General features: G+C 35.8%; 27 protein-coding genes and 3 pseudogenes across 33 annotated transcripts; 16 read left to right on the top strand and 14 right to left on the bottom strand.

Moving 5' to 3' along the window:
- The first annotated feature begins 5,246 nt into the window (after positions 1 to 5,246).
- Positions 5,247 to 9,241, top strand: LOC18013359 (protein CHROMATIN REMODELING 19). The gene is made up of 12 exons (XM_006395748.2): positions 5,247 to 6,038; positions 6,347 to 6,464; positions 6,547 to 6,587; positions 6,669 to 6,919; positions 7,004 to 7,184; positions 7,294 to 7,479; positions 7,563 to 7,736; positions 7,842 to 8,000; positions 8,097 to 8,174; positions 8,268 to 8,404; positions 8,503 to 8,721; positions 8,949 to 9,241. The coding sequence occupies exons 1-12, from the start codon at positions 5,457 to 5,459 to the stop codon at positions 9,109 to 9,111; spliced, it is 2,289 nt and encodes a 762-aa protein (XP_006395810.1). The 5' UTR covers positions 5,247 to 5,456; the 3' UTR covers positions 9,112 to 9,241.
- Positions 9,242 to 10,204: 963 nt separating this feature from the next.
- Positions 10,205 to 11,053, top strand: LOC18013434 (defensin-like protein 2). Its single transcript, XM_006395747.2, has 2 exons — positions 10,205 to 10,335; positions 10,660 to 11,053. The coding sequence occupies exons 1-2, from the start codon at positions 10,272 to 10,274 to the stop codon at positions 10,827 to 10,829; spliced, it is 234 nt and encodes a 77-aa protein (XP_006395809.1). The 5' UTR covers positions 10,205 to 10,271; the 3' UTR covers positions 10,830 to 11,053.
- A 4,246-nt stretch (positions 11,054 to 15,299) lies between these two features.
- LOC18013433 (defensin-like protein 2) lies at positions 15,300 to 16,145 on the top strand. The gene is made up of 2 exons (XM_006395746.2): positions 15,300 to 15,440; positions 15,759 to 16,145. Exons 1-2 carry the CDS (start codon positions 15,377 to 15,379, stop codon positions 15,926 to 15,928), a joined length of 234 nt encoding a protein of 77 aa, XP_006395808.1. The 5' UTR covers positions 15,300 to 15,376; the 3' UTR covers positions 15,929 to 16,145.
- An 8,764-nt stretch (positions 16,146 to 24,909) lies between these two features.
- LOC18013447 (defensin-like protein 10) lies at positions 24,910 to 26,366 on the top strand. The gene is made up of 2 exons (XM_006395745.2): positions 24,910 to 25,006; positions 26,014 to 26,366. Exons 1-2 carry the CDS (start codon positions 24,943 to 24,945, stop codon positions 26,172 to 26,174), a joined length of 225 nt encoding a protein of 74 aa, XP_006395807.1. The 5' UTR covers positions 24,910 to 24,942; the 3' UTR covers positions 26,175 to 26,366.
- Positions 26,367 to 28,612: 2,246 nt separating this feature from the next.
- On the top strand, positions 28,613 to 29,936 carry LOC112083399 (defensin-like protein 1). Its single transcript, XM_024151125.1, has 2 exons — positions 28,613 to 28,782; positions 29,612 to 29,936. The coding sequence occupies exons 1-2, from the start codon at positions 28,713 to 28,715 to the stop codon at positions 29,785 to 29,787; spliced, it is 246 nt and encodes an 81-aa protein (XP_024006893.1). The 5' UTR covers positions 28,613 to 28,712; the 3' UTR covers positions 29,788 to 29,936.
- Positions 29,937 to 36,505: 6,569 nt separating this feature from the next.
- Positions 36,506 to 37,140, top strand: LOC112083398 (annotated as a pseudogene).
- Positions 37,141 to 37,753: 613 nt separating this feature from the next.
- Positions 37,754 to 43,317, bottom strand: LOC18013446 (uncharacterized protein At2g02148). 3 transcript variants are annotated; one of them, XM_024151772.1, is made up of 10 exons: positions 41,206 to 43,317; positions 40,112 to 40,166; positions 39,706 to 39,889; positions 39,462 to 39,576; positions 39,017 to 39,373; positions 38,775 to 38,937; positions 38,581 to 38,701; positions 38,436 to 38,498; positions 38,079 to 38,345; positions 37,754 to 37,990 (listed from the first exon to the last, which is right to left on the bottom strand). In XM_024151772.1, exons 1-10 carry the CDS (start codon positions 43,277 to 43,279, stop codon positions 37,889 to 37,891), a joined length of 3,501 nt encoding a protein of 1,166 aa, XP_024007540.1. In that variant the 5' UTR covers positions 43,280 to 43,317; the 3' UTR covers positions 37,754 to 37,888. The 3 variants fall into 3 exon arrangements, 2 of the variants coding, with proteins under 2 accessions (XP_024007540.1, XP_006395806.1); XM_006395744.2 differs by lacking the exon at positions 41,206 to 43,317 and having other exon boundaries at positions 40,100 to 40,197; XR_002897687.1 differs by lacking the exons at positions 37,754 to 37,990; positions 38,079 to 38,345; positions 38,436 to 38,498; ... (4 more) ...; positions 39,706 to 39,889; positions 40,112 to 40,166 and adding an exon at positions 40,454 to 40,660 and having other exon boundaries at positions 40,753 to 43,317.
- A 529-nt stretch (positions 43,318 to 43,846) lies between these two features.
- On the bottom strand, positions 43,847 to 46,939 carry LOC18013347 (zinc finger CCCH domain-containing protein 17). The gene is made up of 3 exons (XM_006395742.2): positions 46,579 to 46,939; positions 46,069 to 46,179; positions 43,847 to 45,969 (listed from the first exon to the last, which is right to left on the bottom strand). Exons 1-3 carry the CDS (start codon positions 46,720 to 46,722, stop codon positions 44,167 to 44,169), a joined length of 2,058 nt encoding a protein of 685 aa, XP_006395804.1. The 5' UTR covers positions 46,723 to 46,939; the 3' UTR covers positions 43,847 to 44,166.
- Positions 46,940 to 47,379: 440 nt separating this feature from the next.
- LOC18013330 (chromatin assembly factor 1 subunit A) lies at positions 47,380 to 50,094 on the bottom strand. Of its 2 annotated transcripts, XM_024151417.1 has the most exons (7): positions 50,007 to 50,094; positions 49,797 to 49,917; positions 49,312 to 49,444; positions 48,556 to 49,080; positions 47,999 to 48,452; positions 47,834 to 47,915; positions 47,380 to 47,723 (listed from the first exon to the last, which is right to left on the bottom strand). In XM_024151417.1, exons 2-7 carry the CDS (start codon positions 49,824 to 49,826, stop codon positions 47,517 to 47,519), a joined length of 1,431 nt encoding a protein of 476 aa, XP_024007185.1. In that variant the 5' UTR covers positions 49,827 to 49,917; positions 50,007 to 50,094; the 3' UTR covers positions 47,380 to 47,516. The 2 variants fall into 2 exon arrangements, with proteins under 2 accessions (XP_024007185.1, XP_006395803.2); XM_006395741.2 differs by having other exon boundaries at positions 49,797 to 50,090.
- Positions 50,095 to 51,719: 1,625 nt separating this feature from the next.
- Positions 51,720 to 54,367, top strand: LOC18013329 (tobamovirus multiplication protein 3). Of its 2 annotated transcripts, none has more exons than XR_002897674.1 (11): positions 51,720 to 52,088; positions 52,212 to 52,302; positions 52,390 to 52,442; positions 52,542 to 52,634; positions 52,718 to 52,789; positions 52,902 to 52,974; positions 53,081 to 53,126; positions 53,424 to 53,512; positions 53,585 to 53,638; positions 53,774 to 53,851; positions 53,986 to 54,367. XR_002897674.1 is itself a non-coding variant. In XM_006395740.2 (11 exons), exons 1-11 carry the CDS (start codon positions 51,897 to 51,899, stop codon positions 54,076 to 54,078), a joined length of 909 nt encoding a protein of 302 aa, XP_006395802.1. In that variant the 5' UTR covers positions 51,720 to 51,896; the 3' UTR covers positions 54,079 to 54,367. The 2 variants fall into 2 exon arrangements, 1 of the variants encoding a protein (XP_006395802.1); XM_006395740.2 differs by having other exon boundaries at positions 53,424 to 53,487.
- Positions 54,368 to 56,315: 1,948 nt separating this feature from the next.
- Positions 56,316 to 59,894, bottom strand: LOC18013291 (phytosulfokine receptor 1). The gene has a single exon (XM_006395739.2). The coding sequence runs from the start codon at positions 59,648 to 59,650 to the stop codon at positions 56,600 to 56,602; it is 3,051 nt and encodes a 1,016-aa protein (XP_006395801.1). The 5' UTR covers positions 59,651 to 59,894; the 3' UTR covers positions 56,316 to 56,599.
- Positions 59,895 to 63,101: 3,207 nt separating this feature from the next.
- Positions 63,102 to 65,173, top strand: LOC112083397. The gene is made up of 3 exons (XM_024151124.1): positions 63,102 to 63,108; positions 63,253 to 64,172; positions 65,033 to 65,173. The coding sequence occupies exons 1-3, from the start codon at positions 63,102 to 63,104 to the stop codon at positions 65,171 to 65,173; spliced, it is 1,068 nt and encodes a 355-aa protein (XP_024006892.1).
- Positions 65,174 to 67,723: 2,550 nt separating this feature from the next.
- Positions 67,724 to 69,113, bottom strand: LOC18013290 (F-box protein PP2-B1). The gene is made up of 3 exons (XM_006395738.2): positions 68,784 to 69,113; positions 68,549 to 68,667; positions 67,724 to 68,451 (listed from the first exon to the last, which is right to left on the bottom strand). The coding sequence occupies exons 1-3, from the start codon at positions 69,111 to 69,113 to the stop codon at positions 67,887 to 67,889; spliced, it is 1,014 nt and encodes a 337-aa protein (XP_006395800.1). The 3' UTR covers positions 67,724 to 67,886.
- A 940-nt stretch (positions 69,114 to 70,053) lies between these two features.
- On the bottom strand, positions 70,054 to 71,468 carry LOC18013244 (annotated as a pseudogene).
- Positions 71,469 to 72,284: 816 nt separating this feature from the next.
- Positions 72,285 to 73,845, bottom strand: LOC18013243 (F-box protein At2g02240). Its single transcript, XM_006395736.2, has 3 exons — positions 73,399 to 73,845; positions 73,027 to 73,145; positions 72,285 to 72,889 (listed from the first exon to the last, which is right to left on the bottom strand). Exons 1-3 carry the CDS (start codon positions 73,714 to 73,716, stop codon positions 72,469 to 72,471), a joined length of 858 nt encoding a protein of 285 aa, XP_006395798.1. The 5' UTR covers positions 73,717 to 73,845; the 3' UTR covers positions 72,285 to 72,468.
- Positions 73,846 to 74,659: 814 nt separating this feature from the next.
- Positions 74,660 to 75,703, bottom strand: LOC18013248 (annotated as a pseudogene).
- A 1,330-nt stretch (positions 75,704 to 77,033) lies between these two features.
- Positions 77,034 to 79,439, bottom strand: LOC18013105 (putative F-box protein PP2-B2). The gene is made up of 5 exons (XM_024151720.1): positions 79,122 to 79,439; positions 78,714 to 78,832; positions 78,550 to 78,599; positions 77,424 to 77,504; positions 77,034 to 77,248 (listed from the first exon to the last, which is right to left on the bottom strand). The coding sequence occupies exons 1-5, from the start codon at positions 79,437 to 79,439 to the stop codon at positions 77,034 to 77,036; spliced, it is 783 nt and encodes a 260-aa protein (XP_024007488.1).
- Positions 79,440 to 79,943: 504 nt separating this feature from the next.
- LOC18013104 (F-box protein At2g02240) lies at positions 79,944 to 81,080 on the bottom strand. The gene is given in 6 exon segments (XM_024151700.1): positions 79,944 to 80,129; positions 80,167 to 80,398; positions 80,514 to 80,632; positions 80,745 to 80,921; positions 80,924 to 81,007; positions 81,009 to 81,080. Coding segments are annotated over 6 exon segments (870 nt in total).
- Positions 81,081 to 81,488: 408 nt separating this feature from the next.
- On the bottom strand, positions 81,489 to 83,038 carry LOC112083534 (F-box protein PP2-B10-like). Its single transcript, XM_024151667.1, has 3 exons — positions 82,571 to 83,038; positions 82,074 to 82,210; positions 81,489 to 81,979 (listed from the first exon to the last, which is right to left on the bottom strand). Exons 1-3 carry the CDS (start codon positions 82,985 to 82,987, stop codon positions 81,541 to 81,543), a joined length of 993 nt encoding a protein of 330 aa, XP_024007435.1. The 5' UTR covers positions 82,988 to 83,038; the 3' UTR covers positions 81,489 to 81,540.
- Positions 83,039 to 83,463: 425 nt separating this feature from the next.
- Positions 83,464 to 84,861, bottom strand: LOC18012638 (F-box protein PP2-B10). Its single transcript, XM_024151798.1, is given in 5 exon segments — positions 83,464 to 84,105; positions 84,108 to 84,169; positions 84,239 to 84,357; positions 84,554 to 84,819; positions 84,822 to 84,861. Coding segments are annotated over 5 exon segments (858 nt in total). The 3' UTR covers positions 83,464 to 83,734.
- A 330-nt stretch (positions 84,862 to 85,191) lies between these two features.
- Positions 85,192 to 87,471, top strand: LOC18012637. Its single transcript, XM_006395731.2, has 5 exons — positions 85,192 to 85,437; positions 85,985 to 86,243; positions 86,332 to 86,568; positions 86,660 to 86,877; positions 86,964 to 87,471. Exons 2-5 carry the CDS (start codon positions 85,998 to 86,000, stop codon positions 87,238 to 87,240), a joined length of 978 nt encoding a protein of 325 aa, XP_006395793.1. The 5' UTR covers positions 85,192 to 85,437; positions 85,985 to 85,997; the 3' UTR covers positions 87,241 to 87,471.
- A 3,107-nt stretch (positions 87,472 to 90,578) lies between these two features.
- Positions 90,579 to 92,716, top strand: LOC18012906 (glutathione S-transferase Z1). 2 transcript variants are annotated; one of them, XM_006395730.2, is made up of 10 exons: positions 90,579 to 90,723; positions 90,849 to 90,945; positions 91,053 to 91,109; positions 91,511 to 91,596; positions 91,690 to 91,761; positions 91,841 to 91,894; positions 91,970 to 92,045; positions 92,177 to 92,238; positions 92,364 to 92,423; positions 92,528 to 92,716. In XM_006395730.2, exons 1-10 carry the CDS (start codon positions 90,721 to 90,723, stop codon positions 92,633 to 92,635), a joined length of 675 nt encoding a protein of 224 aa, XP_006395792.1. In that variant the 5' UTR covers positions 90,579 to 90,720; the 3' UTR covers positions 92,636 to 92,716. The 2 variants fall into 2 exon arrangements, with proteins under 2 accessions (XP_006395792.1, XP_024007335.1); XM_024151567.1 differs by lacking the exon at positions 90,579 to 90,723 and adding an exon at positions 90,731 to 90,766.
- A 389-nt stretch (positions 92,717 to 93,105) lies between these two features.
- Positions 93,106 to 95,377, top strand: LOC18012872 (glutathione S-transferase Z1). The gene is made up of 10 exons (XM_006395729.2): positions 93,106 to 93,239; positions 93,346 to 93,442; positions 93,549 to 93,605; positions 93,764 to 93,849; positions 93,948 to 94,019; positions 94,184 to 94,237; positions 94,334 to 94,409; positions 94,616 to 94,677; positions 94,810 to 94,869; positions 95,054 to 95,377. Exons 1-10 carry the CDS (start codon positions 93,237 to 93,239, stop codon positions 95,156 to 95,158), a joined length of 672 nt encoding a protein of 223 aa, XP_006395791.1. The 5' UTR covers positions 93,106 to 93,236; the 3' UTR covers positions 95,159 to 95,377.
- On the bottom strand, positions 95,226 to 96,410 carry LOC18012710 (cinnamoyl-CoA reductase 1). Its single transcript, XM_006395726.2, has 2 exons — positions 95,912 to 96,410; positions 95,226 to 95,842 (listed from the first exon to the last, which is right to left on the bottom strand). The coding sequence occupies exons 1-2, from the start codon at positions 96,383 to 96,385 to the stop codon at positions 95,351 to 95,353; spliced, it is 966 nt and encodes a 321-aa protein (XP_006395788.1). The 5' UTR covers positions 96,386 to 96,410; the 3' UTR covers positions 95,226 to 95,350.
- Positions 96,411 to 96,582: 172 nt separating this feature from the next.
- Positions 96,583 to 98,996, top strand: LOC18012709 (uncharacterized protein YacP). Of its 2 annotated transcripts, none has more exons than XM_006395725.2 (10): positions 96,583 to 96,816; positions 97,202 to 97,273; positions 97,375 to 97,499; positions 97,616 to 97,779; positions 97,871 to 97,940; positions 98,051 to 98,105; positions 98,212 to 98,295; positions 98,367 to 98,405; positions 98,488 to 98,534; positions 98,638 to 98,996. In XM_006395725.2, exons 1-10 carry the CDS (start codon positions 96,664 to 96,666, stop codon positions 98,744 to 98,746), a joined length of 918 nt encoding a protein of 305 aa, XP_006395787.1. In that variant the 5' UTR covers positions 96,583 to 96,663; the 3' UTR covers positions 98,747 to 98,996. The 2 variants fall into 2 exon arrangements, with proteins under 2 accessions (XP_006395787.1, XP_024006814.1); XM_024151046.1 differs by having other exon boundaries at positions 96,592 to 96,816; positions 97,199 to 97,273.
- Positions 98,997 to 107,999: 9,003 nt separating this feature from the next.
- LOC18012848 (NAC domain-containing protein 35) lies at positions 108,000 to 110,821 on the top strand. Its single transcript, XM_006395723.2, has 3 exons — positions 108,000 to 108,393; positions 108,835 to 109,103; positions 110,089 to 110,821. The coding sequence occupies exons 1-3, from the start codon at positions 108,108 to 108,110 to the stop codon at positions 110,749 to 110,751; spliced, it is 1,218 nt and encodes a 405-aa protein (XP_006395785.1). The 5' UTR covers positions 108,000 to 108,107; the 3' UTR covers positions 110,752 to 110,821.
- A 1,552-nt stretch (positions 110,822 to 112,373) lies between these two features.
- Positions 112,374 to 115,072, top strand: LOC18012426 (PHD finger protein ALFIN-LIKE 6). Its single transcript, XM_006395722.2, has 5 exons — positions 112,374 to 112,757; positions 112,994 to 113,026; positions 113,496 to 113,724; positions 114,299 to 114,425; positions 114,514 to 115,072. Exons 1-5 carry the CDS (start codon positions 112,661 to 112,663, stop codon positions 114,784 to 114,786), a joined length of 759 nt encoding a protein of 252 aa, XP_006395784.1. The 5' UTR covers positions 112,374 to 112,660; the 3' UTR covers positions 114,787 to 115,072.
- A 2,998-nt stretch (positions 115,073 to 118,070) lies between these two features.
- Positions 118,071 to 122,973, top strand: LOC18012425 (protein STICHEL). Its single transcript, XM_006395721.2, has 6 exons — positions 118,071 to 120,563; positions 120,657 to 120,876; positions 121,111 to 121,674; positions 121,763 to 122,384; positions 122,503 to 122,587; positions 122,680 to 122,973. Exons 1-6 carry the CDS (start codon positions 118,437 to 118,439, stop codon positions 122,791 to 122,793), a joined length of 3,732 nt encoding a protein of 1,243 aa, XP_006395783.1. The 5' UTR covers positions 118,071 to 118,436; the 3' UTR covers positions 122,794 to 122,973.
- Positions 122,974 to 127,301: 4,328 nt separating this feature from the next.
- On the bottom strand, positions 127,302 to 129,842 carry LOC18012077 (2-C-methyl-D-erythritol 4-phosphate cytidylyltransferase, chloroplastic). Its single transcript, XM_006395718.2, has 13 exons — positions 129,677 to 129,842; positions 129,483 to 129,580; positions 129,328 to 129,399; positions 129,116 to 129,171; positions 128,773 to 128,852; positions 128,594 to 128,676; positions 128,422 to 128,499; positions 128,239 to 128,307; positions 128,075 to 128,143; positions 127,929 to 127,975; positions 127,755 to 127,845; positions 127,589 to 127,647; positions 127,302 to 127,473 (listed from the first exon to the last, which is right to left on the bottom strand). Exons 1-12 carry the CDS (start codon positions 129,807 to 129,809, stop codon positions 127,591 to 127,593), a joined length of 933 nt encoding a protein of 310 aa, XP_006395780.1. The 5' UTR covers positions 129,810 to 129,842; the 3' UTR covers positions 127,302 to 127,473; positions 127,589 to 127,590.
- Positions 129,843 to 129,989: 147 nt separating this feature from the next.
- LOC18012416 (NADH dehydrogenase [ubiquinone] 1 beta subcomplex subunit 3-A) lies at positions 129,990 to 131,362 on the top strand. Its single transcript, XM_006395716.2, has 2 exons — positions 129,990 to 130,262; positions 131,127 to 131,362. The coding sequence occupies exon 1, from the start codon at positions 130,039 to 130,041 to the stop codon at positions 130,252 to 130,254; it is 216 nt and encodes a 71-aa protein (XP_006395778.1). The 5' UTR covers positions 129,990 to 130,038; the 3' UTR covers positions 130,255 to 130,262; positions 131,127 to 131,362.
- Positions 131,363 to 134,205: the final 2,843 nt, after the last annotated feature.

The following is a 134,205-nucleotide window of genomic DNA, read 5'->3' as shown; positions in this document are numbered from 1 at the left end:
TTTTATTGAGATTGATACTATAGTTCATTTGAGGAACTTTGATTTATCTTAGATATCTAAACTTTGATTTAACTTTCATGTTTTAATAATACAGAATAAACCATTGTAGAAATTTGGTGTGGAAGCGCGACTAACCTTAGCAACCAGTGAAGAATCTTACATAATTAGTGACTGTTGCTAAATCTTGATATAAACTACCATACTGATATAGTTGAGAGTGAAAACTGGATGTACATAAAGAAAGATTTGTCACAAAGCTACATCAACATCATCTTCCGCTATCTCGATTCTCCACAACCGCTTGCATCGAAAAGGCTGCTTCATTCTACCAAAAACCCTTGAAGTTGATCGAATCTTTAAAATTATAGAGAGAGAGAGAGAGATAGAGAGAGAGAGAGAGAGAGAGAGGAACAGATGTAGCTTATCCAGCTTAAACTTGTTCTACCTGCAATCTGACCACAACGATAGTTGAACAGAACATAACAATTGGAAGAAAAAACTAAATACAAAAACACCAGATGAAGTAGACACAAACACATATCATGTAGCACATGAACTCAGTACAAATATCCCAAACATAAGGAACCAAGACTTTGAAGAATATGAATAATAAGATGACTCCAGATGATCAGCTAGCTAGTCCTTGGAATTTTCACAATGCTACTTTCAGATAGTATAGATTCTACTAAGCATAGCTATGTTGAAGCTGTGAATGGAGTTGATATTTCGAAGCTATGAATGAGAAGAAAAAAAACAAGTGCTTATTTCATAATTTGATATACATTAAAGTTAATAGATTAATGAACGTAAAATAAAGCACTTGATTATTTTTTTCTTTTCCATTCATAGCTTTCAAAATATCAACTCCCATTCACAGCTTCAACATAGCAGGCCTTGAGCGCTTCTTAGCTGCTTTAGAGTCTTTTAGCTTACTCCACCATTCTGCTACCATTCATTTGAAGTTTGGATTATTAAACACCATGAGAATGAGAGCATCCTAATATCTGTCTTAGTTCAATCTTTTTTGCCACGTTTCTAACTCATATATATATATATATATATATTATCTTCACTAGGTGTATCCATTCATAGTTGGCTCTTATTTCTCCTCCTGCTAAAAGCTTCAATAAATGAAAAGAATGCTTCTACAAACACACAAACACATTTCTCCAGGAGAGGTAAAATGAATTTACTGTTAATCATAAGTGGAAAAAATAAAAGCGTGTCTAAATCGGATGAGTTTTTAAGGTTTGAAGCACATAAGTCAGAATTAACCCTGATCGGTTCATCTTCTAACAATTGTTTTCTTATCATAATCCCAAATCTCTTTCTTCTCATATATTTTGAAAAATTCGATCTGATATCATGTTAATGTTGACTGTTATCAAACCATCGAGCTTAACTTAATTCTTAATTAGGCGGTCATCATGCAAACATATCTACAAACTTGCTAATGCTCATTTCATAATTTGATAAACATAAAAATAAGTTATTAGATTAATGCACATAAAATAGGGGTCTCTTCCCAGAGAAAATAAAATAAAATATTACAAACTTGCTAAAGTTTCAATGAAAGTGATAAACTTGGAAAGCAAGGAACAGATAAAGCGATAGTAAGTTAGTAACCAAAGTGATACAAACGATAAACTGTTGTTGAGCGTTAGGACGTGAAGAATTAGCTCCAAATTGCTATCATTATCTCCAAATTGAAAAAAAAAAAACTATATAGAAAGAAACAAGTTAGCTTGTTAAATTGTATAACTTGTTGAGTAATCAACTCAGTGTCTTCTGCATTCAACACCTTCTTTAGGTCAAATATTCTCTGTAGTTAATATATCAGGCAACATGAATTCTAGCAGTGCCTTTTCCCAACCACATCTTCTTATCTCCCTCTTACTCCTCCTCCAACTTCTTCCTCACTCGAACTTCTTCCTCCCCTTCTTCTATGTCCCCATCATCCAACAACAAGTCCTCCCCGCTCACTCTTCACCTCCCAATCAGATTCTCCTAAATCATCCATCTCTACACAATTGTAGCTGCTATTGCTCTTATCTCTTCCAATAGCCATCGACGGTGGCAAAGCGCTTAATCGAATTATTAGGCTATTGGCCACAAATTAAGCCCACTAATATTCGAATTAGTGGGTTAATTATCATCCACCTCAACACAATTATCGCTGCTATTGCTCTCATCTCTCCTGATCGACCGTAGCAGAAATCATTGTACTCTTGGGCCATAAAGTAACCCACTAAAAATCGAATTAGTGGGTTAATTACATCCACTTCAACACAATTGTCACTGCTATTGCTCTTATCTCTCCCAATCGCTGTCGGCGGTGGCAAACGCTCAATCAAATTATTGGGCTATTGGGCCCTAAATTAACCCACTAAAATTCGAATTAGCCCAATCAAAAATTTAAATCAAAGCAAACTTATAAATATTCTCTATATAAGTAATGGTTAGGTCGATTATTATATTTATCTAAAGGTATCCCACACAACCAAAATATATGGGTGTGATGAAGTACGTCACCAATGCATAGGGCTGCGTCGTGGCATCCTTCTCCCGAATCGTTCTCAATCTGAATGCAAAATCAGATCGCACTCGCTAATTGATGCGACAATTGATGCGACCAAGGTTTGTTTCTTTTGTTGTAATATTTCAGTGTTAAATAATGTACACTTTACGTTTAGGGTATAACAAACTAATGCAAAAGATGAGAAATTACAAAATCTAATTAGAAATTTAGGAACAAAATACAAGCAGATAGGTCCATTGAATCTTGCATGTCAAGATACTTTTCTTGGAGAGACACTTGTAAGTGAAATTGTTATTTTCTTTGATTTGATATTTTTGCTTTTCATAAGTAAAAAATGTTTTTGTGATTAGTGCGTCTATTGTGCATAACATTTCGTTTTGTTGAAAGTCAAACTGAATAAAGTCAAACTGAATAAAGTCATCATGGGAAACAATTTATCGATCAATGAAAAAGACCTGATGATTGTTGCATCTCACTTCATCTGTTTTTTATTGTTTTTTATTCTTGAGTTTTTTACTTTTGTTTGGAGAAGAAATCCATCTTCACTAATTGATAATAATAATAAAATTTTAATCATATTTAAAATATTGTTAGTGAGATATGTTTAAGTTTCCTTAAAACTGAAGTTGGAAGACATTCTTTCCCATTGGGTTCTGTTAAAAAATGATATCTCTCTTTGCATTGGGTTTCTTCGGTGGAAAAAAAGGGAAGCAAAAATCTTAATATCTTTCTTGAGTAAGACATATTCTGTACAGATCTATGGCTTCATAACTAAGGTTTTGGTAGAAAAAAATACATACGCAAGATAAATTTGGAGAAAATTAAAGATGTTAGAGATTGTCTTGGTTTTATATAGATACTTGCTTTTTTATAATTATACAGAAAATATCATTTATAGATTCATTTTCCGGGCTCAATTATGCCAAAACTTTCTTGTTTTTAGTTTGTCTTAATCGACTCTTAACTTTATTATTTTAAAATTATATTATATGTAAAGATGTGGTGACAATGTGAGATAAGCTAAATGTTCAGGCTAATTGTATTTATCATATCTTTTTCAAAAAAAAAAAAAATTGAAAAAGGAAACTTCACTAAAATATTGTGATCAGTTTATAGTTCTGATAGATTATAGCAGTGGCGGAACTAGGTAGTAGACCCCTGTAAATTTTTTAAAAAATTCAATTTTATTTATATTTTAAAAATGATATTTGGTTAAATGTTATAAAATTAGCTAATTGATCCATGTAAAAATTGTTTAAAATAATTAAATTGACCTTCCTAAAATTTGTGGCTAGCTCCGCCACTGGATTATAGTAGTAATAATTTCAATGTTTGGTAACAAACCCTTTTTAAAACTTAAAAGTATTCAAGAGCATTTCCTAACCAAAATTACCTCATGATGATCGTAATTACTACAGTACTTTACATATACGTATATATATATCATCTATCATCAAAATTTCGTTGGTTTGTTTTTCTCGAACTGATTCTGTTAGTAATTATGGTTCGTTACTCAGAGATATTGACATTCACCTTTAACAGGGACATTTGTGTGTGTGACGAAAATATTGTCATTTTATATTTGTCTTTATGATTTAGGTGTAACCGTATATATATACTTGAAATTCGCCAAGTTTTAGGTGGATTTACTTCCTATTGATTTTACTTATATGATATTTACACATGAAGTTTATATGAATTTGATAAAATCAAATAGAGTAATAGATTTTGGAATTTGTATGTTTCTTTCATTGAAAAAGTATATATGAAAGCTAGAGAATCTAATACTTAAATACAAACAGACTGAATTACAATAATTCCATGATTGTCTCGTGATATTGACAATTTCGAATGGAATAACTTTTATAAGGGTTATGCGCTCTGTTGTCAATTAATTAACAAGAAAAACGACACTGTTCAACCCAAAAAATTAATATTATTAGTTTTTAATTATTTAAACTAAGTTATTAGAATGTCAAAAATGTCGAAAACATTAGAATGCCGTATTTCAGATAGAAAGTTCTTACAGATCCAAACTAATCTAGAATGTGAAAAGTGATGGTTGATGATATGAAATGTTGCTCGAATGTTTAACAAATTTCTTTGTAAATTTTGTTAATCCCAAATTTTGTTCTGTTTTACAAATAGTATAATTTGAATTTGTAGGATGATGAGGATCAAAGTTGATCTAGAAGAATGAGCCACTTCTCGTGGACTATTCATCGCTCTATATTCATCTTTGTTCGAATGTGGAAACTGAACAGTAAAAATATGAAATGTTGTTTAAATGTTTGTTTTGCAAGATATTTGTTATCAGAGAAGAAAGACGATTGTAAGAATTTTTGTTTTAATTTAGTGTTATCTATTAGTAGATCTTCATATTACTCTTGAATATATCCTTATGTACAGCTAGCCGGACAGTTTATAAATATCTATGATATTTTTATAGGCTTAATAGAAATTTTATATTCTTTCAAATAGAGTCGCATCGTTTTACCACCAAAGTTTTACCAATAGTTTTACCACCATCACACTTTGTTCCTCATATATGTAAAATATAGTCAGAGTTGGCTATGGGTTTCCTTGGGCCTAAGAAGGGAATCAGATAGGCCCAATGTAAAAGCCCGTAGACGTAAACATTATTCGTCCGCGCGCTTAGCTTTTTAGCGATGCCGCTCTTTTGTAATAAGCACACGTTGTTCAGTCTCTCGCCTTTCTTTGAATCTTGACTTTCCCTTCCGCGAAATTCGAAGTAGAAACTAACAAATGTCGCATCTCCTCTTCATCTTCTTCTTCCTCCTCAATTGAATGAAAGAGTCACTTCTTATTATAATCTAGGGTTTTCAATTTCATGTGACTTTTCCCCCTTTTTTTCCTCCTTTCAATTTTCGATCCAGCAATTTTTTTTGGATTCGGAATGAAACGCGATTTCGACGAAATCTCCGAGGAGGAGTGGTCGCAGCACTCGTTTAACCCTTCCCGAGTTCTTAAACGGCCACGGACTCCGAAGAAGACTCGTCCGGCGAATCCGTCGCCTCCAATTGAGTCTTTCGCGTACAGGAGACCGTCGACGGCGACTGGGAGAGAGGAGAGCAATAGCAGTGACGATTGTGTTGAGCTAGAGGATTTAGGAGAATCTGATACGGAGGTGAAAGTTGTGAACGGCGAGGATTTGTTGTTGGATGATGAGGAAGTCGAAGAAGAGGAAGAGGCAAAGGTTGTGACGCGGCCTGCTCGAGCTGGTCGGCGATTTGTGATTGAAGATGAGGATGCGAGTGAAGATGATTTTGATGATGAGGTTGACATTAGTTCGAGTGAGGACGAACTTGGCGGAGGAAGAGGGAGAGTAGAAGATGAGGATGTAGTTGGGAAGGCTCTGCAAAAGTGTGCCAAAATCTCTGCGGATCTTCGGAAGGAGCTTTATGGTAGCTCTTCTGTGGCTACTACTTGTGATAGGTACTCTGAAGTGGAAACGTCTACTGTAAGGATTGTCACACAGGTAAAGTAATTTATCACTGCTCTTCTTAATCTTCTATATGCGTTGGAGGGTTTGCTTGAATTTGGTGAAATGGAACTTCTGTTTACTGGGTTTTGAAGGTTACTTTGTTAGACTTTTAGGCTGCATAACTCAGCTAGAAAGTAATTGGTTTGAAATAATCTGGAATGTGTTCCTTAAGCAATTGGAAAATGGGTTTTGATTGTATGAAATGTATTTGAGGTAATCTCTGATCGGTTAGTGTAGGTTTCACTGTCTTCTTAACTAAACTCATTTGCTTTTGGTGTTGATTGATTCTGTGCTGATCACAGACTGATATTGATGAAGCCTGTAAAGCAGAGGATTCTGATTTCCAGCCTATACTCAAGCCCTACCAGTTAGTTGGTGTTAACTTTCTTCTTCTCTTGTATAAGAAAGGAATCGAAGGAGGTAAATATATTTACTAGTTTGGATCTGTAAGAAATCTCGATCTGAAATACCTTTTTGCAACTGACATTTCAACTTCTTGTAGCCATTCTAGCCGATGAGATGGGTCTTGGAAAGACCATTCAGGTGCATTGTGCTCTGATTTTACATGCACAAGTTGTCTTTTGTTTCTCCATCTTATCAGACTAATGTTGCTCTCATTAACAGGCAATCACATATTTAACCCTCCTAAATCACTTAAACAATGACCCTGGTCCTCATTTGATCGTATGCCCTGCCTCTGTCTTGGAAAACTGGGAGAGAGAACTCAGAAAATGGTGTCCATCATTTACTGTACTTCAGTACCACGGCGCTGCGAGAGCAGCCTACTCAAGAGAGTTGAACTCTTTGTCAAAAGCTGGGAAGCCGCCGCCATTCAATGTGCTTCTTGTGTGTTATTCTTTGTTTGAACGACATAGGTACATACAACGTGAAAGTACTCTTTGATGCTTTATTTGCTTTTTCGCTTTTCCTGTAACTCACAGATGTTGGAGTTTTTACAGTGAACAACAGAAAGATGACCGGAAAGTACTGAAACGGTGGCGCTGGAGCTGTGTTTTGATGGATGAAGCCCATGCGTTAAAGGATAAGAACAGTTATAGGTGGAAAAATTTGATGTCTGTGGCCAGAAATGCAAACCAGCGTCTGATGCTTACAGGAACGCCTCTACAAAATGATTTGCATGTACGGTTGGTTTCTCTTCATCTGTTCAAGATCTAATTACCCAAAAATTGGGGACATATCTTCATGTGGTGACAAAATGCTTATTCCTTGTATATGTTAATTTATGCAGGAACTATGGTCACTGCTCGAATTCATGTTGCCTGATATATTTACTACAGAGAACGTTGACTTAAAGAAGCTGTTGAATGCAGAAGACACTGAGTTGATTACTCGAATGAAATCTATTCTAGGTCCTTTCATATTAAGGCGTTTAAAATCTGATGTCATGCAGCAACTTGTTCCAAAGATACAGCGGGTATGGCTAAAACATTTGCATGTTCAGATACCACTTAACTTCATGTTGCAATCTCTCATCAATATATCATCAATCCGATGCAGGTTGAGTATGTCAATATGGAGAAAAAGCAGGAAGATACATATAAAGAAGCCATAGAGGAATATCGCGCTGCTTCTCAAGCACGGCTTTTGAAGCTTTCATCAAAATCCTTGAATTCCTTAGCCAAGGCACTTCCAAAGCGTCAAATTTCAAACTATTTTACTCAATTCCGGAAGGTAATACATAATTCTCACCTACTATTGCGATCCCCACAATGTTCTTAGTTTGGTCCAACTGAGTGCTTTTTTTCTTCATGGTGCATATCAATTTTGGTGGTACAGATTGCAAATCATCCATTGTTAATCAGGCGAATATACAGCGACGAAGATGTCATTCGCATTGCCAGGAAGTTACACCCAATCGGTGCTTTTGGATTCGAGTGCTCCTTGGAAAGAGTCATCGAAGAAGTTAAGAGTTACAACGATTTCCGTATCCACCAGGTATATTTCTCCCTTTCCCACAAAAAAACAATTTAAAATCCATAAACAAACATATGTTATACAATTTAACTAGCTAACTTGTTTCTATCTATATAGCTTTTGTTCCAATTTGGAGTTAACGATACCAAAGGAACTCTCTCAGACAAACATGTTATGCTTTCAGCAAAATGTCGGGTAGGCGATATTCTTCTTCCTTTTTATGAGTCTTGTAAGTAAAACCCAATAAACCAACCTCGCGAGTGATCTCACTGTCTCTTTATATATCAGACATTAGCTGAGCTTCTCCCTTCAATGAAACAATCCGGCCATCGTGTCCTAATATTCAGTCAGTGGACATCGATGCTCGATATCTTAGAATGGACGCTCGATGTAATCGGCGTTACATACCGAAGACTTGATGGCAGGTAAAAGAAAAGAAGAGTAAAACTGTGTCACATTTTGTTTTTACAGATCCCTGCAACAAAGAAGAAACTAAAAGTCATGTTCTTTTTGTTTCCGACAGCACTCAAGTCACAGATAGACAAACCATAGTCGACACATTCAACAACGATAAGTCGATATTCGCTTGTCTGTTGTCAACTCGAGCAGGTGGACAAGGTCTGAATTTAACCGGAGCAGATACGGTTATTATTCACGATATGGATTTTAATCCACAGATTGATCGGCAAGCTGAGGATCGATGCCATCGTATCGGTCAAACAAAACCAGTTACTATCTTCAGGTTTGAGCTTTACATTCGTGAGACAAGTGCAATTGATTGGATTTTGGACAGAATTTTGGTTTGGTTTTGGTTTCAGAATTCATTTTTGTTCGATATATTTGGTATAACAAATAAGGAAAACCGATTGGATTTTAAACAGATTTTTGGTTTATTTCGGTTTATAGGTCCACCATCAGTTTTTATTACCTCTCTGATCTGCAGTATTAACTTTGGCTATGTTTGTACAGACTGGTGACGAAATCGACGGTTGATGAGAACATCTACGAGATTGCGAAGCGGAAACTTGTTCTTGATGCGGCGGTCCTAGAGTCCGGAGTTCACGTAGATGACGACGGAGACACGCCTGAGAAAACCATGGGAGAGATTCTCGCTTCTCTTCTCATGGGATAACAATTATTTTTTTGTGTTTCTTTCTCTTGAGGTAAAATTAGCCAAGAAAAAGAAATTTATGTAGTACTGGAAACATGTGTAACACTAGCTTTTTAGACTAAAGTTTAATAGATATCGATAGTTATATTTCTTTTGCGCATGTGAAATGAAACCGAAAACTTCCTTCGTCCGACTAATGGACGAACATTTTAGGTCTCAGTTGTTTCAAACACAGATTTGAGATTAAGAAATTTTGGTAGGCTTTGAGAGAAATTTTAAAAAAAAAATTAGAAAATTTTCATTCCGAAACCTGAGAAGTGAGAACTAAAGGCCAACAATGAGTAAAGGAAATTTTGTACAACTACAAAGTCACACGCTAAAGAGAAAATCAACCAGCTTTTTGTCTGCCACTTCCCATAAGAAAGTACTACATCACTTTCTTTTAATTTAGAGCTAAATGCATTGCAATTAGTTCCACAATGTTTTTTAATCGTTCTGGGATAAGTAATTCCAAATTAGCGTTCATATAACTAATGTAATGGTTAAGATACTTAGTATTTCTTTGGTTTTTTGCTACAGACTAACAGAGTGCGTAAAAATACCAATATTTTACTTTTATACGACCGGTAAATTTTTCATTTTGGGTCGACATTAATAGATCTATCCTTACTTCACTTTGGTTTTACTTTTTCACGTTGCCACTAGCACATTGTGGACTCCACATTATCTGACTAACTCAATTATTTACTTATTTTATAAGGTTTTTTCTTCTGAAATAAAATTGTTTTTTATTGATTTCGAGAATGACTTGTCGAAAGTATGATATTTCTACGTGTCTTGTCACTTCCAATAAGGACCAAAATTACATTTATTACAGTGTCGGTAAAGCAAATAAATCGACAAAACAACAAAGCAAAATGTGAAAAAAGCAAAAAAAAAAGGAAAAGAAAAAAACGACAAATCGTCGTCACACTATTGTGGCAAGAAAAAGAAGTGATATCCAAAAAGATATTCCTACCTTTCACTATACTTTCTTAATAAATTATTCTAAAATACCTACTAAATACTAATCAATAATCTCGATCGTTCTTATACCGCGTTATAGCCCCTTTATATAGTGCCATCTTCCTCATGAGCTCCCTACACAGTTAACATTTGTCTCTAACTCTCTCTCTAAGAAAATGAAGCTCTCTATGCGTTTGATCTCAACTGTTATTCTCGTGTTCATGATATTCGTCGCCACAGGTACTCTTTACTCATAACTTAATATCTAAATATTTTTGCAAATATGTAATCATTTACATATATATGTATATACATAACATGTTTGTATTTATGGATCTATATATATATCTAGGGTTTCTATCAATTGTTCTTGTGAATGCTCATTTGCTAAGTAATTTTTTTAAATCATATTTCAATCCTCTACTATTGTGGACGTCTTAACTAGCAATAAAAACTATTGTTGTTCCATAATCTTTGAAGATTTAATAATATGGATTATAAAATGAGAACATGAAACTAAGATATGGACTATAACCCAAGTTTTTTGGTGTTGATTTTGTCTAGGGATGGGTCCTGTGACGGTGGAGGCACGCACGTGTGAGTCGAAAAGCCACAGGTTCAAGGGAGCATGCCTGAGCGAAACAAACTGCAAAAACGTGTGCCACAACGAAGGCTTTAGGGGAGGTAACTGCCGTGGGTTACGTCGTCGTTGCTTCTGCACCAGAAACTGTTGATCCATCGATTCGCATTATTTATAATCTTCGATCCATCATTTTCTTGCATGTATGTGTTTGCTTCTTTCTATCGAATCTTCCGTACTGTACCATGTCGTACCGTACATGTGTGTGTGTGAGTGACTGAGTGTTCTCGAATAAGTATTTTTGGATTGTGTGTTTTCAGTTTTAATGTACCGTTAAATCAACTAATGGCTTTTATTTTATTTTATTAAGGGGCGTCTACAAACCATAAAAATGTTTATGCATGTTTATGCTATTATCAGATATTGGTACGAGAAATTGTAGTATATAACCAATAAACAATTTATAATTTATAATTAAGTTAATAAAAAATTTGAACTTAAATTTTTCTATATTATATATATATATATATATATTTTCTTTTTATTTTTATTTTTTTAATTAACTTTTTTCTCTTTCTTTTTGTCATTTCTTTGATCTTTTATTTTTTTATTTTTTTGGTTTCTGAGCTATTGTTTTTTCACTCTCTGTTTATTCTTTTTTTTTTTCTATTTTTTCTTTGAAGATGATATCACCAAATTTGTCGCCATCATGAATCCTTTCGATCTACTACAACATTCAATACTTATTCTATTAATGCACCATTGCTAATCAGTAATTCTCCCACTCCTTAGAGCAACTCCAACGCTAAACTCCATCGCTAAACTCCATGGGGAGGTTCTTTGGAGTTTTTAATGAATATTTCTTTGATTTGTGAATAGTGTAGACTCCCTTAATTTTTCCCCCTCCCAACCCTGAACCTTTTAAACTGATGAACCCCTCAACGAAAACGAAGGTGAAACCAAAAAACTCCTTAAAACAGAAACACAAAAAAAACCAAAATCAATTGAAAACAAAAAATCAGGAGAAGAAACAAATAGAGAAAACCATGAGAAAGCATAGAAAATAAAAATCAATCGAAGAATCAGGAGAAGAAACAAATAGAGAAAACCATGAGAAAACACAGAAAAAAAAAATCAATCGAAGAAGAAAGAGAAGAACCTCATCATTATTATATATACCCAAGAGAAAAGAGAATTCTGTGTAGAACCCGAAAAGCTATGACCAAGAATCTGTGTAGAGAGAGAGAGAAATGAAGGAGAAAAGAAATGGAGGCTCTGCGTTTACAGCGAAGAAGAAGAAGGGAACAAAATGAAAAATAATAGATCGAATGAAAAATAGACATGTGGCTGATGAACCCCTGGACGAGCCGCTTCTTCAGACCCTTCAGTAAGGGGCGGTTCATCAAATAATAAGCCTTTTTGATTTAATTTTAACCCAAAAATCTGATAAACCCATGCGAAGAACCCCATTTTATCCTGCGTTGGAGTTGGTCTTATACTTCTTCCACCAACGAAGCTTTTTATAGAGTCAAAAGGCTTCAGAATACTGAAATCCAGATTAAAGTTGACTCCTTCTACCGCAGGTTGATTTTCTCATCCTCCTCCGTTGATCTCCTCCATTGCAGCCTTTCGTTCAATACTTCGTAAACACTAAAATGGAGGCTACCGGATTGTTTCCATTTATAACTATGATATATTCAAATTCTTGTTTTTGTGATTTTAATATAATAGATTGTATATTGATTCAAACGATATAGTATAACTATTTTTTTGTATAAACAGTTTATTGTTGTAAGTTGTTAAATATGTTTTTATTAATTTTTTTTAAAATAAACATGTTATTATTGATTAAAATAGACTTTTTATATTATTAGTGCTATTATTAATATATGAAAATTCTTTTTTATTTTTTAGAATTAAACTTATGTTAAACATGGAATAAAATCAGTATTTTTTGTACTAATATATAGTAGAAATCAAAGGCGGAGCTGAAGGAAGAGTGGAGTCAGCTGATCCCAACAAATTTTAAAAATTTAAATTATGCAGTACTAAATTTAATGGTTAGACACAGTGCCGAACCGATCAATTTGGATGCTCGCGTCTAACTTTTTAAAATATGTTTTTTAATATTTTTTTCAAAATTAAAATAATAAAAATAAAACAAAACTTAATAAAATAATTAAACTCCATAAATAGTTTGTAAGAAAAGAAAAATATCCAATAAAACTATATGTTTTATTGCTGAAATATAGATTTTTTTGTATTTTTCCGTGTAAAATCGTTCATTAAACTGTCGTAGTCGAGTTTTTCAACCATAGCTGTTTCAATTGATAACAAAGCTATGGGTGGACGCGGATTCACTTGGAAGGTGGGAGGGGGGGCGAAGTCCCCCACGGTACAATTTCCTTATTGGGTTAGATTTAGGTTTTCCTTTACCTAGTGGGTTTAGAAGTTGGGTTTTTGGGGTTATAAATACAAGATTTAGGGTTTGTAATTATTCATTCACACAATTAATAAAAAAACCCTAAACAGGTGTTTGCCTCATTTTACGATTTTTTCTATTGTTTATTGTTTTCTTCGTGCTTGATTTTTAACACCATTCAATCGCTCTTGTGACATAGTAGCGCACAAATAATCATTTATCAGTTTCAACTTCAAGAAATTATCATTGATGGCCGATATTAGTTTTTTATATCAAATAAAAATCCAAAAGTTTGTTTATACTTTTAGAACGATTCAAACCTAAATTCGAGAGAAACTAGAATTTGATCCCTAATATTTTTTTTTTAACAAAAAATATGCCCCTTAATGGATGCCGCAAAAAATTATGCTATGGATGTCTGTGGCGGTCACCTCCCTCCTTCAAAGCCGGGCCTGATTAAACATGTTAATGGTTAATTTTGTCTTCATTGCCCCAGTATCTATCGATCATATTTTATTATTGACTCATTTTTCACCTTTTTTCTTGGCCCATGAAAATTTCTTCAGTGTGACATCTCATAACCATTACTTATTGTCTCCAATCTCCATTATCAATCTCCATTATTAATCCTAGATTTAAATTTTCAATTTTCAATTTATTTCTTTTTCATTTTAACCACTTTAAAAATATCCATCTTTTTTTTCTTTATATTACACATTTACTTAACTTAAACTATATTTTATTTATCTCTTGTTGTTAATCATATTTGAATTTTAAATTCTGTTTATTTATCGTAATACTACTTTTTTAATTCTCTTCTAGTTTTTTCTTTCTTTATAATTATACAAATGGTTTTTAGTAAACTATATTAAACGTTGTTTATAAGCTGATGAACAAAATTACTAAAAAATAAGTTATTGCAAAAAGAAAATATTTTATTTCGGCTGAAGTTGTTTAAATAATATTTTTCAGCTATAAGATTACAACAAAATAATTATATGTGACATATTTTTGAAATTTAAATAAGAAAAAACTTTTTGTATATCAGAAACTACTTATGATATTTTACATATTTTATATTTATATTATATTTTAATTTTAGTTGAATAATTTTCGGATTTTATCGCTGGTTGAAGAAATTAAAGGTATATAAATTAAAAAAAATTGAAGTAAAAGTATATGTATCAAAATAAATATTATAGATTAATTATTTTTTCGTTATTAAAAATGAAATTGTTAAAAACATTAATAATGTTGCTTGCTAAATTATCAGACATGTATATATTTTTTATCCATTTTTCATTGAATTAACCCTATTGATATTTGGTACTATCACTATCATTTTTGATTGGTTAGAGAATTGTTCGTTAAATAGCGACCAAGTAAATGATATTTAATTTTGATGATATAATTTCGCATCAAAAATAGTAAACACATGGAGCGTTATACTACACGTGTCTTTGGTATTATACAAGAGCTGTACACATGGACAAGTTAAAAGTATTGTTTTTTTCCATTAACAGTAACAGTATTGTTTTTTCCGCTTTTAAGGAAAATTTATTAACCATGTAAAAAGCTATTGTAAAAAACACATATTTACAAGAGTTTCTTTCTTTTGATGAGAAATAAGAAAGTAATGCAGAACGACGACTAAAATGTAAAAACAAGAACAGGAGTAGAAAATCAATTTTACAAGGGTTGATATTTGACGTCTTCAAAACATTCACTAAAATTCATATACAATAAAATTTTGCATTATTCGACATTAAGACACTTCCAACTTGACACCAACGGACCAACCATTTTGTACCGAGTTTCAAACTTGGATATTAAAACACAGATTTAATTAATTAATTTATTTAAATCCGTTTTTCGATAATATGATCAAAACCTAGATTTTTCTTCGTTGGCATGTGATAAGGAGGATATAATTGTGTTTTTCGAAAGAATAAAAAAAATTATAATTTCCAAAAATATTCGAAACAAGGTGTACTGTCTTATAACCAAAAAATGTGGAAAATGCAGAAAAAAAAAAGAAAAAGAAAAAAACGACAAATCGTCGTCACACCACTGTGGCAAGAAAAAGAAGTAATATTCAAGAAGATATTTCTACCTTTCACTATACTTTCTTAATTAAATATTCTAAAATATCTACTAAATACTAATCAATAATCTCGATCGTTCATATACCGCTTTATAGCCCCTTTATATAGTGCCATCTCCCTCATTAGCTCCTACACAGTTAACATTTGTCTCCAACGCCCTCTCTCTCTTAAAAAATGAAGCTTTCTATGCGTTTGATCTCAGCTCTTCTCCTCGTGTTCATGATCTTCGTCGCCACAGGTTCTTTACTCATAACTTAATATCTTAACTTTTGTATAGATTGATGCAATTGCAAATATGTAATCATTTACATATACATATATATATATATATATTTATGGATCTATATCTATATTTTTATCAATTGTTCTTGTTAATGCTCATATGATAAGTATAATTTTTTTAATCATATTTCAATCCTCTACCGTTGTGGACGTCTTAACTAGCAAACATACTATTCTTGTTCCATAATCTTTGAAGATTATTTAATATGGATTATGCATGAGAACATGAAACTAAGCTATGGACTATAACCCAAGTTTTTGTGTTTTTGTCTAGGGATGGGTCCAGTGACGGTGGAGGCACGAAAGTGTGAGTCGAAAAGCCACAGGTTCAAGGGTAAATGCCTGAGCGAAACAAACTGCAAAAACGTGTGCCACAACGAAGGCTTTACGGGAGGTAACTGCCGTGGATTCCGTCGTCGTTGCTTCTGCACCAGAAACTGCTGATCCATCGATTCCCAACTTACAATCTTCGATCCATCATTTTCTTGCATGTGTGTGTTTGCTTCTTTCTATCGAATCTTCCGTACAGTACCATCTCGTACCGTACACGTGTGTGTGTGTGTTCTCGAATAAGTATTTTGGTTTGTGTGTTTAATTTCAGTTTTTAATGTAACGTTAAATCAACTAATGGCTTTTATTTCATTTTATTATGGAGCTTCTACAAACTATAAAAATGTTTATGCTATTAACAGATATTGGTACTATCACTATCAATTTAGATTGGTTAGATAATTGCTCGTTAAATAGCGACCAAGTAAATGATATTTAATTCTGCTGATATAATTTCGCTTTGAAAAATAGTAACACATGGAGCGTTATACTACACGTGTCTTTGGTATTATACAAGTGCTCTACACATGGACTAGTAACAGTATTTTAAAGCATGTTAAAATGCTATATTATCAAAAAAGCTTTTTTTACAAGAGTCTTTGATTCTTGTGATGAGAAATAAGCAAAGTAATGCAGAACGATGATAAAATGTTAAACTAAGAACATGAGTAGAAAAGCAAATTTACAAGGGTTGATATTTCACGTCTTTAAAACATTAACTAAAAGTCATATACAACAAAATTTTGCATTAGTCGACATTAAGACATTTCCAACTTGACACCAACCAATTTTTAGCGAGACACGTTTCAAACTTGGATAAAAAAGAGATTAATGTTGTGAAAATTTAGAAACTTTATTAATCACTGGAATGTATATATAAAGTACATAGGGAATCTAGGTTAAGTACAATGCCCTGATGGGCCTAATGAGCCGGTATAAGAGTCCATATATGATATGTGTTATAACACTCCCCCTTGGACGAGTGAACCGGGTCAGCTATTCAATCGGGATCTCGATAATGCGCTGGGGAATGTTGCCTCATTAAAACCTTACCAGGAAAAAACCCAGTGGGACAAAACCATGGTGAAGGAAAAAGAGTACAACACGCATTACTCCCCCTGATTGTAGCATCACTGCAGATCTCTAAGTCTATACATTCCTATCTGTTTGACGAGCTTCCGGTGTGTTGAAGTAGGCAATGATTTGGTGAAGAGGTCAGCTGAATTCTCACTGGATCGGACCTGCTGAGCGCTGAGAGTGCCGTCCTTCTGCCAGTCTGAGGTTGAGAAGAACTTCGGTAGAATGTGCTTCGTCCGATCTCCTTTGATATATCCTTCCTTGAGCTGAGCTATGCATGCCGCGTTGTCTTCATACATCACCGTGGGCTGTGTGTCTTCGTCCATACCACAATCTCTGCGGATGTGCTGAGTCATGGAGCGCAGCCAGACGCATTCCCTACTAGCCTCATGAATGGCTAGGATTTCAGCATGGTTTGATGAAGTGGCAGTGAGTGTCTACTTCATTGATCACCAAGAGATAGCTGTTCCTCCATGCGTAAAAACGTAGCCAGTTTGAGACTTGGCAGTGTGCGGATCTGATAGATATCCTGCATCGGCGAAGCCGACTAACCCATCTTTATTTTGGTTAGTATAGAAGAGTCCTAAGTCTTGAGTACCTCGAAGGTATCTTAGGAGATGTTTTATACCGTTCCAGTGCCTCTGAGTTGGAGATGAACTATATCGAGCGAGGAGGTTCACGGCGAAACATATGTCTGGTCTAGTGTGACTAGCCAGGTACATTAACGCTCCTACAGCACTGAGGTATGGCTTTTCAGGACCAAGGATTTCTTCATCATCCTTTTTGGGACCAAGAGGGTCATCACTTAAGCTTCTAACTACCATTGGGCTGGTCAATGGGTGAGCTTGGTTCATATTAAATCGCTTGAGTACCTTTTCGATATAAGCCGATTGATGCACAAGGATTCCTCCTTTGATGTACTCAAGTTGTAATCCCAAACAGTACTTTGTTTTGCCTAGGTCTTTCATTTCGAATTCTGCTTTTAAGCAGTCGACTGTTTGGGAGATCTCACCAGATGTTCCGAGGATGTTTAGATCATCCACGTATACTGCTATGATTACAAATCCTTTGTTTGAGTACTTCTTGATGAAGATGCATGGACTGATGGGGTCATTTTTGTAGCCTTCTTTGATGAGGTAATCGCTGAGGCGGTTGTACCACATACGCCCACTTTGTTTCAGTCCATACAAGGATTTTTTCAGCCTGATGCAGTATTGATCTCGAGATGCATTTTTGTCTTTTAGTTCAATGCCATCTGGGAGTCTCATATATATTTCATTGTCCACGGGCCCATAGAGATATGCGGTTACAACATCCATTAACCGCAGATCAAGATTTTCTCTTATGGCCAGACTTATGAGGAATCGGAATGTTGTTGCATCCACCACTGGAGAATAAGTCTCCTCATAATCGATTCCGGGTCTCTGTGAGAATCCTTGTGCTACAAGCCGTGCTTTGTATCGAACGACTTCACCGAGTTCGTTCCTTTTGCGCACAAAGACCCATTTGTGGCCCACTGGCTTGATGTGTGATGGGGTCCGGATGATCGGACCGAACACATTTCTGAGTTTGAGACTCTTTAACTCCACGTTTATGGCTTCTTTCCATTTTAGCCAATCTGTTCGATGTGTACACTGTGTTATTGACGTGGGTTCTAGATCCTCTTGCGTGAGCGCAACATCAAGTGCTACTTTGTATGCAAAGAGTGCATTTAAGTCGACTTCTTTTCGATTCCATTGTATTCCGGACATATTGTAATTGATGGAGATCTCATTGTTATCTTCTGAACCTGGAGATTCGGCGTCCCGAACTTCCATTGAGGGTTCATTAGATTGAGTCTCAGCCGCGGCTATGTCTGATATTGCAGGAATCCCGGTTTCGGTTATTGCACCTTTCTTTGATTTCCGGGGATTCTTATCTTTGGAACCGAGAGGTCTGCCCCGTTTGAGACGTGGTGCAGACTCTGTAGCAACTTGGGTCTGTCCCGTTGGGACAGCTATTCGTATTGGTGCATTACAAGCTGGGATGTACGATTTGGTTACTTTGGTCGGGTCAGCAAAGGAATCTGGCAATTGATTAGCTAGCTTTTGATAATGAATAATCTTTTGGATCTCTGAATCACATTCTAGAGTCCGAGGATCTTGCCAATTTAATGATGTTTGATTCCATGAAAGATCTTTGACCAGCTTGTTTGTCTCACCACCTAAAGAGGGATATACCGATTCATCGAATTGGCAATCCGCATATCTGGCCTTGAAGAGATCTCCAGTGGTTGGCTCGAGATATCTTATGATGGTGGGAGAGTCAAAACCAACATATATTCCCATCCTTCTTTGAGGTCCCATTTTGGTTCGATGTGGTGGAGCAATGGGTACATATACTGAACACCCAAATGTTTTGAGATGGGAGATGTCTGGCTCATGACCCGAGAGTAGTTAGGATGGGGAATATTTGTGTTTACTAGATGGCCGGATGCGTATGAGTTCAGCAGCATGTAATACTGCATGTCCCCATGCTGAGGCCGGGAGCTTTGATCTCATGAGTAATGGTCGGGCTATCCATTGAATGCGTCTAATGAATGATTCAGCCAATCCATTTTGAGTATGGACATGTGCTACAGGATGTTCCACGGTTACCCCCATGGCCATACAGTAGTCATTAAACGCTTGTGAGGTAAATTCACCAGCATTGTCAAGGCGGATAGACTTTAGTGGGAAGTCAGGGAAATGGGCCCGCAATTTTATGATTTGGGTCAAGAACCTAGCGAAGGCTTGGTTCCGAGAGGACAAGAGACAAACATATGACCAACGGGTCGATGCGTCTATAAGGACCATGAAGTACCGGAATGGTCCGGAAGATGGATGTATAGGTCCACAGATATCGCCCTGGATTCTTTCTAGGAAATGAAGTGTTTGTTTAGAGATTTTAACTGGTGAAGGCCGAGTGATCAATTTGCCTTGAGAACAAGCTGTGCACATGAGGTGTTGAGGATAAGCTCGGTTTTCTTTGAGGGTATGCCCTTGAGAGTTTTGAATTAGTTTACGCATCATATTTGCACCGGGATGACCGAGCCGGTCGTGCCAAATAGTATAATCAGTAAACCGGGCTTTGAGAGTGGTATTAGCTTCAATCATACTGACTTTAGCATGGTAAAGTCCAGTAGAGAGCGCGGGTATGGTTTCGAGGATTTGTTTATGGCCGTCTACGGTTTTAGTGACTAGGAGGGATTCTTTGTTCCCTTGACCTTGGGTTTCTATGTGGAAACCATTCTGTCTTATATCCTTGAAGCTCAGAAGATTTCTCTTCGAACTAGGAGAATATAGAGCATCTGGTATTTCAAGTTGTGTGCCATTTGATAGCAACACATAGGCATGGCCATATCCTTCGATAAGGTTTGAGGGACCCGCGATGGTGCTAATATTTGCGGTTTGATAGGTTAGGTTTATGAAGTAACTTTTGTTTCTTAAGATAGTGTGGCTGGATCCACTATCTACGACTATGGTTTCCATTTGCTGGTGTGCTTTATTATGAATAGAAGATAGAATTCAGTATTGAGGAATTCAGAAAATGTGATAAATCATAAAGTAAAGCAGTGTCTGAGAATAAAGGCAAATGGAAAAAAAAAAATGAAACAAATCCTAAAATGAAAAAAAAAATAAAGAACAAAATCAAATTGTATCAGAGTTTCAGATGATTGAATTAATCGAGGAGATCAGCTGTTTCATAGTCCATGGGGTCGGTCTGCTCGTTTGTGGTGTTCTCATCATCAAGGAGGTCGTCACCTTCCAGGTTAGCAGCATCGACTGGCTGAGTCATGTTGGCTTCAGCAGGAGCTTTTCCGTACTTCTGGTATAGATCGCAGTGGATCTTGGGGGTGCGACATTGCTTTGTTGGGTGGTTGAACATCCCACATCTGGTACAAGCAGAGTGATCGAGGTTGGTGTGGCGGGTCGGCTTGGTGATGCCTTGACCACGACCAGGACCATAACTGAGGTTAGGTCGGTTGCCACGACCATGTCCGCGTCCACGTCTTCCACGTCCATGTCCTCGGCCATTACCACGTCCATTACCACGTCCACGGCGGTGATCTGAGGATCTATCGGGTTGAACATGGTAGGACTCTTGACGAGAAGCTGGGACAGGAGCCGATCCCGGGGGCCTCATAGCGCTGTTCCTCATAAGCAGCTGGTTATTCTTCTCAGCGAGGAGAAGACAGGACAACAAGTCTTCGTACAATGTGTGTTTCATTGCACGGTATTGTTGTTGGAGCACAACATTCTCTGTGCTGAATGTGGATAATGTTTTCTCGAGGAGATCATTATCTGTCACATCCTCGCCACAGAGTTTCCGGATGGCAACAATACGAAAGAGTTCGTTGTTGTAATCATCTACGGATTTGTAGTCCTGGAACCGAAGGTTCTTCCAGTCGAAATCTGCCTGAGGCAACTGGACCATTTTCTGATGGTCATATCGCTTTTTCAGCGCTTGCCACAATTCAAGTGGATTCTCAAGAGTGAGATATTGCTGCTTAAGGCTCGGGGCCAGATGATGGCGTATGTGACATATCGCCTGAGACTGTCCCTTACGGGATGCGGTGTTACCGTCGGTAATACACGCATCGAGTTCTTTCGATGCGAGGAACAAGCGCATGTCTAGGGCCCACTCGAGGTAGTTATCCCCGGAGACGTGAAGGACCTCGAATTCACATTTCTGAATGTTTGACATCTGAAACATGAGATTGATTTTGTTAGGGATTGTTTTGAGAAAATTTTGAATGCTGATGATGAAACTTTCTATTTTGAGAATATTTCTATTTTAGGAAAGTTTCTAAATTTGGAAAGTTTCTAATTTGGGTAATTTTCTAAATGAGGAAAGTTTCTATGTCGGGAAAATTTCTATATGAGGAAAGCTTTTATATGAGGAAACTTTCTATTAGAGGGAACTTTCTCGGAAATAGTAAATTTTAAAGGGTATGGTTTTAGTTACCCCGAACATGATGTCGGTTTAATAGCTGTGATTTAATCGGTTAAAGCCGAATATAATTTTGGTTAATGAGAACCAGGTTTAGCCGGTTTTAGGCGGTTTAGGAGGAACCCTAGGGGAGCCGAATATGATTAGGGTTTTATCTAGGGTTTTAACGGTTTGGAAAACATATTTTGGATGTGATTTCGAGATCTATAGGATCTGTGGTCGATGGTTTTAATAATTTCACAAGGACAACAAAGAAATCACGTGAAAAGGACTAGGGTTTAAGCATTATGACTTACGATTTTGAAGATTACAAAATCGTGAATCAAGCTTAGGATTTAGGGTTGATTTTCTTAGTTTATTCAATCAAGTGTTTCAAGCAAGAGAATCAACAATCAAATAAGCTGCAACAAGCTTATTAAACATGAAGAAAATCGAATAGGTTTATGCCATAAACATGGCCAAAAACGGTTGTTAGGTTTTTGTAGATTAGGGTTTTATAAAACGAGTTTAAAACCTTTGAACATGCATAAACTTGTAATTTAAACAATCAATCAACAAGTTATCAATCAATCATCAGAGTATTAAACACTTTCAATCAATTAGAGATCGATTTTTTTTTTTTTTTTTTTTTTTTTTATAGGGTTTTGAAGTGTTTAAACAACAGGTTCTATGACTCTCAGTTTTAGAAGATACCTTTTCCACCTTTGGATTTCTGACAGGCTAATGAAACTGGGAGCTAATAGACCTCAGTTAGCCGCTACAAATTCCAAGGATTGATCACCAAAACTGGAGAAGCTGCTGGTTGAAGAAGGAAAAACTCGGATCTGTTTTTTTTTTTTCCGGTTGATCGTCGTGTACTGTAAGTGTGCGTGAGGGCGCGTCCGAAGTTGGATCGACAAACGGTTTTTACCAGTAGATTCGTCTCGTCGAGGGCTTCGATTTGATATGTAGATCGTCTTCTGGTTCCTCACGGTTTGGAAGATATGCGTCTTTTAAGTTTCGACTTGCTTTTAGGGTTTTGGTGGTGGCCGGATTTATTAGGGTTTTTCGCTCAGAGAGTCTTATCGTGCTGATAACGTGTTGTGAAAATTTAGAAACTTTATTAATCACTGGAATGTATATATAGAGTACATAGGGAATCTAAGTTAAGTACAATGCCCTGATGGGTCTAATGGGCCGGTATAAGAGTCCATATATGATATGTGTTATAACAATTAATTAATTTATTTATTTAGTTCCGTTTTTTCATCTCTGAACAAAAGCTAGATTTTTTTTTCTTTGGCATGTGATAAGGATATAACTGTATTTTGCGAAAGAAGAAACAAAATTATAATATCCAAAGATATTTGAAACAAGGTATACTGTCTTATTAAATTTTGAAAAACCCCCCACTCTTTTACTTCAACGCTGGACCATGAAGAGGAATATGATAGATTTTTTTTTTTTTTTTGTCGACAAAGAGGAATATGATAGATAATGTTCGAGAATTCACACAAACTTTAGAATCCTTTGTCAACAATAGGCTTTTAAATCTGAAGACAATATAATTAATTCTTGCTACTCTCTTTCACATATTTTTTCGTTAACAAACTTTATTCAAATATCAAAGACCCATATTTAACTTTTACTACATGAATAAAATCAACCCACCTTTTTTTTAAAATTCACATACGTATATCTAAATTACAAGTGAATAAAACATGGAAAGAAAAACGAGAAAATCTTTGTCACGCCACTCTGGCAAAAATCAAGGTGAATGTGAATATCCTACGATGAAATACGAAAAAATAAATACTAAATACGCGGAAAATAATAAAAATTCATATCAAATATGTTTAATTTCTCGATCGTTCTCTTTAGTTTTTTTGATATAGAGCTTCTTCTTCTCCCATTAGCTCAACACAATACTTCCTTACAACTCTCTCTCTATATCTTTCTAAACATTTGCATCTTTCTCTTTCCAAGAATGAAAGCTTTCTCTGCATCTGAGCTCATCCATTCCTATCGTTCAGGCCCATATATCGCTTCCACGGGTTCACAGCTCATTCCAAAGACATCTAATGAATATACAATTTCATGCCAAATATGTAATCGTCTACATATTGTATCTGCATATAATCTATGACCAGTGTCTTGTTAATTACTCTTCATTCAATTATAAGAAACATTTTCTTATATACATCTACAGTTTCTATGCGTATTTTAGTGGATGCTATAGATATGTCTTGTCTTAATTTCCTTTTTCGACATTAATTTGGTTATAATTAAGCGGATTTATTACCGTTTGTATGTATGATTCTCTAGAGATGGCTCCGTTCACGGTGGATGCAAGGTGGTCTGCTAGTCGAGGAGCCAAAGGTTCAATGGACCTTGTGTGAGCAAACAATTGTGCCAATGTTTGCCACAACAACTGTAAGAATCTAAGTTTTCTTAATTACGTTCATTTAAATTCGGCTTTAGGTATCTAATGTGAACAGAGGAAATTTTATACATATCTCAACGTAAAACAAATCAACAATCACGTAAAGTAATACCTTAACATGTTTCTTCATATAAAGTAAAACACACGTACATATTATATCATGTTTTTCTAGAATAGTATACAAATACTATCTATATTTATGTTATATATCTTATAATAAGCTCAACACTGTACATTAGAGAATTTTATGAGAGAATCAATATTTCCGTGTGGATTGTGCATAACATTTATATATATTGGAGTTTGTGGATTGAACCACTGTTTTAAATTATTGAAAAAAACTGATTAGACATTTTAAAACTGGAAGATTTAGCGAAGAAATGGCCAAGAGAGTAAGGTAAATTGTAGGGTTTAATTAACTTGATTATTTAATTGATTGGTCAACCTTGAATTACGACTGCTCCTCTGGGCAAAGGTTTAAATGGTTCACATTTTGTTTCTATTTTTTTCTAAGGCCTTAAAAAAATTATTTTCATTAGTTAAAAATAAAAACCTTTTTAAAAACAATACGATTCATCCCCTTTATATATGCTGCCATTTTCTTCTTTTTCATCTTCTTAATTCCCCTTGGAACATTTGTGTCTTTATCTCTCTAAAAATGAAGCTTTCTCTGCGTTTGGTCTTTGCCCTTCTCCTCTCCTTCATCCTCCTCCTCGCCACAGGTTCATAACTCATCAGTCTCATCTCATAATTATTAATATCTAAATTTTCATGTATACACACATTTTTTGAGCATATGCAATTATCTTTATAATGTATTTATGTAGGAACCATGTCTTGTTATTCGTCATTTAGTTTTGATTTTACAACTTAGAAAACTCGTAAATCAATACAAAGAATTCAATTTCACGGATCGATTCGAATAACGTTGACGGATAAGAAACTAATTTAACATCGTTCTGATATTCGAAGTTATTATGAACCTGGGACCCATAATATTTCGGTATACAAAATTAGTTCATAAGAACATATCTGATTTCTATGATGATATTTGCGTGTTGGTGTGCATGCACATAAAGAAATGAATCAAATGATCACATGAATTAATTGTTCTTGGGCTCAGTTTTAAAGGGTCTTGTTAATTTTTGTTAGTATTTAAAGTTGATTATAAACATTAATAAAAGAAAACATAATAAATTGGAAAAAAGTAGAATAGATAAGGTAATCCTAGTCATAGAAATCTTGTGGCGGGACTTTACCGTAAAGAAATTTGAATTTAGAAGAAAAAAACAGGAATAATAGCAAAATTTTATAATGTTTACTTTCGGTTTATGAATTAAAATAAAAAAGAATACAGGAGTTCTTTTAAACCCACTAAATAATTGCTATGATAGTTTAATAAAAATAGATTTATTTGATTGTATTAAAAGTCCTTAGAACATTATATACATCTAGTATAGTTCTCCGATTTTAAAAATCAGAGCTCATTTAGATTTCATAGACGGGCTTCGAATATTTTTTCTGGCCTTGAATCTGATTATATAACATATAGCATTAGAGTATGAAAATGATCTACATACAAAGCCCATGAATGTCTCTTGTAGTTCCACATGTTGGTTATTTATATGTACAGTATATGGTTCTTCTTAATTATGGTACGTTATGGTTATGCTCCAAAACGAGAGTCTTATAAACAAGTTGGTGGGTTGATTTTGTGATATGTGTATAGGAATGGATCCAGTGGAAGCAAGAACGTGCGAGTCAGCGAGTGGGAAGTTCCAAGGAGTTTGTCTCAACTCTAAAAGCTGTGCATCTGTCTGCCAGTCCAACGAAGGTTTCTCAGGCGGTCATTGCAATAGTCTCCGTTGCTACTGCACCAAAACCTGCTAAATTTATCAGTTAAATAATCCCAATAATCTATTCTTACAAAAAAAAAATAACCAACTCATATTTTAATCCTCTTTTTCATCATTTACAAGTTTCATTTCGAGAATAATATAATAATCTCGAAAGAAACAATTTGTTTTGTACTCTGTATATATAGCCATCTCTAGGTTTTATATGATGTTGGTTTATTTGTATCGTAAGAGTTTCAATCTTTGTGAATTGATTTAAAATTGCTTATTATAATATGTATATATATATATATTATACATTCCGCCCTGTACGTAATAAATACCCATTTCATTACCTGTTTGGAAGTATAATGATTAAAAAGTAATAATGTGATTTTTAAATTCTGATCGAGTTATAAAATCATGGAACAACAATGGTTTGAAAGTATTTTGTCAATCACAAGTTTTGGTGGAACAACGATTTAGCTCTGTAGCAAGTCAATCTAAGTTTTCTATCTGGATATATTAATTTATTCATCAACTAAATGCTCATGAGTCATAACAAAGTTAAAATGGGTTAATTAAGTCGGTGAACGAAATTCAAACAATTTATGAATTCATATGACTATTCTTGTATATGCAAAATATGACTCATATATAACCTCATATACAGTGATAAATAGTCTAAAATAACCATACATGTCTTGTTTATATACCTTATTCTACATTCGTTATAAGAACATATTCATATATATAAGTAACCAGAAGGGTCTGTTTCTTCTCTAGAGATAAGTCCCATGGCCGTGGCGCCAAGAACTTGTGAGACACTGAGCGAGCATATCAATAGGGTTATGCTGGAGCTCAAACAGCTGTGCGCTCATCTGCCGTGAATTCGAGCAATTCGAAGGAGGGCACCGCCGTCTTATATTCACAAAAAAGAATTATATATAACGGTGTGTGACTTAAAAAAAAAAAAAAAAAAAAGAATCTCCTCGCGTAGCACATTAGCAACGAAAGTAAGACATGATACATTATTAATGATATATATATATATATTTATATATTTGTAATGTAGAGTTTACTCATCTTAGTGTTGGTTGGGTGAATATTTTCTTGTCAAAAGTTTACCCATTTTAGTATTTTACCGCTCAAGTCTTCATATACACACTACTTTAATAGTACAATTCGCTCAAATCGTCAAATTGACGCAATAAAACGGATTCACCCAACCCTTTTGTATTGATTTAGAGTTCGATTTATACTAATATGTATGTGTGTTACACAATCGACTACGTACTACGCATCATTTCACTATTGATATTTATATCATTACATATATAGATCACACATACAATCATGTTAAAATCACACATACGGTTATGTTAAAATCACACATACGCTTGAAGTTGATGTATATTATATATACGTCAAATCAATGTTTTAACTTTTTGGATTTGAATTCTATATTGTATATTTCAAAAATGGATTATCTATGTAGTATGTACGTATTTTATATTAACGGTGAATTATAAAATCATGGAATTGTGGTTTAATGCGATATATTTCCGTAGTTTTATTCATCGATCAAAACATTATTTGGTTCGTAATACGACGTATTATAGTTTAAATCATCCAATTAGAATTTTATACATCACAATCAAGTTTGAGAAAGATAGAAAAACATCAAAATCACGAGGAATTAGAGTGTTCTGCATGTGCAGATAGTGTCATATTCATCAATTAAGCACTTACTCCTAATTGATAAAGATAAAGATAAATGTTACCAAAAAAACCAAAATTAATAAAGAGAAAGCAGCGTTAATCAGAAAGAAGGTGACCTTTGTTCAAACTTTTACTCATTTTATCCATACATGTCGAAGAAGTCAAGCTTTCACCATTTTAGTATTTAAACCCATTAATTCTCCCTAAACAAGTTCTCTATAATAATCAAATATGATAGTTCAACCCATAGTTAGCTCTATTCATAATCTCTCGGTTAACCTACTCGATTCATGTTGGGTAGAAATCATTAGTAACATGACTTTCATTGTTTTGAAAAATACACACATGATGAGTTTTATATATGCTTTTGATTACATGTTGAGGTAAAAAGTGTAATTGTTTATCAATAGCATGATATATAAACAAGTAAAAATTAGTTTTCCTTGTGGATTTTCTTAATTTAATCATCAGTTAGGCTCTCATCACAAATATAAAGTTATGTTAATTAAGTCGGTGGACGACGTTGTTTAACATTTTACTCATTTTAATTACCCATGCAAGATGAAGAAACCAAGCTTTCATCCGCAGCTATATGATATAATAAAAAGATTATCCAACCAACAAAAAGATTCTCTTAAATTTCCTTTTAGTCAAAATAAAAATTAATCAAACACAATGAATTATATATCCCGATCGTTCTTATTTGCATACACATCGAGTCCTTGCCTATATATAGTGTCACCTTCTTCCTCATTACCTTCTTACCACTTATTTCCATCAATCTCTCTCTCACTCGTTCTCATTAACATTTATAATCTCTCACTTCATAGCAATTTTTTTATATATATAATCTCTCTTTCCCTCTCCAAAAATGAAGCTCTCTCTCCGTTTGGTCTCAGCTGTTCTCATCTCTTCCATGCTTCTCGTTGCCACTGCCACAGGTTCAATACTCATGCCATAATAATTTTTTTTTGGTTACATACTCATGCTATAATAGTTACTAAATTTTGATATAGACAATATACATATACTATACTTATATGTAATCATCTACATTTATACGAAATAACCATCAACAACCCATGCTTCCTCGTTGTTCCAATTATTTGCCTATAACTCTATAAGGAATGATTTATATAAGCTGTACTCGTTTTACGTTCTTTATATATAGCCATCTCTAGGTTTTATATGATGTTGGTTCTTTTGTATCATTAGAGTTTAAATTTTTGTGAATTGATTTAAAATTGCTTATTATGATATATAATATATATATATATATATACAATATATTATACATTCCGCCCTGTAATAAATACCGATTTCATTACTTTTTTGGAAGTATAATGATTAAAAAGTAATAGTGTGATTTTTAAATTCTGATCATTTATATAATCATGGAACAACAGTGGTTTGAAAGTATTTTGTCAATCACAAGTTTTGGTGGAACAACGATTTAGCTCTGTAGCAAGTCAGTCTGAGTTTTCTATCTGGATATATTAATTTATTCACCAATTAAATGCTCATAATTAAGTCATAACAAAGATAAAGTAAGGTTAATTAAGTCGGTGAACGAAAGTCAAACAATTTATGATATCATATGACTATTCTTGTATATACCAAAATATGACACATATACAACATCATATACTGTGATAAATAGTCTATCTAATTAAATAACCATACATGTTTTGTTATATACCTTATTCTACATTCGTTGTTAAGAACATATTCATATATATAAGTAACCGAATGGGTCTGTTTCATCTCCAGAGATAAGTCCCGAGGCCGTGGCGCCAAGAACTTGTGAGACACTGAGCGGACGTTACAAAGGGTTATGCTGGAGCTCAAACAGCTGTGCGCTCATCTGCCGTGAATTCGAGCAATTCGAAGGAGGGCACTGCCGTGGATTTATCCGTCAATGTTACTGCACCACAAAATGTTGTTGATGGGATCTTAATCATGATGATAATACTCTAAAAATATTCTATCTATTTCTATCTATTATAATTATGATATTATGTTTAATTTCTCGTGGATATATCCTGAAATGAAGACACATGTGTTGACTGTATTCTTTCTCTGCTATCTTCCTATTTAAAATAATTACTGGAATTTTAGTAAGAATTCAAGTCTTATGTATTCTTGGTTGAATGTCAAATTGTCCGTTGTGAGAGCGAAAAGAAAGTTTGGATTCTCCATCTTATATGCACAAAAAGGAATTATGTATGTGCGGTGTGTGACTAAAAAATAATCTCCTCGTGTAACACACTAGCAACCAAAGTAAAGACATAATAAATTATCAACTAATATATATATATATATATATATATATATTTGTAGTTTACCCATCTTAGTGTTGGTAGGGTGAATATTTTTTTGTCAAAAGTTTACCCATTTTAGTATTTACCGCTCTCGTCTTCATATACACACTACTCTAATAATACAATCGCTCAAACCGTCAATTAATTGACGCTATAAATGGGGTAAACCCAACCCAAATTAAGTTCTTTTGTATTGATTTAAAGTTCGATTTATGTTAATGTGTATGTATGTTATACAATCCACCACGTACTAAGGATCATTTCACTAATTGATATTTACATCATTACATATAACCTTACAGAGATCACACATACAATCATGTTAAAATCCCACATACGCTTGAAATTGATGTATATTATATATACGACAAATCAATTTTTTAACTTTTTGGATTTGAATTTTATATTGTATATTTCAAAAAAGGATTATCTATGCAGTATGTACGTATTTTATACTGATTAACGATTATTTATAAAAATCATGGAATTATGGTTTAAACGACGTATTTCAATAGTTTTATTTGGTTCATAATACGAGGTATTATAGATTTATAGTTTAATTCATCCATTATAACATTATACATCACAATCACATTTGAGAAAGAAAGAAAAACATCAAAATTACGGGGAATAGAAGTGTTCTGCATGTGCAGATAGTGTTATTCATCAATTAAGCACTTATAATTGATAAAGATAAAGATAGATGTTACAAAAAAAACCAAAATTAATAAAGAGAAAGCAGCATTAATCAGAAAGAAGGTGAACTTTGTTCATAATTTTACTCATTTTATCCATGCATGACAAAGAAGTCAAGCTTTCACCATTTTAGTATCCGAACCCATAATTCTTCTTAAACAAGCTCTCTATAATAATCAAATATGATAGTCCAATCCAACCCATAGTTACTCTATTCATCTTCTCTCGGTTAACCTACTCGATTCATGTTGGGTAGAAATTATTAATAACATGACTTACATTGTTTTGTATATAATCAATAGTTAATTTTTAAAAAATACACACATGATGAGTTTTATATATGCTTTTGATTACAAGTTGAGGTAAAAAGTGTAATTGTATATCAATAGCATGATATATAAACAAGTAAACATTAGTTTTCCTTGTGGATTTTCTTAATTTTACTCATCAGTTAGGCTCTCATCACAAATATAAGTTATGTTAATTAAGTCGGTGGACGACGTTGTTCAACATTTTACTCATTTTAATTACCCATGTAAGATGAAGAAACCAAGCTTTCATCCGCAGCTATATTATCCAACCAACAAAAAGATTCTCATAAATTTCCTTTTAGTCAAAATAAATATTAATCAAACATAATGAATTCTATATATCCCGATCGTTCTTATTTTATAGAGATATGGAAATATGCTTTTACGATAACTACAATATTCTATGTAATCTTTTCTAGATACGCTTTCTAAGTTAACTTACTTGTATAAATACCTTGCTATGTACATCAATAATACACACACATTCACATTCATTACATGGTATCAGAGCTTTAAACGATCTCTCACCTAATTCTTCTCAATTTCTTCTCTAGTTCTCTGTTCTTCTTCTACCTCGTTCGTACATCATGGCGGACGAAACCTCGGAGTCTACTATCCCTTCTACTACCACGGTGGCCACATCTACCACCGATTCTCCCTACACACTACATCCCTCTGACAACCCTGGTGCTCTAATTACACCTGTGCTTCTCCGAGGTGATAACTACTCTGAATGGGCTACAGAGCTTTGGAATTCTCTCCAAGCCAAACAGAAGATTGGCTTCCTAGATGGTTCTATCGAAAAACCAGTCTCCAACCCTGATCTCGCTCGGTGGATTGCTACCAACTCCATGATAGTTGGGTGGATCCGCACAGCTATTGATCCTACCGTTCGGTCTACTGTCTCTCATGTCTCCGATGCATCAAAACTTTGGGAATCTCTCAAAAGTCGTTTCTCGACGAACAACGGAGTTCGCAAACATATGCTCGAAGATGAGATTACTAATTTCAAACAGAACGGACAATCCGTTCAGGATTACTACGGTCGTCTCTCCAAGCTTTGGGACGAACTACAGACTTTCAAGTCCCCTGTTTCGTGTACCTGCGCTGCTTCCGCTGCTCTCGACAAAGAACGTGACGATGCCAAAGTCCACAAGTTCTTGTTCGGTTTAGATGAAGCTCGTTTTACTACTATTCGCTCCCAAATCATCGATGAAGATCCTCTACCGGACCTCAACAGTGTCTATTCGCGTGTTATTCGTGCTGAACAACATCTCAACAAAACCCGGTCCTCGGAAATTCGCCAAGATGCTGTAGGTTTTTCAGTCCAAACTGCAACTCCTTCTTCTTCGATGCCTCTTACTGCGGCTGCGGTTGCGTCTCGTAGTCGGGATCCTAATCGCTTCTGCACTCACTGCAAGCGTAAAGGTCACGAAGCGTCCGAGTGTTTCTTACTTCATGGCTATCCGGAGTGGTTTATTGAACAACAACAACAGCGCTCCACCTCTTCTCCGAGTTCTCGCAGTCGTGGTGGTCGCTTCTCTGGCTCCGGCGGTCGCGGTCGTGGTCGTGCGAATGCATCTTCTGCCACCGTCAACACGCGTAGCCTACTGCTTCTTCTGATCAAATTGCTGCTTTGATTACTTTGCTTCAGAATCAGCAATCTAACCTCTCTACCGATCGCTTGTCTGGTAAGACAAACATTACTGATGTTATTATTGACACAGGCGCCTCTCATCACATGACAGGCGACTTGTCCCTCCTACGTGACCCTATTGACATTACTCCATTTGCAGTCACTTTCCCGGATGGATCTGCATCTCGTGCCACAAAAATTGGCACTTTGCCTTTGAGCAAAGATTACTTTCTTCTCAATGTGCTTTATGTTCCCAATTTCGATTGCACTCTGATCTCGGTTTCGAAGTTGCTTAAGCAAACCGGATGTATTGCGATCTTTACTGATACCTTGTGTGTTTTGCAGGACCGTTTTACGAGAACCCTGATTGGAGCAGGTGAGGAGCGAGAGGGGGTTTACTACTTCAAGGGTGTGATTGTTGCGAAAGCTAATCGGACCGGCAAGGAACAGATTTCCCCTACTGTCTTATGGCATCGACGACTCGGGCATCCTTCTTACAAAGCATTGTCTTCTTTACCAGTTTTTGATTCATTACGAGTTGATTTTGGACACATGCATCCCTGTGACATTTGTTTTCGTGCTAAACAAACACGAGAAGTTTTTCATGATAGTTTTAATAAAGCTTTGGAACCTTTTGCTTTGATTCATTGCGATGTTTGGGGTCCTTACCGAACTCCTTCCTCTTGTGGTGCTGCTTATTTTCTAACCGTCGTTGATGACTACTCCAGGGCCGTTTGGGTATACCTTATGCTCGAAAAATCAGAAGTTCGCAAACTCATACAGAATTTTTGTGCGATGAGTGAGAAACAATTTGGGAAATCTGTCAAAACTGTTCGCTCTGACAATGGCACTGAATTCATAGCTCTCTCCTCATTTTTCCGCAAGCATGGCATTGAACATCAGACATCCTGCGTCGACACGCCTCAACAAAATGGCCGTGTCGAACGCAAACATCGTCATCTCCTTAACATTGCTCGTGCACTCTTGTTTCAAGCCAAACTTCCGGTTACGTTTTGGGGAGAAAGCATTCTTACTGCAGCTCACCTCATCAATCGTACGCCTACTTTGGTACTTCAAGGCCGAACTCCCTACGAGTTGCTCTACGGCCGTCCTCCTGCTTATGATCTGTTACGCAGTTTCGGATCTCTCTGCTATGCTCATCGGCGGGCACGTGACAAAGACAAATTTGGAGATCGTAGTCGCAGATGCATCTTTGTGGGTTATCCTTATGGCAAGAAGGCTTGGAACCTGTATGATCTTGACCGGAATGAGTTCTTTTCTAGTCGCGATGTCATTTTCTTCGAGGATCAGTTTCCAGGCGTTTCAAACGATGACTACGTTACTCCTCCTGTTTTTCACCCTGATATTGCTATTGATGAGTGGCTTCTTCCGCTTGCGCCTTCATCTCCTACTCCGCCTATATCAGACCCTGTCACTACAACCGCCTCGATAACAGATTTGTCTGCAGCTCCTCTGCCTTTACCAGAGCACTCTGTTCCGGGTTCGGCGTCTCCTCGAGCTTTGCCTGAGTCTCCTTCTCGGCAAGCTTCTTTTCCACCGGAATCTTTGCCTGTAGAGCAGGATGCTCCTTCTCCAGGTCTTCCAGAGCTGCTTGGTCGTGGTCTTCGCCAACGACAACCGTCAGTTCTTCTTAAGAACTTCGTCGTCAATACTACACATTTCTCTACTCCCCCCTCTCTTGCTTCCTCAACTCCTGATCTTGGTCTCTCTACTTCGGTCTCAGGTAACACACTGTATCCCATCACCAACTATGTTTCTCAGGTGACTTTTTCTTCTTGTCATCAGGCTTTTTTGGCAGCTCTGACCGCATCCTCTGAGCCTACGTCTTACAAAGAGGCCGTGCTCTATGATGTTTGGAACGATTCCATGAAGGACGAATACTCTGCACTTGAGTTAAATCGGACATGGGATATTACGACTCTTCCACCTGGCAAGAAAGCTATTGGGAGCAAATGGGTATATAAGATCAAGTATCATTCCAATGGCAAGATTGCTCGTTACAAATCGCGCTTGGTGGCTCTTGGTAACCGTCAACGTGAGGGGCTTGACTACACTGATACGTTCGCGCCTGTCGCTAAGCCTACTACTGTTCGAATTTTACTGGATATTGCTGCTGCTAAACGTTGGGAGGTCCATCAGATGGACGTTCACAACGTGTTTCTACATGGTGACTTACATGAGGAGGTTTACATGAAATTACCTCCTGGTTTTGAGGGGTCTGATCCGACTAAAGTTTGTCGTCTTCGTAAATCTATTTACGGTCTTAAACAGGCCCCTCGTTGCTGGTTTGCCAAGCTTCGCACTGCTCTGAAGTCTTATGGTTTTACTCAATCTAAGGCTGACTACTCTCATTTTTCGTTCATACGCGACAAGATTAGTCTCCATATCCTCATCTATGTGGACGACTTTATTGTTGCTGGGAATGACCTATCTACTATTCAGCGTTTCAAGAACTACCTCCACAAATGCTTTCATATGAAAGATCTGGGCAAACTCAAGTATTTCCTCGGCATCGAAGTTGCTCGCAATTCTGAAGGGATCTTCATATCGCAACGTAAGTATGCTCTTGATATCATCACTGAAGCTGGTTTATTGGGATGCAAGCCGCCGACAACTCCTATTGAGCTTAACCACAATCTTGCTCGTGCTACTGGATCTCCTCTTGCGGACCCTGCTCCCTATCGTCGTTTGGTTGGTCGCCTTATTTACTTAACCTTTACAAGGCCGGAACTATGCTATGCTGTTCACATTTTATCTCAGTTCATGCAAACACCTCTTCAAGAGCATTGGAATGCTGCACTTCGCACTGTTCGATATCTTAAAGGCTCTCCGGGTTCTGGTGTCTTGCTTCGTGCAGAGTCTACTCTTCGTGTTACGGCCTACTGCGATTCCGACTATGGGACATGTCCTTTGACGCGTCGATCTCTAAGTGCTTATGTTGTTCTTCTTGGCTCCTCTCCAATCTCTTGGAAGACAAAGAAGCAAGATACGGTGTCCATGTCCTCTTCTGAAGCAGAATATCAATCGATGTCTTATGCTTTGCGTGAACTCAAATGGATCAAACAGCTCCTTCTCGCTTTTGGGATTCCTCATGATGAGCCTATGCAGTTGTTTTGTGATGCTCAGTCCGCCATTCACATTGCTGCAAATCCTGTTTTTCACGAACGTACCAAACATATTGAATCGGATTGTCATGCCGTACGTGATGCCGTACGTGATGCCGTTGAAGATAAGCTGATCACTACCGAGCATATTTCTACTAAAGAGCAACCTGCGGACATCCTTACTAAAGCTCTTCCTGCACCTACATTTGCGTACTTACTGTCCAAGTTGGGGATTCAAGATCTTTCACCGCCAACTTGAGGGAGGGTATAGAGATATGGAAATATGCCTTTACGATAACTACAATATATTCTATGTAATCTTCTCTAGATACGCTTTCTAGGTTAACCTACTTGTATAAATACCTTGCTATGTACATCAATAATACACACATTCACATTCATTACATATTTACATACACATCGAGCCCTTGCCTATATATAGTGTCACCTTCTTCCTCATTACCTTCGTACCACTTATTTCCATCAATCTCTCTCTCACTTTCAATCTTTAACATTTATAATCTCTCACTTCATAGCAATTTTTTTATATATAATCTCTCTTTCTCTCTCCAAAAATGAAGCTCTCTCTCCGTTTGGTCTCAGCCGTTCTCATCTCTTCCATGCTTTCTCGTGGCCACTGCCACAGGTTCAATTCTCGTGCCATAATAGTTACTAAATTTTGATATAGGCGGATAGACCATATAACATATACTATAGTTATATGTAATCACCTACATTTATACGAAATAACCATCAACAACCCATGCCTCCTCGTTGTTCCAATTATTTGCCTATAAGGAATGATTTCTAATCTATATTATTCTTGTAAATGCATTATTTGCTTTATTCCTCTCTTATTTGTTGTTCTCATTCCTCGTTTTCGCTATAACAAAATATACGATACGAGTTTTCTATGATTATTCTTGCAAATTAAATGCAAAATCTAAAACAATCTACATACTGTGAATATATCTTTTTTTTAGTCTGTATATGTAATTAAATATGTTTTCTTTTTTTTTTTCATCTCTAGAGATAAGTCCCGTAGCCGAGGAGCCACGAATTTGTGAAACACGCGAGCAAATGTTTCCCAGAGATTTGCTTGAATTCAAACAACTGCGCAATCATCTGCCGTCACTTTGAGGGTTTTGAAGGCGGTTACTGCAGTGTGACAATCCCTCCTCGTTGTTACTGCACCAAACACTGTCATTGATGCATGGGATCTTCATCATCGAAGATACCATATTCTCAAAAACCAAATATTTTCTATCTATCTCTACTATCATTCTGATGTTATTGTTCAAGAATATATCTTGTGTTAGGGACACGCTATGTTGATCCTTGTTACTCTCTCTAGCTGGTATTTTCCAGATTTATAATACATAATGGATTTCTAGTAAGAATTCAAGTCTATTGCTTTTTTTTTTTGGTTTTATATTAGTTATGAATAACTAACTGAAAATACAAAAAAATCAAATTCATGAGTTCATACAAATTCATAGATGATTTGAGTTTCTTTCCAGTCCATAGTCTCAATCGTTTGTACATTATATGAGCAAAATTATCCACCTTAAAAAATCTACAATTTTTTAAAAAAAAAAAACAAAATTGAATATCAAAATTGTATTCAAACAGTTTTTACAACTAGAGAGTGCGACTTTGGTATGAAGATTAAAATAAATTAATATTGGAATGAAATGTGATAATAAATTTCACATATAGAGTCACAAATGTCTTCTAATTAACGAAACTTAACTAAAAAGAGATATCATAGAAAACAAAAGTATAAAAAACGAATGATGTTTTAAATATGTTGAATTGGATTGATGTCTAACAGCTTAGAATATGTTTATCACTATATAACTAAATTTCGATATCAAAATATATCCCCCAAACAAATAAACATATGTATACAAAAGCCCTTAGGCGAGTGATTCCATATGGGCACAGCCCTGTATTCACTAAATCCCAAATCTCTTGCAACCACACTCTGAGCAAAATTTGGATGTATCTCTCAAGTACTGTGCTCCACATTGGTCACAGAATTTCGCCGGACTGGTTGGCTATGGAAAGACACAAAGATAAACATATGAGGACTTTAATGGAGATCGAAATGATCCATATGGAATAGAGATTTCGAAGATTTTGTACCATGACATGGCCTCCAGTGAGGGGTTGCAAGCAAGCCATGTGCTGCGAAATAGATGGTGACTGGTGGGTGTGAGATAGTTCAGGGTCACATTGATGGTTCTGACCAGGAAAATGTGCGGCAGCGTGTTGACTTTGGTAGATAGGTTGATGATGGTGGTGGCTCTGATGAATAGGTTGGTGAAACTGATGAGGATGATGAGACAGAGATGACATGTGATGTTTGGAAGGAGAAGGAGTGTGTTGTTGTTGTTGTTGTTGACTTTGATCCTGCAATTATCATAAGATAGTTGATCAGCTCAATGAGCTCAAGATCATAATGAGATTTGGTGTATAGATCTGAAAGGAGTATGCACTTACTTCACTAACAGAGCGAAATCCTTGTGTATTAGCTAAAGTAGATGAATCCATACCTGGAAATGTCTGCAGAACAAAGAAAAACAAACGAGTACAATGTCACTTTGTTCTTTCAACTCAGAAAGAAAGGAGTGTTAATCGATCTTACAGGTAAGCCATGGATGCTGGAGACAGAATTCTGAACACGCCTATGCTTGTGTCTAGGGCAATAGAATTTATAATCTCTTGCAGAGACAGCTACTTCATTGCGGCCTGTTAATCGCTTAAACCTGTAGTGACAATAATCCAATTATATACTGGTGTAGATAATTCACACACAAATTGAAAATAGTATAAACTAACCATTCAGCATCTTCAATCGGTAAATTATCCGGCTTTTCAACAATATCCAAACCGTTAACCACCACAAACCGAACTCGTTTCTCTTCATGTATTACCAATTCTGGAAACCTTGTCCTTGTCTCTACTGAAGTTGCCAGTTCTCTTCTCCTGTACATGCAAGCACCTGTGATTGACAAAACAGGACAATCACAAGTAATCAACATTTATCACTTTTTGCAAAACATCAGCAGATACGATTATACCTTTCTTAGGAAACTTCTTTGTTAATTTTCTATACAAGCCACCTGCTGCTTCAAGAGCTACACCAATAGTCTTTTCCCTTATTCCAGTCAATGAAGCAAGCCTCACATTTGCTTCACCGACCAAAGTCTCGTATAGATTCGCAATATACATAAGCGGCAACGCAAAACTCGGGTCACCTTCATACTTTGTATCATCCGACTTCCTCTTGACTTTAGTATTATTATTATCCTGTCCTCCTCCTGAACCCGTTTCATGATCACGCTTGTTCTCGCAGACTTCAATCACATGTTGACTTATAAAGTAATCCAATATGATTTGCAGAAATCTCCCTCGTGCTGATTCAATCGGTGAAACATCTAAAACAAAATAAACAATAGCAAAATGATAGTTAGTATATTCAAGAAAAGTCTGCACAGAGAAGAAGGTTACGATTTATGTTATTACCTTCAACGTTTAACATAGTGTAAGCTGATCCCTTGTTCTCCATGTTAGATCCACCTTCTTCAACTACGTCATTGTGGATTTGCATCGAGTTTCTGTATGATTCGTGCATACAGTCCTGAAACAAAACAAACCCGAATCATATTAGCCTAAAAATGTGAAACACACAACTTCAATTCAATTTCTCATACACAATTTTGAGCTAAGTTAGACATAAACCCTAAAAAAGGAGACATTTTTAACACACCGCGGAGGAGGAACCGCCGTCGTTGTCCAAGCTATCTCCGTCACGACCAACGGCGGCTCCGATGCCGTCGATATCTCTCGGTGGACCATCAACGGAGTTGAGATCGTTGAGAGAACTACTGATATAGGAATCAGCCGATCCCAAATTGTAATGCTGCACTCCAACCCTAGCTCCCATTCTCAAACTGGCCAAAAATACACACACAAATCCCAGAATCAGGATCGATTTTCGTATCAATCAACCATTTTCGATCAAAGATTCATCTCTGGAAGTTGCAGAATCATCTAGAAATCGCATCGTCAGAGATTTACTAAGACCGATCTCGTTGCTCCTCTACTGGTGATTAACGGCTATACAAACCGTGAACAACGAGAGAGAGGTGGAGAATCCGAACCTGAATCCGTACCTGAGCTTTATCGTATTCTGACAGAGATCTCCGAACCTGGCTCCGGACTCCACACCTGTTGCCGAGCCAGTCAGTGTCGGAAATTCTTACAAGTCATTTTCCCCGAAAGTAAAGAGTTTTATATTATATATAAAGTATTGTTTAATCCGCAAATAAACTAGTCCAAAAGCTTACAACTTTTTTGTTTGGGAACACATTCATAATTTTCGAAACTTATGAACTTCAAACTGTAACCTTCTTCTCTGAGACTATTTTTGTATTTTGAGTTTACATACATGAATATATAGTTTGAAACTACTCTGCATAAGGAAAATTATAGTTGTTCAAAACTAAGTATTCCAATCGTCAATAAGAGAAATACATTTTTGGGAAAAAAAAACAAAAAATATGTACACATCAAAAATTGGGAATTGATTTGGTTCCTCGATGCAACAACAATACAATATAAACAATGAAGAACCCTCCAAGTCGTCTTAACCCATCTGTAAGCAAATTACTTCATAATCTTCACCCCTTTCTCATCTTTTCCACAGCTTCAGAGCTCAGAATCTGTAACAAAAGGCTTAACCTTTTATTGTTTAATAACAGACCCAACTCAGATTTTGATATCAAAGCACTCAACATCGGATTTGTTTTCAAACCTCAGCTTAACAATATATATCCATTCGATAAGCTTCTCCTCGGATGACTAGCTGATATATTCACAGGGGAGGCTCAGGCTGAAGAGTCCAGAGTCCAGACTCTGGTTCTTGTTTCTTCATTTTCTCCAGAAGAAACAAGGTTTGGATCCGAATACCTGATTCGGTCTTGCAAGAGCAAATAAATTGCATCTTTCGAGTTTCAAATGTTTGGAACTGCATTATTGTTGTCACTGGTCAAAACCTGATGCTTCATCAAATAACTCTGCAACTCTACAGCTTCGTCAACACATCCAAGCTCATAGTGTTTCTTCAAGACACTAATACACAAAACCTCGTCAGGGAGAATTCCTTCCCCAATCATTTCCTCGAGGAAGGATCTTGCTTTCTGCAACTGATTGCATTGTGATAATCCCCAGACTAATGAAGTGTACGCAAGCAAATCAAGCTTCATACCAATCTCAGCCATTTTGTCGCGTAAAGCCAAAGCCTGTACCACATTCCCTTGCTTCAATTTCCCATCTATTAACGATGTGTATGCGGTTCTGTCTGGGACTAGACCTTTTTGAGCCATTTGTTCAAAAAGGGTTGTTGCGGCCTCAACTTGATCTTCTTTACAGAGACCATCTATCATGGCTGTATATATCGCTGCGTTTGCTTGTAGACCAAAATCGTTACTTATCCTCCCGAAATAATCAATAGCCTTAGAAACTAACTTGTTTTTGCACAATCCATCAATCAAAACACAAAAGGTAACAGCTGTGACCTCGATATCAAGTTCTAGCATCTCTTCTAGCAGATGCAATCCCTCAGAGGGGTTTTCCGACTTAAAATAAGCATCCATTAACGTTGTATAGATAAACGTATTTGCTTTAATTCCTTTTTCCTGCATTTCATTCATCACTACCTTAGCGGCCTCGATCTTCTCTAGACCGCACAAACTCCAAATAAAAGTTCCATAGAGCAGTAAATCTGGTTTAATACCTCTCCCCTTCATTTCGTCTAGAAGCTCTAACGCTCTGTCCATGTTTTTCGCCTTTACAAATCCATGAATCAGAGCAGTGTAACTTGCAAGATTTGGAATCACACCGGCTGTAACCATTTTGCCAAAAAGTTCTTCAGCTTCTTTTATCCTCTCCACATCACAAAGACCATCGATCAGTGCAGTGTAAGTGACCACATTCCATTCCACACCCACCTGCGACATCTCATCAGCCAGCCTAAAAGCATCTGAGAGATTACCGATTTTACAATAGGCATCAACGAGGGAAGTGTAGGTATGCTCATTAGGCACAAGACCAAGTCTTCTCATGTCAACATAAAATTTCAGGGCTTGTTGCATCATATCCTCTTTGCAAAAAGCATCAACCAAAGTGCTGTAACTCACAACATTCGGTTTCAACCCACTTTGCTTCATCTCCCTGAAAAACTCCAGACCCTTAGGCAATTTCCCAAACTTACAGAAACAATTGATCAGCGTGTTGTATGTTATAACATCAGGCTCACAGCTCATACTCTTCATTTCCTCGAAAAAGTAAACCGTATCATCTAATCGACCAACCTTCCCATAACCATCAATCATAGAATTATATGTAACAGTGTCTGGAATCAAACCTCTAAACTTCATTTCTTCAAACAAGCCACTGGCAGCTTCTATATCTCCTTCTTTACACATACAATCTATCATTATGTTGTAAGTAAACACAGTGGGTTTCGAACCAGCGCCAATCATATCCTTGAAAAACCTCTTCATCCCATCCGTCTTCCCTAATCTCGCAAACTTATGCAATAAACCGTTGCAAGACCGGGTTTTTGGGAAAACCCTACATCTCTTCATCTTAGAGAAACACTGGAGAGCTTCCTCAAACATATCTTCCTCAATCAAAACACTAAACAAAGCATCAAACACTCCAAAACCAGGAACACACACATTCCTTGTAGACCATAGAACATCAAAAACATCGCAGTCCTTTAATTCAGCCTTGGACAAAACCATCTCTCTAAGGATACGATTAGCATCATAATACATTCTAGCACAAAACAGAATGTGAGCTACTATACAGTATGATTCAATGGTGTGCTTAAACCCATTACGGTTCATAGACCATTTGAAGAATTTGAAAGCTAGTTTCGGGTCTTCTTTCAATTCAACGAGAATCCTTGGAACCCAAATCGGAGCCAGTGTCGAATCAAACAGCTTCTCAATTTGGGGATCATCCCATAGATCATTCTGAACAACGTTGCGGATCCAATTTATTTCGAAATCTTCGGAATAGCTAGAAGGACCGCTTTTGCTAACGAAAGGGTATCGAATGATGCAGAGAAAGCTAGTGAACCAAACGAAAGGACACGAGATAAAGGAAGCTTGAGAGGGAGAAGACAGAGGAAAACAGAGAGGTCCTCGAATTTGAGAGAGAGAAGAGGAACAAGGGCTTACGTGGCGAGGGAATCTGCGATTAACGTGAATAAAGTTGCGAAGAGAACAGAACATTTTCAGGAAAAACTTCAAAGCGAATAGAATGAGCCTCATTGTTTAGCTCAGAGACATTGTATTCTACTATTCCTCAGCTATTCTAGTGAGTGAAGATGAAGAGGAGGAAGAAGAAGAAAGTAGGGTTTATGAGCTCTGGGTTTTGTTGGCTCTTTTCCCTTGAAGACTAGTATTTTTTCTTTCAAGTTATTTTGTTTAGTTTGTAAAATATGGATTCTTCATGGGCCTTTAGCTAAATTCTACATATAGGCCCAACAAAAGGTTAATCTGTATTTTCTTCTTACTTTTTCAACATATGATTTTCTAATTTTGTGTCAAATTAGATAGAGATAACCAAATTGTGGCACCAGATAATTCGCTTGAATGTATGGCGTGCTGTTTTCTCTCAAAAAATTATAGTATACATATTAAATACATAATTGTATGTGAATGAATCATGTTATTTCTTTGACAAAAAAAAAAGAAACATGTTATTTCATCTTATAAAAAGCTATTTAATGAAAGGTATACAGATTTACTTTTATCATTTCGTTAAATCATCAAATACTGAAAAATAAACAAGTTGGTTGCTATGAAGACCTCATTTTATGACGTACTACGGATACCTTTTAATTTAAGGAATAATATAAGGAAGAGCCCATATATCGAAACAAACTAAGAAAAAAAGAAAACAAAAAATCAGAAATTTGAGGTAGGTTATACTTGTACCATTGTATCTTTTCTTTCTTCTACTGTTACAATTTAAGAAATCATAATAGAAAAAAAAAATGGCGAATTAAAACTCAGTGACAAGCCAAAGAAGATAAAGCGACTTGCATTATTTGCTCTCCATTCGCATTTAGCAAAGAAAAGGAGCAAAAAGGCATTATGTGTCACACACCTTATATCATCATTCTCTTTCTTCGAAAGGTTGAAGCTGCTTCTTTTTATGACAACATCTCAACAGTCTCCTTCTCAATGTCATCTTCACCTTCTGCTGCACCTCCTTCTGTTGCTTCTTCTCCTTCCTCAGCCGCGTAAACAACTCCTTCGCCTTCTGCGCCTTCTTCGTATGCGTATTCTCCATCTTCTTCATATCCTTCTTCGTAATAGTACTCTCCGTTTAGCTCATCGCCTTCATAAGCTTGCTCCTCTTCATTTCCTTCATACACTTGCTCCTCTTCTTCCCCAATCACTTCTTCTCCTTCCTCCATAATCGTTCCTTCTTCTACTTCAGCTTTGTGGATTGGTATGGGTTCAGAGACAACCTCGGCTTTCTCTTCTGTTCTGAGTTTGGTCTCATCTCCAGCTCCCTCCTTCGATATCGTCTCGTCCTTGTTGTCGCTGCTACCACCAGATGCAGCCGCTCTTTTTCTCTTGAGAATCTCACTGAAAGGCAATGGAGCTGCAAATGAATCTCCTGATCGCTTATGAGGCTGATGATCCTCCTCCAAGCCTTTCCTCTTCCCAAGAGATGTCTCCGTCTTACTTTCCTCTTTTTTGCTGCTTCTAGTTTCTGCAATGCCTCTAGGAGCTGAAAAGCCGGGTTTTCTTTCGTCTTCCATTTCTCTTCTTCTCGTCCATGGAGCTCGGGGACCTCTTTCCTGGCTACCACTATGGTTTTCCTCTAACCTACCCTTAATCCTATCCCGGAGTCTACCTTGAGATAACTCGCTTCTGTCCCTTCCTCTCTCGGTTCTCCTATCAAAGTGAGCGTCGTCGCCATTGCTTCTCTCACGAAGCTTAATTCTACCCTGAAGACGACTGCTGCTAATGGAGCTTTCCCTCGGTGTATTCCTACGAGAGTCTCTATATCCTCTTTCCATTGAAGAATCGGGAGCAGCATAGTCATGGCTTCCTACTGATCCCATACCATTAACTTTCCTCTGCTTAGCCAAGCGATATCTCAAATCTGATGGCGGTATGTTCTCTGATCTATCATCTTCCGCATAAACCCTTCTTTCCGAACGATCTCCTCTCTCAGAAGAAGCTCGACGGTGGCCCCATGCGTACCTGTCTTCCCTCTGGTCATATGAATCAAAACGTTGATCACGGAATGCTTCTCCATCACCATCAGCCATTGCACTGAAATCAGGGTCATACTCATTCACAGAGTTCCCACCCTCCTGACTTCGGCGTCCATATCGATCTTCAACATGATAATACTCAGAATCTCTAGCCTCGTTGTCCACAAGAACATCAAACCCAGGAGACGACTCTCTTAAGACGTCATCTGCGTCCTTACCATTGTGGAAATTGCTAATATCATCAGATCCATATTTCTGAGGCAACTGAGTCAAATGGTCTCTTTCAGTAAAAGAAGGAACACACACAGCCTTTTTCTGCACAACAGGCTCATATCCCACATGTTTTGGAGTATATCCCTCTACACCTCTAGTATCCCTTAGACCAGCAGATGTGACTCTTGGTGCAGCAGATATGTCAACATGGGCTTTAACTGCATTTTGAAGATTAGCATCAGGCAATTTCTTCACCCCGGCGTAATTTTCAACTGGTTTTTTGGAAAGCTGAGGATCAGCAGCAGGCTTAGCTTCTACCGGCTGCTGCTTCTTATAACCAGGATTCGACGTGTGCATAAATGAACACATATCTCCTTTCACACACATACCCTTTTGAAAGAAAACACATGGAACCGGCTGTTTTGCAACACCAGGATGAGCAACTGCGTGTGATGGCTGTAAAGAACCAGAAGGAGCACCTCCTTTATTTTCCAACAATCCCTCCAAAGGCTGTAAGAAAATAAACAAAAAGCCTCAACATAAGCACTTGATCAAACATGTTCAAGCTCTCAATTAAAATTATTGTAGTGAGGAAGAAAGTAAACTCACAGGATGCCGAAAACCACATTTGGGATTCATGCAATTTCCACTCAGCCAATAATAGCAATCCCTTGGGTTGACACGCGCATACTCACTGTGGCGATACTCACACTCGGCTCCCTGCAATGAAAAAGAAGAGACCATAAGAATCCCTATAGCTGATCATACTAGTTGCAGCAAGTATAAGTATAAGCCTGAGGAAGTTTAGAACAAGAACTATGGGGAAGATCAGATTGTACACATTGAGCAAAAATCTTTTTCACAGAAAGACCTTCCTAATAAAGCGTTACTTGTATCAGGAAGAAACAAGCCCACTTTGAATCAGGAAGCTCGAAATCGCCCAGATCTAAATTTTGCAACCAATCACGCAGATGGAAAACCAAAGTGTGTATTACATAACTTCGAGCGAAACCAAAAACACGAAATCGAGTGTAAGAGAAACTTGAGATCTCGAATCCAAAACCCTAATTGAAGCAGAGACTGGATAAGATCTAGAAGAAACATAATCAAAATCAATACCTTCTTGCAGGTTAAAGGAGACGCAAGAAAGTAAACGCAATCGGTGTTCCACTTCAAGGCTTCTTCCTCAGCAGATGAAGCAGGCTCCGATTGCTTCTTCTGCTGCTGCTGCTGCTGTTGCTGTTGGGTCGCAGGCGCAAACATTATTCTAAATTTCTAATTCTCTTTCTCGTAGATCGCAAGGTTTCAGATCGAAACCCTAGAAAGATCGAAGCCTAAACGTGATAAAGAAACCCGATCAGTGAGTCCCGTGGAAGAAGAAACGGAGCCGCCACAGAGTGCGAATCAGAGAGAAACTACGACTGTGTTTGTGCCCTTTAAAAGCTAAGCCTAAAAGTTTTTTTCTTTTTTCTCTCTTTTTTCTTTTGCGATGGGATATTAATAGATGAAGTTCGGTTCGTATACTTTTATCAATCAAATTTAGACACGTGGTAGTGTTTTATTGGTAGATACGTTACCCAAATTATGTTTCCTTTTGTTGTGAAGACAGACGGTGATAAGACATTTAAACCGACCTAAAGAGAACCGAGTCTGGACCAAAATAATTATAAATCTACTGATCTTAAACCGAGTCTGAACCAGAAAAGTTCTGAACTGATTAGTGTTTCCTCAACCAAACAGAAGTCGTATACAGTATAAACGAATCGAACTTAATAAACGAATTTTTAAACTCATAGTTTAAAATTATTTTTGTCATACTTTAACCAAAACCAAACCAGAATTTAATTTTTCCGAACCAAATATTTGGTTTTCAATTTGGTAAGGATGACTTGGACCGAATAATTTGAGAAAGTTTCCCAGATTTAATACATAAGCAACTAATATGAATATTACAACAAAAAGTACTATTACAAAGCTTTTTATTGTACAAAATGATAGAAATATGGGTTCTTGAGAATTTAACAAACAAAATAAATTTTGGTTTTTTTTAAATGTTATTAAGAACAAAAGCTAAAGCAAGAGTGCAACAATGAAGGTACTTTGCCTGTTCTTCTGATTTGTTCAGCTTGTTTCTCTGTTTTAGCTGCTTGACGATTCTTCTTTGCTTCAGCAGCTGCTCGCTTCTCCTCTGCTTTGCGCTCGATCGCAGCTAGTTTCTTCATCAACCGGTCTTGTGCTCGTCCCTTTATCCTTTCAACTTCCACCTGCAATGTCAAGAATCCCGCCATCGATTACACAGACTTTATAAGCGGAGTCCACGGTTTACACGACGGTTTACTTTGACTATGTTTTTAAAGGTTTTCAAGCTACTTGCCTCAGTTTTCCTCATCTCGGCTTCAGATTTCGCCTTTTGATGATTCTCCCATGCTTGTATCTTCATCTCTTCGCGTCTAAACCTGAAGATTACACAAGTCACTTGAAGCTAAGAGTTTTGAAGAAAACTAGAGCACTATGACTAAACAGTGCAAACTTGGAGTACCTAGCCATGTGCTTAGCCTTTTCCGCTTCCTCCCACGCGGAAGCACGAGCTTCAGAGACACTCTTAGAATTCTGTAGAGAAGCTTTGGTCTTTAGTGATGTGGAAGCATCTTTGTCCTCATCCTCTTTGCTAGCCCAAGCAGCAATGTTTAATTTACCGAGCTGAGTTCCCAAAACCATTATCTCTCTCCTAGTTTTCATTTGAAGTTCTTTCTCTGAGAGCTCCTTGTTCGTCATAGGAGAAGCTGATGCTCGTCTCCCTGGACTTGAAGGTGCAGAAGATATAGGACTTCGAATTGGTGTTGTTGCTCTGATCGGAGTCCCGTTTCTTGAAGGTTCTTGACTCGCTATAGGAGTCATTTCTGTTCCCATGTCTCTCATCGATACAGATCTCGCTGTTGAAGGCGGTTGTGCAAACGCAGTTGCGACTGACGAGTCGTGTCGACTGAGATTAACTGCAAGAAAGCAAGAAATTCTGGATTTAGAAGATAAACAGAGCATACACACAATCAATGAATCAAATAACTGAAAGACAGAGAGAGAGACTGTTAGGACCACCTTCAGTTGCTGATTCTACAAAAGAGTTCTCAACCATAAGAACAGGTTTGACATATGAATCAGCTTCCCAGCTAACAAACTTATGTCCTGTGTCTTTTCTCGCTTGGCTTACATCTATTCTCTTTGTATCAGGTTCTTCAACAGCAAACGCAACCGCTCTTTGATCAGCAACTTCAACACTCTTCATAGAAGACTGCCGACCAAAGCTAGGTCCTTTCTTTGACCCAGGAACCAGAACCTGTCCCTTTCGGTTAGCTGTTGGGCTAGCGATCCATTTCTGTGCATCGTCCCATTTAGATGGAGCTGGTTTAGAGAACGATCTAATGGGCATTCTTTGAGGGAGCTTTTCTTTTTCTGTCTTTTGAAACTCAAAGACTGATGCAGAAACACTCTTAATGTCGTTGACATTGTCGTAATCAAGACTCGGGTACTCTTGAAGACCCGAGCTAGCCATCACTGAAGTAGAAGAATCAATAATCTCACTCACAACATCAACGTCTTTGCAATCATCTGATCCACTAGCAACTGCATTTTGAAGCAACAAGAACTGAGTGTTAAAGAATGAAGTCACAAATTAAGGTCACAGGAAGAAACCATTTTCAACTTTAAGGGAAAAATAAAAGGAACCAGTTCTTAAGATTCCATTAAGCAAATAGGGACAAAAACGTTTTAAAGGTGTATTAAGAAATCATTAAGGGGCTCCACCATAAACCCTAGATTCTGAATAAGAACACAAATAAAGGGAAAAAAGTGTACCAGGGTCATCAATTTGATTTGACCCAGATCTCATTGTAGGAGTAGATTCAAGCATTTCCTCTTTCTTCTTTCTATCAACACCGAGAAGCATCGTCCTTAACTTCCCCGGAGAAAATCCGCCGCCACTAGTAACCTATAACAAAACTCATCGGAGAAGAAGAGTTTATATAATAACTGGGTAAAGTAAGAAACTTTAGTGAAGCAGAGAGATTTCTCAAATCAAAGACAGAGATGAAATGAAATGATTTGAAAAAGACGTTTCGCATTTTCTGTTCACAGTAAAAAGATTTTCCCCCAAATCAACACGAAAACGACGCAATTGGAGCGAAATCAACAGAGATCAAAAGTTGCTGCCAAGTCGAAGAAATCCGAAAAACGCCAAATATTGCTTTCTTTTACCCTAATCCCACGCAAAACCCTCTTTCCCGAATCGAGGAAAGCGTGAAGGCGAAGCATTTTTCCAGGGAAAGAAAAGAAAATCTCACCTGGGTCTTTCCAATTCGCTCGTAATCCATCGAGAAAGAGAGAGAATCTTCACTTGGCTTCACTTCACTTTTAGTGTCTAGTCTACTCAAATCTCGAGGGAGAACCTCAATAAACCAAAATCTTAAAAACAAGATTGATGAAAATGTGTAAGAAAAAAAGGAAAAGAAGAATAATAGATTATCAGAGCATTATTTTGAATGGAAGAGTACAGTGATAGAGCTTGGAAGCTTGCGTAAGTACAGAGACTGATGTTTCTTCTCAAAGCTTCTCTCTTTTCTTTTTATTTTCTAAGCTGACATCAAAATAAGGGACATTCACAGTGATGGAGCCTTTAGTTGAGCAACTGTACTCTTTTGCCAGAATGTAAAAAAAAAAAAAATTACAAAATGAAATTATTGTCATCATCGATAATCTTGATCTCTAGTTCAAAAATCGTACATAATTCTTCACTTTCAAAATTTGTTGTAGATAATACGAAAGAGTTGGTATGTGGAACCCTAATAAACACTACAGTTTATTACAAAAGCATACATGTCTATATTTAGTATCCACTACATTTTCCAAATCAAATTCAAAAATTTTAAACATCGGAAGAAAAACTAATTTGTTAATTGTATTTGTAAATTTAAACGCCAACACACAAAAATACAAAATCATATTTTCCTTGGCATTTGAGTTTACACCTTTTAAAAAAATATTATACAACAAACTGAATAGTTTCAAATATATGCAAACGCATCAAAAAACTAAATCATTCGTTTTTGAAATACTAACTCTAAATTGTGAAGAACAAATCAATTTGGAATGTCATTATTAAGCTAAGATTGTTAGTTAAATATTTATCTTTGCACTAAACATTACATATTGATTAAAACTTTGGCACCAACAATGATTAGGAAGAAAAAAAAAAGGTGGCCTGGCCTCCATAGGATGCTGTCTGATAAGGCCCATAAGGCCATAACTATTTCACGGTCAAAGGAAATGGGTTCCTTTTGACTTCTACTATGACAGCTATTGTACTCGCGTATCCAACAGACCAAATGCCAAGTCGAAATTACTTCTCTTTTTCTTTTTTCTACATCAATCGAAACTAATTACTCGATTCCTAATCATCTCTCTTCTTTACCATTCTCATTTTCCAACTTAGGTTTTCAATAGAAGAGTAATTGTATTTACCGTAGAACGTTGATACAACTGCGGAAAATACAGACATGGATTGGTCACTATTCCCAAAAAATGTTTTTCCTTAATGTGATATAGTAACTCTGTTATAAGTTTTACAGTTTGATTAGTAACATTCTACTGAGTTAAATAATCACATTATAATCTGTTCTATGATTTAACGTTTGATTAGTAACATTCTATCGTATTGTAAGATAATCACACAACTATGGTTTAGAGTTCGATTGATAACTAGGATAAAAAAGTGTACTCTTATAATAGCTATCAATTATAAAAACAGTTAAATTATTATTTTGTATTATTTTTATAACTATTTTTTATAATTTTAATCTCGTAATTCTTTTGTCGCATTAGGAAAACAAAATCCTGTTTTATGTTACCAAATTACCAATCAAACCCTTAACTTAGGTAGATTAGCCGAGTGTGAAGAGAAAATTGAGTGATTGAGACTCATCAAGGTATAATTAAAATGTAAATTACCAAAAATGTCATAATCTGTTTACTTTTGTTTTCACTTCATATTTGAATTCTACATCATATCGCGTTTATCCCATCATATTTTTGTGGACCAGCCAGCTTGGTTTTACTCTTTATCCACATGTGCCACGTGGAGCAGCGTGTCAGTCAACATTCATCAACAACTTTCATCTCTCGAAGATAATTACCGGTTATCACCGGTGCTCCCTCATTTATTTAATTATTTTTATATATTTTATTTTTTCCTCGTCAGACTCTTTCGTCTCCGACGTCGGCCGTTATTTTTTTCCAATTTTTATTTCGGGAAAATATCAAAAACAAAACAAAAAAGGAAGAAATAAAAAGAGGTGATTCGAATCGATTTCTCATTTATGTGTAAATAAAAACTAGATCGAGAGCTAAATCCAATAAGGAATCTGAATCGTATTTTTCCTCCATAGATGAGAATCGGCGGCGTCGAGATTATGAAATATGCGTCGGAGATGATGATGTCTTCTTCTTCGTCGGTGGAAGCGTTGAATCTCAAGGAGGCTTCGAATTGGTGGTCGGACGTTAACGAGTCGCCGATTTGGCAGGATCGTATCTTCCATTTCCTCGCTGTTCTCTACGGGATCGTTTCCATCGTTGCTGTGGTACTTTCCGGCTTTCGTTTTGCTTTAACTCCTCTCGTTCTGGATTTTTGAATCATCGCTTAGGAGAATAGGTGTACCATCGTTTGATTGAAAAGAGGAAATCGATGTTCGTTTTTTTGCTAGATTCAACTTGTGAGAATACAATTGAGAGTTCCAGAATATGGCTGGACGACGCAAAAGGTCTTTCACTTTCTCAATTTCGTGGTTAATGGAGGTTGGTGCTGCGAATTGTGGTTTTCGTGTTCTTGGGTTTATTTTCTGTGGATTGCTTATTGATTTTGCTTGTCTTCTGTTTTCGCAGTCCGGGCTGTGGTTTTTGTATTCAGGCGGAATGTGCAGTTCATGCATCCAGAGGTTAAAGGGTCTTCATTATCATTTTTCATTTCAACATTTATGCCTGGTCTATTATGTCAACCTTTCTTGAATTTGTAAATCTTGCTGGTTAACGTGTAGATTCTGCAACATATCTTGCTTGATATTCCAAGTCTTGCTTTCTTCACCACCTATGCTCTGCTAGTCCTCTTCTGGGCTGAAATTTACTATCAGGTCATTTCTGATTAGTATATAGTTTTATATTTTCTCTTTCTGGTTGGTTTTGATATTTATCCAGTCCCTCTTTGATTGGACAGGCGCGTGCGGTGTCCACTGATGGACTGAGGCCAGGCTTCTTCACTATTAATGCAGTTGTGTATGTAGTTCAGGTATACAATGTTTCCATGCAATCTTTCAGATATTAGCGAAGTTCATAAAAATTATTTTGTTTTTGTGGGGTCATGGGCTCGTTCCTGGACTAACTCGGTGTATTACTTCCAGATTGCTCTTTGGTTGGTTTTGTGGTGGAAGCCTGTTCGGGTTATGATAATCCTATCAAAGATGTTCTTTGCAGGTAATTAGCTTCAATCCTATTTCACCCAAGCATTGCTACATTATACCTCTCCTGCTATGTAATCCATAGTACTTGTCTCACCTCTCTTGCGAATGCATACTTGCAGGTGCTTCATTGTTCGCTGCCCTTGGATTTTTACTTTACGGTGGAAGGTAAATCTGTTGCCAGTTGAACTACATTTGACACTACTATAGTTCCTATGATTACTTGTCAAATCATTTTTAATATTAGGAACTGTGTTGCCAAAAGTCACCATTGAGTAATGAGATCACAAATTGTGCCTATCTTGCTTGCAGTCACAGTCACTTGCATTCTTGTTCTGCTTTGGTGCCTAGCTAGACTAGATTCCCTTTGTGTTAGAGCCGTTAACATTTGTGTACCATTGAAAATGACTATAGCCTTGCATTCGGGCTTCATTTTTTTGTCCTTTTATGTTTATCTTATGGCAGGCTTTTCCTAATGTTGCAACGGTTTCCAGTAGAATCTAAAGGGCGGCGCAAAAAGCTGCAAGAGGTGATCTATTGTACAAAGCTCACAAGTATAGCCAATCAAGTCTTTACTACTTTCTGCTTCTTCACTATTTAACCCGTTTCTGTCTTATGTATGGTAGGTTGGTTACGTGACAACCATATGCTTCACGTGTTTCCTCATCAGATGTATCATGGTAAAGACACACACACAAACACATTGTTTTGTTGATATCTATTAATGCTTACCTTCTTGGTTGGATCTTCGCCACTATAGTTAGTTTTATAATTAATTACTAACCAAAGTTTTTATGTCATTTAATATGGTTTAGATGTGCTTTGCTGCTTTCGATGAGGGGGCAAACCTTGATGTGTTGGATCACCCCATCCTTAACTTCATATATTACTTGGTGAGCTCTCTCGTACCTTAATCATAGTATCTGATCATGAATCTTAGCTTTACACACAGAAAAAAAAAAGAAACCGTTTCTTTCTGGAGTTTTTTTTTCCGGCTTGAAACCTGATCTTGTTGGTTAATTTACAGTTGGTAGAGATATTACCTTCCTCTCTGGTCCTCTTCATCTTGAGAAAGCTACCACCAAAACGAGGCATCACACAATATCACCAGATTCGTTGAAATGTAAAGACACGACAACAAGTGATCAGACGAAGACAGGACCGTGTTTCTTTTATCAGATATGTTTTTCTGTGTTCAATAGAGAGAAAAGCATAAGATACAAATGAAATAGATCTAAAGCTGATCAGTCTTTTTGGTTGATAATAGGAGATGAATTCGCCTAAGTTTTGGAAAACTGGGTCTTGTTCCCTTTATATAGCTAATGTTGTAAAGAAAAATATTTTAAAAAAAAAAGAACATGGAAGGATTTGTGCATGAAAGGAGGAGAAGGAAGGTCCTTTTCTTTTTAGGATGATGAGTTTTGTGGTTCTTTGTGATCATATATTATTATGGAATAATAGTAGTCAGGTGAGATCAAAGTACCTAACTGCTCATTGTAATAAAATCAATTGACTCGGTTGGTAATTCTCCTACCGGTCTTGTTTAACATCTATAAGCCTATGGAAAATGAAGTTTCAACCAAGTTTACGACCAAACGATGCCATTAACAAACATCCTAGTTACAGTTATTTTTTTCATTTCAATGAAACTATTTAACTAAACCTGCAGCAAAATTTACGAATATGGGATAGAAATTTTTTTTAGAAGAAGTATATGTCTGAAGAAATAAGGTAAGTAACGTCTTGTTTCCAAAACACAATTCAAGAGTGCTTTGAAGATGTTTGCTTATTCATTGTCAGCGAGATTGTTGACCAAATATACTCGCTCTACAGGTCTTCGACCACGGTTTCAAGTCTCTGATCTTCCTCCAAAATCCAAAATCATATTAAAATTTTACTTTTAAGCAATAACATGTCTTAGTTTCCAAAGAAATTTTAGTTCATTGACTTTGTAGAAGGATTACCTACTTCGAATGGCATCAATATCATTTTTTGTAGTGGTGGCCGGATGATGGATCGGCTAAGTACATCCACTTCTTAGGCCTGAACATCCTTTCATGGTGCGGATGTGGCATCCGAATTCATCAAAGAAGCGGTGAGATTTACATGTTTCCCATCATCTATTGTCTCTGATCATTACAAAAAAATTTCTGAGTACTTTTTTTGGTAAGAAAGCTTTCGATTGTCTAGCACTAAGTTGAAGTTCAGCTTCGCAGACTGATGATCAGACAGAAGTGCTGAGTAGATGTCTTGAAACTTACATGCGTTGTTTTGCTTCTAGTCACCCTCAGACCTGGTCTAAATTCTTACCATGGACTGAACAGTGGTGCAATTACAATACGTCTTATCATATTAGCTTTAATGTGGTTAATGGTAACGATCCACCATTGTTATTGCAGTTTGAAGGAGAATCGACAAAGAACTTTGAGTTGGAAATTGTATAGTTATGACGAATGGTGGGGACTTTTTTTTTTTTTTTTTTTTGAACATACGAATGGTGGGGACTAAATTATTTTAAATAGTTCTTGGTGTGGAGATTGTGCTAGATTTATCATTTCTTCAATTATAAAGATTTCTCCCATCATGAAATAAGAAAAGTCCACTAGAGATATCTCGTATGAGAAGGGTATCTTAAACTGAGGTAACAAACAAAAACAATGAAAGGAAGGCAATTGAATTAGTCACATTTTGAGTCCTGCAACTATAAATGCATTTTGAAAATAGATGGTGATAGTTATATCATACAAGCATTATGATGTTTTTTTGTTCTTCTCGTCTTCATATGCCATATTTTTGGCAGTTTTCATGTAACGTTGAAAAGAGACATAAGTGGACATCTTGACTATAAAATCTGTATTCTTTTTTTTTTTTTTGGTCAAAACAACTATCACATGATTTACATCTGTATCTAACCTTCGAAAATTATAAGACAAAAAACTAGAAGAGTCTTAGTTTGTCAATTCGCGCGCTATGGGGATTGGGAAACCAATAGAAAGATAACTGGAAATGGAATATGTTCAAACTCACACTTTTCCAATTTTCAGAAGCAAATATTATATTTTGACTATACGAAGTCAAAATCTTTGAATGTTTTTGGTTCAGTGAGTTGAACAATATTTCCATTGACTATAGTTGGCCGAAAGGAATTCCATTGAGTTAATGAAATGGTTTCTTAATGAACATTGACTATAGTTGGCCAAAAGGAGTTCTATTGTTGAAGGCCAAGAGGAGTTCTTAGCTAACAAATTAAATATTTCTGTTTTTCAAAGAAATCTACCAAATATGGAAAGGTAATAACATTATCAACGGAGATCCCATAAAGCAAATCATTATTCATATCAAAACCAAACATTTATTTTGTTTTATATAAAATGCTCGAAACACAACAACTTATAATTTCTGAAAAATTACAAAAAGAGTTTTCAGTTTTCTCAGACAATGTATGTTTTATCTCTTATCTTCAATATCTGAACCTGAATCACAAATTGGGAGATTCAAATGAAATAAACGAAGAAACAAATTATTCTCTGGAAACTATTTACATTGTATCCCAAAAGTATGAAAACCACTCCCTACAAAATGTATCACTTTTGCCTCTCAAGATTTAAAAAAATCTGCAGAGAGAAATGTTTCTCCTTCTTCTAGACATCATCAAGCCAAGACACTAACTCTTGAGTCGTTGGTCTCTGTTTCGGGTTCTCGCTTAAACATAAACAAGCAACTTCAAGAACCCGTAACATCTCTTTCTCATTCTCTTTACCGTGAATCAAAGGATCGAAAACCTCGCTTGCTCGATTCTCATTCTTCATCCTAACGACCCACGAGATCAAATCCCTACCTCCTTTCGGTTTACACATATCCACAGGTCTTTTATCCGTCAAAAGCTCGAGAAGCACGACACCGAAACTATAAACATCTCCTTTGTAAGTAGCAACCGAGGCTTGTCCATATTCCGGAGGAATATAACCCAAAGTCCCAACCAAATCTGTACTCACATGCGTCTCGTAAGGACTCATCAGCCTCGCTAGTCCAAAATCTGCTAAATGAGAATCGAAATTCTCATCAAGAAGAATGTTGCTCGACTTAATATCTCGGTGTAGTATATGAGGATCACAAGCTTGATGCAAGTAAAACAACCCTCTCGCCGCGCCTTGCGCGATTCTAAGCCGAGTTCTCCAATCTAGTAAAGCTGGACCATCGTTACGCTCGTGTAGCCAATAGTCTAAGCTTCCATTCTCCATGTACGAGTAGATCAAAAGCCGGTCTGTTTTGTAAAAGCAGAAACCTTGAAGAAGAACAAGATTCGGATGCTGTGCTCTTGAGAGTGTTTCAACCTCTGCTTTGAACTCTCTTTCGATTTGACCGCAATCTCCAGATAACCGCTTGATCGCGACTTTTCTCCCGTCCGGTAACGTTGCTTTGTAAACCAGACCGAACCCACCACAGCCAATGATGTTAGCTTGGTCGAAGTTGTTCGTAGAGTCCAAAAGGTCATCAAAGGAGAGATCTTTATCATTGTTCTGAAACAGAACCACGAGCTTTGAACCAATCTCCTCTACTTCTTTGCGATTCATGCTCTCTTCTTCTATCTCAGGATCAACTTCTCCTGACCGTCTACGAGCACGCAACACGATCAAGGCGAGAAGCGTGAGAAGGAAAACAGAGCCAAACGCGATCCCAATCGCCATCCCAATCTCAGCTCCTTTGCTTCTTCTTGACGGTTTGTTTGGTTTTCCATCAGAGCTACGATCCATTGCATCTGCAGAACAGGGGAGTCTGTGTTCCCCGCAGAGATCGTTAAACTCGAAGCTCGAGTTTGGAAATGTCTGAAACTGACCACCGGAAGGGATTACTCCCGAGAGATTGTTACTAGCAACGCTGAATTTCGACAGAAACGAGAGCTGTTGAAGAGAAACAGGGATCGAACCAGAGAGATGGTTATTAGACAAATCAAGAACTTCCAAGCTTATCATACCCGAAAGCGAGCTAGGGATTTGTCCGGATAGTTGGTTCCATTTCAGATCAAACACATGAAGCTTCTTGAGTTTACCAAACTCCTCCCAGATAGGTCCAGAGAGATTGTTATGTCCGAGCTCAATCGTTGGCGGAAACCCGAAAATCTGATTATATTGCAAAGCTCTCGCACTCTCGTTCCTCTTCATGAAGAAAGGAAAATCCGGAGATGGTTCATCGAATGAGATGTTTCTGCTAGTGAGACTCTTTAACTGAGTTAGGCTCTTCGGGATTTCACCTGTAAACGAGTTGTTCGATACATCCAAGTAGAAAAGATCCTTGAAATCACCGATCCAGCTTGGGATAGCTCCGGTTAATCGGTTCCAAGAAAGATCAAGCAATTGAAGATCACTGCTCGAGCTTAACCATCTCGGCATTGAGCCAGTAAGCCTGCAATTCGCAACGACGAGAACCTTAAGCTTCTCGAAACGAAGAAGACTCGAGTCATCTGGTAAAACCTCTCCATGGAAATTCAACGTGAGAACCAGAGTCGTCAAGTTCTTGCAGCTCTGAAGGATCCTAAGCGCAGAGGAGATGTTAACGATACTAGAGTTCGACAACGAGAAGTAAGAGAGGCTCTGGAAGTTCTTGAAGCTCTCTGGCACTTGTCCATGGAAGGAGTTTCGAGCGAGGTTAACGTTCTGTAAACGCTTGCAAACCGGAAGATTCTCAGGCAATGGACCATTGAATCTATTGGTACCCAAATCAAGAGAGTTTAAGGCAATCATCGCCGTGCAATTCAACCGCAACGGACCGGTTAACGAATTGTTCCTCAGGTTAAGCAGATTCAACGTCCCTGAATTCGTCAACGATTTTGGGATTCCTCCGTTGAATCTGTTGGACTGAGCTAATACATACTTTAACTGAGGCATTTCGTCGAACACATCGGGGATTTCGCCGGAAAATCTATTCCGTGAAACATCGAGACGAACGAGGCTGGAGAGATTACTAATCGAAGGGCTCAACGATCCAGAGAGACCATTCTCTTGAATCCCTAAAAGATTTAAACTTTTGAGATGAAACAAGTCTTCAGGGATATTACCGGTGAGATTGTTCATGCCGAGACAGAGATGCTCGAGCAAGACGCATTTCCCAAACCCAGAAGGGAATTCTCCGGCGAAATAGTTCACCGCCAGTTTCACAACCTTGATTCGAGTAGAGTTGTGGCAGAGATGAGAAGGAAGCGAGCCGTTGAGTTTATTGGAGGAAAGATCAAGACTTTGCAGCGATGGGAGATTTATGCTCTTTGGGATTTCTCCGGAGAGATCGTTAGAGCTCAAATCAAGGGTTTGTAAGTTTACCAAGTCGAAGATCGAAAGAGGGATCGATTCTTTGATGAAATTCCGAGAGAGATTAAGAACCATAATCCGATCAAGCTTCGCGATGGAATCAGACAACTTCCCCGACAGCTTTTTGTTCCCGAGCTCCAGTTTAGTGACCCTTCTGGTTTTGTTGTCTGGATCGGTAGAGGAAGAATTGCAGGCGATTCCGGTCCAGTTGCAGCAATCTGCAGCTCCGTTGTTGAACCAACCATCTGGTTTTGGTTCGAGATTGGCTATGAAGTCACGCAAGGCCTCGAGGTCACGTGGGTGGCACGTGAGGGTCTGAGCTTCCGAGGCACAGAAGCATAGTAGCTCTGTGAAGAAGATGACTATCACCCACAAGCTATGAATACGCATTTCAAGGAGAGAAGACGATATTAAAAAAAGGAAGAAGCTTTTAGATATTTTGCAGAGAGAGTAGAAGAAGAAGAAAGAAGGCTGTGTACTTTTAATCAAAATTCAACAAAAACCTTAAGAAATCCGAGACAAAACAACATGGGGTTTCTAGTTCTCGCCATTTTAGATGACGATCAATGAAGATGAAGCAAGAAAGATAGAGAGAGAGAATAGAGAGGAGAGAGAGATAGAAATGGCGACTTTTGACTTCAACACGCTACAGCAAGTGGTGGGTGCTTAAATGCAGGCTCCTAGAGAGAGAAGTGGAGTTGTGTTTGGTTTTTTTCCTCTGTGTTACTGAAATAGTAAAATTTAACCCGAAAAAAAAGATAAACAATCTTAAAAGTTAAAAGAACGTGTATTAAAATTAAAACTACATTAATAAAGGAAGGAGGAGAAATTAGACGAATAATGACGGTCGCTAAATAGTAAAGATTCGTTTCCTATATAATGACGGTCGCTAAATAGTAATATAACAATAATGAATAATTACTGATTTTGATACTTGTGTTTATATATGCCCGTTATGGAAATTTTATCTTTTTCCCCTCAAGGCCCGTTAGAGATATATATTTATTTTTCAAATATCATGGAGGTCGTTTAGAATTATATGAAGTCCTAATCAAATAATTTTGACTTGAGAAAGTCTTTATCTTGTTTTTCTTCTTCAAATTCTTGTTTTGAATAATAGATGCTCTAGCCTTGGCCTTCAACGGGAAGACGAAGGAAATGTTGACGATTCATGAATAATGAAACTGATCGAATTCAGAAAAAAAAAATGTAAAAAATTCAACCCAAAACATGACTATTACTTTTCTTTACAATAAAAGTGTTCCTTTTAAGGTTTTTACTTTTATTTTCAAAAAGATTAATTTATATATTCACAATTATACAAATGAAAAGTGACTAATAAAAATTCATAGATGATCCTTTTGAGTTTTTTTTTGTTTGCAAGTGGTTAAAATTTATTTATTTAAAATTTGTTTTCATGTTTAAATTAAAATGACCGGAGAAGGAGGGAGTAACCGGTTAGGTCAGCTTGAGGAATAAAGATGAGGACAAGAAGATAGAGAGAAGTCAAAGCACGGACGTTGACACCTTGCATCTCTCTTCTCAACTACAATTTTGTTTTTCCAATTAATTGTTTCTTTTTCTTTGGCCAAGTTGGTACATGAATGAAAATAGACCTACATGATATTCTTAATTTCCGATAAAAGCTTCAGCATAAATCTAGATTTTCCTATGAAACATGATACTCCAAAGAGGAAAGTTGTCGAGCTATTTTTTGTTTGCTGGTAAAAGAAATTTGTCGACCTCTTGCAAACTGATCAATAATATATGTTTGCAGTTTACATGTTCCAATCAATTATATTTCCAATGGAAACCACTAATATCAAACAAGTAGCCTTTTTACTACATATATACACACTTTTGTTTACTTAATAAAAATGTTCAGTGACAATATAAACCTTTGGTTGCTAAAAGTTTTATTTGTTACCAATTTTTCTCTCTTTTTTCTAACAACATGTATTATGCATATATTTGAACTTAGATGATAACGTATTAACAATACTAAATTTTTTTGTCGTTTATTAACTTTTTTTGCGATACAGACAAATTTAGAATACGTTAGTGATCAATTTAATATTTTCATATGTAACGTTAATTTTAAATCTAATATTTGTCACCTAAATCTGTCATCAATTACTATTTACATTGTATAAGATTTGAATAATAAATATAAAAAGTTATGTTTGGCGGTTCGGAAAATGGATTCTCTTATAATCATATACACGTGATGGTTCGGTTTCGTTTGGTTTTTTTTTTTTAAAAAAAAAAAAATCATATTTGCATTTTGACAAAATAAAAAAACCAAAAAGTCATACACTTTTTGCCATGATTTATTTCTAACAAAAAGATGTTTACACAACTTTCTTTAATGTTTTAAAACTAAAGTAATTGCAGACAATGTAGGTGGATGGTGAAATGAACATAGACATGAAAGACTATATTGCTAAATAAATTAATTAGCCTACAATCAAAGTTGGTTTACCACATAAGAAATTACTAATATATAATGGTAGTGTGTGCATGATCTTTCATAATGAGATTAAATATTGTCTTACGTAGAAAGTTAAGATACGGTTCCAAGTTAACAATAAAATATTGAAGTCGATATCTATAATGGAGGAGACAGTCAAAGCATGTGACATCAACTATTCAACTCTATAATTAATCTTCCTACCATGTGGGTCGTAATGGCTTTGATATAATCGTTTTCGTAAGAGACTTCTATCTTGTATTAATGTTCTTAAGTCTTTTTAAAAAAATATTGGTTCTACACTTCTATCGTAGATTTTGATAAAATAATACAAATAATAAGTTTGATTGGCAAGGAAAAAAGATGGTCGTTAAACCTTCGTTCAAAAAAAAAAAAAAAGATAGTCGTTTTCTTTTGAGACTTCCATCTTTTCTTAATGTTCTTAAGATTTTTTTTTTAGTAGCAAGTTATTTGGATCAACACTTCTATTGTAGTTTTTTTAAAATACTACAAATGACATCATTTCTCTTTTTTCTTTTAAAAAAGGTACGATGCATATTAAATTTGAATGATAATGTACCAATGTAATCTAGCTCAATAGTATTTATTCTTCTTAATCACTAAAAAACTAAAGATTGTTTTGGTAATGAATATCTTAAGATATCCTTAGCCCAAGCCCATGAAATGATGAAATCTTTATGAGCCCACTAAATTTGTTTGTCAACAAATCAAAATAAACTATATACAACAACCTCAAATCAAAATAAACTACAACAAACAAAATATTGATTTAACTTATTTTCTTCTATTAAAAACCTAAAATTTTGATCAAAACCAACAAATTTTATGATGAAATTAGAGACTAGAATATATTTGGTCTATTTAACTCGAAACTGTATACAAAACAGTTTTCGTATGTAAAAATTTCAAATGTCTAAGATTTCTAGTTTTATATCAATATTTTGTCAATCATATAGATATAGATTATCTTATTAATTAATGAATAATTTACAGTAAAAGGCACATTATGACTTTCATATTATACGTTAAGTCACTTACAACTATTGAAGCACTTTTCATGTGTGAGAAGACATTTCTGTCCTTCCCACAACTTACTCCTCTAGTAACTTATCTTTTCTCATTAACCTTTTTTACCGTCATTCTCCCTCTGACGAACCCTAATTTCCGTCGAACCTGAAGACGGAACGACGCCATTTCCGGCGACCAATTTTTGGGTCGATATCCGATATATTGCCTCTAATTTCGGTTGGAATCTTTTCCCTTGCCGCGATTTTCGCTCAATCCAAGTCACTTCCTCGAAAACTCCTGTTCTTTCTTCGAATCCATTTCCACCGTCTCTTCTGTTACCCGATGTCAGGTAGTTTCTTCGCAACTTCGAAGTCGTTTTTTTCGGATCACCTGTTCCTTGTTCTCTTCAATCCCAATCATGAAGCTTGTGTTTTATGTATTAGGGTTCATGTTTGTTGTTCCGATTTTTCTTTACTGAGTTGTTTATTTGCAGATTCAGAACGGGATTCGCTGTTCGACCACAGGCTTCCGTCGCGGTTGTTCGCGACTGACCGATTTCCCATCAACCGCATCAACGTCTACTCCAAGCCGGACACCTTGACATTTGTGCATGATGTCTTGCGGGGTACTGAAGAGTTCGAAACTATTTTGAACTCTCCTTTTGGCCGTTTATTCCAACTTCCCGCAGTCAGATGTCCTATATCCTGCAAGCTCATCCATGCGCTTCTGACCAGACAACTTGTCACTAAGAAAAAATACGAGATCTGGATAGCCTTTGGTGGACAACCATTTCGTTTTGGTTTGAGGGAGTTTGGACATATCACAGGTTTGTCCTGTGCCGAATTCCCTGAGGAGTACCATCCCGATTATAATGCACCTAATGAGGTCGTGCCTGATGCTTACTGGAGGGAGCTAATTGGAGACGATCCGAAAACCACACTCGCCGACATTGGACACTTGCTTAAAACGCAAAACGATATGCCAAGTAGCAGAAGAATCCGTCTAGCTCTGCTTCTAATCGTCGATGGAGTTTTAGTTGCTAACACACAGGTACACAAGCCCACCCCTAAGTATGTCCGCATGTTGGAAGACCTTGATGGATTCTTGAGTTTTCCTTGGGGGAGAGAGTCTTTTCTGAAAACCATTGCTTGTATGCGGCCTGCGTTGAAAGTGCCTGGTAAAGTAGATGACCCTGTTGGAGGTTTTAGGCAACTTCTGCGCCAATCAACTTTCCGAATGCAAGGTTTCCCACTAGTATTACAGCTACTCGCTTTCGAAGCTGTCCCTGCTCTTCTATTGAAGTTACCCAACTCGAATGATCATACCACACTTCTTCAATGGCCCCATGTTAAGCTTCGTAAGAATGATTCTCTTTCCATACGCGACGTGCTAGACGTGGAGTTCGGGGACAATGTAAGTCCTAATGTTTTCTTTTTACATTGTTCCTTATCGTGTATAGAATTTCACGAATTTTGGCCGCTTAACACAATTTTTTTCTTCATAACACTAATAACTTATTGTTCATCCACTAATCGACATACATCCTCCCGATGTGCTTGGATGAGGAGAATGGGATGATGAGATAAAAGATCGGAAGGTCGCTTACCTTGAGCAGCTGGTCACAAATGGTCACTCTTTCACCAAAGACGTTTGCCCTGGTGGAGACGCTGCTGAACCGTTAAAGGCACATGTCCCACTCCAGCACGAAATGTTCACCGTAGACATATTGTTGACCGCAAAAAAGCCCTTTCTCAACATCAGACTCCATCGAAGTTACGTACTCGTAAGAAGGCCACAAAACACGTTAGTCGTCGAAAACAGAAAACTATCGATGAGTTTCTCCATCCACGTGATAATCAGGTATTAAACGACAACGAATGGTTGCTATCTGAGGTTAAGCAGTTGTCTGCACGTGTAAAAAAAACTGGAAGACAAACTTAAAGCGCGCAAGTCAGCCCGTTTGGGGAAATTTTCATCCCAATGTTTAAGCTCTGCCAGATCGAGAAGAAAACGCCGGGATCCGCGTCCATCACCAACACGATTAACTAGTCCTACTTGGTCTTCTACTCCTACTCCCATTATTAGTCTTACCGCAGACATTTTCTCACCACGAAACATCGGTGCCAACCAACATGGTCAATCACCTGTCCACGCAGGCGACGACAATTCTGGTCCCCATTCTGTAAGTCTGATCTACACACTCTAAGTTAATCTTTCTGCTTCATTTGAACCTTTTACAAACTCATATATGAATGGTAACCAATTCCTTACAGCAGAGCAGGGACGCCCCATCCAACACTGGGATATATGACTGCCTCATGGAGGACAATCATTCAGAGCATGCGCCCAATGGTCACACCGCTCATCCACACAGCTCAACACAAAACTATCCCTTTTTGTACGAGTCTGCTTAAAGTATAACATCTCCTTAATTGCAAAAATAGCTAGAGCAATCCTACAATCTTCCTTCGTTGGGAACACCTATCCAACACGGATACAATCCAACCCTTCTGCCAAATCCAAATCGGGAATGTCTGCATTCTCGTACAGTGTATCATCAAACAAGGGGGGAATATCGAACTCCTCATCATCCACCGCACCAATATCTACTGGACACCCAGAACCCAGCTTCACACCACCATCCATGCCTCCGTATCCACTGTATTCACTCTTTGTGAATCCACCTGGTGGAACATTACCAACGTATACATCGTGGTCAAAAGCGTCGTTTGTGGTACACCTGATCACGTTAGCATCATTAAGCCCTTCCCACCTTTTGTCAGAACTATTTACCGGATCGCACATCACCTCAGCTGCATTAGACCCACTAAGCGCTTCATCTAGAAATGGTTCCCAGAATTCTTTATCATACTCATGGTTCATTACATCATAATGAACTTCGTCACCAACATCACCGTCCCCCTCATTTTCGCTATCGGAATCAACAGTTACAAAATTTTTGTCATTGCCTGTTTTGTACATTGCCTCAAACATCTCAGCATGCTTAAGAAGATCCTCGTCCAAACTCCCCTGCGAAGCAGATTTCTCGCCGAAATCAGACACCGGCGCTGCTTTCTTGGTCCTAAATAACCCATCATCACCATCGAAATCTCGTTTCCTGGACGTCGATGGACCACCATTTTGATAGGTACTCCCCGAACCCGAACCATTTTCTGATGTAAACACACTTCCGGTACTATCATCAGACATTGCTGTCAACCCGGCGGTGTTAAACCCATCTTCCTCCTCGGTTGTAGGAAAAAAACCAAGCTTCCGACCATAGCCATTAAGCGCCTCCCCTCCATTTTTACGCATTTTTCCAGGTACATGGTTTCTAAAGAAACCATCACCACTGGTACTCATCGGCGTCTTAAATACAAACCCCTCACCATCAAAATTATTAGGGCCTCTCCTTGTAGGGTATGGAGTTTTATAAGCAGAAAGGTCTCCAGAATACTCTGACCCGCTGTTTCTTCTAAGTCCCGTGCTTCTAATAGCAGTACCACCTCCCTCAAAACCGTTTATCTTCTGCACGTCTCCTTCAAACCTTGCAAAGAGGTTGACACTACTCTGTACCGCTTTGTGTTTGAGGAAATATCCAATCGAGCACTCGTTACTGACCATAACTGGCGGCGTTGAAATGCCTGTAGCCAGTTTGTTACTATTAGGAGGCCAATAGCTTAGTGTTACCGACAAACCATCGCCCCCATCATCAAAAAATGCACCAATAACACTCTTTTTCAGCTCAGCAATCGTAATGCCAGTCCTCAATGGGACAACCCGAGACATCTTCTGCTCGTCAACAACAAAATCCCAAACACCTTTTCTGGAACGAGTCCATTCGCCGCAAATTACAAGACAATGTTCTTCCATTCCTGCAAGTTAAGAAACACATAAACCAACGTCATCGACCTTATCCACGCCAGGGACATCCACCATTTAGCTAAAGAACACATAGACAAAGGAAAACATACCTCTAGAGCAACTTGTCGGCCGAAACTGCCTCCTCAAATCAAACCGTTTGACCTAAACTTAACATTGTTTCCTAAGCATTACGACATGACGTTTTATCTACCTCTTCTTCACAGCCGTTGGATAATCAACATTTAATGCAAATCTAACGGCGGAGAGTAAGATCTTCATTTAGTGCGCGAAACCCAATGGCTCCGCTTTTTCTTTAAATTTTGAAATCCTAACTATCCATATCCTTTAATCCAAAGTTGAGCATCCAACATATGGACATCCATCCAGTTACATTTACAGGTATTTTTCGATCGAGCCAATTTTAGCTGAAATCATTGCTATCCGTATCCGCTAATCCACATTTGACCATCCCACATAATGACATCCATCCAGTTACATTTACAGGTGTTTCCCGATTGCCAGGAAGCAAAATAATTCAAGAACACGACAACTACCGACGGCTGTTAATTACACTTTCATACTAAACCGAAACACGACGATTCGGATTTTAGCGTAGAACCAATACCAATCTCCCGTTGGGTATATCATTACCATCTCCGATTTTGTTCCAAAACAGAGAACGGGATTCAATCACAGCTGGTCCTCCGTCGAATTTCGAGCTATATAGAGTCGACTTTAATTGTTATTTTCTCCGTCAATTTCCATACTTTCTCATAGCTATCTTATCAGGAGTTTCTGCGGACATCTGTTCTTCTTTTCCGACCATCGGCGAGAACCTCCGTCACAGGTGAGATGAGGTAAAAAAAAAACAAGGGGACGATGAAATTGTACAACACAAATCTAAAGTAAAGGTAAGCTTATCTATTTACTCCCCTAAAAACTGATGAAAGTGCCACAATAGTTATAAGTGTCTTTTTATGTAAAGAAAGACACAAAAGTGTCTTATTATGTAAATCACTCTTAATTAATTTATATTTGGTGATACGATCTTAAAAGGAGATTAGAGATGAGAAGAACAGAGACAAAAGAGAAAATAGAGATTTAAGAAAGCAATTTAAGACGTTGTGCTTTGATAAGTATTTCATGAGGGATGTGTTCCTCTACATAAAGAGAAAATACTCAAAAAACGACATCAGGTTAAATTAAGCTTTGCATCACTTTAGCATCGGCCAAAACATAACAGTTGGAACTAGGACTGTTTGATCATTTAGTCACCATTTCTTCTTCTTCTTGTCTTTTCACAGGCCTGATCTCGATTCCCTGGAAAATCAAACCACTCTTCCAATGTCCCATCTGAGTCTCCATTACACTAATCTCAATCTCATCACCATCTTCACAACCTCCATTGTCGATGTAAAACTTCCCAAGCTCCACTTCCCTCCACCCATCTCCTCTCTCCTTTGGCTCCTCCACGTTCCTGCTACCAACTTTCCTCTCTGCTTCAACTTCTTCTCTCGGAAACAGCATCCATGGACGCCTTGTCCTAAACGCTCTGGACACCGCTGCGTGCGAAACTCCCGAGTAACGATACCCGCTGCGTGAATCCGTATCTCCAGGTTCGAGAAACACAAACTTCTTGGTGGTTTCTTTCCCGACAAAACCAACTTCAGCTTCCACAGGCGTGTGGTCGAACCCGTGTGATCTATTGCTTGTTCTCTTGAACACTGCGTAAACCGAGTAATGTGTCTTCTTTGACAGCATTCCGCAACTTATCTTGCCTCGAATCTCGAACCAACACACATTACGAAGCTCTGCTACTTTCTCAAACCTGATTCCACACATATACAGAAAGTTATGTAAACACCAATTGCACAGTTTCAGAAACAGAGGATAAGTTAAGTAATGAAGAAGAAAACAAAACTTACTTAGATTCAGGAACTGTAATCCATTGCCAATAAGCAGGAGAATCTCCCCATATGATCGTTAAATCCATCGCAGATAACATAAAACACTTCTTTCCACTAGATTTCTCCAACCAAAAGCTCTGATTTTTCCCCAAAATTGACAGAAACAAAAATACAAAAATCAGGAATTGGAATTTGAAAGTGTAAAAAAACTGAAACTTTTTCACATTCCCGAATCAGATTCGATTAAATTTACCTTTTTGCCGTCATCGATCAGAACGGAATCATCAGCGAGAGACAAATAAACCTCCTTTTTCGACGAGCAATTCAGCGACCGAGGCACAAGAGACGCATACTCCGGAGGAAGAAACGTCTCCCAAACCAAATCCGATTGTGCCGCCGATTTAACGGCTTTCGAAACCGAAGCCACAACACAAGCGTCGCGTGGTGTAGTATGAGAAATCACCATAGAGATACAATCTTCCGGCAATGTTTCGAATCGCGACGATGCTCCGACCACAACAATCGAATCGTTACGGCTTATTCCTCCGCCGGAATTCGAATCGCCGACTTGAATTTGCTCCATTAGCGTTCGAATCTTAGAATTTTGGGAATCAGATGTGTTTTAAGTAAAGAGAGTATCTTTAAGAAACGGTGTTGTGAGCGTGGAAACGAGTGGGATTTATATATCGGTTCGTGTTTCGTGAAAGACTTACTGGTTAAGATTTAATGAGAGTTTCCGATATTACCCTTATAAGCGTAACGTCTTTGGGATAATGACTCATATCAAATGAAAAAGTTTTGCCTTTATCTATACAGCCAAAGCAACTAACTTTTTTTTTGTTTCTTTTTTTCGTGTTTACCTTACCTATGAAGTCTTTTGTTACGAGATTCATTTATAGTATAGTATATTAAATTATTTAGAAAGTCAATAATTCATAACCTTTTTGTTAAAGACCAGATCATCATGTAGGATAAATTTACTCATGTGTAATTCTCGGCTAAGTAAAGTGTGCAAAAGCATTGTAGATGATGTGTGTTCTTGTGAGGGCATGATGAACATAAACAAACCCAAATTCACAAACTTTACAATCCACAATACAACTCAAAGCTTTTGACTTGCTTAGATTAGAACATGAAACTGAAGTAAACAAACATTAACTGGGAACTCATTAAACTATAAACTGTTCTTCCATTGCATGAAACCACATACAATTCAGCGAAATTCGAGGAATATATATTATTCATATTTTTTTTTAGAAATTGAAAATGATGTACTTTTTACTTCAAAATGAAGCACCATTGAAGATGCTCAACAAAAGAGATGATTAGGAAAGAAAAAGAAAAACACAATTTCTTTATTGAAGAATGATGGAACACCAAAATCACACAATACAAAGGAACATTACAATCCAAAAATTTAAGAGATTCGAAAACATTACAATACAACAAAGTTTTTTCACTTGCTTAGACATGAAATTGAAGCAAACACGCATAGACCGGAGAACAGATATAAACTTTTACAACTAAGCTTTTGCAGGGCGGAATTCAATTCCTTGAATGATCAAACCACTTTTCCGATAAGGAGAATCAATCTCAACAACAGTTACTTCTATATGATCGCAACATGATTCATTGAAGAATTCACCAAGCTCAGCTTCCATCCACCACCCTCTCCTCTGGTTTCGTTACATCACTCAATTCTCTCTCCAGGCTCTCTCTGACTCTCCTTTGACGACCACTAGGCCCGACAAAGTATATTAGCTTCTCAGAAGAGATTTGTCCAATCAATCTAACTCCAACTTCTACTGGCACATCCTCTAAACCAGTACATCCATTCTTAGTCTTGAACACAATGTAAACCGAGTAAAGAGTTTCAGGAGATAGGTAACGAGTATGCATCCCGGCACGAATGTTAAGCCAACATCCATCTAGAAGCTCAGCTATTTTTTCAAACCTGCATTTTTACAACATAATCATCATCATCATCATCATCATAATCAGAATGATCACAATCGAACTATCAAGAGAAAGAAAAGAAACAAAAAAAAAAGATGTTACCTAGATTCAGGAATTGAAATCCATTGCCAATGCTGAGGACTATTTCCCCATGTGATATACATTTCTTTGGAAGAGAACATAATACATCTTTTTCCACTCGCTTTCTCTAACCAAGAGATCTTTTTTTTTTAAAAAAAAAAAAAAAAAACTCAAAACAGTCAAGAAACCTTCACCAAATTTACGCTAGAGAGTGTATAGGAATTTTCTCAAATCACCGTTTACATAAATTCTCTAGCATATATAAGTCAATGATTCTACACACGTAATATTTCTTTTTAACCAAAATTTTCTATACACGTAGTAATCCAGAGTATTTCTGAAATGTGACTGGATCCCACAACTCTCATAGAAGAAGACTTGATTAATTCTATATGCAATAATTTAAATTTGAACAGGAGGCAGATCATTACTCTCAAATCCGATAAACAAACGTGCAAAAAATGATGAATTTATAATATACCTTTTTGCCATCTTCGATTAGACGAGGATCATCGCAGAGAGAAAAATAATTCTCCTTCTTCGACAAGAAACCACCGGATTTAGGGATCAGGGATGCCTACTCGGGCGGCAGAAACTTCTCCCACACGCTATCGGATTTAACCGCCGATTCAAAGGTTTTCGAAACCAAAGCAGCAACACATGCGTCTCGTGGACTTGTCAAAGAGATAATGTTAGAGATGCATTCCTTCGGCAAGTCATCGTAAGACGGCGACGCAGCTCCAGAGACCATCTCTGCTGCTCCAGATTCGGCGCTAGAATCATCGTTGAGAAGTTTTGTAAAACCGGAAACTTCTCTGCCTTTGCCCTTTTTTTTGCCTATCCAACAACAGTAAACTTGTATGCCTTTAGCTTTAGAGTCAACGCCGTGTCTTTGCCCCATCGCTGCGCTCCCAAAAAAGAAGAAAGACTCCCCACATAATTACGGAAGTACCCTTCTTTGCATCAATGTTCACCTGAGTTGACTTTGTTCGTTAGAATATTTCCAAAACCCAACTTGTATATGGGCAAATCGGGGAAGTCGTGACATTCATTTCTTGTGACTTGTACACAACGTAATGACTGTAAGATGATTCAAAGAACATACTTTTCACATTTTTCTTATTGATGGATATATATCTATATATATATATATATATATATATATAGATATATCAAAATCAAATAAAAATCGCGTTCACACACATCACAAGATCAAATTAAAAGAATTAATGTTTCTTATTTTCTTACTCAAAACATGATAGAGATCGTAACCAGAGTAAACCGACATTGGTTTGGTCAAAGAGTACTGAATGGAGATATGGCATATGTTATATGTGTTCTCCTAAATTAATGGGATTGTATCCCTACTACTTCACGTTGCTTAGTTGTGATTTAGAAGTAAAATTACATACATCTTCACTTAACTGAACACACAACTTCTTTAATGAATGTGTGTTCATGTGAGAATGATGAACATAAGTAAAACCCAAAATTCACGAACATTACAATCCTAAGAACTTATAGATTTGATATCATTACAATAAAACTCAAAGTTTTTCGCTTGCTTAGACATGAAATTATAGCAAACAAACATTAACCGGAAACTGTTCTTCCATCGCACGAAATTACATATAACTGAAAATATAAAAGCATTTGGAAATGAAATTTCTCTACAAATGCATCGTAGATGATAAGAGAAAAAAAAACACAACTTCTTTATTGAAATTTGTTCATGTCAAAATGATGAACACCAAAATCAAACAATACAAACATTACAACCCAAAAAAATTATGAGATTCGAAAACATTACAATACAACAAAGCTTTTCCACTTGCTTAGACATGAAACTGAAGCAAACAAGCATAAACCATTCCATCACAGGCAACCGGATATAAATTTTTTTACGAGCTTTTTGCGGGGCGGAATTCAATACCTTGAATGATCAAACCACGTTTCCAATAAGGAGACTTAGTCTCAACAACACTTACAGAAATATCATCACAACATGACTCATTGAAGAATTCACCAAGCTCAGCTTCCATCCACCCATCTACCCTCTCCTTTGGTTTTGTCACATCTCTCACTTCTCTGTCCCTCCTTCGATCACTAGGTCCAACAAAGTATATCAGCTTCTGAGAAGACTCTTGTCCAACCAATCCAACTCCAACTTCCACTGGTATATCCCCCAATCCAGGACATCCATCCTCAGTCTTGAACACAATGTAAACCGAGTAACGAGTTCCAGGAGATAGGTAACGAGTATGCATCCCGGCACGAATCTCAAACCAACACACATTTAGAAGCTCTGCTATTTTATCAAATCTACATTATTCCAACATAAGCATCATCATCATCATCATCATCATCATCATCATCATCATCATCATCATCATAATCAAAATGAGTGATCACAATTGAATCATATATATATATATAAAAAAAGGCCAGATGTTAAGTACCTAGATTCAGGAATTGAGATCCATTGCCAATACTGAGGACTACTTCCCCATGTGATCCACACTTCCTTGGAAGATAACATTATACATCTTTTCCCACTCGCTTTCTCTAACCAGAAGCTCTATTTAAAATAAATAAATAAACTCAAAACAGTCAGAAACTACACCAAATTTACGCTAGACAGAATATTGGAATTTTTCAAATCACTATTTTCATAATTCTCTAACATAAGTCAATGATTCTATACGCGTATTAATACAGAGTATCTCTGAAAATAAGGTTGGATCATCACACAACTCTCATATAAGAAGACATGATAATTACTCTCAATTATCCGATAAACAAAAGTACAAAAACGATGAATATAGATATACCTTTTTGCCTTCTTCGATTAGACGATGATCATTGCAGAGAGAAAAATAAATCTCCTTCTTCGACGAGAAAACTCGCGATGCAGGAATCAGAGATGAATATTCCGACGGAAGAAACTTCTCCCAAACACTATCGGATTTGACCGCCGATTCAAAGGTTTTCGAAACCGAAGCGGCGACGCAGGCGTCTCGTGGACTCGTGAAGGAGATTATTTTGGAGATGCAATCCACCGGCAATGAATCGAACGGTGACGTCCCGGAGATGATGATCTCTCCGCCGCTTTCGACGACGCTAGGTTCATCGTCTTTTTTTTGCGCCATATCGTTGCCTCTGTATCAAAATTCGTCTGCGTCTGGAAGATTATTGAAAAAAGCTAACAAAGACTTTTTTGTTTGTTTGTTGTAATAAAATAGACTCTCTTGAGTTCTGTGACTATTTCTAAAGTCACCTCTGTCGTGAAAAGTGTTTATAAGGACGGAAAAAGGGACACGTGTAGTCCGTCTCCATCTATTTACGAAACTACCCTTCTTGCCGTGTGCGTTTCTCGCCTTCACGCTGCATGTTTTATTTTCCTTCTTTTTTTTTATTACATGATGATTGATTTCCTAGCTTATAAATTAGTATTATACAACGATTTGGCTACGAAATTTTAAATCGATTGTAAGGTTAAAAGTTAAAACAGACAGCTGAAAATGTGTTGTTTTTTTTTTTTTATTGTAACTAGGATTAAAATGTGTTGTTATGAATCGTTTACAAATTTGAAACGGTTCACATTTGTACTCGATTGATTTTTTTTTTTTTTTCGTTTTTCTAAACAGCTCTTTTAAAAGGCTTGGATTTGTAGTTCCATATTAATTTTTTTATCACCATTAATTAGAACCATCAGTCAACCATACAAACCGCTGAAAACAAAAGTTACCACAACATGTTGAACGTGGCCACCAGTCAGAACCTACAATATCTACGAAACTATTATATATAGATGATTCAAAAAACATAATTTCTATTTATATAGTTTACTTTACGTGTACAAGATAAACTACGTAAGAAAAATGTCAGAAAATATATTAACATCAAAATCCAAAGAAATGTTCACAAAAAAAACATCAAAAATCAAAAACACCAAAATATATACCACCCTTGCACCAGTTAACAAAAGATTCAATAACATTACAATACAACTCAAAGCTTTTCATTTGCTTAGACATGAAATTGAAGCAAACACGCATATATAAAGGGGAACGGATATATAAACTTTTACAATTAAGCTTTCGCAGGGCGGAATTCAATTCCTTGAATGATCAAACCACGTTTCCAATCAGGAGACCTAGTCTCAATAATCCTAACAGAAATATTACGACAACATGATTCATTGAAGAATTCACCAAGCTCAGCTTCCATCCACCCATCTACCCTCTCCTTTGGTTTTGTTACATATTTTCTCCTTTCAGTCTCTCTTCATCGATCACTACGCCCAACAAAGTATATAAATTTTCGAGGAGATTCTTGTCCAACCGATTCAATTCTAACTTCTACTGGCACATCCCCTAATCCAGGACATCCATTCTTAGTCTTGAACACAATGTAAACCGAGTAACGAGTGCCAGGAGTAGGTAACGAGTATGCATCTCGGCACGAATCTCAAACCAACATACCTTTAGAAGCTCCGCTGTTTTATCAAACCTACGCATTATTGCAAAATCATCATCATAATAAAAAAGAGTGATTAAAATCGAATTAAAAAGAGAAAGAGAGAGAGAGATAGAGAAAAACAAAAGGATGTTTACCTAGATTCAGGAATTGAAATCCATTGCCAGTACAGAGGATCATTTCCCGAAGAGATATCTAGTTGCTTCGCAGATAACATGATACACCTCTTCCCACTCGGTTTGTCACTCTACGATTTTTTATATTTTCAAAGCTCATTTAATCAAAAATATTCTTCAAGAATCAAAAGTCAAACAGTCAGAGATAATTCAGATAATATTATACCATTTTGCCATCTTCTATTAGAACAGAGTCGTTGCATAAAGCGAAATAGAGCTCCTTCTTTGTTGAGAAGATCCTCGATGAAGGAATCAGAGATGGATAATCCGGCGGCAGAAACTTCTCCCATATGATATCGGAGTTGACCGCTGATTTGAAGGTTTTTGAGACCGACGCGGCCACGCAGGCATCCCGTGTACTTGTGAAGGAGATTATGTTGGAGATGCATTCCTCCGGCAATGAATCCAAAGAGGAGGAACCAGAGACTATCTCTCCTTTGGCTCTAGATTCATCGCCATGATATTTCTCCATGGCTTGCATTGCATTTATGAGTCGTCTCCGTTTGAGAGCTGAAAAAGCCTGAGAGTTGTTGTTCTGACTTTTTTTAGCAATCTTTTAGGTCGTCATTTTTTGCCTTTTTTTATTTTGAAAGATTCTAGCTAAAACACCAAATTGGTTTGCTAATGACGTGTACAACGGTTTATTTTAATACCACTATTACATCACAGTGAAACATTATGATACTTCTTCCTAGAAAATTTAAGAGATCAAGTTGGATTGACCCAAATACCAAACTCCAAAACGTTGGTCCCAAAAAAAAAAAAAAATTATACTGTAAATTCTTTTACATAAATATGAAAAACAGAAAAGAATACAATTTAACGGGAAAAGGAGAAAAAAAATGCAAAGTTAAAAGAAAAACTTTAGACAGATTCTAATTAGATAGAAATATCATATGACAGCCTATGGAATAAAGTAATAAACCAATATATGATAAAGTTTAGAGTCAACGCCGTGTTTTGGTCCGGAAACTTATTTGCCTTTGCCTCTTGAGTCAACGCCGTATTTTCGACACTGACCTGCCTCTGACTGTAACCTATCTATGTCATTTTTCTTTCTTCTTGAAATTTCACATATGTACTCGATTGATTTTTTTTTTTTTGTCTAAAGAGCTATTTAAACATCTTAATTAGTTTTGTAATTCTATATACAATGAGTATGATATTAACGAATCTTTTATTCTCTTTATATTTTACTCAGTGTATAGTAATATCTCTTTTGTTTTATCACCATTACTTAGAACCATCAGTCAACCAAACAACCGCTGCAAACAAAATTACCCCATCATATAGAACGTGCTCACCAATCAGAAGTTCAGAACGACCTACAATATCTACGAAACTAGTTAGTATAATGTTTCCAAGAACATAATTTCGTTTACTTTATCTGTAAAAGATAAACGTGTACGTAAGAAAATGTTTCGTGTTTACCTTACCTATGAAGTCTTTGTTACGAGATTCATTTATATAATCATATTAAATTATTTAGAAAGTCAATAATCGATAACCTTTATTAAACATTTTTAGGGGAGAAAAACACACCTTCATTATTGAATGTGTGTTCATATGAGAGAATGATGAACATTTAAAAAACTAAATTCACAAACATTACAACCCAAAAACAAAAGGATTCGATAACATTACAATACAACTCAATGCTTTTCACCTGCTTAGACATGAAACTGAAGCAAACACGCATTGAACGGAAAACGGATATAAAACTTTTACAAATTAAGCTTTCGCAGGGCGGAACTTAATTCATTGAATGATCAAATCACGTCTCCAATAAGAAGACGTAGTCTCAATAATCCTTAGAAAATATCATCACAACTTGATTCATTGAAGACTTCACCAAGCTTAGCTTCCATCCACCCATCTACCCTCTCCTTTGGTTTTGTCACGTCTCTCACTTCTCTGTCTCTCCTTTGACCACTAGGCCCGACAAAGTATATAAAACTTCGAGGAGAGCTTTGTCCAATCACTCCAACCAATCCAACTTCAACCCTTACTGGCACACAGAGCCGGCCTTGAGCCCAAGCAAACCAAATCCATGTTTGCGGCCCTTATTTTTACAGAAAAATTTTTAAAGACAAAACAACCAATTTTTTGAAAAAAAAATATGCAAAACAGCCCATTTTTGCTCTATAGCTTGCGGCTAATGCAAAAAATATGCAGTTCAGGACCGGCTTATCCTCTAAAACCAGGACATCCATTCTTAGTCTTGAACACAATGTAAGCCGAGTAAAGAGTTTTAGGAGATAGGTAATGAGTATGCATCCCGCGGTAGGAATCTCAAACGTTGTAAACTGTACAAGCTCCACTGTTTTTCAAACCTGCATTATTGCAACATCATCATCATAATAATAATCAAAAAGAGTGATTAGTATTAACGGAAAAAAGAAAAAAAAAAGTGCAATGATAGAAATAACGTTAGAAAGATTCTAATTAGATGGAATATCATATGACAGCTTATGGCGTAAACCATATAATAAATGTTAGACCCAACGCCGTGTTTTTGGTCCGGAAACTTATTTGCCTTTGCCTCTTGAGCCAATGCCGTGTTTTTGACACAGACTTGACATGTAATCTATATCAGCATCTTTCTTCATGTAGATGTTGTAGACTCAAAAAAAAGAACGTTTAAAGTCGTATCTGAGGTTGAGGAAAACAAAAAGAATGACTCGATTAATTAAAGTCGCTCTCAAAAATATTTATGAATATACGGACTACCCATCCTTTGCTCCGTGTGATTGATGTTGGGTTTTGAATTTTAGAAAGATTATAACGAACATTTATAATAAAGTAATTGGTTAAGTTAAACTATCTCAGTTACTCTAACCAAAAAAAAGAGGAAAAAAAAATATATCTCAATTAGTCTCTAACTATGGTCTTGTTTGTTTGTGAATATAGTTAAACCATCTCAATTACTTGTTCTTTCCCCCTTTATATCAAAACATAACCGGAAGTCATCTGTACAATAAACCGGTGTTTACATTTTCACCGGCCGGATTTCAATCCCTTGAATAATCAAGCCACTATTCCAATAAGAGTGCTTAAGCTCTCTAATATTAAAACAAAACGAATGACAATCAATTAATCCTCCTCCATTGAAGAATTCCCCAATCTCTATCTCTTTCCACCCATCTTCCCTCTCTTCTAGTTTCATTAGCTGAATCCAGTCCAATATTTTGGTACTTGTAGAAGGTCCTTGTCTACACAACTGATCAAGTCCAACACGTTGGAAGCCATGCAGTCGATTACTTGTCTTGTACACAATGTAAATCGAGTAAAGTGTTCCATGAGATAGCATTCGAGTATTCATCACATCGCGGATATCAAAAGAGCATTCGATGAGAAGCTCTGGTACTTTGAAAAACCTTCACAACACAAAACAGTTCGTGGCGTAGTGTACCGTGCAACATCATGATCAGAACCAGTTCATTTTACAATCAATATTTTTAAAACGGATAATAAAGGACTTAATTAATTACCTAGATTCAGGAGTTGATATCCACTGGCAAAACCGAGGATCATATACATATGTGATGGCAAGTTGCGTTGGAGATAACATGATACACCTTTTCCCACTCGCTTTCTCTAACCAGAAACTCTTTCGTTTTCGAAAGGAAAAAGAAGCTCAAATATTCAGAATATATACATTCAGAAAATATTACAAGTTACAAGTTACAAATTAAAAGTTACACCAATTTTCTCCAAATTTTAATTTTACTTTGTAGACACAATTAACCTTCTAACAGAACTTCAATAAGTTTATACACAAACTGAAATTTAAAGGCGAGAGACAGACCAGTTTTCTCAAATCTTAATTATAAACGATATACAAAATTTATGAATATACATTATATCAAGATATACATATATATATATATATATATTACCTTTTTGCCATGGTCGAAGAGAACAGGATTGTCGCATAATGCGAAATAGAGATCCTTCTTCGATGAGAGATCACGCAACTGAGGAACCAGAGAGGAATAGTAATCCGGTGGAAGAAACTTCTTCCATACGGTATCGGACTTGACCGCCGATTCAAATGTTTTGGAAACCGAAGCAGCGACGCATGCGTCTCGTGGACTTGTCAAGGAGATTATGTTAGAAATGCAATCCTCCGGCAAGTCATCGAACGGTGAAGTCCCGGACACGATCTCTCCTTGGCTTAATTGGCCACTAGATTCAACGCCATGTTTTTGCCCCATCGTTGCCGTTATCAATTATTTGCCTCAGAAGCTTGACACAGAGAGAGAGAGATAAAGGCCAATGACTTTTTTATTACTCTTTTTATGTTTTGAGTCTTTTGACTATTTCTAAAGTCGTCTCTGTTGCTTAACGAATAGAAAATGACTATTAAAATGTTTTTTGTTGTCTCTTAGCACAAAAAAATGTTTGTTATATAAATTTTGGCTTTAAAAAACAAACTGTAACTTTACAATAAAATAAAATCACAAATTATAAAAGAGTGTATAGAAAAATAGGATTTAAAACCCTTGTTACAAAAAAGGCTTTATACGCTAACATTTTTACGCAAACATTAAATTTACAAACTCAATTACGCTAACATTTTGCTTCTTATGTTTTTCCTAAGAGATGTAACAGTTTTTTTTTTTTTCTTTTTTAACTTTACTTCTTAGACACAAATATGACTGTGATGACAAAAACATAACCGGGAAATAATTAAACCGTTCTCCCACGAACCGGTATTGTTATTTTGCTGGCCGGAATTCGATTCCTTGAATGATCAATCCACGCTTCCAATACGGTGACGTAATATCAACAATACTCAGCTCAATTTCATCACAACCCAATGATGATCCTCTTTCATTGAAGAAATCTCCAATCTCTGCCTCTATCCAACCATCTTCTCTCATTTTTGATTTCATGAGCTCCCGGGAGGAAGAAACCATCAAAAAGGGCCCTCCTTCCCCACTTTTTGATTCTGTCACTAGACTCATCGAAGCATATGAACCTTTTATTAGTTGTTTGTCCCAACAAGCCAATTCCAACTTGTATGGGCAAATCACGGAAGCCATGACATCCATTTCTTGTCTTATACACAACGTAAGCCGAGTAACGAGTTCTTGGTGATAGGATTCGAGTATTCATCCATCCACGGATCTCGAAAGCACATACATCAAGAAGCTCTGGTACCTTTCCAAACCTAACATAACACATTTTCAGCCCATCTTCATTATCATCATCTATAAATCTTGTGTGTCATTTGTTTTCTCACTTTTTTTATCATGAGAGTAACAAGTAACAAAAAAGGGAGTTACCTAGATTCAGGAATTGAGATCCATTGCCAATACTGAGGACTACTTCCCCATGTGATCGCGAGTTTCTTCGCTGATAACATGATACACTTCTTCCCACTCGCTTTCTCTAACCAGAAACTCTATATATGATATATGCTCAAAATAAAGAAACTCATTTAGTCAAAAATATTGGATGGCAGCAAACTCAAACAACCAGATATATCCAGATATATATAATATACCTTGTTCGACCCCCAAAAAAATATATATATACTTTTGTCCATCTTCGATTAGAATAGGCTCGTCGCATAAAACGAAATAAAGCACCTTCTTCGACGAGAAAACTTGCAATCCAAGAATAAGAGATGAATACTCTGGTGGAAGAAACTTCTCCCACACGCTATCTGACTCGACCGTCAATCTAAATGTGTTTTTGAAACCGAAGCGACAACGCACGCGTCTCGTGGACTTGTAAGAGAAACTATGTAAGAGACGCAGTCCTCTGGTATGTCATCCAAAAGGCGAAGAGCGGGAAACGATCTCTCCTCTGGTTTCACCGCTAGATTCAATGCCGAGTTTTTGCTCCATTGACAAACCGAAAACACCAAGTTTTTGTCCCCATTGCTGCATCTATCTGTATTATCATCAATGGAAGCTGAGAGATTTCAAGACTTATGTTACATTTCTTCTGACTCGTCCTAAAGTCGATCTCAAAACTTATGTTACATTTCTGACTTCGTTCCCATTTATTTTACGAAAACGCCCTCGTTCCCATCAGTGCGCACGCACGTCTGTCCTCACAGGAACTCCATGTTTTTATTGTTGGTTTGGTTTGCAAAATTATAAACTAACAAACCAATTGAACCGTATGTCACAGACTTAAATTCAGACTATAAATTCAACTTGAAAATTTGGATGGTTGGTCTTGCGTGAATTGATGAGATAAATATATAAAAATTCACAAACATTACATTCCACAAACTTGGTTCCATGTTTCAAAAAAAAAAGGTTGTAAAGAAGCCTCAAACAAATTACTTTGGCAATAAAATTAACCTTCTAACGAAAAGAAACTTTGCTGGTTTTCTGTAGGACGAATTTCAATGCCTTCAATGACCAATCCCTCAATCCAACGGAAATTCGACTTATATTGCGAAGCAGTCACAATAATTTCATCATCACCTCCTGCTTCATTGAAGAATTCCCCAAGCTCAAGCTCCATCCACTCATCTTCTCTCTGCTTTGGTTTCAGCCTTCCGTTATATCCTTCAAAGTTCTCATCTGTAACCGGATCAAAGCATACTAATCTTCTCGAAACAAACGTTCCCATCAAAATGTACGCTTGTATGGTGCAATCCTCAAAGCCACGAAAATGATCCAGTTTCTTGAACACAACGTAAGCCGAGTAAAGAGTTTCTGGAGATAGGATACTAGAATATGTACTGCCATGAATCTCGAACGTTGTTACAATCTCTCCTACTCTTTCAAACCTGCACAACAGAGATAGGGCAACGTTTTTACGCATATGGAATTAATCGAGTCATTATATACAACCGAATTACACGAACATAACAAAAAACGTACCTAGATTCAGGAATTGGATACCATTTCCAATACTCAAGAGAATGTATTAATGATGCATCTTCTTCATATCCGACTGCAAGGTCCAATGCGGATAACATGATACACTTCTTCCCACTTGCTTTCTCTAACCAGAAGCTCTTTAATTTTTGGAAAAGGCTAAAAAGATCAGGAATTCTCAATCGAAACACGAATATAATTAAAAACTTCACAGTTACATCAAATTGCTTCAAAAACAAAAAAGCTTGAATCACATCCTTTTGTAGCCATAATTCTAACGTAACTCGATGATTCTACACGCAAATTGTAATTAGTATACGAGACAGATAATTATAATTAGGAATCCGAACATCAAATATAAGATGAGGCTTGAGGAAATATATGACCAGAACCAATCTATATCTTCACTACCAAATGATTTTAGCTGGAAATTTTATAAACCTAATTAACAATGATTCTCAAATGGCATAAACAAAGTTGATATATATAGTCAGATATACCTTTGAGCCATCTTCGATGAGAAAATGATCACAAAGAGCAAAATAGAGCTCCTTCTTCGATGAGAAAACTCGCGATCCAGGAATCAGAGATGCATAATCCGGCGGCAGAAACTTCTCCCACATAGCATCTGAGTCAACAGCAGATTTAAAGGTTTTCGAAACCAAAGCAGCAACACATGCGTCTCGTGGACTCGTCAAAGAGATAATGTTAGAGATGCATTCCTCCGGCAAGTCCTCGAAAGACGACGCTACAGAGGCCTTCTCTGTTCCGAATTTGGCTCTAGAATCATCATTGCCGTGTTTTGGAAAACCAGAAACTCCTCCTCTGCCTTTGCCTCTAGATTCAACGCTTTGTTTTTTGCCTATCCAGCAACAGTAAGCTTGTATGCCTTTACCTTTGCCGTGTTTTTGCCACATCGCTGCGCTCTATAGATCATGTGTATCTTCTTTTTCCCTCTCAAAGGTTGAAGCTTCAAAGTAGTCTCTGCCGCGTAATATCCCAAAAAAAAAAGAAGAAAGACTCGTGTAAAGCCACCCCCACATAATTACGGAAGTACCCTTCTTTGCATCAATGCTTACCTGAGTTGACTTTGTTCGTCAGAATATTTCCACAAAACCAACTTGTATATGGGCAAATCGGGGAAGCCATGACATCCATTTCTTGTGACTTGTGCACAACGTAACGACTGTAAGATGATTCAAAGAACATACTTTTCACATTTTTCTTATTGATGGATCGGATCATGTGAGAATGATATATATAACATCAAATAAAAATAAAAATTACGTTCACAAACATCACGATATCAAACAACATTAATAATTCGTTTTAAAAGTTTGTTTCTTCTTTTCTTACTCAAAACACAAAAGAGTGATTACAAAAACATATAACCAGAATCCTCCCAAACGATCTTCCATGATGTCATATCGCTTTTACCAGCTTTTTACAGGTCGCTCATGCTACAAGATTATTTTCCACGATTTTATACAACAACGTTTTTAACTTTACTTAGACATTAGACTCATACCAAATCATAACTAGAATCATCAAGCCGTTCTTCCACTGCAGAAAACCGGTTTACATATACCAACATGGAAACATCGGAACTTACCTCTTCACTCAATCGATCAGCGGTAAAATCAAGTAAAAACAAGTGCATCACTTTACTGGCTTTTGGTTGGACGGAATTCAATTCCTTGGATGATCAAGCCACTCTTCCAATGCAGCAACTTAGTCTGTAAAGCACTCATCTCAATTTCATCACTAGACAATCCTCCTCCTACATTGAAAAACTCCCCAAGCTCTACCTCCATCCAACCATCTTCCCTCTCCTCTGGTTTCACTATGTTCCTCCTTCTTTGCCTCCTTCTTATTGGAAGCTGCTCATCCATAGCCGTATCAAAGCATACGAGTCTTCTTCTAGAGGCTGTCACTCCAACTACAGCTTCTATGCCCACATCCTCAAAGCCATTACACTGTTCCGTTTTCTTGAACACAATGTAAGCCGAGTAAAAAGTTCTTGGAGATAGGACTGAGTATTTGTCCTGCCACGGATCTCGAACCAACATACAGCGATAAGTTCAGCAACTCTTTCGAATCTGCATAAGCACAGGGCAAAAGAAATTTAAGCACTCTCATAATAATCCAAACGAAATGAAATGAAGTACCTAGCTTCAGGACATGGAATCCATTGCCAATACTGAGGATTATCTCCCCATGTGATCGAGAGAGTCATCGCTGATACCATGATACACCTCTTCCCACTCGCTTTCTCTAACCAGAAGCTCTTTGATTTTATATAGAAAACACAAAAAAATTCCAAATAATCAGAAATGCTCCTTAAATTTCTGAAATAAGCTTGAATCAAATCCTAGCTACCGTAATTCTCTATACAAAAATTGAAATTCGAAGTCCAGAGGCAGCTCATCATCCTAAAATCTGTACAACAAAGGTGCAAAACCCAATGGATACGCATATATTACCTTTTTGCCATCGTCGATTAGAACAGGATCGTCGCATAAAGCGAAATAGAGCTCCTTCTTCGATGAGAAAACTCGCGATCGAGGAACCAGAGACGCATATTCCGGCGGAACAAACTTATCCCATACAATATCTGACTTGGCCGCCGATTCAAAGGTTTTCGAAACCGACGCGACGACGCAGGCGTCCCGTGGACTCGTGAAGGAGATTATCTTAGAGATACAGTCCTCCGGCAAGTAATCGAAAGGGGAATAATCAGAGACGATCTCTCCGATTTTGCCTCTAGAATCAAACCCGCATTTTCTCCCATCGGTGTCTGTATCATCGTCTTCCTCTGGAAGCTTCAGAGTCGACTCTTCTTAAGTAGTCCTATGAATTTACGAAAATACCCCTCTCTTTAATGAATGCGCGCGTCTTATTCACGCTCTTCGTTGGTTATGGATTTGGTATTGAACAATTCTAAACTAACCCAAAATAAAATTATAAAAGGTCAAGTCAGGTAGGCATTATGGATCAACGGTGGAGATTAATAATTTTATATTATAGTCTGACTAGTTATTCCAGAAAAGTAAAGCTTAAGCTAACACATATATAAAAAATGGATAAAATCAAAAAATGAATAAAAGTGAAAGCTTTCTCTTTCTTTTTGATTTGAATTTCTGAAACAGAAAATAAAAAACTAAATAGTACACGCTTTTTATGTTGAAGCAAACGACACTACAGGAACCTGGAGCCAAGACGTAAATCCGCCGCAAACAACCCAGTTTTTCCGACGGTCTTGGAGCTTCCTCCGCCGTAACGCTGTTGCTTTCTCCACGAAGCTTGTCTAGCGCCGATTAAATTTGCCGTAGGGTGACTTTGTGCTTCTTCTCGTTTCTCTTTACAGGTTGGGATTTGTTTAAACCCTAGCTCTACTTTCTAAGTTTTGTGATCTCTTTTCTAATCTGGTGATTTATGTTTTTCTCGATAGATTGAGAGATCTAAGTGATTTAACTACTTTAGGATTGTTTGCAATTGTTTGATTTTAACTGGATTAGGATTTTCTCCCCCATTTTAGCTGTAATCGGAAATTTCGATGTTCGGAGATTTCGTCCTTCTTATAATTAACTGTACTTCGTCGTTATCGTTTCCTTGTAAATCATTTCCTTATGTGTCGTCGAAGTTGCAAAGTTTTGCTTTGCTATAATTTTTATAAGCTAAGTATCTTTTTGCTTATCTGCCTTCTCCTTTCTAGTTATCCCCAATTTCTATTGATTCTTGATGTCTCTAGGGCTTGTTCTTCCTTCTGTTGATCCACACTTATCCTTAATCCGTCGCGTGTCTAACAGTGGTTGTTCTTGTCTCATGTTCCAGAACAGTGATTGTTCCTGTCTACAAATATTGATTTTGTTCCTCTGATATCGATTTCTTGCTCAATCTATGCTTCACTTTAGGTTCTGAACACAGATGTCAAGTCCATTGAAAGAATCAAAAGACGATAGCTCAGACTCTGCTCGTCACATGAGGGAAGATAATGAATATGTTCGGTTAGTTGTGGCTCATGAAGCTGCTCCGGCTGAAATCATCGTATCCCAATCAGAGATGCGGAGCAAAAACTTGATGTGGTGGTTTAAAGCTTTGGGGATATGTGCACTGACTCTCTTGCTCACACTCTTTTTCGCCAAATGGGGAGTTCCTTTTGTATTCAAAAAGGTCATTTCTTTACTTCATTTCTCAATATCGATCCATATCACAAGCTCGTCTCTTTCGATTGGCGTAATAGTGTAGTTTCGATTTGTAGGTTCTTATTCCAATACTGAGATGGGAAGCAACTGCGTTTGGCCGTCCTACGCTCGCGATTGTCCTTGTCGTGTCCTTGGCTTTGTTCCCTGTGTTCTTGATACCTTCTGGTCCATCCATGTGGTTAGCTGGGATGATTTTTGGTTATGGTCTCGGTTTTGTTATAATCATGGTTGGAACCACCATTGGCATGGTTCTTCCTTACCTAATCGGGCTTATGTTCCGTGAACGCCTCCATGTAAGAAGCCTTTCGTTTCTCCTTTTTTCAAAGTCGTATGATCATTTTTTTCACAAGATCACTTGCTTATGTTTATTACAAAAAATGGCAGCAATGGTTAAAAAGGTGGCCTCGTCAAGCTGCTGTTCTTAGACTAGCTGCAGAAGGAAGCTGGTTCCATCAGTTCAGAGTCGTGGCAATCTTTCGGGTTTCGCCATTTCCTTACACGATTTTCAACTACGCAATCGTCGTGACGAGCATGAGATTCTGGCCTTACTTGTTTGGTTCCATAGCAGGAATGATACCAGAAGCTTTCATCTACATATACAGGTCAGTCTTAAAACATCTCTCCCGGAATTGAAATCATAATCCCTTTTTGAAAAACCTAATTCTAGATTCTGAAATTTTATATGCAGCGGTCGATTGATCAGAACATTTGCTGATGTACAATACGGACATCAACGTTTGACAACAGTGGAGATTGTATACAACGTTATCTCTTTAATCATTGCGATTGTGACTACTGTAGCTTTCACCGTATACGCGAAAAGAGCCTTGAGAGAGCTTCAAAACGCAGAAGCTAACGAAGATGAAGAAGTTCAGGTGAAGAAACAGACGAGATTAGAGATGAAGAACGTTGTTCAACACGAAGATAACCATCGGCGTTTGGGTTCTTCTCATGCATTGCCCTAACTGAAATTTATGTGGGAAGATATGATAATAAAAATGAATAGATTTTGTATAAAGCTTAATGTTGATTTTGTTTCTCAGCAGGAGTAAGAAGTAAATAACAAAAGTGGAATATCCGAATATGTCTAATGTAGTAAACCAGGAAGATTAGTCAAAAGGTTGGATTCTAATAGTGTTTGCTGATTCCAAGTTATCATAATATATATATATTATGAATAAAGTAAATTTTTGATTTTCAGCTCTCTCATTAATTTTGGAGGTGGTTAATTATCATCTTGTCTTTCATTAAAAAGTCTATATTAGCTTTTAACTTGGTTCAAATTAAGTTTAGTTATTAGTTTTTTACTCGGTTCAAATTAAATTTAGTTAAAATTTAATAATCTTAATAAAATATAATCTTATCTTTAAATTAAATATATTTTTAAATAAAAAAATCGACTATAGTTTTTTAAAATCTACCATTTTTTTAATTAAAAAAATTATTAGTTTCTTAATATATATATTTTTTAAAAAGGACCATTATTTTCTATACACCTCAATCATTGTTTTAATTAAAAACAAACTATTACTTTATTAATCTACTTTTTTTATAAAAAAACGACCATAGTTTTCTATATATCTCAATTATTGTTTTAATTAAAAAAAACACCTAAAATCGAAAATTTAAGAGTACCAACACAAAAACCCCTAAACTTTTATATCCACTCACCTCATCTTTAATTAACAATTAATCTCCAATATCTTATTTAAATAGATATATACATGCTAACAGTTATTATCTTTACAAATATCGTTTATGCTTTTTATTTTATAAGTATAAAAAATACGTATAGAACAAAACATGGTCAAAATAAATATTTCACTGATCAATAATATTCTTCTGTTATTTTGTTCTCATTACGTTTTTAGTTTTCTAAACCAAAAACCCTAGCTTGATTTGGCTAAACACGTTTCCGCTTCCTTTCTCATTGTTTTTGCAACTGAATATGATGCCAAAAGGTATAGTTTTCTTTTAACTTTATCTTTGATTATGTTCCGTGCTATTAATCATAATTGAAATCCATTAATATGTGTTCTTTCATAATTATAGGGTTCTGGTTATTTTCCGGTGCATCTTCCTTTACCACAAAATTCCATCTATGATGATGTCAACGTGTCTGACTCGAAGAACAAAAGCAAATTGATATCTTGGATGGAATGCAATCAACTTAATCCAGCGGCAATGACATTGTTATATTCCAACATCCCTTCTAGATGGGTATGGGATCCGAAGCGATGTGAATGGATACCCGGCTCACAGTTTCTCGGAGTTCGGGTGTGCTAGAGGATTGTCCACTTAATTCTGGTGAACTCATTATCTACGCCTTCTATTGATTGTGAGGAGAGGTCCGTTATTTTTAGGATATTAAAACTGTTGATGGTGTTCTTCATTCTATGTTCAAGAGGGTATGCTACACTATGAAGATCTTGACTTCTGGGATCACCCGATGTGTTGTGGAGTCTTGTCCGAGAGAGGTTGATCTTTTGAGATTTCTATTGGATTATGCTAGAGATCCATGCACCTTTGCGGATATTAGGACAGTATTTAGGAATGAAGCAAAGTGGAATCTACATATAGCATGTATTTTTAATGTTTTTTCATTGTACGTTTGGATAAAGAGATTAAGAATAATTGTTGATATCATATTTGGCCAAATTGTTGAAGAGAGAGAGCATATGACTTTTGTAGTCATCTGTTAAATTAGCAGATTTGAAGAGTGATACATTTCTACCCCATATTTGATGAATTCTCTAAGAATCATCCTGTTTCTTGATACATTATTAGAATAGTCAAACATATATCTATCTAGAAATAACTAGCTTTAAAAAAATAAACTTTTAGGCGAGTCGTTCTATAAAATCACTTTAATCTAAATTAAAATAGTTGAAAGTTCCATCACTATAACATAATTAGGAGATTCTAGAAAGAAAGAGGGAAAGAGGGAACGAGATAGATATATATATATATATATATAATTAGAGAGAGAGAAAAAAAATATTAATGGAAACCGATAATGGAATACTTAGATACAAGTTTATATGGCGAGGAAGAAGACAATGATGTGATAAAGAAACATCCGAAGAATAAGAAATACAAAGAAAATGTAAAAATGAGAGGGAACAAGAAGAGGAAGAAGAAATCCGGGAGAAGAAAATGAAGACAAAGCTGAATAAAAAAGAGGCCAAGGAAGAAGAAGATAATAAAGAAGAATAATAACTTTAAGATGACAAAGTAGACAACGAAGGAAAAAATAAAAAGACAATAAAGAAGGAAAATGATGAAGAATAGTGAGAAGAAAAATCAGGAAGAGTGAGAATAGAAAATTATAATTCGGAGAAGACGAAGATGATGGAAAAAAAGAATGATAAGATAATGAAAAGAAAAAAAATAAGATAAAAACAGTCAGAAAAGACAAAAAAGATATGACAAAGACAAAGAAAATAAAAACCGTAAGAAGAATAAAAATGCAGATTAGACCAAGACATCAAAGAAGAAGAAGGAGGAGGAAGGTAAGGATTTGGAGATGATGAATAAAAACTGAAAAAATATGTAGAAGGAATTGAAGATGACAAATGTGATGAATAAGAAGAATAAACTGAATATGATGAAAAGAAGAAAAGAAAAATATGAGGAAGACGATAAAAAAAACTAAAAAAATAAGAAGAAAAAGACGAAGCGGAAGAAGTTGAGGTTGAAGATAAGATGAAGAAGAAACGAAAGAATAATAAGCCAGAGAAGACGAAAACGATCAAAAGAAATTTCGGAAGACGAAGACAATCATATACAAAAAAAAAGAATAGTTGTTGAAAAGGACAAAAAATATAAAGAATAAGTCAAAGTCAAAGACGATTAAGTAGAAGAAGAAACATAAACCAAATATGTTAAAGAAGAAGAAGGAAAAAGCGTGAAATAACCGATTAGAATGACACACATTTATGATAAAATAGAAAGAGTTCTGTTGAGGAAGAGATAAAAAAATAGTCAGAAAAAACCTTCTGTAATTATAAATATACGAGTAAATGCTAATGGTCGAATGTTTAACATTGTTCTTATATTTTGGAAGATTTTTTTTAATAAAGTTAATAATTTAATGATGTAATTATTTTTATAAAATTTTTGTGCCCGCACAAGGTGCGAGCTAATTACCTAGTTGAAATAAAATAAGACCAGCAATGTGTTACTATATTTGTAAATTTTGTTTTTTGTCGGCAAATATTTCTTTTTAATACAAAGCGAGTATTTATGATTGTAAAATATTCCCAAGTTGATTTAAAACGACATCGTTTTGACGGAACTTGTTGTATTTGCCTTGACGCCAAAAAAAAATGTTTTAAGTATTGCCGCGCCAATGACGATTCGTCGTCTCCAATTCGCCACTTCTCTCTTCTCACGATCTGAATAACCAAAACACACCAGTGAAGAACAAATAAAATCATTTCCTCATGGTAACATCTCTTTTTTCTTAATCTAGATTTTCTAATCCACATGGTAGCATTTCATCGCCTTCATTCAATTTCTGGAATCATGTATACTTTTCCGAACGTTGACTTTAAAAAAAAATTATTTCCAGGCGTATTCCGGCGAAGATAAGAAGGAGAAGCTAAAGCTCTACTCTTATTGGAGAAGCTCGTGTGGCCATAGAGTGCGTATAGCCCTCAGTTTAAAAGGTCTCACTATTAATTTGTTTTGCTTCTGGTTCTTCTTCGATCTTCTTTTGGTTGATATATTTATTTATTAATTTTTTGGATTACTTTTGTTGCTCGATTTTTTTTAGGGATTGAATATGAGTATATACCAGTGAACTTGCTCAAGGGAGATCAATTCAATCCAGGTGCGTATATTTCAGTTTTGATTGTTTGTTTTCTTCTCCGATTCAAGTTCAGTGGACACATACCAAAAATAAATAAAAATAATGGACTTGTTTCAAAATTTCCAAACTAATATGCGTACTAGACTGGATTGTGTTTTGTGTCTGTGTATGTATGTGAATGTGTATATTATAATTTTGTATGCGATATGAGGTCTTATGTAGCTGTAGATTAAGTGATGTAGAAAGTAGCCCATCGAATTTTAGGGTTCAGTTCTAAATTCTTTACTATGGAAAAGAACCGAAAACATCTAAAAACGTAAACTAATTGCTTTCGAACAAAAATAAGATTGATTTAGAGAATTTCGTAGTTTCCTCAATAATCACACTCTTAATATACAATATATATACTTTTGATCCTAAAGATTTCATGAAGATCAATCCAATGGGTACTGTACCTGCGCTTGTGGATGGAGAAGTTGTGATCTCTGATTCTTTTGCCATTATAATGGTATGTAAAAAACATCAATTTTAGGTTTATAGTTTTGTAAATTGAAAGAAAATTCTCATCAATCTTGTTTTTTTTTTAAATTGTTATTGGCAGTATCTAGATGAGAAGTATCCTGAGCCACCTTTGTTACCTCGTGACCTCCATAAACGAGCTTTAAATTACCAGGTATTTTCGATCCAAAACCACTAAAAAATGTATACAGATTACGAGTGTAATGGTTCTCTTTTTTTTGGTATAATTTCAGGCTGCAAGCATTATCTCCTCTGGTATACAGCCTCATCAAAATCTAGCTATTATTGTAAGGACATGAGATTGATTTTAATTTCTTGGATAAAACAGAACCATTTATGTTTTTTCGTTCTTCTCGGTACAGAGGTATATCGAGGAAAAGACAAATGCTGAAGAGAAAATAAATTGGATTAATAACGCTATCACTAAAGGATTTACAGGTATGATCGTATCTCTAACATAATCAAGAACCAAGATATATATGTTGTGAAAATTGTCATTAGTTTGAGACTTTGATGTAGTCTTTTCTCATACTCAGTATTACTCTTATATGTCTCGTTTTGTATCTCAGCTTTGGAGAAACTATTGGTGAATTGCGCTGGAAAGTATGCGACTGGTGATCAAGTTTACTTGGTATTTTCTCTAAATCCTCGTAATAGTAACACCACTCATTTTCATGACCAAAAATTAGTAACACTCTCTTCCAAGATATCGATAAAGTATTGCTTTGTTTAAAAAAACCGTTGATTTATTCGCAGGCTGATCTTTTTATAGCGACCCAAATCCACACAGCAGTTATCAAATTCAAGATTGATGTGGTACTAAAACATTTCCCCTTGATTTTTTTTTCTTTTTCAAAACTCTTCTTGGCATAACCGTGGTTTCTTACTTCTAACACTTATGTATGAATTTTTTTCTACAGGAACCGTATCCGACTCTTGCAAAGTGTTACGAGTCATACAACGAACTGTCTGTGTTTCAAGATTCAATCCCCGCGAAACAGCCAGATGCTCCAACTCCAACCAGCTGATTCCGTGAAACTTTTCTCACCTTTTACCACGTTTTCAATCAGTTGTGATGGATATATCGTCACAATGTCTTCAAAATGATCACAATTCTTAACTTTCTTTCGTACAACGAAGTGTCTGTGTTTAAGCACATTAGAACATATGTACTGTTTATTATATTCTGATGATCGTGGTGCACGTTTGCTATTTTTAGCTCTGTTCCTTGCGTTTATCACAGGAAAAATGGGCAATCTTGATCCAACGGTTCTCATTGCTTTAGAGCTTATTCATCTAATGGGCCGAATCTTTGTCGAGCCTGGGCCTTTTGTATGAAAGGCCCAAATATTTCGCATATTCTTTTTTTTTTGTCGTCAATTTCGTATATTCAAAACATTCTTATAGAACCTTTTTTTTTAGTCGTTTCTTATAGAACCTTAAAACTTTGATTAGTTTTAAAATAATAAACAAAACCCATTTTGTTGATTTGCTTTGACGCTAAATGACAAAAAAGACTTGATTTTACATTTGGTATCCAGTGTCGTCTCCGAATTCGCCACTTCTTCTCTGTACTAAACTAAACTAATCGCTTGAATCTGTGTAGAACAATTCATTTCCTTCCTGATCATGGTTAAGCCTCTTTCTCTCTTACTATCGTCATATCAGATCATCGTCTTCCCTCTTTCTCTCTTAAGAATCGTGATAACTCTTCAATATATTTTCTCGATGTGATCAGGCGAATTCCGGCGCAGAGAAGAAGGAGAAGCTTAAGCTCTACTCTTACTGGAGGAGCTCGTGCGCGCATCGTGTCCGTATCGCCCTCGCTTTAAAAGGTCTCGCGGTTGATTTTGCTTTCGCTTCTTACTCATTTTGTGAATATATAGTTTTATGTTTTTTTTTTTCTTTCATCTGAATTGGGTCTTGTTCGATTGTTTTTAGGGCTTGATTATGAGTATATACCAGTGAATTTGCTCAAGGGAGATCAATTCGATCCAGGTGCGTTCTTTACTTGTTTTTGTTTTGGTTTCAAGAAGGTTACAGAGAACTTGATTGAACATTTGCAGAAACTATATTGTAACTGTCTGGATGAGAATGTTAATTGAACTGTATCACTTTTATTTATGTTAACAAGTCTTATGGTTTTGATCCTCAAGATTTCAAGAAGATCAATCCTATGGGTACCGTACCAGCGCTTGTGGATGGAGAAATTGTCATCTCTGATTCTTTTGCCATTATACTGGTCAGTGAAACATCCATTGAGGGTTTTTTTTTTTTTTGTTGGTCTGATTTTACAAGGAACATTTCATCAATTGTGGTTTTTCATTTTTGAATTCGAAGTATCTGGATGAGAAGTATCCTGAGCCGCCTCTGTTACCTCGTGACCTCCATAAACGTGCTGTAAATTACCAGGTATTTTTACATTTGAATCATGCTTTTGTAACATGTGTTGCCATGAACATTACGAGCTTAGATTGTCCTGGTTCCCACGGATGTTTTTTTTTTGTTCTCCTTTTCCATGTAGTGAAATTTTTATGCAGATTGTGAGTAATGGTTCTTCTTGTTGTATATTTCAGGCCGCAAGTATTGTCTTTTCTGGCATACAGCCTCATCAAAATCTAGCTGTTATTGTGAGGACCTGAGTTTGTTGTCAATTTCCTAGATTCTACCATTGTGGGTTCTCTAGATAAAGCAAACATAGTTACGTTTTTCATTTTTTCTTACAGAGGTATATCGAGGAAAAGATAAATGCTGAAGCGAAAACTGCTTGGGTTAAAGATGCTATCACAAAAGGATTTACAGGTGTGAGATCTTTACTCTACCCCTAGTCTGCAACATTCATTGGGATAAGTAATAAGATACAAAGGCGTAAGTCAAGTAATCAAGAAGCAAGACAGTGTTGTCAAAATGTTTTTAGTTGATACTGTCGTTCTGAGTTAAATATATCAATGCTTAATGCCTAACTTTGATGTTTGACGTTTACTGCTATTACCGCCTTATTTGTTCAGCTCTCGAGAAACTGTTGGTGAGCTCTGCTGGAAAGTATGCAACTGGTGATGAAGTTTACTTGGTAATTGCTCTAAATCTTCTAAGATTGGAATTTGGAGAACACCTCAGTGATTCTTTTGTCCCTTTAGAATACTACCCTTTATTACAACCAGTAAGTAGTCAAGTTTTTAAGCCTTGAAACATTATTTTGCAGGCTGATCTCTTTCTAGCACCACAGATCCATGGAGCTGTCAACAGATTCCAGATTAACATGGTAGTTCTTCTTCCAGCACTCAACATTGTTTCAGGCCTAGATTTCTTTTTTTGCTTATTATGTCCCCAAATCCTTGGAATCCTAGATCAGTTTTACCCTCACATCCACACAGATATAAAGATTCTGTTGTAGTTACATAACGAAATCTTCACTCGATTTAATTCTCTTGTATGCATTTGTACAGGAACCATACCCGACTCTTGCAAAGTGTTACGAGTCATACAACGAGCTTCCTGTGTTTCAAAATGCAGTCCCAGAGAAGCAGCCTGATGCTCCTTCCACCATCTGATTCTGTGAACCGTAGTAAGCTACTCTCAGCTCAATTAAAACCTCAGACGACAACAACACAAAGATGATAATAATAATTACCTTGTACTCATATATAGATGTATCATACAAACCACTTTACTTCTTAGTTCCTCTATTTGTATCATACAATAAAGGTCACAGAGTTGTGAATACTCTAAGATATCTTATGCATTCAGAGGAAGCCTTTGTCTTTAAGACTCTGGACTGTCTCCTTAACCGCATCTTCAACCGCAGTAAAAACCATCCCGAGCTCAATCAATCTCTTAGCCGCATCTTTACACGGCGTAAGTCCAGGTTGAGTTTCTTTACCAAACCTGTGAACATCAAACTCAGGGAAGAGTTTGGACACAAGAGCAGCGAACTCACTGAACTGATAAACCCCATTAGTGCATAGAAACCGACCAGAAGCTCCAGGTGTTTCGAATAGCATCACGTGGCTTTTAGCCACATCTCTCACGTGCACTGCACCGAGCCAGTGATGCTCTTGTGTCTCCGTCGAGCCTTGTAAGAGCTGTAGCAAAACGGCACAGCTTGCGTTTAGGCTCGGTTGAAGAAGCGGTCCGAGACACGTTGATGGATGGATCGTGACGATGTTGGTTCCATGCGTCTCCGAGAATTCCCAAGCCGCTTTCTCAGCTAGTGTCTTCGAAATTGGATACCATTTCTACATAAACAAAATTGTTACAAATGTATAAAATTTCCTTAATGGTTTTAAAATCAAAAATTGATGAACCTGCATCGACTTGCAAAAGTTGAGATCAGTCCACGACGACTCATCGACGGGTTTTCCTTCTGGCCAGTTAGGGTTCGGAACCAAGGCTGAGATCGATGACGTGATCACCACGCGTCTCACGTTGAACCTCTTAGCTGCTTCCAACACATTGATCGTTCCCTTAACCGCCGGTTCGACCAGCTCCTTCTCTGGATTTACAGGTGGATCCAACGTACAAGGTGATGCCACGTGGAACACTCCCGCGCAACCATCAATGGCTCTGGAGAATGCGTCCGAGTCTAGGAGATCGGCTTCGAAGATCTTGATCTCGGTGTTAATGTCGTCGGATCCGGGTAGTTTCAGGAGATGGGTCGGGTCGGATCCTGGGTAAATCGAGGCGTGGATTTTGGTATACCCATTCTCAATTAACGTTCGGATTATCCAGGATCCGATAAAACCATTCGCTCCGGTCACACACACTGTCTCCTTCGCCATTGATGATGATTAAGTAAGAGCTTAGTTTCTCTCTTTCTTTGGATTGCATTTTAAGTGGATCAAGCTTCGTATTTATTTACTGAAGATAGGAAAAAAATATCACTTTCCAGTTAAAAAGGATCTTTTGTTTTCTAACTGAGAAAGAAAAAAAAACGATTTTTTTCTTAAAAGATATATGCGTTGATAGAGAAAAACTTATCGTTGACATGATAATTATTATCCACTAGTTATGTAGACTTTTCAAAATTCTGCTAACGAATTAATCCTCTAGTCTATAGATGAAAACCGCCGGAGCGCCGCCGCATAGAGGTGGTTCATCTTCCTCCGCCGCTTACTTTTACGGGTCTTCATCATCTTCCTCCGCTAGCTGTAGAGTTCTCGTTGTGAAGATGGGAGGGAAAAGCAAGAACCATCAATCTACCTCTTCTAAGGTCTACTCACGATTCACATTTATGTAAAGGTTTCGTCTTTGAGACCCAAAAATTTAACTTTTCCCCGGAAAATTGAGAATTTTACAACCCACTACCTAACGTTGAGGTTTATAGATTTTAATGAGTTCTGAAATCCTCAATCATTTTAAACAATTTGGTTCCTCTTAGATCTCTATTGTTGGAGTTATGAATATGATGGATGTCCATTGAGCATTTTGCAGACCATAGTTCATAGATTTGTATGAATTTTGAAATTGTTAATCCTTTTTTGTAGTTTTTGATCGATTTGGTTCCTTTTGAGATCTCTATTATTGGAGTTATGGATATGATGAATGTCCATTGAGCATTTTGCAAACATTGATCTGCTTTTGTTTTTTCATAGCAGGATTCAGATCCAGAACCACCAAGAATCAAATCGAATGTGAAGCATAACTTGCAGCTTCTCAAGTTATGGAAGGCATGTAGTAGTCTGATCTTTTTCTCCCTAACAATATATATCTAACCAATTTGAGTCCATTGAATGTGTCTCTAATCCTTGGAATGTTATGGTATATGTAGGAGTTTCAGAACAGAGGATCTGGCACGGCTAAGCCAGCAACTAGTTACAGGAAAAAGAAAGCAGAAAAAGACGAGTTACCGGATGATAGCGAGCTATACCGTGATCCTACCAATACCCTTTACTAGTAATTACTCTGTTAATATTCTCATTTTCATTATCTTCATTGTTGGTTCAAGAATGGTTTTTTGAGATTTGAAAGTTTAAGGAATGTTTGTGTTTATCCTGAAAGCGGTTTTACAGCACGAATCAGGGTCTGTTGGACGATGCAGTTCCGGTTTTGCTTGTTGATGGTTATAATGTGTGTGGATATTGGATGAAGCTAAAAAAGCATTTCATGAAGGGTAGGCTTGACGTTGCTCGCCAGAAGTTAGTTGATGAACTTGTGTCCTTCAGTATGGTTAAAGGTACAACCTTTCGAAAAATCTAGAACTGATTTCATCCGTCAATGATTCATTTCGCTATGCTAAAGATTGATTTGAAGTTTATTTGGTGTAGAGGTTAAGGTAGTGGTTGTGTTTGATGCTCTCATGTCTGGTCTCCCTACTCACAAGGAAGACTTTGCTGGGTAAAGTAAATCTGCTTCTTTTTCTTTTTTTTTCTTGCTTTCTTGTGTTTAACAGTTGTTTTCAATATCTTTCTCTACTTGAAAATTCAAAAAGGTTCTCTCTTTTCCAGTGTTGACATTATTTTCTCAGGAGAAACTTGCGCTGACTCTTGGATTGAAAAGGAGGCAAGTAAAAATGATCTCTTAACACCAAAGATAGTTCCAATTAATGGGTTTTCTAGAATCATCACCGATGTTTCTTAGATTCTGATAAGATTCATGATATGGACAGGTGGTTGCATTGAGAGACGATGGATGCCCCAAAGTTTGGGTTGTAACATCTGATGTATGTCAACAACAAGCAGCACATGGAGCGGTATTGCGCACATCTTGACAATGTTATAAACTCTCATATCTTGTTCTTGATTTGTAACTCGTTCTTTACAGGGAGCTTATGTTTGGAGTAGCAAGGCATTGGTTTCTGAGGTAAGATCCATAAAGGAAGTCCTCTTTTTTAGGTGATTCGCTTTCGACTTTTCATGTGATCTTGTGAAACATTGTATTGTAGATCAAATCAATGCATAAGGAGGTTGAGAGAATGATGCTAGAAACAAGGTTACATTGGTTTTTTGAGTTCTGTAATTGGCGCCGTTTTCAAACTCTGCATTTGAACAAAAAAAAAAAATCAGAAAACTCTGCTCTACTTTTTGTTACACAGGTCAACATCTTTCCAAGGGAGATTGCTGAAACACAATCTTGATTCTGAAGTCGTCGATGCTCTTAAAGATCTAAGAGACAAATTATCAGATAACGAATCAAAGAGATGACAAAGACCAATCCGGATTATATCTAGGCCCGGTCTCTCCATTTTAACTTCTGTCCCAAGTAAGCTAATCTGACTTATGAAGCAGATGTTGGCAGGAAATGAGAGAGAGCTCAAGAGATATGTTGTTGTGTCTTGTATCTGAATTTTTTTTTTAACTAATCTGTAGATTCGTTTTCTTTGGTCCAAACATTGGTTTTGAGGTGTACAGATCATTTGTGAAATCAAAATTCTGAATTTTATATTAAACAAAACCCTTTTTTCATAAATAAAAGACAAAAGTTTGACAAGGAAGAATCATGGGAATTTCAAACAGAACTACCACATCAATCTCAAACTTTTACTCCATACGTGTCTTCCTTCATTTTCTTGAGTTTGTGTCGGTTTTTGAACTCATTGATGAACTTATTCGCATTGATAAACTTCAGTATATTCGTTTCCTCAAGTCGAGGTACTCCTAGTCAAGGAATTTTGCTAAGTTTCTAAACTGAGTCTTGATGTCTATTGTGATTCAGACTGGGTTGGCTTGTCCTCAAACTCATCGTTCTTTGACAGGTTATGTGGTTATACTTGGAGATTTCCCTGTTTCCTGAAATAACCAAAATGCAATCTACTGTTTCTCGTTCTTTCGCAGAAGCTGAGTATTGTGCCATGTCATTTACATATTCCAAGATACAGTGGCTTCAGGAATTCATTCAAGCGATTAGAAGTTGGTTCCAAAGAACAAAGGCACATCACACATGTAAACCTTCAAGCACATCACAATTATCGTCATATAATAACTACAAAATGGTGGATTAATGGGTCAAAATGAAAAAGCTACTCAACAGGAGATTTTAAGTAGTTACTCAAAGACCACCGGCCTCACGTTAACTGGAAGAACGAATTTGGTTTTTTTTTTTTAATCAGTTTTACAATTTTGGTTTTTTTTTCAAGGAGAATAACTTATAGGATACAACAGAATACCAGATACTTATGTTATCTATAATCTTATATATAAAACTTGGCCAACTCTCTCCAGTTGAGTGACACATCAGCGCTGGAGAGAGCGCCACCTGTCATCTTCAAACATTAATAAAATAAATAATTAATTATATTTAAAGCAAACAAATTAAAACACATTAAAAATATTAAAACATTTTAAATTACATTAAAACACATTAAAGCACGTTAATAGATATTAATATATATTTATATTAGAATGAAATTCAAATTTAATTTAAACATATACAAACGTATAAATATTATATAATACAAGACTTTTTAAATGCACAACTCTATTTTTTTAAAATGTTTTAAAATTTATTTATAAACTAAAAAAATTAATTAATTTTTAATGCAAGTGAAAACAAATTATGAAACTAAATAACTCAAATAATATTATATAAAAATTCAACTAATAAAATTATAAAATACAAATCATATTTAATAAATGATTAAAAAGATAAAAGTTATTGAAAAAGTAATAGTAAAAAGAAAGGTATCCACATAAAAATGTCATCTATGATTTTTTTAAATAATAAAAAAGATAGAATCAATAAAATATATATAACCAAAAAAAATTCAAATGATAAATTAAGAAATTAATAAGTATTATATTAGTAATTTATAAGAATAAAAAGAATATAAAGATCGAAGAAAAAATGAAACTATTTAATACAACTGGTGTAAAAAAGATTACATATAATGTATCGTCAAGAAGAAATCGAAGAAAATATAAATATTTTAGAAAAAAATATATTAATAAGCAAACATAAAATTCAATAAAAAAATATTTAAAATATATAAATTAAAATAAGATCCGCGCATACGCGCAGGTTCTCTCCTAGTAATAGTTAAAATTTACTCAGTCCAAAAATTTACTATACTCAGGCTATAAAAGATAACTCCGGATCGAATAATAAGTTCATTAATCCTTTTAAGTTTTGACACATTAAAGAAGAAATACATAAAAATCTATAAAAAAAAAGTCCTTGTTATCCAGTTTTCGTTTGCATCCATCATTTTCCCTCGTTGACCTTCACAAGAAGATAAAAAAAGATCCGTGAGAGATAATTTCAATAATGCACAAAAATACATGAATCTATAGACTATAGACTATATAATACACAGAGTAACACAGACAAAACTTGAAATTGTCGTTTAGAACCCATTGACTTTCTATGAAGAAACTTCCATAAAAACACGTGTACAGACAAAGTTACACACACGCATATAAATATGACAGAGCAGAAGATGGATGTACTGAACAAGTGACGATAAACAGAGAATAATAGATCCCATTAAACATCAAAACATTACAGAAATAATTTTAAAAATTCAAGAAAATAAGAAACTATTGGTAATAATAACTCAAGTCAACGGAAGAAACAGACGAAGAGATTCACGAGATATCCGCCTTCTCATTTAATCTTTTTTGTCCTTAAAAGAGACATTTCTTTATTTCAGTACACTTCATGGCCCGACTTCTCCGACCACGTTGTCCTAATAATACCATGTCACTTGAATGGTTCTAACAAAACTTATTTGCTCCGTTCAAAATTTTAAAAATATCATAATAATTTGAGCAAGTTCAACCATCCATGGAAACAAATTTCATCTGTGAAGAAATGAAAACCTAAAGATTATTACTTGTATTAGGTTTTGATTAATGAGTGTCTTCTCCATTTTTTTTTTTTTTGATAAAATGTCTTTTCCATCATTCATAAAAATAAATAAATAAACTTTCCGTAAGGCCGGCTCGAATTATTAGTTTGGCAAATGAAAAACTCAGGTTACTAATCAGATCGAATTCGTCGCACAAAATGTCATGCCTTTTTCAAGATATTTATATAGCAATATGCTTATTTGTATTGATTCTTCTGAAAACCACTGAATATAATAAGGTCCCCTACTGCATGATTCTTGGAGAAGGATAATATCCAGATTAGATAAATATATAAAAAAATACTCAACGAGGAATTGGTTTGTTGTTAATAAAATAAGAACACATTCTAGTATTATTCTAAAGTAGTGTGATTAAAAAAGTCAGAGAGTCAACGGACTGTCAGAGTCGTGTCCTGGGTCCGTCTAGTCAGAGAGTCAAGCATTTTGTAGCTTGACCCATTCTCATTTAATCCGACGGTGCTTGTGGGCCTCTTGTCTTTTCTATCGTCCGATCGTGGTCCTCCCACGTCATTTCTCCATTTCCCTGACGTCACGCACACATTCTCGTGTTCTTCGCATCATCAAACTGATAGTCTATAGTATTTCATTTTTTTTTTTAGAATATGCAGCTTCTAGATAGATTTTTATATATATAGAGAGCATAAATGTTGAGTTTTAAAAAAAAAAAAAAATTCAACAAACTGAACAAAGTCGTCTGAGTATATAATCTAAGGGATAATTAAACAACAAGTGAGATTTTTTTTGAAAGAAAAATAAACTCCAAATAGTTTAGTCTCTGACATGCTATATTAGAATCCCGAAGAAAGGAAGGCAGAATATCCCTTTCAAAAAGTCAGGAAGATTTAAGACCGATGCCAAATGTGTATACATATCGACTTATATAGACATCATCAGATCGAAAATCTTTTGCTTCTTCATATATAAATATAAATATAACACATTTGCACCATTTTTGTGAGGAAATTTTAAAAAGGTATGCATGTATACGTGGGTGGACTTAGGCGCGATATTAGGTGTGGCAAAGGGCAAGTGCTACATACAAAAGTTTAAATAGTTTAGTTTTTAATGATTTTATAAAAAGTCCAGAAGTCAAATAGTTCAAAACCAACTATGACTATTATTTTTGTTATTTAATATTATATAATGTTCCAAGTCATAATATTTTCTAGATCCGTCCTGCATATAGACATGTGAATGATAATAAGCAATAATGTAAACCTACCGAACTTTATAGCACGTCACAGATTTAGAATTTAACCGTGTCATATTAAGACCATCAAATATACTTTCTCTTTTTCACGCGAGTTCATGCAATTATATAGTTTTTTTGTTAGAAATATTTAATATAGATGTTATGTTTTTTATTTTTATTTTTTTTGTATTGGTGTAGAGGTTATAAGGTAGTGGTTGTGTTTGGTCTCCCTCCTCACAGGGAAGACAATGCTGGGTAAAGTAAATCGGCTTTTTTCGTAACCGTTATTTCAATATCTTTCTCTACATATGTACTTACGAAGATCAATAATTGCAATCTCTAACGTTCAATAATATGGACTCTCAAGCTCAAGAATCTCTCCACAAGTGCATGCTGCTGGTTGGTCCAAACGAATTCTTGAGGACATGAAGATTCGATATAACGACATATATAAAAAATATCGTCAGTTATCAATATTATTCTTATTTTGAAATAAAACATAAATTGAAGGACTAGATGTAGTAGGAGCGATGGCCAAAGGTCATATTCATGCATTAAGTTTTTTTGTCCCCACAGTTAAATTAAAAAAAGTTAGAATTTGTAATTTTGTGTAAAAGAAGACAAATGATTCTACGATAAACTTGTGGCTGCATTATTGGTTGGGCGGTCCATACAACACACACAAGATAGATACAAAACTGAACACCGGTCTTATTCTTCCATGCAATTTGGTCGGTTTTCTTCTATGGCCACCTCTCAAAACCCGGATATTAAAAAAAAAAAAAAATCAGGCCAGACCATGCATTTTTATGTTTTATAAATGTAATATATTCTTTCGTCGTTAATTTACTTATTCTTATCATTCTTTAAATAATTCATTTTCTATGCTAAAATCATATCTAAAATTAAGATTAAACAAGAAAGTCCCATCTTTCGTCTGGATGTGGCCCGATCATGACTCGATCGAGCGCTTCTTCTCTGATTGATGTACTTGATGGTGCTGCTTGAAACTGCCTGGCTTGATCGTGCTGTGAGCTGGCTTTATTGAGCTATAACTGGCCTAATAAAACAAAAGTTTCACCACTTTCGTTTATTTGAATGATATTTTATCAGCAAAATCCAGTATATAAACACTGACGTTAATATATTATCGCTATTTTGTATGTCCAGTTTATACCTTAAATTTACTTGTTCTCCTACAATTTTCTAACAAGTTGCAAATATCTTATCAATCATGTACAATGCCATAGCATTCATAGGCCGGCTCATCATGTTATAAGACGTTTGAATCATACTTATAAAATATAGTTTTTTTTGGTCAATTTGCATTTACATGTATATAATTTTTTCATGGCTGTAAAAATTCAAGAAAAATATTTTCTAAACTCTTTTCATGCCGAGCATTTATGGAAGCATTTCGTCATTTATTAAACTTTCAAAGTCAGTTAGACGAATAGGTAATTCTTGTATGTGACGTTACTGTTCGTTACTCATACTGAGGGATATTTATATTAGGTTTGGATATGGAAATTAAATGTAGGATGTGCAAAATAAAAATATGAAAGTGAAACATTTAAGATACTAATCAATACATAAAATACAAACAAAAGAGTAAATGCAAAAAGAGCCAAGAAAAAGGGTTGACAGCCGCCAAGAAGGCCCAGGCCACGAAATGCCTGTGGCTCCCTTATTCCCAATACACGATATTATATTGACATCTATATATTTCAGGAATAAAAATAGACATTTTTCTACCGGAAAGTAGAGTCAAATATCATGTATATTAAAAAAAAAAAAATTTGGCAAGCTTAAATCACTAGTAACTCGTGTTCTTAGAAAAACACATATTTAATCACCATAATGTTCCAACCAAATGTATATAGTGGAAGCATAAACACGAACCAATTTGAAGATGATCTAAAGAATTAAGTACACATTTTTTTGTTCTTGATTTCTACAGGTAGATAATCATAAATTCATAATTGTCAAAAAATCATAACTGAAATTACAGTGAAATGACTCTAGTTATGGTCCTTCAACTCTAAAATCAACCTTTTAACCCCCAGACTACCACGAGCTATTAATCGTTGATTTTTATCCATACAATTTCTCTATCACTAACCATCAATGATCTATAAATATTTCTTAGTTATAACAATTTTCTTTTGTAATGGATTATGGATAGAACTGATGAAAAAGAGAGCCTGAAGAAAAAATCATTAAGTAGTAATGATTGTTTTCCCAACTATGTATAAGTTGATTTCTAGGCGATACTTTTTTCAATTTATAAAGATTCTAGTGATCACTGAATATTAAAAGACTTTATCTAAACACATGTGAAGAGCAGTTGGCCAGACAAATCATATGAAGAAAAATAGTTACTTACCTAAGACCAGGACAAAAATAACCAATCACGAGCTAAATAAAAGTTGATTCTTATTGTATATATTAAAGTTGAAGAAGTCTATTTTACTACAACATTCTAGTAAGAGAGAATTTGAAAGTGAAGGATACTAGATACAAAGGTCGGTCCATATTGTAAACAGAAACTTGATACATCGCTACTAATTTTTTTTTTATCGCTAATAAATAATTGCGAGAAAGGGTCCACAATAAAAGTTCGACTACTAATACCCATATATCAATTTAAGAACGAAGTTGGTGGAATAAATTAAAATAAAAGGTTCGAAAGTATTGTTATTATCCACCTAACTATACAAATTTGATGACCAGATTGTATTAATGGTAAACCAAATCAACATTATGTTTTCGTACGTGATCGAAATTTTAGAACACAAGAATGTGAAAAATACGATCCGAATCTTGATTTGGTGAGCAAAATATTTTTTTAAAATCAATAGCAAAAAATGGGAGGTCGGTCCATGTCACTGGAAGCTAGATACATCAAAAATATTTAGAAATATATTAAGATAATTGCGATAAAGGAAGGTTCAATAATTATTAGAGTGTGACTATTATACTGATATAATAATAAAGTTGGCGGGATAATGAAATGCTAAATTTCAATTTATTATTGTAAAGGTAAATTATGTCAACTAACTACAAAAATTGATGACCAATGAGATTGTATTGATGGGTAACCAAATCCAATGAAATTCTATTTTAGGGAAAACGAATACGGTTATTGGTTAAAGGGTCTGATTTTAGTTAGGACAAGACTTTTGATAGTGAGCGCATAAGACTTTTAGGTGTTTTAATTACTTAACCAATCTAGTATCATCTTAAATTGCTTAAACTTATTTCAAATCCTTAAGTTTCATATTCTCGAACCCGCTTGAATCTTTTCTCATATTATGACTGATAGCGCGTAAATTTTACAGTTGCTAATGCACATAATTAAGTAATGGTGAAATTTTCACTCTGCAGATTTAGCCACATAGTAATCATCAGGCTTAAAATTTTGAAAACTTTTAAATCGATTTCTCTGTCTATAAACTATTGTAACTTTTAGTTTTCATATGTAAAAAGCTTTTTACCAACACTTATGATACAAAAAAACCACATTTTTGCATTTGACATGGATGATTGTATTCTCTTCGAATTTAATTAGAGGCGTTTTATAGAAAAATAAAGCAATCGATTAACAAAAATATTACATATTTTATTATAAGTTCAAATATAAATATAATTATATATATATATCGCCAATTTTTTTTCTATTTAATCTTTAAAGTTCGTTATTAAATAGAGCAAATTAAATAAAATATAAGTTAATAAAAATTAACGATTAAATAGAATATGTTTATATTTAATCACTAAATTAATATATATATATATATATATATCTGCGTTTTATAGAAAATAATGCAATCGATTGACCATAATATGTTTTTGATATCATGGTCTAATGTATATTTTTTTGGTTTCTAAGTTACTTGAGTTTTGGTATGCGACATCCAAATACAGAAAAGTCTACTATACTAAGCTTATGATATTTGTTGTGATGCATGCATTCACGGATTTCTTTTAAATTGTAACATTTGAGAATTTAAATAAGAAGATAAAATAAATTTAGTAACAGAGTAAGGTTCTGAGAAACCCCACTCTTATTTCTTAGTAGCCCCACTACCACCTCCCTAAGCTCCCTTTCATTCATTCCCCATTCAAGTTAATATTTTAAAATTCATTTTTCCATATCAAACTTCTTTATAACAATTTGACCTACAAAAAGCTTAACTATAACAATTCTACACCAATAACTTAAAACAATTTAGAAAATGTATATATAAGCTAATATCTAAACAATGGTATTTTACGAACAGCGAAAAGAAATATTTTTAGCTAAAGTTAGATTTTTATTGAATATTAATAGGTGATATATATGAATATACAATTTTTGAAGAATTGATTAGTAGCTTCTAATATACGAAGTTTGTGTTCAACTTCTTACTAACTTTGGAAACATGGAGAGTGTTGGCCAAAAAAAAACTTGAAGAGTTTGTTTTGCATTCATAAACTGTAGAAATAATAATTTATAACGAAGATATGGTGGGCCAAAAATATCGTTTTAAAGATAACGAAATCAATAAAAGAACGTTCATGAAGCAAATGAAAAACATGTAAATATATTTATGACGAGTGACATAGTGAGCAAACATAATATTATTATTTTATTAGTAATATAGGTCACCAATCAGAATTCTAGCTCATTGATTTGATGAATAAAATAACAGGAATTATCCACAAACTTAGTATTATTGTATTTTGAATCCGAGATCCGATTAGTCTATATTTTATGCATCCTTTACCATTAGGCACTATGAGGAAAATGTTTTACATTTTCGCGTTTCTTTGGTTGCAATAGACGTACGTTACATTCAGTGGAACTTGTCTTCGGATATATATCATAATCGGATCAAAAATTAAGAGTAAACAACAATTCAAAATTAAACAATCTATTTGCATATATATAACTGGAATCAAATTATTGTTAAGTAATTATAGTGTCTCTAAATACCTAGGACCTATCAGTCCATACGTAAACAGAGCTAGTGAGGATTGAAAGATCTGCCAAATGGATCGTTTTACGTGCGTGTGCGTGGACGATATAATTTCTTAAAACATTAATATACAAGATTCGTTAAACTATTAGATTCTTTAACTAGAAAAAAACTATTAGATATTTTTTAATGAAAAAAAAAAACTAGAAATGGGAGAGTGAGAGAAAGGTCCAAAGGCACGGCTAAGAAAACAAAACCGTGGACACCCTGTCCTCAATTTGACAAGTCTTTGTCTCCTCTTAACTCTCTTCTTCTTCTCTCTCTGTCTTATTCTCGTTTGGTCTCAACTCCTAAAACCGACGACGTTTCATTCCTAAATAATCTTCCTTTCTTCTTCTCCTCCTCTTATCTCTACCCAACACCACTCAATTTCATATATCTTTTTCCCTTCCCTTGTTTAGTATAAAAACCAACAAACCCTTAATCCTTTTTCATCTTCATCTTAATCCACATGCATACACAACATATATAGTATCTCTTAATATATGGCAATTGTGTCTTCTACAACAAGCATCATCACCATGAGTAACCAAGTCAATGAAAAAGGCATAGAAGAAGATGATCATAGAGGGGGCCACGAGAGTCGTGTTCATAATGATGATGAAGCTGATGATCATGACCATGACATGGTCATGCCTGGATTCCGATTCCATCCCACAGAAGAAGAACTCATAGAGTTTTATCTTCGCCGTAAAGTCGAAGGCAAACGCTTCAATGTAGAACTCATCACTTTCCTTGATCTTTATCGCTATGATCCTTGGGAACTTCCGGGTAAATATACATTCCACATAAATATATACGCATAAACCGTCTCAAACTATTTGGAAAAGAGACACACAATATGCATACATACAAATACTAAGATCTTTAGACACAATCAACTTCCTTCTCTCTTTCTCTCTCTATTTCTTTTCTTAAACCTAAATATAACCGATCTTAAAGAAAAATGTCTATGTCGATCTCCAATATTTCTCAATATATCGTCCAACACTTTCTTCTCTTTTTACTTCTTTTTGTGATGGATATGATTTATTAATTTAACCAAAAAATGACAAAGATTTATATTTTTTTCTTAAACTAATACAAACTTCTTTTATATCAACATAAAATATTCACATACGTGTGTCTATATGAATAGAAGATTTACTTTTTGGGGTTATTTTAAGATAACATATGATTTTTATTAATATAAATATGTATGCATATATGCAGCGATGGCTGCAATAGGAGAGAAAGAATGGTACTTCTATGTGCCAAGGGATCGGAAGTATAGAAATGGAGATAGACCAAACCGAGTAACGACTTCAGGGTATTGGAAAGCCACCGGAGCTGATCGGATGATCAGATCGGAGACTTCTCGGCCGATCGGATTAAAGAAAACCCTAGTTTTCTACTCCGGTAAAGCCCCTAAAGGCACTCGTACCAGTTGGATTATGAACGAATATCGTCTCCCTCACCATGAAACCGAGAAATACCAAAAGGTATGAATTTAATCAAAATTCTCTTTATATATTTTATCCCTTAACCCTGGCTACGTTGCTATGCCTTACCAAATTGAAATGAAATCCCTAGGTTGTTTGAATAATATTTGTTTGATTTTGAGTAGTTTATTTATTTTTTCAATTTTGGAATTGATTCGGTAAGATCCAAAATACTTGTGAAAAAACTAATTAAATGTAAGGCGGCGTTTGCGCTTAAATCCAGAAAATGTTCATGCCATACGCATGAACTCTTTAAATTGCTAGCCATGGCCCATATGTATAGTAGAATGCATTAATAGATATAGCTACATACACATAATTATCTATACACACAAGTACCACATTCGACATTCACACATCTATATGTATATATATACCTTAATTTCTGCAGTCTTGATTAATGTTCTTACAATTCAATTCATCACATTACTCCTGCTCTTTCATGTCTTCTATTTAAGTTGCCCGACATTTTTCAAATTCCTTTGGCATATGTGTATAACAATATAACTATATACAAAAGATTTAAACTATGAGTGATGACGGTATATGGAACAGACCGAAAAAATAATATATTTACTGAAAAACTGCTATTTACATTATTTTTTTCGGGTTGTTCCATATTCTAAGTCGTTACTCTTTGTATCCGTTAAATTTGTGTAAGATGTATGCGCTGTAGTAATTCTTATTTGATAGCTAAATGCCTAAAACACCAATTAAGCTTGACATGAATTTACAAATTAAAACTAAATTTGTTTGTATTTTACATCCAATTCCACTATAGTGAAAATGTATAAACTTAAATTCTTAACTCTCTAATGTACATGCACGTCAAATGAAAGTAGTATACCGATGAAATCGCCATAGAATATAGTTGAAATCAGATTTCTTCTAAGCGTGTTATGTACCTTTTTTATTTATTAATTATTACCATACTCTAAATTGATACTCAAGTCTCTAATCATATGTGTTTCATATGTATCTTTAGGCTGAAATATCATTGTGCCGAGTGTACAAGAGACCAGGAGTAGAAGATCATCCATCCGTGCCACGTTCCCTCTCTACAAGACATCATCATAACTCATCATCCCGCTTGGCCTTAAGACAACAACACAACAATTCATCCTCATCTAATCATTCCGACAACAACCTTAACAACAACAATCTCGATAAGATATCCGCCGAATATTCCGGCGACGGAAGCACCACAACCACAACCACCACAAACAGTAATTCTGACGTCACCATAGCTTTAGCCAATCAGAACATATATCGTCCAATGCCTTATGGTGCAAGCAACACACCGATAATCTCTACAAGTAATAATCAAGACGATGATGAAACCGCCATTGTTGATGATCTTCAAAGACTTGTTAACTACCAAATATCTGATGGAGGTAACATCAATCACCAGTACTATCAAATCGCGCAACAGTTTCATAACCAACAACAGCTAAACGCAAATGCAAACGCGTTGCAATTGGTCGCGGCGGCGACTACAGCGGCGCTAACGCCTCAAACGCAAGCAGCGTTAGCTATGAACATGATCCCTGCAGGGACGATTCCAAACAATGCTTTGTGGGATATGTGGAATCCACTAGTACCTGATGGAAACAAAGATCATTATACTACTAATATTCCTTTTAAGTAATTTTATTTGATCTTCAATAATATTACCAGTTACTAAATAATGCTGCGTGCTTCGTTATATATATATATATATATATATATATATATATATTTTATATATACTCTAAACAAGTTAGTTCTAGACTATGATTGATTATTGCGATATATGTAACGGAACTGATCTCTACATATTTACTATTTAGTCAATTTATAAGCAGTGCATTTTATCCGATATAGTTTATATTTTTTCTTAAGAAAATTCAATGAGATATGAATATAAATTATGACTAAGGTATATATCAAACCCGAGTTGAACCAAAAAGTAAATAAACCTCTTCGGTTACATTATACGTATATGATCAGTTCGCAAATAACATAAAAAGTAGACTAGTTAAAATCACAAATTTTCTGTTTCGATTTTTAAAACCTGATAAGTGCAACTTTATAGATAAACAATCTAGTAACTCTTGATAATTCATTGTTCAAAAAACTCTTTTTGATAATTCAACATCTAATGACAAAAATAGATAAGGCGGTGGTTAGTATATTGCCTCCACAAGTATAAGACTTAGGGTTTGACAAAAAAAAAACCTAGGAAGTCCCATGTAATATCTAACAAGACCATACGTTTTAAAAGTCAACATATTTAACTTTCCACAAATTTCGGATAATAGTTTATATCTCGGTTCAAAATCTTTCTGTCACAAAACTATCTAGTAATTTGTTTGTCCACTTCCATTTCTTTACAAGAAATGACAAGCTTTTGTAAGTATATATCAACTTTTACTAAAATTTCAATGTATTTTTGTTTGGTTAACTCTTAGTTAAACTATGTCATGACTTTGAGTAAGTTCAACTTAAAAAAAAAATTAAGTTCAACTTACAAATATTATTGATAAATATTTTTTTTTTTCAGATAGTTACGTGTACTAGGGTTTTGTTTGTTAAACGTAAGTCTTCACTAGTTTCTAGCTAGCTCGCCTACAAAACTAAAAAAAAATCGCTAAACCAAACCGAATCTGTGAAATACTGATTCGTTGTTATTTTACATGCAGAAACCAGTTCGGTTAACAATATTTTTTCCAAGTGACGAAAAGACAAATGTTTAACTTTTTTCTATCTTTTCTTAAGGATTTTTTTGTTTGTTTGTAATATATGTACAGAACTACAGATGATCAAAAGATTCAAAACTTCAAATTTCATTACCTCTAGGTTGCTGCAAAAGCCCATTAACCTTTATTGGGCTATACATTCCATATTTTTTTATCTCTTCACATCCCAACTAAACTTGGGCTGTGGATTTGGGTTAAAGTTACAAGGCAATTTTCCGCTAAACTTGAAATATTGGGATTGATTCGACCAAACAAAAAAATCCGATTGTGATTCCTTAAATCTTGATGTCTCGACGCCCAAAAAAAAAATTTGATGTCTCATTCTGCATATTTATTAATACAGGTGACTTTTTGGGAGTTTTTCTTTTATGTCGTCAAATAGTCGGGAGTCTACTATAGATTGGGATGTAGCCGAGAAAGTAGGGTGTGGTATTTGTGTAAGACCGAATTAATAAATAATAAATACGGAATATAAATAGAGAGATATATCTATTTTATATGACGTCAAAAAACAATATATATATTATATATATGTCCTATCCCCAAAATTGTTTTTGATCTGTTCCTTTTTATTCGTTTTAGGGTTTCTAGCTCTTGTCTATTTTTCTTTTCCCAATTTCCCCCAAATTAAAGAGATTTATAAATTTCAGTCTCCCCAAATCCGAACCCAAAGTGAAATTTCTCTCTTGTAGCTCCTTTTTGTTTCCTGCTTTCCTTCAAGCATTCGTCCCAGATTTTGATTTTCACCGGAATACTCACCTTCGCCGGCGATTGTGAGGCTAATTTATACTCCGGCGACATCATCTGTGGTTAAGAAAAATGGAGGGAATCACTCATCCGATTCCTCGGACTGTCGAAGAGGTCTTTAGCGACTTCAGAGGTCGACGGGCTGGTCTGATTAAGGCTCTCACCAACGGTGAGCTTGGTCTTCTCTCTTTCTCTGTCTTCCTTTCTTGCTTTGTCCGATCCTGGGCTTTTTTTTTGTTTCTCCGAGAAATCCGCACCGGCGATTCAGAAGGATAGAGTAGATTTGCCGATTTGTAGCATTTGGGTTTTGCTTTTTAAGGGAGAAAACCCTATTATTGTCCGGGTTGTTGTCATTTTGTGAGATTTGACGTTTCTGGGTTTTTTTTTTTGTGTGTGTTCATGCAGATATGGTGAAGTTTTACCAAACGTGCGATCCTGGTGCGTTATTTCTTCAACAGTATTTTAACTAGTTTTGCTTCAAATTCAAATCGCCACGTTTCGTTTCTAGTAAAAATGCCCACTTTCTAGTTCATGGTTCCTAGTGGGATGTTATGTCGAAGTTACTAAAGTTCTATGATTTCAATCAGTGGGCGATCTCTGTGGTTCGTTAATTTGTTCACTGGTCAATGTCTCTAGATTTTATGCAAATATAGCTTCAGTTGGTTTGTTTCATAGTGATTGTCTTTATCGTTTTCGCTAGTTAAGATTTCAGTTAGAGTACAAAACTTTCAGGAGCTTTATCTGTTTAGTTGTTTCATTGTGACTGTGTTTTGGATTATCTTTTTCCTCGGGTGTTCTGTCTATCTGAACCATTTTGAGGACTTGATCTGTTGATTGTGCGTGTCGACATGTTGAGTTATGTCCTCTGTGTGGTTTCTCTTAAGGTGTTTCTTTCTTGTTTATGCAGAGAAGGAGAACTTGTGCCTCTATGGACTTCCGAATGAAACATGGGAGGTTAATCTTCCCGTCGAGGAAGTTCCTCCTGAGCTTCCTGAACCAGCTTTAGGCATCAACTTCGCAAGAGACGGAATGCAAGAAAAGGACTGGGTATCTTTGGTCGCAGTTCACAGCGACTCGTGGCTGCTCTCTGTTGCATTTTACTTTGGTGCACGTTTTGGGTTTGGTAAGAATGAGAGGTAAGGTTCCTTCTCAGCTCAGTCTTTCGAGTGTTGCGTCTCAAATGCGATAATCTTGTAAACTCATGTGTGCTAAGGTTATAATGACCATCCTAGCATTCTCTTGTCTTGTGTTGGCTTTTTCCTTCATGAGACAGAAGTCAAGCCACATATGTTATGAATCCCATCTAACTGGACCAGTTTTATTGAGATATATGGGATTCAGGTCAATAGATGTGATATGTGCCTCTAGTTCTGATTACCTATTCTTTGTATTAGTCTAGTGCAGGATCATTGTAATTAGTCTTGGAAGTTTGCATGGGATTGTAGCTGTGTTTACAGCTCAGCACCAATTGTAAAATCCGTTAGCTGAGAGTTAACATGTTAAATGGAAGATGGCCATAACGAGTCAGTGATTCTGGATTTGTCTAGGGTCGTGAATCAAGAGTCTCAGCATGTGTGGTTCTTTTGGTGGATTGATGAAAAGAAATTTAACTGTTTTGATCTCATCGGATACTTCTCTGGAATTAAGTTTTCTAAACATTATAGCAATCACTTGCCTCTAAGCTTATCCGATGAACTGATTCTTTTATAGGAAGAGGCTCTTCCAGATGATTAACGAGCTCCCAACAATTTTCGAGGTTGTGACCGGCAATGCAAAGCAATCCAAGGATCTCTCTGCTAACAACAACAATAGCAAAAGCAAATCTAGCGGCATCAAGGTATCTTCTGTTTCTCTATTTTATACCCCTCTCTCTCTCGATCTTCATCTCTGCTAAGTTCTTATCTCTTTGTATTCCTCTGAAACAGTCTCGCCAATCTGAATCTCTCACAAAGGTTTCGAAGATGTCATCCCCACCGCCAAAAGAAGATGATGAAAGTGAAGACGAGGAAGAAGACGATGAACAAGGTGCAGTTTGTGGTGCTTGTGGAGATAGTTACGGTACTGATGAGTTCTGGATTTGCTGTGACGCCTGCGAGAAATGGTTCCATGGAAAATGTGTGAAGATAACACCAGCAAAAGCAGAACACATCAAGCAGTACAAATGCCCAAGTTGCAGTAACAAGAGAGCTAGACCTTGAAGTTAAATAACAACCGGAAGAAAAGAAAAGGTAAGAGAGTTAGGAGGAAACTGTGAAAGAAGGAGAAGAAGTTCCCACAAAAAAAAAAAAGCCAGAAAAAGGGTATTAGAAGATGTAAGAAGGTAAAAAAAAATACTCTTTTTTTTAATTGCTTAGTCTTTATTATGGATCGAGACTATTTACAATTGGTGATGTCTTTCTTTTTTTTGGATTTTTTTTGTTGTTGTTGGTGTCAATGCTACTACTAATTTGCTTATTTGAGATTATCTTAGTAATTTTCCGTCTACCGATCCTATACTTCCTAGTTCAAATTGTTGGTAATATGCTTATATTTTATCACATAGTCTTTTATATTGTACAATTTTACTAAAGTAAGAAATATCTGGTTATTAGTTTATCCTTTCTAACAAAATTTTGACTGAAAATAAAAAGTTGTGTTTCAGTTTAACATTCTTGTCGTTCAAGTGTCACCCCAATAGAAAGTACTATCCAAATACATGACGAAGTGAAATTTCAAACTTTTATTGACCAAACCAACTTTCAAACGTTCTTTTTAATACTTTTTTTTAGTAACAACAACATGTATACTATGAAATTTGAATGCGAGTGATCACACAACCACAACACTTATAAACCACTTAAGATACAATTTATTTGGTTCCTTTTGCATATTGATAGGGTTTTATTATGTAACAAACAAGGAAAAGAAATAGATTGGATCCTTTACAAAATACATGAAGAAAATGACTATAAAATATCTGGGCCACAAGGATAGGGGCCTCCCAATCCCAATATCTAACAAAACAGTCGCATGTGCTTTTGGCCTTCTGTTTATTTTTATGCAACGATAAATGCATTATTTAAAGAACGACTATAAGGAACCATAAGCTATAAAATATAGGATAACCATAAGCATGTTTTAATGCAAATTCAAGAAAAGAACTCAAACAAGTACACAAATTTTTCATTTTCGTAAACACATCTTTGCGTGTTGATATATGTTTGGTAATAATCATCAACACAAACTCGCTGGATCGATATCGATTCAATGTTTCAACCTGTTCATTCTCTTAAAATGATATGTCAAAATTAGAATGACTATAAAATTACTCTTTTACCAAATTCAAATCATTTGAATCACATTTTCGAGGATATAACTACTTAAACAATCACCATATTAATTTTTAGTTTTACAGTGATTTAATTTAAGCTGAAGTATACCTATCAATTAAACCTGAACATATAATTTTTTTTATATATTTTTTGTTTTCCAAATCGCAAACAAAATTGTATTGATAAGAATGAGATATCTAGCTAATCTACAAACCCATAGTTTGGTATCATGTTATGAGAAAAGTATTATATTTAGAGTAATACGGCGCATGACCTTTGTATAGTTGACAAAAACAAAAAATTGTGTTATAATTATACTGCAATAATTGGATTTAAGACATGGTTTGGAAGTGGTGAATTTACAATGTGTCCACATGATGTTTCCATCTCATCCTTTCTTTTGACTTCGTTACAACTTACAAGTTTGACCAAATCATTGAAAGTTTGCTCAAGATTTAACCTCGGCGATTCTCTTCTTTTTTCGTAGTTTTAGTGGTATTGTTGGTAAGAATTATCAATTACAGTATATAATAAAAATATATTGGATTATTATGAAATTACGTTATAAAATATGTTCCTTAAATAAGAAGAATATTTCGACCAAAAAAAGAAATAAGAAGAATAGATTCGCTGATAACAACTGTAATCAGAAAAATAGAATCAATAATAAATACTAATAATGGCAAAAAATAGTCATGTGATAATCACTTTCTTCGGCGTATCCAACGGACAAAACATTAAAACAGCTAACACATGAGATTTTTACTGTAAAGACATTTGTCTTTTTTTTTTTTGTTTGAAAAACATGTAAAGACAATTGTCACGGCAAAGATTTAGGCTCTCATTGCTCTCATAAAGCAATTTGGTGAGATGCTTTGAAAAAACAGGAAAAGCAATTTGGGGAGATCACTCTAATTAAACACGGTTTTGATTTGTTTAGTACACCGAGCGAGTTTCACCAAAACGTGGGAGGACAGTAAAGTCATTTTACCCCAAATCCATAAACCCGATCACCTCCTGTTCTATTAAGACTTTGACAACATCACCAGCCACCGTGGTTCCCGACGAAAAAAAAAGAATATTTCGAGTAGTTGCTAGTATTTGGTGTCCGTAAGCCAATTCATTTGTTATAGTTTTTCTGCTATATATAATCGAGTTCTTATAGATTGCTCGTTCTTTTGCTTAGTCCATATGATCGAAAAACAATGTTCTTTATTTCATGCATGCTTTGTCGATTGATTGACGGTCGAAGAGGAGTAAATGTAAATCCGAAACATCATAGCAAAGTTGGCTTTATACTTTCAAGATTATCTTATAGAAGCTAAGCTTTTGCACACCGTATTCCAACACGATTACGTAAGAAATAGTTATGGAAAGATGAATTCTATCTTCAATCTGGAGGAGCTTTGCATTTTTGTTGATAGTCTTTCTTTCACTTTCCATGTCATTTCTTGATTATTATTTACCAAAACTCGGGGATGAGACACCAAGGATGCATGTCATATAAGCATAATATATACATATGGCACGGTGTGCTGGACATGTTAGCATAAACGGCGTGCAGTCCAACTCTGTAGCCTTTCTTGTATGCGTAACCAAGAGTTATTGTTGGGCATTTTGAAATGAAGAACAAAGGAGCTTGAGCAAATACACCAAAACATACAATAAACCAGACATACTTTATGGACATTTATGTAGATATAGAAAAACCAAATCATTTTATCAGAATGTGCTTATATAGGCAACTTAAGCTCCTTAAAATTCTGAACAAAATAAATTGAATGTACATACTATTTTACAACTCTCAGTTCATATATATAAAAAAAAAAACTCTCAGTTCATATTGGTTTCATGTACAAAATTATTACCGACACCTTATCTGTAAAATAAAAAATAGGGACAATAAAAAAAAAAAAATTTGACGCACGCTTAGACAGAAAACACTGAGACAAGGCTTGACGAGACCCGAGCAAAGGTGAATCCCACCCTCCTTTTCCTTTGGGAGTTACAGTTTTTTCACTTTTTCTTCTCCGATTCACTTTTTCTTTCCACAAATAAAAATATGACATTTAAATAAGATCTTTAAATATAATCAAAACTTATTGTTGAAATTTTAAAATTGAAAATTATTCCTTCTCTCTTTCTCTCATGCTCTCTCGCAGTCGCAGGCAACTACAGTTTCAGAACTCGAGATTCATCATTTTCTTTTTTTTTTGTTCCAGCGCCGGCGATGTATTAGCCCGTAGTTCTAGCGAAACAAGTAGACTATATCGCTTACCTCTTTCTTCAGTGTTTCGTACCGTTTCCTCGATTCCTTCGTCTCTTCTCCTGGATCTCTACTGTTTTACTTCTTCTGATTTTGTTTACTCTGATTTTTTCAATGGTGATGTTCTGATAGCTGTTGCTTGCGTGCTTGAGCATGCGAAACTGTTCTCAAATGCTACTGAAAACTCGAGTCTGAGATAGACGTGGAAATCGAGGGAAGAAGCGGAAATCGAGGGAAGCTCTTGGGTTTTGTTTGTGAGAATTAAGGAGAAATGTCGGGTTCGAGAGTTTCGGATCTGAGCAAATCGCATCTGAAGAGAGAGCTGACTCAAATCAGGAAAGCTGGCCGCGTTTTGCGCGATCCAGGTACAACTTCCTCCTGGAAATCCCCTCTCGATTCCTCGAGATCCGTCGCGACGGCGGTTCTGGAGCCTCCGGTTAGCAGAAACGCCGCGAGTTCGAGTCGGAACGGTGATAACGCTCACAAACTCCCGATTCGAGCAGAGAGTAGTAATCGGAGGATTGGAAACGAGAAGGAGAAGAAAGTGTTCTTGTACAACTGGAAAACACAGAAATCTTCCAGCGAGAAAAGCGGAATAGCTAAAAACGGCAAGGAAGAAGACGAATCTTCGTGGACACAAGCTAGTGTCAATGATGACAACGACGACGAGGACGATGATGTGAGTGATGCGAGGAAAGGTGGGGATTCCAAGAGCGATTCGTATCCTGGGGAAATCCAATCGGCCTCGATGATTTTCAGGTTCGGAGACACGAATCTTGCGGCAAAGATCAGGAAGAGCAGTGTTAGTAGCAAGAAGAAGAGTAAGCAAAAAAACTCCTCTCGTTTGGATCTTTTCTCAAAGTATCAACCTAGAGAAGAAACTGTCGCCAGAAAATCTACAAACTGTAATGCTGCATCAGCTTTAGATGCAAGGAGAGGTGTTTCTGCTGAATTATCAGACGATACAGAGGAATTTAGCAATTCAGAGGACCTGAGGAAAGTCACTGGTGCATCTCCTTTGCTTTTGAAGCTTAAGCACAAGAACTGGTCACGTTCTTCCTCTAAGTTTTTGAGAACTACTAGGAAAGAGGATTCTTCATGTACTTATAACAGTACACCGGCTTTATCGACTAGCTCATTCAACATGTATGCTGTTCGTAATCCAAGCACTGTTGGATCTTGGGATGGTACCACGACTTCGGTGAATGACGGTGACGATGAGTTGGATGATAACTTATATTTACCAGGGAGGCAAGGTTGTGGCATTCCATGTTATTGGACGAAGAAGACTATGAAACATAGAGGTGGATGTAGAAGTTGTTGCTCTCCATCGTTGTCGGATACTTTGAGAAGAACCGGGAGTAGCATATTATGCGGGAGTCAATCTGTGTATCGTCGACATAGTCGACATTCTTCTGGAGGGTTTAGTAAACAGAAAATTGCTTCAAGAAGTGCACAAGGTGTTTTGCCTTTGCTCACATACGGTGGTGATGGTAGAGGAGGGTCTTCTATAGGAACTGGGCTTAGTGACGACGAGCTTTCTACCAATTACGGAGAGCTCGATTTGGAGGCTCAGAGTAGATTAGATGGGAGGAGGTGGTCTACTAGTTGTAGGAGTCAAGATGGTTTGGAGGTTGTAGCATTAGATGGCGAAGGAGAAGAAGGAAGTACACCAGAGAACATCCGAAGCTTCAGCCAAAAGTATAGACCAATGTTCTTTGATGAATTGATTGGGCAGAGTATAGTGGTTCAGTCGCTAATGAACGCTGTAAAAAGGAGTAGGATTGCTCCTGTTTATCTTTTCCAGGGTCCTAGAGGAACTGGGAAAACATCGACCGCAAGAATTTTTTCAGCCGCATTGAATTGTGTGGCAACTGAAGAAATGAAGCCTTGTGGGTATTGCAAAGAGTGCAATGATTTCTTGTCTGGGAAAAGTAGGGATTTTTGGGAACTTGATGGAGCTAATAAGAAGGGAGCTGATAAGGTTAGGTACCTTTTAAAAAATCTACCGACGATACTTCCACGGAATTCCTCAACATACAAGGTTTTTGTGATTGATGAGTGTCATTTGTTGCCATCTAAGACGTGGCTGTCTTTTCTTAAGTTTCTTGAGAAACCTCTGCAGAGAGTTGTCTTCATATTTATAACGACAGACCTTGACAATGTTCCTCGGACTATTCAGTCAAGGTGTCAGAAGTTCCTCTTCGACAAACTCAAAGATGCTGACATAGTAGTGAGACTAAGGAAAGTTGCTTCAGACGAAAATCTTGATGTAGAACCGCACGCGTTGGACCTGATTGCTATGAACGCTGATGGTTCACTTCGAGATGCTGAAACTATGCTGGAGCAGCTGAGTTTGCTGGGAAAACGAATAACCACTGCTCTCGTAAACGAGCTAGTAAGTTTTCCTAATTCTTCTATGTTTCTGTGCATTGAAAAACTTAAAAACGTATTAATGTTCAAAATGTGGCACTGGATTTTGTTTGTGAAGGTGGGTGTTGTTTCAGATGAGAAATTGCTGGAACTTTTGGAATTAGCATTGTCATCTGATACGGCAGAGACAGTGAAGCGAGCTAGAGAATTGTTGGACCTTGGAGCTGACCCAATAGTCTTGATGTCTCAACTTGCTAGTCTTATCATGGATATTATTGCTGGTACATACAAGGTCGTAGACGAAAAATACAGCGAAGCCTTCCTTGACGGACGAAACTGTAAGTTTCCCAGCAAAGTATTTAAAATCCATAGTGGTCATATGTGCTAAAAATAGCTTATTGATACGTTATGATCTATTATCTTGTTGAGACCTTCGCCTATTCCATTTTTTTCCCTCAATCAACACCACACACCCTTAAGCCATGTTTCTTGTGAGATCAGTGTTACCCTTTATGAATCTTTGGCCACTTTGTTTGATTCAATTTTTGTTGATTCTTGCTTCGTTTTTGTAGTGACTGAAGCGGATATGGAGGGACTAAAGCACGCTTTAAAACTTCTCTCTGAAGCTGAGAAGCAGCTTAGAGTTTCGAATGACCGTTCAACATGGTTCACAGCGACCTTGCTTCAGCTTGGGTCAATGCCCTCTCCTGGAACCACACATACAGGAAGCAGCAGTAGAAGGCAAAGCTCTAGAGCAACTGATGATGACCCTTCAAGCATTTCAAGGGAAGTGATGGCTAAAAAACAGAGAGTAGGAGGACTTCACTTTAGTAAGTCAGCATCCCCAGCTTCGATTAGAAAAAGGAGCGGAAATCTTTCCCATGAAGCGAAATCGTTCTCCAGGGTTATCGATAATACCTGCTATAAATCCTCCTCCTCATCTAGCCAAGTTCGAGAGAGCAAAGCTTCCACTCCCTCACTTGACAATAGCACCGCAAGCACCATGATGCTTACTCAAAGAAGTTCAGAGAAACTAAATGATATATGGAGAAAATGTATAGAAAGATGCCATTCCAAGACATTGAGGCAGCTTCTCTATAGTCATGGGAAACTTATATCTATCAGTGAAGTTGAAGGTAAAAAGCATAAACGTTTCTCTCTTTTCTCACTTTTTTGCCTCCTTTCAAAAGTTTGCATTATTAAAAAGATGAACATAATTTGCAGGTATTCTAGTTGCTTATATCGCGTTCGGAGAAACTGATATCAAATCGAGAGCTGAAAGGTTTCTAAGCAGTATCACAAACGCGATCGAAATGGTATTAAGGCGAAGCGTAGAGGTCAGGATAATTCTCTTGCCTGAAACCGAGTTACTCGTCGCTCCTCACCAAACCTGGAAACCAGAAATGACCAACAAAGGTGGAGATCTAAATGCCATCACTGGTTTAACTGCTGCATCAGACCTCGAAGTTGGTAGCAGCGAAGACAGCAGATCGAAACTCCCAATGCAAAGGATAGAATCAACCATCCGAGAACAAAGATTAGAAACCGCTTGGTTACAAACCGCTGATAAAGACACACCTGGATCACTTATACGGATAAAACCCGAAAGGAATCAGATTCTACCTCAAGAAGACACTTATCGCCAACCTAACATAGGTTCTGCTATTTCTTCTTCTGGATTAACCTCTCACCATTGGGTAGATGAACTAAACAATGAAGTTAAGCTTTTGAAAATCGGAGAAAATGGTGAGCTTCAAGAGAATCTAACCGGTAAAAGAGGAGAGCATTGTCCTCTTTCCCCAAGCTTACTTCATGATACTAGCTTCGGAAACAAGAAAGACAATCTGTAAGTTTCCCTGGTCTTTCTTTTATTCAAACAACAACAGAAAATGAATGAGAATATGAGATCTTTACAAACATATTTTTCATAATGATTAATGAACATTGTGGCTTTGGTTATGTAGAGGAGGATACGAATCAGGATCAGGAAGAGTTGGTTGTAATATGTTATTATGTTGGAATACACACAAGACTCAAAGAAGAAGCAAGGTATGTGCTAATTAATCAAAACTGTTCCATCGTTTCGATATTTTGATTTGGTTTATTTTTCTCATTTTTTTTTCTTTTGCGGATTTGATTAGTCGAAACAGGGTAAGGGAACTCCTGTTCGTTCCCAGAGAAGTCGAAAGAGACGATTCTCTTTGTTTAATGGATGTGCTAAGCCGAGGAAAGCAGAAGGTACCTTTAGAAGATGAAACTTTAGTTTCTATAAAGTCATGAAAACATAATTGTTCCCTCAAGCTCTAATTTCTCATCTGTTCTTCCACTTCCACATAGTTTTCTTTAATTCTATCTGAAAATTAATATGTCAAAAGATAGTTTTAATTTATTCGCTGTAAAGTTCCTATCCTATGAGTTTAAAGACTCCATTTTTGTTTTCATGTTATAATAAATGTTACTTAGAAATTAAAAAAAAAAAAGTTAAAAGAGTAGCTTAATCTTGAGCGGTAGTTTAAACGTAAATAACTCGATGAATATCTGACATTCTTTTATTTGCGAATTAATATTTTTTATTTTGGTAATGTAATTTAATAATTTTAGTTTCTTCTCAACTTGATATATTACATATATTGATACCATTGAAACAAATCATAATTTCAATTGTAAAACCCCATTTTAGTCCCAAAAAAAAATTTAAAACTGAACCAAAAATGAGTTAAGTTGTGTATGACCAAAACCTCCATCATTTCAATTGTTAAACCCCAAAGTTGTGTGCTTCAGTTTAGAAGGGTTTTGGGTAAGATTAATTACGGTTGGTTTGGGTTAAAACTCAGTTTAGTGTAATATAAATTTTAAAATCGCATTTTTTAGCTTAAATGAAAAGAAATTGCAAAAGATAAAACGCTATGTGCTATTAGATCGATTTTTAAACCCTGTGTGGTATAGATTAGAAAGTCTTGTCCTGTTTAGCTTTTTAAAGAGATTCAGATATTGTATTTAAGACATGAAACTTTTGGCGGAATTGTGGAACGATTACCCAAACATATAACGGATAAGTTATCAATAAAATTTCTGTTTAGATGTTTCTCTTCTTCTTTTTTGAAAAATGTAGACGATCCTCCTTCACTAAATTGATGTTTTGCCAAATGTCAAAGAAAAAGAAAAAATCGATATTTTTTCCTAATGTCGGAATTTTCTTCCTTCCCTCCTATGGCCTTTGGAATGCTAAAGGATAGTGTTAGTAAAATAGACTGTTGATTTTTTTTTTCGGTAAGATCTATATAGTGCGAAGCAATTTATAAATTATATCCCACCAATGAAATAACGACATATAATTCAACTAATATAGCGTTGCTATATTCACAAAAATATTTCCGGTTTAAAAAAAAAAATTGCTTTCCTTTTTTTTTTGTTGACAAGTTCACAACAATAATAAATAAGCAAAGTTGAGTAAACATTTTCAATCACAAAACGAAGATGATCAAGATCATGAAGCTCCATGCAATAACACTGGTCTTCACTCTGCTCCTTCTTGCCTCTAGTCTTGCTCAGGCTAGGACCGAGCCTTTTCCTCCATCACCAAATCTAATCCTCCAAACCGACTCTAAACCGATTCATAAACCACCGGTTTTCTCAACCGAACCAAACCAAGATGAGAAGAAAGCAGTGGACCAGTTTCTTTGTCGTCCGGGTTTCCCTAGTTGTCCTCCGTTTCACCGTTGCCTTCCTCCTTGAAACTCCAGTAATGATTATCATAAGCTCAAATGTTTCATTTTCTAATATCAAACGACTTAAGAAAATAGTTTTAATACATGAAGGTATAAAACCGCTTTTGTATTATTGTGCGTTTTACCATCAGTCTTTCATAATAGTTTTTTTGTTATGATTTCAAACTGTTAAAATCGTAGCATGATTTTTTAAATGTAAAATACCATCTTGTATAAAATGGTAACATGTTACATATCATGTCTGAATATGCGATATATCTCCCCCATGTTATGTCAACGCTAGTTTAACCCAAAAAAACATTGCTACCTCAATTACAACACATGTTATATATTTGTTTTACAAAGTTCTGTAATCTCTTTAAAGACACTTATTAGATACGTCCATAGATTGCAAGGTGCTTAAAACGTAAAATATGAAAGGGCTTTTATTTAACTACTTGGAAGAACGATAATTAAGTTTTTTTTTGTTTTTTTTTTGTTTTAATAACGATTATTAAGATTGACCAAAACTAAATCGAAATCGACTGAGAGATTACGTATCAAGATCAGATATCGTTTAGGTGTCAGTAGCTTGTGTCAGTAGCTTAGTTTATGAAGTTTCACCTTTATTTGTAGACGTATTGTTTCCATTATATTAGTTAAAAAAACTGATTTAAATGTAATAAATGATGGCATACGGCATGCCCGTAGAATCTCTTATTGTTTTTGACAAATGTAAACGATTCTTTCTTCAATAAATAAATTGTTGTTTTTCCTAATGTCGAGCTTTTGCTAATGTGATGGAATTTGGAATGCAATAGAATTAATCATCATAAGTTGGGATTCAATGATTGTCGATGGTAAATATACCGTTGAAATTTCTCGGTAATTAATGTAACCATATTTCTATATTCACAACACATAATTCCAGTAAAACAAAGAAAACAAAACCATTTTGCTTTTTTATTTGTTCTCAACATATAATTCCACTAAAAAAAATCATAGTGCCTTTCTCTTTGGTCACTCACAACTCACAAGTCACAAGTCACAACACAACAATATAAATAAACAAACATAGGCTTAACATTAATATCAATCACACACAGAAAGATGAAGAAGATCATGAAGCTCTCAGCAATAAAAATGGTGGTTACTCTACTTCTTCTTGCATCTGGTCTTGCCCAAGCAAGGACATTGCCTTTACCTCCACCACCAAATCTAAACTTCCAAACCGAATCTAAACCGTTCCATAAACCACCGGTTTTTGCAACCGAGCATATTCCTCCTCCACCAAACCAGGATGCAAAGAAATCAGTGGAGCAGTTCCCAATCCCAATTATTTGTCCTCCGGGTCTCGGCCATTGTATTCCTCCTAAACTCGACTAATATGGTTCTTTCTAATAGTAAACGCTCTAAAAAAATAAATACATAATGCATCACAATATAAAACCTTGTATTATTGTGCGCTTTACCATAAATCTCTTAAAATAGTTTTGTGCTGTGATTTAAAATTAAATCATTCAGATTTTACTTTGACAATGAAGCGGAAACAAATTTTAAATTAAATTTGAAGGATTTAACCTATTTAAATCTTATAGCCAAACCATAATGTAACATGGATACGTACAATAATATTCCAATATCATTTTGTGCTCACGAACACAACGGAAACGGCATTCTCTACTATAAATCGACCCGACCAAACTCGAATCTTAACCAAATTATTCGAACTAAAATTAAATCGAAAATCTAATTTAAATCATTTCATCACATGTGTAAATCTGTTGTATGTACATCTCCCTCATTTTAGGCCAATGGTAGCTTTTAACCAAGAAAAAATTGATAAAATTATACAAACACATTACATGATATTTCTTTCATAAGTTCTGTAGTCACGTTGAGTCTCTTCTCATCCACCTAAAGATAAGGGTATTAATTACTTTTTAAAACAATAATGTTAGGGGCCAATTTATTGTCTTGTTGTGTCATCAAAAGAGAATACACATTCATCTACTGTTTGTACATAGAATAACTGACAAACCAATTTTGTATAGGCGATTCATTTCTTGTATTGATTATAAAAAAATCTTCATTTTAAGATTTTTTCCTATGCAAGTACGGGAATGCTTGAGAATGTTGTTGGCAAAAGTATACAATTGAACGATCTTGATACTTTTCAACCTTCTGTATATAAAATATATTTCACCAATAAAATCATACCACATTACCTATAATTCCAGTAAAACAAAATAAGATAACATACACCATATTGCTTTCTTTTTTTGGTCACAACATAACAATATAAATAAAAACTAGGGTTCAACATTTTCAATCACATACACACAGATCAAAGATGATGAACATCACGAAGCTCTTTGCAATAACAATGATGGTCACTGTGCTTTTTCTTGCATCTAGTCTTGCCCACGCTAGGACCGAGCCTTTTCAAACGACTATAAACCGATACAATTCCCAACCGAGCGAATTCCTCCTCCACCAAACCAGGATGCTACGATATCAGTGGATGTAATCATGTAAACAATAAACTATAATTTCAAAAAAAAAAGAAATATTAAATGGTTGAATAAATATTATACATGATTTTAAATTTAAATGTTCGGATTCAAAATTCGTATTTGTAGCATTTAAAATAAAAAAATCATGTGTATTAAATAAATTAATATTTAAAGGTGTATAAACCAAAAAGCATCAACAAAAGGTTCCGCACTACACAGACCATAGAGAGAGAAAGAAAAAGCATTGCAAAATTGGCTAATCATACTATACAAAACACATATCTGGCTATTTAGTTGATTATACACATTAAAGTGCTCTATACTATATTTTCTGTCAATATGTGGCCATTTGGCTTATTTTCCTATATTCAACCAATTTATTTTTTTGTCAACATTCAACTAGTATGTATATTGCTATATTCCAGTAAAAATAATAACATCGATATTATATTGCTTCCTTTTTTGTGTCACAAGTTCACAACAATATAAGAAGTAAGCAAAACTAGGCTAAACATAAAACATTTTCAATCACACCAAAAAAATGATCAAGATCATGAAGCTCTTTGCAATAACAATGGTTATTGTTTGATGAAGTATTTTTCTAAGGTAAAAAACAAAACAACACAAAAATCGGTTCCAAATTGCTTAAAGAGTCCGAAAAATGGATTACCATCCCGAGCCGAAAAATCGAAGTACCAAGCCGTACTTCATCCTACACACATGATATAGATACAAAACATTATTCACAATCTGAAAAATCCTGAAGCTTTCTAAACATTTTCATTTTCCGTAAAGCTGTATAAACAAAAAAAAACTTCTAATTATACCCTCATGAGTCCATGCTCAAGATTCTCTCAGCAAGCAGTAAATCATCCGGTGTTGTAACCTAAAACAGAAAAGACAGTTTTAGCAATAATAAAAAATACAATCTTTGTCATTCTATCACCGCTAGGAGGAAAAAAAAAAGAAAGAAGATAAATGAGTGTTTTTTACCTTGATGTTTGTATAAGATCCTTGAGTGACGTAAACCGGATGCTTGAGGTACTCAACAATTGAAACATCATCTGTTACCTCTAGACCTTCTCTGTTTCAGAAATATACACAAGTTATTCTCAGTCTTCTTTGATTTCCATCAAGACCGCATCAGCTTTATTAAGGAACACAAACCTTTTCACAAGCTCGAAACCTCTCTTCAACAGCTCGGGTTTGATCACCTAAAGAGAAAGCATAAATTAAAGTGGCTTGAAACAAAAAAAAAAGAAAATCAATCAAAACATTTATATATCATATGAAGCATGAAAGATGATAGAAACCTGTGGTGTCTGCATTTCCCAAAGGGTTTTTCTGTCGAGAGTTTTCACCACGAGCGAATCAGAATTGACCTGCATATCGCAACAGAAGAAGTCTAGTACCCAAAAAAAGAGATGATGACCACTAAACTGTTAAATTTTTGCCAAATAAGTTGAAGAATATGTACCTCTTTAATTGTGGCTTTTGCTGGAACACCAAGTACGGCTGCTCCAACCGCCAAACCATCTTTAAGGACCTTCAAGAAACAAAACCATGACAAAACATTTTTAGTGGACTTAGAGAAATTTTGTTTCTTTTTCCCTAATCTTTTGCTACTTCGCATAAGGTAATCAGTAAGTATAAAGTATACCTTCTTGACATCTTCAGTGTCCACCAACGGTCTGGCAGAGTCGTGGATGCAAACAAGCTCAGAGTTCACATCGATTTCCTGTGAAAAATAAAACTATAAGCTTAATATGAACTAGAATAGTCGATACATTTTAGAATAGTTTCTTCTGGCTCATGAACACAAGGGTATAAACCTGAAGTCCACTATGAACAGAGTCTTGCCTTTCTTTACCAGGAAGAGCGAATTTAAGATCAACATCAATTGTTTCTTCATATTCTATAAGACAACCAAAAAATAAAGCTCAGTGAAATCTTTCAGAGATCTCTCAGCCAGAACCATAACTAGTAAGAGAGAGAGAGACAGAGACTAAACCTCCAAAATAATCACGGAAAAATGGATCGCAAACAACTACAATTTCCTTCACTTCAGGCATACGCGAAAACGTGAAAAAGCTGCAAAGAATGAGGCATAGAAATCAACAAATACAAAGCAAAAGTGAATCTCTTTACACAAAATAAAAAACATTCTTATGCTTTTAGATGCTACAATACTAATAGACAAGCGGATTCCGAGGATTGAAAACAGCTAAATTATACTTCCTCTATCAACAAATTGAGAGAGTCAATAATTCTCAGACGGCTCATTTCAGCGACATACATTCAAGCAACATAGCAGCATTTTCAAAATAACTGACATTTAAGTAAATTTTTGATACCTATACAAAGCAATTGGCTGGCCCAGGAGTGGTATATACTGCTTTGGCATGCTCATCTATTCACATTGACAGATAACAAAACCCCAAAAAAAAAAACGGTGGCAAGTGAGATTTCATAGAAAACAACAATTCAAGCAAAAAGAAACTCGACATAACAAACGATTAAATTTCAGAGTTTGAAACACTGAGACATATTAAACTCTGAAACTTACTTTCATTCTCTTCCCTTGACCTCCAGCTAAGAGAATCACTGACACGCTTTTCTCCTTCACAACGGTATTGCTCTGAATAACAAAAAGGAAAGAAATTCAAATTAATACGAGGGTTAAAACTTTAAAATTGAGTGGATTTTAAACTTTGAACTTACATTATCAAATTCAGCCGACGAAGAACATTTGATTGATAATAACAGAGCATCCCTTCTGTAAATTCTACTAACCCTTTTCGAAAAATCCAGTCTTTGAACTGTATCAACATTCAAAACAGTCAAAATCTGCTTCCGAAGAAGAGACTCATTGGTTTGAAATAAAATAAAATAATAATAAGAGAATGAGAGATTGCCTGAGGAACGGTTCTTGAAGCCCAGAGAAGCTGAGGTAGCTTTCACTGCAATTTTTGGACACGAAAAAGAAGAAGAAGAAAACGGAAATGTCGGAGATTTAACGAAGCCAAGATTCGCCTGGAGCATCGCCATGTTCTCTTTTTATCTCGCCGGGGAGAAAATAACGAGATTCTCACTCAGTTTACCGGCAAAATTTATATAGGGCCAGCTAAGCCAATAGGCCCATTAATCTATTCATTGATGCTAATGGGCTATAAATAAGGCCCATAAGCCAAGAATACAAACAAAACAGCTCACTAAAGCCACAAAATGCTCGCCGATATCGACAAACAGATCGTAAGATCGACGAAGACCGGAGAAAATGGCGAAACCGTTGGGTACTACCGGAGAGTTTTTCCGGCGAAGGGATGAGTGGAGGAAGCACCCGATGCTCTCGAATCAAATGAGACACGCACTTCCGGGTCTCGGAATCGGTGTTGCCGCCTTCTGCGTTTATCTCGTCGGTGAGCAGATCTATAGCAAACTCCTGGTTCCTTCTCAATCATCGCACCAGAAACAACCCGCTTCTTCTCACTGAGCAATAAGGTTCATTTCCTAATTTCATCGGAAAAGTTTCGTTTTCTAGGTTTTATCCTAATTGACTTCTCTCTGAAATTCGTAGTGTTGCTCCGTTCAATTTTGCTGAATTTTGAATGAGACAACGAAATTTTGATTAGGTAGATACCTTAGACAATTCAATGTTTCAGGTTACTCTCTGGTTATAGAGATCTACACAGGAAAAATGGTTATTTTCTAATGGAAGTATTGTGCTTAAATCGATCACATGTTTTGATACCTTCTTATAGTGATTATCTTTACGAACAAATGTTTAACATCTTTTGATGTTGGTAATTGCTAATTTGTTTTTGGTCTGAGAGATGGATAATTTTTTAGAGAATGTATAAGCAAAGCTACTTTCAGACCAATACAAATGGTTATGGCTTTAAGAATCCTGAACTAGTATTTTGTGTGTAAATCGATCACGTTTTTAGTCCAATTTTCAGTACCTTCTTTCAGTGATTCTCCTTTTTTGAATAGAACTCAGAAGTTGACAGCTTTTTACTGTCAGTTATTGCCAATTGCGAATTTATTGTTGATAAAGAGATAGATTGATTCTTTGAAGCATTTATCTCCTTCATGGCTTTAGGTGTCGCTAGTATAAACCAAATAAACACTTTCAGATCAATACCAATATGTAAGTATATGTGTTTATTGCTGTACGTAGCTCTCTTTTTTCCGGCGTCTGTGTTTGTTTTAAAGTCATTCATTTGTCTCTTTTGCTTTGTAGAAATGATGAAAGACTGTGTCATTTGATCTCATCTTCTATGAGACCTTTTCCTTTTGTTCGTGGATCTTAATCTTTTGAGTAAAAAGATTGTAAACTAAAGGAGATTACTCATCTTGTTGCAGATTGTTTCGATGATGAAACCGTGGCAGATAAAGGGTGGATGGGATTCACAATTTGCCATTTTTCTTGATTGTCTCAATAAGATGTTAATGAAAGACAAAGGCTTTGATCTCTTTGTGGAATATTAAAAATCTTGTATGACAGCGTTTACGATATGGTCTTGTTATGTGTTGTCTTTTTCAATAAGAGTTCTTCTAACATGACATTGAAGAATAAAGATTGCCTCTTAGATATGTAAGCACTAAGTTCGTATTCATTTGAATGCCGTTCACTCGAAGCTGGTGATGTTTCTGAAAATGGGCTTACAAGAAACAAGATCAGCCATCTTATCTGGGCCCTTATAGTTTTATACTAATATTTATATAACAAAAAGGCTCACAAAAAAGAATTCGAGTCCGAATTGTTTGAAAAAGAATTATATGCATCGTTTTAGTTTTTCAATATAAGTTATTACTGCCAAAATTCACACGTAAACTGAGTGATGGATGGATCGTTGCCGTATAATCAAAGATACAATATTTTGAAAATAATTATTCTCGCTCTTAAAGTAGGAATATTTTTTTGCCGACCTATTTTGGCTCTTAGTTTATGGAAATATAAAAAGTACAGATTGTATTTGTATATTCTTACACGCTACGTCCATTCATCCACTGCCAAATTATTATTTTTCCTTTAATCTGCCATATATCTTAGTGTACTTGATAATATATATATAAATCTATATATTAAATAGGAATGATATATGGATATATATTGTATATGTTCAAATGGGAGGAAAAAGAAATTTGCTGTCAGTAAATTGGTTGCACGTTAAAATCCATTAGTGTAAGAAATATGAGCATTCGTGCATTTCCTTGGTGGTCCAATTCTCCGTTGTTAAAACTTAAAAAAAAAAAAGAAAAAAAAATCTCCGTTGTTTCGAGCATAATTGGAGACTGAAAAACTTTAACAAGAACAATTAAATCTCAGACTTTCTGTCTTTTACGTACTTTGAGCTGAAGGTATGTATATTGCAAAATAAATTTAATGTCAATCCAAAAACATATCTCTCAGAATTTCTGTCTTTTTTAACGCACTATGAACTGAATGTACGTGTTGCTAACTAAATTTAATGACAATCCAAAACATATCCGTGTTGATTTTAATAGGTTATTTTTTTGTTAAAGCTGATTTTAATAGGTTTCTCTGAAGTTATACGATTTTGACATATAAAATATCTTTATTATGGGTTGCACAGAAAAAAAAAAAGAATAATCTGTTTATTAGGATTCATGTGTCTATATTACAGTATGTTCTTTTAATTTGATAGATCATGCTTTTAGAACGGAGAAACAAATTGGGATAATATATTTGTTCTTTACTTCGCCACATAACAAACACTTCCTTTGATTAAAAAAAATAAAGAAAGCACCTTGTTAGCCAAATTTTGGAAACTAAACAAGCAAAGCATGCATGAAACAACAACGATTGTATTATATTTTTTCAGAAAACAATTAAACTTTAAAGAACAAGGGACTTTAGCTTAAGCATGCGCCCTTTAGCTGAGCTTTTATATCGCCCATGGGATCACTAAAAGGCAAAACGTTTCCTTTACTTGCATTGCAAAATGCAAATGCAACTTCAATTGCACATTTTCCCTTGTTTTGTTCTTTATCTGGTAACTATAGTTATTTTTCATACTTAAAATTTTAATGGCTTTATCCCACTAACAATTTTAGAGTGGAAATTTGTGTGTTATAAAATACACCCATCACAACCACAACCATATAACACAAATTATTAGAGTATGATTGTTGATTCGAAAAATATCGAGGTTATATAAGTTTTTATCGAATCATATTTTCTGGTTAATCGAGTTTTATGTTTATTCATTTGACATTGTAATGTCTTACGAAAAACGTTTCATATTTAGAAAGTCCCAATTCATGACAATTAGATCTCTCTTAAATATTCACAAAATAGTAGTAATGTCTGCACATTTCCCACAATAAAACTTATCAGTCCAAAGACAAATTATCCTCACATCTCTATCTATATATTTAGATTCGTCACTAATTTTTTTTCTTGGAAAAAAGGTATTTATGTGTTTCCAAATCAACTCGTTTGAAATTGTTCTTATTCGATTTTGGTGGATAATTAATGATAACAAAATAAAGAAGAAGAAACAAATTTTCTTTTTGTTTAAGATAACAAAGAAAATATTCCCCACTAGACTTGTATATACAGTGCATATTTGTCAAATTTGTTTTCAATACAAAGTAGATTATTCCAAAGTGAATGGGTTATGACTTACGAGCGAGTCAATGGTCCCCAATTCCTCTTTCGCACCGTTTCTAGTAAACCAGTAACATATGAGCATTTATTAATTCTACATTTTCTATCTAAGTCACGAAAGTATTGTATATTACTAGATAAATTTAGACCAAAATTCAAACTAATATTCGTCATTGAAATATGTATACAAAAATCAAATATTTTTATGTTTTAAGTCTTCTATATGGGCCAATTATGATTGAAATTGCACTAAAAAATGATTGAAATTGCATTAAAAAAACCTCGAACTCTTTTTTTTTTTTTTTGACAAATGGCTTTAAAAATAAAATCGAACTCTTACATAAATCCCCACACGGCCAACCTTCAGTATTACGAGAATAGCATGAGCAGATTTCAAGTATTTATCTGATTTAATAAATTGCTTGTTGATATTTATTATTGTAATCATTAAAAAGTGACATCAATTACGTGATCCACCGATAGATACTTGATAATATGCGACATGTTTTGATTGCCGCATGTCAACGCCAGTATCTTAATGTCACAACAGATAAAACAAACGGATATTTCGAAAGAAAATAATAAGTATAAGAACTGGTGGAGAATTCATTTTAATTAAACAGAAGGAAAGCTAAGAATGTGAAGATTCGACAAAGCTAATAAGGTAACTCAAAATAAACAATCGGGTTCTATAAATATCCCGAGTTTAGGAAAAATTGTAAAAAGTAGCATTAATTTGTTCATAAAAATAAGCAATATGTTTATTATATATACACTAGTATTTACCTTCACTGTTAGTTTATAAAG

Source organism: Eutrema salsugineum, unplaced genomic scaffold (assembly GCF_000478725.1).
Source record: "Eutrema salsugineum unplaced genomic scaffold, Eutsalg1_0 scaffold_6, whole genome shotgun sequence".
NCBI lineage: Eukaryota > Viridiplantae > Streptophyta > Magnoliopsida > Brassicales > Brassicaceae > Eutrema > Eutrema salsugineum.
Note: the sequence above shows the minus strand (reverse complement) of the source record. Positions and strands in the feature narration are given on the sequence as shown.

Excerpts from the sequence above, each read along its gene's own strand:
- LOC18012906 (XM_006395730.2), top strand. Across the intron at positions 91,762-91,840 it reads AACGAGCTTTAAATTACCAG|GCTGCAAGCATTATCTCCTC; the intron begins GTATTTTCGATC and ends GTATAATTTCAG. Across the intron at positions 92,239-92,363 it reads CTGGTGATCAAGTTTACTTG|GCTGATCTTTTTATAGCGAC; the intron begins GTATTTTCTCTA and ends ATTTATTCGCAG.
- LOC18013434 (XM_006395747.2), top strand. The coding sequence starts at position 10,272 with ATGAAGCTCTCTATGCGTTTGATCTCAACTGTTATTCTCGTGTTCATG. Across the intron at positions 10,336-10,659 it reads CATGATATTCGTCGCCACAG|GGATGGGTCCTGTGACGGTG; the intron begins GTACTCTTTACT and ends GATTTTGTCTAG.
- LOC18013347 (XM_006395742.2), bottom strand. The coding sequence starts at position 46,722 with ATGTTTGCGCCTGCGACCCAACAGCAACAGCAGCAGCAGCAGCAGAAG. Across the intron at positions 46,180-46,578 it reads CTCCTTTAACCTGCAAGAAG|GGAGCCGAGTGTGAGTATCG; the intron begins GTATTGATTTTG and ends TTTTCATTGCAG. Across the intron at positions 45,970-46,068 it reads AATGTGGTTTTCGGCATCCT|CCTTTGGAGGGATTGTTGGA; the intron begins GTGAGTTTACTT and ends ATTTTCTTACAG.
- LOC18012872 (XM_006395729.2), top strand. Across the intron at positions 93,443-93,548 it reads TATCGCCCTCGCTTTAAAAG|GGCTTGATTATGAGTATATA; the intron begins GTCTCGCGGTTG and ends GATTGTTTTTAG. Across the intron at positions 94,870-95,053 it reads ACAGATTCCAGATTAACATG|GAACCATACCCGACTCTTGC; the intron begins GTAGTTCTTCTT and ends GCATTTGTACAG.
- LOC18012710 (XM_006395726.2), bottom strand. The coding sequence starts at position 96,385 with ATGGCGAAGGAGACAGTGTGTGTGACCGGAGCGAATGGTTTTATCGGA. Across the intron at positions 95,843-95,911 it reads ACTTTTGCAAGTCGATGCAG|AAATGGTATCCAATTTCGAA; the intron begins GTTCATCAATTT and ends TTGTTTATGTAG.
- LOC18013447 (XM_006395745.2), top strand. The coding sequence starts at position 24,943 with ATGAAGCTTTCTCTGCGTTTGGTCTTTGCCCTTCTCCTCTCCTTCATC. Across the intron at positions 25,007-26,013 it reads CATCCTCCTCCTCGCCACAG|GAATGGATCCAGTGGAAGCA; the intron begins GTTCATAACTCA and ends ATATGTGTATAG.
- LOC112083534 (XM_024151667.1), bottom strand. The coding sequence starts at position 82,987 with ATGTGGCAAAAACACGGCAAAGGTAAAGGCATACAAGCTTACTGTTGC. Across the intron at positions 82,211-82,570 it reads TCATCGAAGATGGCTCAAAG|AGCTTCTGGTTAGAGAAAGC; the intron begins GTATATCTGACT and ends CAAAAATTAAAG. Across the intron at positions 81,980-82,073 it reads TATCCAATTCCTGAATCTAG|GTTTGAAAGAGTAGGAGAGA; the intron begins GTACGTTTTTTG and ends TCTGTTGTGCAG.
- LOC18013243 (XM_006395736.2), bottom strand. The coding sequence starts at position 73,716 with ATGGCGCAAAAAAAAGACGATGAACCTAGCGTCGTCGAAAGCGGCGGA. Across the intron at positions 73,146-73,398 it reads TAATCGAAGAAGGCAAAAAG|AGCTTCTGGTTAGAGAAAGC; the intron begins GTATATCTATAT and ends TATTTTAAATAG. Across the intron at positions 72,890-73,026 it reads ATCTCAATTCCTGAATCTAG|ATTTGATAAAATAGCAGAGC; the intron begins GTACTTAACATC and ends GGAATAATGTAG.
- LOC18013329 (XM_006395740.2), top strand. The coding sequence starts at position 51,897 with ATGAGAATCGGCGGCGTCGAGATTATGAAATATGCGTCGGAGATGATG. Across the intron at positions 52,443-52,541 it reads TGCAGTTCATGCATCCAGAG|ATTCTGCAACATATCTTGCT; the intron begins GTTAAAGGGTCT and ends GTTAACGTGTAG. Across the intron at positions 53,488-53,584 it reads GGCGCAAAAAGCTGCAAGAG|GTTGGTTACGTGACAACCAT; the intron begins GTGATCTATTGT and ends TATGTATGGTAG.
- LOC18012425 (XM_006395721.2), top strand. The coding sequence starts at position 118,437 with ATGTCGGGTTCGAGAGTTTCGGATCTGAGCAAATCGCATCTGAAGAGA. Across the intron at positions 120,564-120,656 it reads CTGCTCTCGTAAACGAGCTA|GTGGGTGTTGTTTCAGATGA; the intron begins GTAAGTTTTCCT and ends TTGTTTGTGAAG. Across the intron at positions 122,385-122,502 it reads GGAAACAAGAAAGACAATCT|AGGAGGATACGAATCAGGAT; the intron begins GTAAGTTTCCCT and ends TTGGTTATGTAG.
- LOC18012848 (XM_006395723.2), top strand. The coding sequence starts at position 108,108 with ATGGCAATTGTGTCTTCTACAACAAGCATCATCACCATGAGTAACCAA. Across the intron at positions 108,394-108,834 it reads TGATCCTTGGGAACTTCCGG|CGATGGCTGCAATAGGAGAG; the intron begins GTAAATATACAT and ends GCATATATGCAG. Across the intron at positions 109,104-110,088 it reads AAACCGAGAAATACCAAAAG|GCTGAAATATCATTGTGCCG; the intron begins GTATGAATTTAA and ends ATGTATCTTTAG.
- LOC18013446 (XM_024151772.1), bottom strand. The coding sequence starts at position 43,279 with ATGAGGCTCATTCTATTCGCTTTGAAGTTTTTCCTGAAAATGTTCTGT. Across the intron at positions 40,167-41,205 it reads CGACAAAATGGCTGAGATTG|GTGTGGAGTCCGGAGCCAGG; the intron begins GTATGAAGCTTG and ends GCTCGGCAACAG. Across the intron at positions 38,702-38,774 it reads CCGATTGAAGATGCTGAATG|GTTTAAGCGATTAACAGGCC; the intron begins GTTAGTTTATAC and ends TTGTCACTACAG.
- LOC18013291 (XM_006395739.2), bottom strand. The coding sequence starts at position 59,650 with ATGCGTATTCATAGCTTGTGGGTGATAGTCATCTTCTTCACAGAGCTA.
- LOC18013330 (XM_024151417.1), bottom strand. The coding sequence starts at position 49,826 with ATGGATTACGAGCGAATTGGAAAGACCCAG. Across the intron at positions 49,081-49,311 it reads AAATCAAATTGATGACCCTG|TTGCTAGTGGATCAGATGAT; the intron begins GTACACTTTTTT and ends TTCAAAATGCAG. Across the intron at positions 47,724-47,833 it reads CCGAGATGAGGAAAACTGAG|GTGGAAGTTGAAAGGATAAA; the intron begins GCAAGTAGCTTG and ends TTGACATTGCAG.
- LOC18013359 (XM_006395748.2), top strand. The coding sequence starts at position 5,457 with ATGAAACGCGATTTCGACGAAATCTCCGAGGAGGAGTGGTCGCAGCAC. Across the intron at positions 6,588-6,668 it reads GTCTTGGAAAGACCATTCAG|GCAATCACATATTTAACCCT; the intron begins GTGCATTGTGCT and ends TCTCATTAACAG. Across the intron at positions 8,405-8,502 it reads TACCGAAGACTTGATGGCAG|CACTCAAGTCACAGATAGAC; the intron begins GTAAAAGAAAAG and ends TGTTTCCGACAG.
- LOC18013433 (XM_006395746.2), top strand. The coding sequence starts at position 15,377 with ATGAAGCTTTCTATGCGTTTGATCTCAGCTCTTCTCCTCGTGTTCATG. Across the intron at positions 15,441-15,758 it reads CATGATCTTCGTCGCCACAG|GGATGGGTCCAGTGACGGTG; the intron begins GTTCTTTACTCA and ends GTTTTTGTCTAG.
- LOC18013105 (XM_024151720.1), bottom strand. The coding sequence starts at position 79,439 with ATGGGGCAAAAACATGGCGTTGAATCTAGTGGCCAATTAAGCCAAGGA. Across the intron at positions 78,600-78,713 it reads ATATCAACTCCTGAATCTAG|GTTTTTCAAAGTACCAGAGC; the intron begins GTAATTAATTAA and ends TGTGTTGTGAAG. Across the intron at positions 77,249-77,423 it reads GACTAAGAATGGATGTCCTG|GCCGGCTCTGTGTGCCAGTA; the intron begins GTTTTAGAGGAT and ends CTTGGGCTCAAG.
- LOC18012077 (XM_006395718.2), bottom strand. The coding sequence starts at position 129,809 with ATGGCGATGCTCCAGGCGAATCTTGGCTTCGTTAAATCTCCGACATTT. Across the intron at positions 128,677-128,772 it reads TTTCCGTGATTATTTTGGAG|AATATGAAGAAACAATTGAT; the intron begins GTTTAGTCTCTG and ends GTTGTCTTATAG. Across the intron at positions 128,308-128,421 it reads ACACTGAAGATGTCAAGAAG|GTCCTTAAAGATGGTTTGGC; the intron begins GTATACTTTATA and ends TGTTTCTTGAAG.
- LOC18012416 (XM_006395716.2), top strand. The coding sequence starts at position 130,039 with ATGGCGAAACCGTTGGGTACTACCGGAGAGTTTTTCCGGCGAAGGGAT.
- LOC112083399 (XM_024151125.1), top strand. The coding sequence starts at position 28,713 with ATGAAGCTCTCTCTCCGTTTGGTCTCAGCTGTTCTCATCTCTTCCATG. Across the intron at positions 28,783-29,611 it reads TCTCGTTGCCACTGCCACAG|AGATAAGTCCCGAGGCCGTG; the intron begins GTTCAATACTCA and ends TTTCATCTCCAG.
- LOC18012426 (XM_006395722.2), top strand. The coding sequence starts at position 112,661 with ATGGAGGGAATCACTCATCCGATTCCTCGGACTGTCGAAGAGGTCTTT. Across the intron at positions 113,027-113,495 it reads TTACCAAACGTGCGATCCTG|AGAAGGAGAACTTGTGCCTC; the intron begins GTGCGTTATTTC and ends TTGTTTATGCAG. Across the intron at positions 114,426-114,513 it reads GCAAATCTAGCGGCATCAAG|TCTCGCCAATCTGAATCTCT; the intron begins GTATCTTCTGTT and ends CCTCTGAAACAG.
- LOC18013290 (XM_006395738.2), bottom strand. The coding sequence starts at position 69,113 with ATGGAGCAAATTCAAGTCGGCGATTCGAATTCCGGCGGAGGAATAAGC. Across the intron at positions 68,668-68,783 it reads TGATCGATGACGGCAAAAAG|AGCTTTTGGTTGGAGAAATC; the intron begins GTAAATTTAATC and ends GGGAAAAATCAG. Across the intron at positions 68,452-68,548 it reads ATTACAGTTCCTGAATCTAA|GTTTGAGAAAGTAGCAGAGC; the intron begins GTAAGTTTTGTT and ends GTGTGGAATCAG.
- LOC18012637 (XM_006395731.2), top strand. The coding sequence starts at position 85,998 with ATGTCAAGTCCATTGAAAGAATCAAAAGACGATAGCTCAGACTCTGCT. Across the intron at positions 86,244-86,331 it reads TTCCTTTTGTATTCAAAAAG|GTTCTTATTCCAATACTGAG; the intron begins GTCATTTCTTTA and ends TTCGATTTGTAG. Across the intron at positions 86,878-86,963 it reads GCTTTCATCTACATATACAG|CGGTCGATTGATCAGAACAT; the intron begins GTCAGTCTTAAA and ends TTTTATATGCAG.
- LOC112083397 (XM_024151124.1), top strand. Across the intron at positions 64,173-65,032 it reads ACGTGGAGTTCGGGGACAAT|CAGAGCAGGGACGCCCCATC; the intron begins GTAAGTCCTAAT and ends AATTCCTTACAG.
- LOC18012709 (XM_024151046.1), top strand. The coding sequence starts at position 96,664 with ATGAAAACCGCCGGAGCGCCGCCGCATAGAGGTGGTTCATCTTCCTCC. Across the intron at positions 96,817-97,198 it reads ATCAATCTACCTCTTCTAAG|CAGGATTCAGATCCAGAACC; the intron begins GTCTACTCACGA and ends GTTTTTTCATAG. Across the intron at positions 98,406-98,487 it reads GCAAGGCATTGGTTTCTGAG|ATCAAATCAATGCATAAGGA; the intron begins GTAAGATCCATA and ends ATTGTATTGTAG.